This window comes from Equus caballus, chromosome 6 (assembly GCF_041296265.1).
Source record: "Equus caballus isolate H_3958 breed thoroughbred chromosome 6, TB-T2T, whole genome shotgun sequence".
In the NCBI taxonomy this organism is placed as follows: Eukaryota; Metazoa; Chordata; class Mammalia; order Perissodactyla; family Equidae; genus Equus; species Equus caballus.
Genome location: NC_091689.1, coordinates 36269010 through 36406051, shown reverse-complemented (window position 1 = coordinate 36406051; position 137042 = coordinate 36269010).

Genomic DNA, 137042 nt, shown 5'->3' with positions numbered 1-137042 from the left:
AACATGTGGAGGCACAATCATCTGGGCCTCGTCCCTGTTGCTGAAGGGGAAGATGTAGGCATTTCGTCTGAGTGGGGTTGGCAAGGTGGAAATCTGGCAGAAGCAGAAGTTCTAAATCGGCGAGTTAAGCGCTGAAAAGAAATGGCATATCAGCTGCCTTTGTATGAGATGTTGCCAGGACACAGAAAGAGCACTGTTAACAGGGAGTTCTTTCTCAGCTTCCTAAAGAGATGGAAGGAAGATGGTCTGTGGCTTGTCACCCCTTGAGGGGTGGAGCCAGTGCATTGTGCATTCCACGTCTAGAGCAATGGAGGGCAGAGCTGAGAGCAAAGGGGTTTTTCTGACATAGCTGCTTTCCAACACTCTCTCCACCAGTGCACAATGGTGGTTGGAAAAAGGCGTGCAGTCTATCACCTCCTAAGCACGTGGACGATCAATCATTTGGGACACGGCCCAGTTGCTTCAGGGGAAGATGTAGGCATTTCGTCTGAGCCGGGTTGGCAAGGTGGAATTGCTGCACAAGCACAATTCCTAAAGCGGCGAGTTAAGCACTGGGAAGAAATGGCGTTTGAGCTGCCTTTGTACGAGTGTTTCCTCGTATGCTTTAACAGCACTGTGGAAAGCGAGTTCTTTCTCAGCTTCCTAAAGAGCTGGAAGCAAGACAGTTTATGGCTTGTTTCCCATTGAAGGATTGAGGAAGTCCTTTGTGCCTTCCTGCTCTAGAGCAACGGAGGGCACTGCTGAGAATAAACGGGTCTTTCTGCCATTGGTGCTTTCTGACACTCTCTCAACCATTGCACTTGGTGGTTAGTTAAAAGCATATTGTCTCTCTCCTCCTCAGCATGTGGAACCACAATCATCTGGGCCTTATCCCCATTGCTCAAGGGGAAGATGTAGACCTTTCGTCTGAGCCGGGTTGGCAAGGTGGAATTGTGGCAGAAGCAGAAGTTCTAAATTGGCGAGGTAAGGTCTGGCAAGAAAGGCCGTTTGACCTTCATTTCTATGACAGTTTCCCCGTAGGTTTTTCCCGGGAGCCGAGCAGGTGTTTCTGGCATTCTAGGCAGCAGGTTCAGGCATGTATGGCAGGTGGTTCCAGTGTGTCCAGGATGTGGTTCCAGCGTGTCTGGCACGTGGTTCTGGTATGTCTCAGAGGTGGTTCCAGCATGCCCGGCGGGTGATGCCGGAGAGTCCACCAAGTGATTCTGGCGAAACCGGCAGGTGATTTTTGCGTGTCCGGCAGGTGGTTCTGGTGAGTCGAGCAGGTGGTTCCGGCTTGCTCGGCAGGTGCTTCAGGCAGTTCCGGCAGGTGTTTACAGTCTGTCCATGACGTTGTTCCGGCATGCCCGCAAGGTGATGCTGGAGTGTCCACCAAGTGGTTTTGGCGTAGCCGGCATATGATTTTGGCCTGTCAGGCAGGTGGTTCCGGCATGTCCAGCAGGTGGTTCCGGTGAGCTTGGCAGGTGCTTCCGGTCTCTCTGGCACGTGGTTGTGGCACGTCTGAGACATGGTTCCGGCATGCCCGGCAGGTGATTCCGGAGTCTCCGGCACGTGGTTCTGGCACCTCTGAGAGGTGATTCCGGCGTGCCCGGCAGGTGGTACCGGCGTGTCCAGGACATCGTTCTGGCAAGTCTGAGAGGTGGTTCCGGTATGCCCGACAGGTGATTCCGGAGTGTCCACCAAGTGGTTCTGGCGTACCCGGCAAGTGATTTTGGCGTGTCCGGCAGGTGTTTCTTGCGAGTCGAGCAGGTGGCTCAGGCATGCTCAGCAGGTGCTACCAGCATGTCCGGCACGTGGTTCTGGTTGTCTGAGAGCTGGTTCTGGCATGTCCGGCAGATGATTTCGGAGTGTCCACAAAGTGGTTCTGGCATACCCAGCATGTGATTTTGGCGTGTCAGGAATGTTGTTCCGGCGAGTCAAGCAGGTGGTTCAGGCGTGCTCGGCAGGTGGTTCAGGCGGGTCTGGCAGGTGGTTTTGGTCTGTTCGGTGTGTGGTTCCGGCATCTCAGGCACATGGTTCTGGCACGTCTGAGAGGTGGTTCCGGCCGGCCAGACAGGCGTCTGGAGTGTCCAGCAAGTGGTTCTGGGGTAGCTGGCAAGTGATGGTGGCATGAGAGGCTGGTGGTTCCAGCCAGCCCAGCAGGTCATTCCGAAGTGTTCACCAACTGGCTGTGGCATAGCCGGCAAGTGATTTTGGCATGTCCCGCAGGTGGTTCTGGCGAGTCAAGCAGGTGGTTCCGGTGTCATTGGCATGTGGTTCTGGCATGTCTGAGACGTGGTTCCGGCATGCCCGGCAGGTGATTCCGGAGTGTTCGCCAAGTGGTTCTGGCGTAGCCGGCAGGTGATTTTGCATTTCCGGCGGTGGTTCCGGCGGTTCGAGCCAGTGGTTCCGGGGTGTCCGGCAGGTGGTTGTGGTCTGTCCGGCAGGTGGTTCTGGGCTTCCCGGCATGAGGTTCCGGCACGTCTGAGAGGTTGTGCCGGCATGCCCTTCAAGTGATTCCGGCTTTTCCCCCACGTGGTTCTGGTGTAGTGGGCAGGTGATCTTGGTGTTTCGGGCAGGGTGGACCGGTGAGTCAAGCAGGTGGTTCTGGCGAGTGTTTCCTGTGGTTCCGGTCTGTCCGGGAGATGGTTCCGGCCTGTCCGGCACGTGCTTCTGGCACTTGGGAGAGGTTGTGCTGGCATGCCTGGCAGGTGATTCTGGAGTGTCCGCCAAGAGGTTCTGGCGTAGCCGGCAGGGGATTTTGCCATGTCCGGCATGTGCTTCCAGCGAGTTGAGCATTGGTTCCGGCGTGCTCGACAGTTGGTTCAGGCACGTCCGGCAGGTGGTTCTGGTCTGTCCGGGAGGTGGTTCCGGCGTGTCCGGCATGTGGTTCCAGCACGTCTGAGAGGTGGTTCTATCATGCCCGGCAGGTGATTCCAGAGAGTCCACCAAGTGGTTTTGGCATAGCCGGCTAGTGATTTTGGCGTGTCCGGCAGGTGGTTCAGGCGAGATGAGCAGGTGGTTCCGTCGTGCTCGGCAGGTGCTTCTGGTGTCTCCAGCACGTGTTTCTGGCACATCTGACAGGTGGTTCCAGCATGCCCGAAAGCTGATTCCGATCTGTCCGGTAGGTGGTTCGGGCGTGTATGGCACATGGTTCTGGTACGTTTCAGAGGTGGTTGCGCATGCCCAACTGGTGATTCCGGACTGTCCGCCACGTGGTTCTTGCATGTCTGAGAGGTGTTTCCAGCATGCCCAGCAGGTCATCCCGGAGAGTCCTCCAAGTGGTTCTGGCGTAGCCCGCAGGTGATTTGGGCGTTTCCGGCAGGTGGTTCTGTCGTGCTCGGCATGTGGTTCAGGCGTGGCCGCCAGGTGGTTCCAGTCTGTCCAGTACGTGTTTCCAGCTTGTGCGGCACGTGGTTCTGGTACGTCTGAGAGCTGGTTCCTGCATGCCCGGCAGGAGATTCCGGACTGTCCGCCATGTGGTTCTGGCATAGCCAGCTGTTGATTTTGGCCTCTCTGGCAGGTGGTTCCGGCGAGTCGAGCAGGTGGTTCCGGCGTGCTTGGCAGGTGCTTCAGGAGTGTTCGCCATGTGGTTCTGGCGTAGCCAGTACCTGATTTTTCATGTCCGGCAGTATTTCCGGCAAATCGAGCCGGTGGTTCCGGCGTGTCTGGCAGGTGGTTCTGGGGTGTCCGGCATGATTTTCTGGCACGTCTGAGAGGTTGTGTGGGCATGCCCTTCACGTGATTCCGGCTTGTCCGCCAAGTGGTTCTGGTGTAGCGGGCAGGTGATTTCGGCGTGTCCGGCAGGTGGGACCGGTGATCAAGCAGGTGGTTCCAGCGAGTGTTTCCTGTGGTTCCGGTCTGTCCGGGAGATGGTTCCGGCGTGTCCGGCACATGGTTCTGGCACCTCTGAGAGGTGGTTTCGGCATGACTGGGAGGTGATTCCGGATTGTCCACCAAGTGGTTCTGGTGTAGCCGGAAGGTGATTTTGGCGTGTCAGGCAGGTGGTTCCGGCGAGACGAGCTGGTGGTTTTGCCGAGCTCGGCAGGTGCTTCCAGCGTCTCGGGCGTGTGGTTCTGGGACGTCTGAGAGGTGGTTCTGGCATTCCCAGCCTGTGATTGCGGAATGTCCGGCAACTTCTTCTGGCCTAGCCGGTAGATGATGTTGGCGTTTCCAGCAGGTGGGTCCTGGGAGTCGAGCAGGTGGTTACGGTGTGCTCGGCAGGTGGTTCCAGTGTGTTATGGACGTGGATCTTGCATGTCTGGCACATGGTTCTGGTACGTCTGAGAGGTGGGTCCGGCATGCCCGCCAGGTGATTCAGGACTGTCCGCCACGTGGTTCTGGCATAGCCGGCAGGTGATTTTGGCGTGTCCGGCAGGTGTTTCCGGCGAGCTCGGCAGGTGCTTCCGGTCTCTCCGGCACGTGGTTGTGGCAGGTATGAGAGATGGTTCCGGCATGCCCGGCAGGTGATTCCGGAGTGTCTGACAAGTGGTTCTGGCGTAGCCAGCTGGTGATTTTGGCGTGTCCGGCAGGTGGTTCTGACGAGTTACACAGGTGGTCCCGGCGTGTCCGGCAGGTGGTTCCGGTGTGTCCTGGAGGTGGTTCCCACGTGTCCAGCATGTGCTTCTGACAACCTAAAAGGTTGTGCTGTGATGCCCGAAACGTTATTCTGGCTTGTACACAAAGTTGTTCTGACGTAGCTGGCAGGTGCTTCTAGCGAGTCTGGCAGGTGGTTCCGTCTGTCCGGTAGGTGGATCCAGCATGTACGGCACGTCGTTCTGACACCTCTGAGAGGTGGTTCCGGCATGACTGGCAGGTGATTCCATATTGTCCATCAAGTGGTTCTGGTGTAGCCTAAAGGTGATTTTGGCATTTCCGACAGGTGTTTCCGGCTAGTCGAGCAGGTGGCTCTGGCGTGCTCGGCCGGTTGGTTCCGGTGTGTCCAGCAGGTGGTTCCCTTCTCTCCAGTAGGTGGTTCCCGTGTGTCCGGCACGTGGTGCTGGCACGTCTGAGAGGTGATTCCGGCATGCCCAGCAGGTGATTCCCGAGTGTCCGCCAAGTGGTTCTAGCATGGCCGGCAGGTGATTTTGGCGTTTCCGGCAGGTGGTTCTGTGAAGTGGCACAGGTGGTTCTGGCGTGCTCGACACGTACTTCCGGCGTCTCCAGTATGTGGTTCTTCCACATTTGAGAGGTGGTTCCGGCTTGACCGGCATGTGATTCCAGAGTGTCTGCCAAGTGGTTCTGGCACAGCTGGCAGGTGATTTGGGCGTGTCTGGTAGGTGGTTCTGGCGAGTGGATCAGGTGGTTATGGTATGCCCGGTATTTGAACCTGGACTGTCAGCCACGTGCTTCTGGCATACCCAGCAGGTGATTTTGGCATGTCAGGGATCTGGTTACGGTGAGTTGAGCAGGTGGTTCCAGTGTGCTCGACAGATGGTTCCAGTGTGTCCGGCAGGTGGTTCCGGTCTTTCTGGTAGGTGGTTCTGGCGTGTACGGCACGTGGTTCTGATACGTCTCAAGGTGGTTGCGCATGCCCAACAGGTGATGCCAGATTGTCCGCCCCGTGGTTCTGGCACGTCTGAGAGGTGGTTCCGGCATGCCCGGCAGGTCATCCCGGAGAGTCCTCCAAGTGGTTCTGGCGTAGCCGGCAGGTGATTTTGGCGTGTCTGGCATGTGGTTCCGTCGTGCTCGGGAGGTGGTTCAGGCGTGGCCGGCAGGTGGTTCCAGTCTGTCCAGTACGTGATTCCAGCTCGTCCGGCACATCGTTGTGGTACGTCTGAGAGGTGGTTCCGGCATGGCTTGCAGGTGATTCCGGACTGTCCCCCAGGTGGTTCTGGCATAGGCAGCAGTTGATTTTGGCCTGTCCAGCAGGTGGTTCCGGCGTGTCTGGCAGGTGGTTCCGTTCTGTCCGGTAGGTCGTTCCAGCATGTCCGGCACGTGCTTCTGGGACGTCTGAGAGGTGGTACTGGCATGCCCGGCAGGTGATTCTGGAGTGTCCGGTAAGTGGTTGTGGTGTAGCCGGCAGTTCATTTTGCTGTGTCCAGCATGTGGGTCCTGCGAGTCAAGCAGGTGGTTCCGGCGTGCTCGACAGGTGGTCCAGGCATGTCCGGCAGGTGGTTCCACTCTGTCCAGTATGTGGTTTCAGCGTGTCCGGCACATGGTTCTGGTACGTCTGAGAGTTGGTTCCTGCATGTCCGGCAGGTGATTCCGGAGTGTCCGCCTGGTGGTTCTGGCGTAGCCAGCAGTTGATTTTGGTGTGTCTGGCAGGTGGTTCTGGCGAGTCGAGCAGGTGGCTCTGGCGTGCTTGGCAGGTGGTTCCGGCGTTTCTGGCAGGTGGTTCCGGTCTGTTCGGTATGTGTTTCCGGCGTGTCCAGCACATGTTTCCGGCACATCTGAGAGGTGGTTCCGGCATGCGTGGGAGGTGATTCCTGAGTGTCCGCCGAGTGGTTCTGGCATAGCCGGCAGGTGATTTTGCATGTCCAGCGGTGGTTCCGGCGAGTCAAACAGGTGGTTCCGGCATGTCTGCCAGGTGGTTCTGGTGTGTCTGGGAGGTGGTTCCCGCGTGTCCGGCACGTGGTTCTTGCACGTCTGATAGGTTGTGCTGGCATGCCCGGCACGTGATTCCGGCTTGTCCACCAAGTGGTTCTGGTGTAGCCAGCAGGTGATTTTGGCGTGTCTAACAGGTGGGTCTGGAGATTCAAGCAGGTGGTTACGTCGAGTTTGGCGGTAGGTTCCGGTGTGCCCTGGAGGTGGTGGTGGCATGTCCGGCACTTGCTTCTGGCACGTCTGAGACGTTGTTCTGGCATGCCCGGCAGGTGATTCCGGACTGTCCGCCAGGTGGTTCCCGCGTAGCCAGCTGTTGATTTTGGCCTGTCCGGCAGGTGGTTCAGGCGAGTCGAGAAGGTGGCTGCGGCGTGCTCGGCAGGTGGTTCCGGTCTGTCCGGTAGGTATTTCCGGCGTGTCTGGCACGTGCATCCAGCACGTCAGAGAGGTGGTTCCGGCATGCGCGGCAGGTGATTCCGGAGAGTCCGCCAGGTGGTTCTGGCGTACCCGGCAGCTGATTTTGGCATGTCCAGCAGGTGGGACGGGTGAGTCAAGCAGGTGGTTCCGGCGAGTGTTTCCTGTGGTTCCGGTCAGTCCGGGAGATGATTCAGGCCTGTCTGGCACGAGCTTCTGGCACTTCTGAGAGGTTGTGCTGGCATGCCCGGCAGGGGATTCCGGAGTGTCCGCCAAGTGCTTCTGGCGTAGCCGGCAGCTGATTGTACCATGTCCTGCATGTGGTTGCAGCGAGTCGAGCATGTGGTTCCGGCGTGCTCAACATTTGGTTCAGGCAGGTCCGGCAGGTGGTTCCGGTCTGTCCGGGAGGTGGTTGCGGTGTGTACGGCATGTGGTTCTGGCACGTCTGAGAGGTGGTTCTATCATGCCCGGCAGGTGATTCCAGAGAGTCCACAAAGTGGTTTTGGCGTAGCCGGCAGGTGATTTTTGCGTGTCCGGCAGGTGGTTCAGGCGAGTTGAGCAGGTGGTTCCGCCGTGCTCGGCAGGTGCTTCCGGCGTCTCCGGCACGTGTTTCTGGCACATCTGACAGGTGGTTCCGGCATGCCCGAAAGGTGATTCCGGTCTGTCCGGTAGGTGGTTCCGGCGTGCATGGCATGTGTTTCTGGTACATCTCAGAGGTGGTTGCGCATGCCCAACAGGTGATTCCGGACTGTCCGCCACGTGGTCCTGGCACGCTTGAGAGGTGGTTCCAGCATGCCCGGCAGGTCATCCCGGAGAGACCTCCAAGTGGTTCTGGCATAGCCCGCAGGTGATTTGGGCGTTTCCGGCAGGTGGTTCTGTCGTGCTCGGCAGGTGGTTCAGGCGTGGCCAGCAGGTGGTTCCAGTCTGTCCAGTACGTGTTTCCCGCTTGTGTGGCACGTGGTTCTGGTACGTCTGAGAGGTGGTTCCTGCATGCCCGGCAGGAGATTCCGGACTGTCCGCCAGGTGGTTCTCGCATAGCCAGCTGTTGATTTTGGCGTGTCTGGCTGGTGGTTCCGGCAAATCGAGCAGGTGGCTCCGGCCTTCTCGGCAGGTGGTTCCGGAATGTCTGGCAGGTGGTTCCGGTCTGTCCGGAATGTGTTTCTGGCGTGTCCGGCACGTGCTTCCGGAACATCTGAGAGGTGGTTCCGGCATGCGTGGCAGGTGATTCCGGAGTGTCCGCCAGGTGGTTCTGGCGTACCCGGCAGGTGATTTTGGCTTGTCCGGCAGCTCTTTTTGGCAAGTCGAGCAGGTGTTTCCGGCGTGCTCGGCAGGTGCTTCAGGCGGGTCTGGCGGGTGGTTTCCTTCTGTTCGGGGTGTGGTTCCGGCATCTCATGCATGGTTCTGGCACGTCTGAGATGTGGTTCCGGCCGGCCCGACAGGTGTTTCGCAGTGTCTGCCAAGTGGTTCTGGCGTAGTTGGCAGGTGATTTTGGCATGACCGGCAGGTGGTTCCGGCATCCCCGGCAGGTGATTCCGGAGTGTTCGGCAAGTGGTTCTGGCGTAGCCGGCAGGTGATTTTGCATGTCCGGCGGTGGTTCTGGCGGGTCGAGCAGGTGGTTCTGGCGTGTCCAGCAGGTGGTTGCTGTCTGTCCGGCAGGTGGTTCCGGCGTGTCCGGCACGTGGTTCCGGCACGTTGAGAGGTGGTTCTATCATGCCCGGCAGGTGATTCCAGAGAGTCCACCAACTGGTTGTGGCGTAGCTGGCAGGTGATATTTGCGTGTCCGGCAGGTGGTTCTGGCGAGTCGAGTAGGTGGTTCCGGCGTGCTCGGCAGGTGCTTCCGGGGCCATTGGCACATGGTTCTGGCATGTGTGAGAGGTAGTTCCGGCATGCGCGGCAGGTGGTTCCGGCGTGTCCGGCAGGTGCTTCTTGTCTGTCCGGGAGCTGGTTCTGGCATGGCCGGCACGTGGTTCTGCCACGTCTGTGATGTGCTTCAGGCGTGCCTGGCAGGTGATTCCTGGGGTCCGCCAAGTGGTTCTGGCGTCACCAGCAGGTTATTTTGGTGTGTCCGGCAGGTCTTTCCTTCCTTTTGGGCTCGTGGCTCTGGCTTGTAAGACAGATGCTTGTGGCATTTCTGGCCCCCGTTCTTTCATACTCCTCAGCTGGTTTCAGTGTTTCTGGCTCCTGTTTGTGGCATATCCAACAGGTGTTTACAATGTGTCTGGCATGTCGTTGTGCTATGTTTGGAATCTTGTTCCGTCATATCATTGTGTGCAGCTGACATGTTGAAGAGATGGTTCTGCAGTGTCAGAAATGCTGTTCCACTGTGTCCGGCAGGTGGTTACAGGTGGTTCTGGCATGCAACGTGGGTGCTTCTGGTATGCCTGTTGGGTCCTACTGGCATGAAGGTGTGGCCCTTTGAGAGTGTGCAGAGAGTGTTTTTGGCATGTCTCCCGGGGTTTTCTGGCACATAAGTGGCATGATTCCTTTTTATACGTCAGGTGAGTTTGTTCTCAGAATCCTAAAGAGATGGAAGGAAGATGGTCTGTGGCTTGTCACCCCTTGGGGGTGGAGCAAGTGCATTGAGCATTCCACGTCTACAGCAATGGAGGGCACGGCCGAGAGTAAAGGGCCTTTCTGACATTAGTGCTTTCTGACACTACCCCAACCACTGCTCATGGGCGGTTGGTTAAAAGCCTATTGTCTGTCTCCTCCTCAGCATGTGGAACCACAATCATCTGGGCCTCGTCCCCATTGCTCAAGGGGAAGATGTAGGCATTTCGTCTGAGCCGGGTTGACAACGTGGAAAAGTGCAGGATGCAGATGTTCCAGACCGGCGAGTGAAGTGCTGGAAAGAAACGGCATTCAGCCTCCTTTGTATGAGATGTTCCCAGGACGCTGTAAGAGCACTGTGGAAAGGGAGTTTTTTCTCAACTCCCTAAAGTGCTGGAAGCAGGACAAGATGTGGTTTGTCTCCCATTGAGGGGTGGATCCAGAGCCAGTGCCTTGTGCCTTTCACCTCTAGAGCAATGGAGGGCACGGCTGACAGCAAAGGGGCCTTTCTGACATAGCTGCTTTCTGACACTGTCTCCAGCAGTGCACAATGGTGGTTTGAAATAGGCGTGCAGTCCATTGCCTCCTAAAAACGTGGACGCTCAATCATTTGGGACTCAGCCCAGTTGCTTCAGGGGAAGATGTAGGCATTTCGTCTGAGCCGGGTTGGCAAGGTGCAATTGTGGCAGAAGCAGAAGTTCTAAAGTGGCGAGTTAAGGGCTGGCAAGAAAGGCCGTTTTACCTGCATTTCTATGACAGTTTCCCCAGAGGCGGTTCCCGGGAGTCGAGCAGGTGTTTCCAGAATGCTCAGCAGAAGGTTCCAGTCTTTCACGGAAGTGGTCTGGGGCGTCCAGCACCTGGTTCTGGCACATCTGAGGGGCGGTTCCGGGATGAATGGCAGGTTATTCCGGAGTGTCGGCAAGTGGTTCTGGCGTAGCCGGCAGGTGATTTTGGTGTATCCAGCAGATGGTTCCAGCGAGTCGTGCAGGTGGTTCCAGTGTGCTCATAAGGTGGTTCAGGCATGTCCAAAAGGTGGTTCCGGTTAGTCCGGGAGGTTGTTCCGGCGTGTCCGGAACGTTTTTCAGGCACATCTGAGCGGTGGTTCCTGCATGCACGGCAGGTGATTCCGGAGTGTCCGACAAGTGGTTGTGGCGTAGCCGGCTGGTGATTTTTTCGTTTCAGGCAGGTGGTTCTTGCGAATCAAGCAGGTGGTCCCGGCGTGTCCGTCAGGTGGTTCCGGTCTATCCTGGAGGTGGTTCCGGAGTGTCTGCCGAGTGGTTCTGGCGTCGCCGGCCGGTGACTTTGGCGTTTCCAGCAGGTGGTTCTGGGGAGTGGATGAGGTTGTTCCAGCATACTCGGCAGGTGGTTCTGGCGTGTCCAGCACATGGTTCTGGCACGTCTGAGAGGTGGTTCCGGCATGCACGGCGGGTGATCCCGGAGAGTCCTCCAAGTGGTTCTGGCGTACCCCACAGGTGTTTCTGGTGTGTCCGGCAGGTGGCTCTGGTGAGTCGAGCAGGTGGTTCCAGCGTGCTCGGCAGTTGGTTCAGGCAGGTCCGGCAGGTGTTTGCCGTCTGTCCATGACGTGGTCCCAGCATGCCCGCAAGGTGATTCTGGAGTGTCCACCCAGAGGTTTTGGCGTAGCCGGCATATGATTTTGGCCTGTCATTCAGGTGGTTCTCGCATGTCCAGCAGGTGTTTCCGGCGAGCTCGGCAGGTGCTTCCGGTCTCTCCGGCACGTGGTTGTGGCACGTCTGAGAGATGGTTCCGGCATGCCCGGCAGGTGATTCCGGAGTCTCCGGCATGTGGTTCTGGCACCTCTGAGAGGTGGTTCCGGCATGCCCGGCAGGTGATTCCGGAGTGTCTGCCGAGTGGTTCTGGCGTAGCCGGCAGGTGATTTTGGCGTGTCTAGCAGGTGGTTCTGGGGAGTGGATCAGCTGGTTCCGGCATACTCGGCAGGTGGGACCTGCATGTCCAGAACATGGTTCTGGCAAGTCTGAGAGGTGCTTCCGGCATGCCCGACAGGTAATTCCGGAGTGTCCGCCAAGTGGTTCTGGCGTACCCGGCGGGTGATTTTGGCGTGTCCGGCAGGTGTTTCTTGCGAGTCGAGCAGGTGGCTCAGGGATGCTCAGCAGGTGCTTCCGGCGTTTCCGGCACGTGGTTCTGGTGTGTCTGAGAGCTGGTTCTGGCATGTCCAGCAGATGATTCTGGAGTGTCCACCAAGTGGTTCTCGCATACCCGGCAGGTGATTTTGGCGTGTCAGGTAGGTGGTTCCGGCAAGTCGAGCAGGTGGTTCCGGCGTGCTCGGCAGGTGGTTCAGGCGGGTCTGGCAGGTGGTTTCGGTCTGTTCGGGGTGTGGTTCCGGCATCTCAGGCACATGGTTCTGGCACGTCTGAGAGATGGTTCCGGCCGGCCCTACAGGTGTTTCTGGAGTGTCCGCCAAGTGGTTCTGGCGTAGCTGGCAGGTGATGTTGGCGTGACCGGCAGGTGGTTCCAGCAAGCCCGGCAGGTGATTCCGAAGTGTTCACCAACTGGTTGTGGCGTTGCCGGCTGTTGATTTTTGTGTGTCCGGCAGGTGGTTCTGGCAAGTCGAGCAGGTGGTCCGGCGTGCTTGGCAGGTGCTTCCAGTGTCATTGGCATGTGGTTCCGGCATGTCTGAGAGGTGGTTCCGGCATGCCCGGCAGGTGATTCCGGAGTGTCCGCCAAGTGGTTCTGGCGTAGCCGGCAGGTGATTTTGCCGTGACCGGCAGGTGGTTCTGTGGAGTGGCACAGGTGGTTCTGGCATGCTCAGCACGTGCTTCCGGCGTCTCCGGTATGTGGTTCTTGCACATTTGAGAGGTGGTTCCGGCATGACTGGCATGTGATTCTGGAATATGTGCCAAGTGGTTTTCGCGCAGCCGGCAGTTGATTTTGGCATGTGCAGCAGGTGGTTCTGCGGAGTGGATCAGGTGGTTCCGGCGTGCTCTGCAGGTGGTTCAGGCAGGTCTGGCAGGTGTTTGCAGTCTGTTCATGACGTGGTTCCAGCATGCTCGGAAGGCGATTCTGGAGTGTCCACCAAGTGGTTTTGGCATAGCCGTCACGTGAGTTTGGCGTGTCAGGCAGGTGGTTCCGGCGTGTCCAGCAGGTGGTTCTGGCGAGCTCGGCAGGTGCTTCCGGTCTCTGCGGCACGTGGTCGTGGCACGTCTGAGAGGTGGTTCTGGCATGCCCGGCAGGTGATTCCGGAGTGTCCGACATGTGGTTCTGGCACGTTTGAGAGGTGGTTCTGGCATGCCCTGCAGGTGATTCCATAGTGTCCACCACGTGGTTCTGGCCTAGCCGGCAGGTGATTTTGGCATCTCCGGCAGGTGGTTTCGGCGAGTCGTGCAGGAGGTTCCGGAGTACTCAGCTGGTGCATCCAGTGTCTCTGGCACGTGGTTCTGGCACGTCTGAGAGGTGGTTCTGGCATGCCCGACAGGTGATTCTGGAGTGTCCGGCAAGTGGTTCTGGCGTAGCTGGCAGATGATTTTGGCATGTCCGGCAGGTGATTTTGACGTGTCCGGCAGCTGTTTCTGGCGAGCTGTTCAGGTGATTCCGGCGTTCTCGGCAGGTGATTCTGGCGTGTCCGGCAGGTGGTTCCAGTCTGTCCGGTAGTGGGTTCCGGCGTGTCCCGCACGTGGTTCTGCTACGTCTGAGAGGTGTTACTGGCATGCACGTCAGGTGATCCCGGAGAGTCCTCCAAGTGGTTCTGGCCTAGCCCGCAGGTGATTTTGGCATGTCCGGCAGGTGGTTCCGGCATGCTCAGCAGGTGATTCAGGCAGGTCCGGTAGGTGGTTCTGGTCTGTCCGGGAGGTGGTTCCGCCGTGCCCGGCACGTGGTTCCACCACGTCTGACAGGTTTTTCTGACATGTCCTGCAGTTGATTCCGGATTGTCCACCAAGTGTTTCTGGCGTAGCTGGCTGGTGATTTTGGCGTGTCCCACAGGTGGTTCCGACGATTCAAGCAGGTGCTTCCAGCTAGCTTGGCAGGTGCTTCTGGCGTCTCCGGCACTTGATTTTGGCACATTTGAGAGGTGGGTCCGGCATTCCTGGCAGGTGATTCTGGAAAGCCTGGCAAGTGGTTCTGGCATAGCTAGCAGGTGATTTTTGCGTGTCCGGCAGGTGGGTCCTGCGAGTCGAGCAGGTGGTTCCTGCATGCTCGGCAGGTGGTTCCGGCGTGTCCTGCACGTGGTTCTGGCACGTCTGAGAGGTGGTTCCAGCATGCAGGCAGGTGATTCCGGACTATCTGCCGAGTGGTTCTGGCGTAGCCGGCAGGTGACTTTGGCGTCTCCAGCAGGTGGTTCTGGGGAGTGGATCAGCTGGTTCCGGCACACTCGGCAGGTGGTACCGGCGTGTCCGGAACATGGTTCTTCAAGTCTGAGAGGTGCTTCCGGAATGCCCGACAGGTGATTCCGGAGAGTCCGCCAAGTGGTTCTGGCATACCCGGCAGGTGATTTTGGCGTGTCCGGCAGGTGTTTCTTGCGAGTCGAGCATGTGGCTCAGGCATGCTCAGCTGGTGCTTCCGGCGTGTCCGGCACGTGGTTCTGGTGTGTCTGAGAGCTGGTTCTGGCATGTCCAGCAGATGATACGTGAGTCTCCACCAAGTGGTTCTGGCATACCCGGCTGGCGATTTTGGCGTGTCAGGTAGGTGGTTTCAGCGAGTCGAGCAGGTGGTTCCGGCGTGCTCGGCAGGTGGTACAGGCAGGTCTGGCAGGTAGCTTCGGTCTGTTCGGGGTGTGGTTTCGGCATCTCAGGCACATGGTTCTGGCATGTCTGAGAGGTGGTTCCGGCATGCCCGGCAGGTGATTCCGGAGTGTCCACCAAGTGGTTCTGGCATACCCAGCAGGTGAGTTTGGCGTGTCCGGCAGGTGGGACTGGTGAGTTAAGCAGGTGGTTCCAGCGAATGTTTCCTGTGTTTCCGGTCTGTCCGGGAGATGGTTCCGACCTGTCCGGGATGTGCTTCTGGCACTTCTGAGAGGTTGTGCTGGCATGTCCGGCAGGTGATTCTGGAGTGTCCGCCAAGTGGTTCTGGCATAGCCGGCTGGTGATTTTGGCGTGTCCGGCAGGTGGTTCTGTGGAGTGCATCAGGAACTTCCGGCATTCTCGACAGGTGCTTCCGCCGTCTCCGGCATGTGTTTGTGGCACCTCGAGCATGCCCGGCGGGTGATTCCGAAGTGTTCACCAACTGATTGTGGCGTAGCCGGCAGGTGATTTTGGCGTGTCCGGCAGGTGGTTCTGGCAAGTCATGCAGGTGGTTCGGGTGTGCTCGGCATGTGCTTCCGGTGTCATTGGCATGTGGTTCTGGCATGTCTGAGAGATGGTTCCGGCATGCCCAGCAGGTGATTCTGGAGTATTCGCCAAGTGGTTCTGGAGTAGCCGGCAGGTGATTTTGGCGTCTCCAGCAGGTGGTTCTGGGGAGTGGATCAGGTGGTTCCGGCATACTCGGCAGGTGGTTCTGGCGTGTCCAACACATGGTTCTGGCACGTCTGATAGGTGGTTCCGGCATGCCCGGCAGGTGATCCGGGAGAGTCCTCCAAGTGGTTCTGGCGTACCCCGCAGGTGTTTCTGGTGTGTCCGGCAGGTGGCTCTGGTGAGTCCAGCAGGTGGATCCAGCGTGCTCGGCAGTTGGTTCAGGCAGGTCAGGCAGGTGTTTGCCGTCTGTCCATGACGCGGTCCCGGCATGCCCGCAAGGTTATTCTGGAGTGTCCACAAAGTGGTTTTGGTGCAGACTGCATATGATTTTGGCCTGTCAGGCAGGTGGTTCTCGCATGTCCAGCAGGTGTTTCCGGCGAGCTCGGCAGGTGCTTCCTGTCTCTCCGGCACGTGGTTGTGGCACGTCTGAGAGATGTTTCCGGCATGCCCGACAGGTGATTCCGGAGTCTCCGGCACGTGGTTCTGGCACTATGAGAGGTGGTTCCGGCATGCCCGGCAGGTGATTCCGGAGTGTCTGCCGAGTGGTTCTGGCGTAGCCGGCAGGTGATTTTGGCGTGTTAGCAGGTGTTTCTGGGGAGTGGATCAGGTGGTTCCGGCATACTCGGCAGGTGGCACCGGCGTGTCCAGAACATGGTTCTGGCAAGTCTGAGAGGTGCGTTCGGCATGCCCGACATGTGATTCCGGAGTGTCCGCCAAGTGGTTCTGGCGTACCCGGCGGGTGATTTTGGCATGTCCGGCAGGTATTTCTTGCGAGTCGAGCAGGTGGCTCAGGGATGCTCAGCTGGTGCTTCCGGCGTGTCCGGCACGTGTTTCTGGTGTGCCTGAGAGCTGGTTCTGGCATGTCCAGCAGATTATTCTGGAGTGTCCAGCAAGTGGTTCTTGCATACCCGGCAGGTGATTTTGGCGTGTCAGGTAGGTGGTTCCGGCGAGTCGAGCAGGTGGATCCGGCGTGCTCGGCAGGTGGTTCAGGCGGGTCTGGCAGGTGGTTTCGGTCTGTTCGGGTTGTGGTTCCGGCATCTCAGGCACATGGTTCTGGCACGTCTGAGAGATGGTTCCGGCCGGCCCTACAGGTGTTTCTGGAGTGTCCGCCAAGTGGTTCTGGCGTAGCTGGCAGGTGATGTTGGCGTGACCGGCAGGTGGTTCCAGCAAGCCCGGCAGGTGATTCCGAAGTGTTCACCAACTGGTTGTGGCATTGCCAACAGTTGATTTTGGCGTGTCCGGCAGTTGGTTCTGGCGAGTCGAGCAGGTGGTTCCGGCGTGCTCGGCAGGAGCTTCCAGTGTCATTGGCATGTGGTTCCGGCATGTCGGAGATGTGGGTCCGGCATGCCCGGCAGGTGATTCTGGAGTGTTTTCAAAGTGGTTCTGGCGAAGCCAGCAGGTGATTTTGGCTTCACCGGCAGGTGGTTCTGTGGAGTGGCACAGGTGGTTCTGGCATGCTCAGCACGTGCTTCTGGCATCTCCGGTATGTGGTTCTTGCACGTTTGAGAGGTGGTTCCGTGCATTCCAGGTCTAGAACAATGAAGGGCACGGCTGAGAGTAAAGGGGTCTTTCTGACATAGCTGCTTTCCGACACTCTCTCCAGCAGTGCACAATGGTGGTTGGAAAAAGGCGTGCAGTCTATCGCCTCCTAAGCACGTGGACGCTCAATCATTTTGGACTCAGCCCAGTTGCTTCAGGGGAAGATGTAGCCATTTCGTCTGAGCCGGGTTGGCAAGGTGGAATTGCGGCATAAGCAGAAGTCCTAAGGCTGCGAGTTAAGGGCTGGGAAGAAATGCCATTTGAGCTGCCTTTGTATGAGAAGTTCCCTGGTCTGCTGTAACAGGATTGTGGAAAGCGAGTTGTTTGTCATCTTCCTAAAGAGCTGGAGGCAAGACAGTTGATGGCTTGTCTCCAATTGAAGGATGGAGGCAGTGCTTTGTGCCTTCCACCTGCAGAGCAATGGAGGGCACGGCTGAGAGCAAAGGGCCCTTCTGACATAGGTGCATTCTGACACTCTCTGACCCAGTGCACAATGGCGGTTTGTAAAAAGCCTATTGTCTGCTCCGGCTAAGCATGCGGAAGCACAGTCATCCGGGCCTCGTCCCCGTTGCTGAAGGGGAAGATGTAGACATTTCGTCTGAGCCGGGTTGGCAAGGTGGAAATGTGGCAGGAGCAGAAGTTCCAAATCTGTGAGTGAAGCGCTGAAAAGAAATGGCATATCAGCTGCCTTTGTATGAGATGTTGGCAGGACACAGAAAGAGCACTGTTGAAAGCGAGTTCTTGCTCAGCTTCCTAAAGAGATGGAAGGAAATGGTCTGTGGCTGGTCGCCCCTTGAGGGGGGGAGCCAGTGCATTGTGCATTCCACGTCTAGAGCAATGGAGGGCACGGCTGAGAGCAAAGGGGTCTTTCTGACATAGCTGCTTTCCGACACTCTCTCCAGCAGTGCACAATGGTGGTTGGAAAAGGCGTGCAGTCTATCACCTCCTAAGCACGTGGATGCTCAATCATCTGGGACTCAGCCCAGTTGCTTCAGGGGAAGATGTAGGCATTTCGTCTGAGCCGGGTTGGCAAGGTGGAATTGAGGCAGAAGCAGGAGTCCTAAAGCTGCGAGTTAAGGACTGGGAAGAAATGCCATTTGAACTGCCTTTGTATGAGAAGTTCCCCGGTCTGCTGTAAGAGGACTGTAGTAAGCGAGTTGTTTGTCAGCTTCCTAAAGAGCTGGAGGCAAGAGAGTTTATGGCTTGTCTCCCATTGAAGGATGGAGGCAGTGCTTTGTGCCTTCCACCTCTACAGCAATGGAGGCTGCGGCTGAGAGCCAAGGGGTCTTTCTGCCATTGGTGCTTTCTGACACTCTCCCAACCATTGCACTTCGTGGTTACTTAAAAGCCTATTGTCTCTCTCCTACTAAGCAGGTGGAACCACAATCATTCGGGCCTCGTCCCCCTTGCTTAAGGGGAAGTTGTAGGCATTTCTTCTGAGCCAGGTTGACAAGGTGGAAATGTGGCACATGCAGATGTTCCAGATCGGCGAGTGAAGTGCTGGAAGAAACGGCGTTCAGCTGCCTTTGTATGAGATGTTCCCTGGACGCTCTAAGAGCACTATGGAATGCGAGCTCTTTCTCAGCGTCCTAAAGAGCTGGACGCAAGAAGGTGTGTGGTTCGTCTGCCATTGATGGGTGGAGCCAGAAGCAGTGCATTGTGCCTTGCTCCTCTAGAGCAATTCAGGGCATGGCTGAGATCAAAGGGACCTTTCTGACATAGGTGTTTTCTGACACTCTCTCCACCAGTGCAAATTGGGATTGTAAAAAGCCTGTCTCTCTCCTCTTAAGCATGTGGAAGCACAGTCACCTGGGCCACGTCCCCGTTGCTAAGGGGAAGATGTAGGCATTTCGTCGGAGCCCGGATGGCAAGGTGGAAATGTGGCAGAAACAGAAGTTCCAAATCTGCAAGTTAAGGGCTGAAAAGAAATGGCGTTTCAGCTGCCTTTGTATGAGATGTTCCCTGGACTCTGTAAGATCACTGTTGAAAGCGAGTTCCTTCTCAGCTTCCTAAAGAGATGGAAGCAAGGTGGTCTGTGGCTTGTCGCCCCTTGAGGGGTGGTGCCAGTGCCTTGTGCCTCCTGCCTCTACAGCAATGGAGGGCACGGCCGAGAGTAAAGGGCCTTTCTGACATTGGTGCTTTCTGACACTCCCCCAACCATTGCTCAAAGGCGGTTTGTTCAAAGCCTATTGTCTGTCTCCTCCTCAGCATGTGGAACCACAATCATTCGGGCCTCGTCCCCATTGCTTAAGGGGAAGTTGTAGGCATTTCGTCTGAGCCGGGTTGACAAGGTGGAAATGTGGCACATGCAGATGTTCCAGATCGGCGAGTGAAGTGCCTGAAGAAACGGCGTTTCCGCTGCCTTTGTATGAGATGTTCCCTGGGCTCTGTAAGATCACTGTTGAAAGCGAGTTCCTTCTCAGCTTCCTAAAGAGATGGAAGCAAGGTGGTCTGTGGCTTGTCGCCCCTTGAGGGGGGCAGCCAGTGCATTGTGCATTCCACGTCTAGAGCAATGGAGGGCACGGCTGAGAGCAATGTGGTCTTTCTGACATAGCTGCTTTCCGACACTCTCTCCGGCAGTGCACAATGATGTTTGGAAAAAGGCGTGCAGTCTATCGCCTCCTAAGCACGTGGACGCTCAATCATTTGGGACTCAGCCCAGTTGCTTCAGGGGAAGATGTAGGCATTTCGTCTGAGCCTGGTTGGCAAGGTGCAATTGTGGCAGAAGCAGAAGTTCTAAAGTGGCGAGTTAAGGGCTGGCAAGAAAGGCCGTTTTACCTGCATTTCTATGACAGTTTCCCCAGAGGCGGTTCCCGGGATACGAGCAGGTGTTTCCAGTATGCTCAGCAGGTGGTTCCAGTCTTTCATGGAAGTGGTCTGGGGCGTCCAGCACCTGGTTCTGGCACATCTGAGGGCCGATTCCGGGATGAATGGCAGGTTATTCTGGAGTGTCGGCAAGTGGTTCTGGCGTAGCTGGCAGGTGATTTTGGTGTATCCAGCAGATGGTTCCACCGAGTCGAGCAGGTGGTTCCAGCGTGCTCGTAAGGTGCTTCAGGCATGTCCGAAAGGTGGTTCCGGTTAGTCCGGGAGTTGGTTCTGGCGTGTCCGGCACGTTTTTCAGTCACGTCTGAGGGGTGGTTCCGTCATGCACGGCAGGTGATTCCGGAGTGTCCGCCAAGTGGTTCCCGCGTAGCCGGCAGGTGGTTCAGGTGGGTCCAGCAGGTGGTTTTGTCGAGTGGAGCAGGTGGTTCTGGCGTGCTCGGCAGGTGCTTCCGCTGTCATTGGCATGTGGTTCCGGCATGTCTGAGAGGTGGTTCCTGCCGGCCCGACAGGTGTTTCCGCAGTGTCCGCCATGTGGTTCTGGCGTAGCTGGCAGGTGATTTTGGCATGTCCAGCAGGTGTTTCTGGGGAGTGGATCAGGTGGTTCCGGCATACTGGGCATGTGCTACCGGCGTGTCCGCAACATGGTTCTGGCAAGTCTGAGAGGTGGTTCTGGCATGCCCGACAGTTTATTCCGGAGTGTTCACCAAGTGGTTCTGGCGTAGCCAGCAGGTGATTTTGCATACCCGGCGGTGGTTCCGGAGAGTCGAGCCAGTGGTTCCGGCGTGTCCGGCAGGTGGTTCCGGTCTGTCCTAGAGGTGGTTGCGGAGTGTCTGACGAGTGGTTCTGGCGTAGCCGGCAGGTGATTTTGGCGTGTCCAACATGTGGTTCTGGTGAGTGGATAAGGTGGTTGCAGCATACTCGGCAGGTGGTACCGGCATGTCCGGAACATGGTTCTGGCAAGTCTGAGAGGTGGTTCCGGCATGCCCGACAGGTGATCCTGGAGTGTCCGCCAAGTGGTTCTGGCATACCCGGCAGGTGATTTTGGTGTGTCCGGCAGGGGGTTCTGGCGAGTCCTGCAGGTGGTTCCGGTGTGCTCGGCAGGTGGTTCAGGCGAGACTGGCAGGTGGTTTCGGTCTGTTGGGGTTTGGTTCCTGCATCTCAGGCACATGGTTCTGCCACGTTTGAGAGGTGGTTCCGGCTGGCCCGACAGGTGTTTCCGGAGTGTCCGCCAAGTGGTTCTGGCGGAGCTGACTGCTGATGTGGGCATGTCCGGCAGGTGGTTCTGGAGAGTCGAGCAGGTGGCTCCGGCGTGCTCGGCAGGTGCTTCCGGTGCCATTGACATGTGGTTCAGGCATGTCTGAGAGGTGGTTCTGGCATGCCAGGCAGGTGATTCCGGAGTGATCGCCAAGTGGTTCTGGCGTAGCCGGCAGGTGATTTTTCATGTCCGGCGGTGGTTCCAGCGAGTCAAGCCGGTGGTTCCGGCGTGTCCGGCAGGTGGTTCCAGTCTGTTCGGCAGGTGGTTCTGGGGTGTCCGGCACGAGGTTCTGGCACGTCTGAGAGGTTGTGTCGGCATGCCCTTCACATGATTCCTGCTTGTCCGCCAAGTGGTTCTGGTGTAGCAGGCTGTTGATTTTGGCGTGTCCGGCCGGTGGGACTGGTGAGTCAAGCAGGTGGTTCTGGCGAGTGTTTCCTGTGTTTTCGGTCTGTAAGGGAGATGGTTCCGGACTGTCCGGCACGTGCTTCTGGCACTTCTGAGAGGTTGTGCTGGCATGCCCGGCAGGTTATTCTGGAGTGTCCGCCAAGTGGTCCTGGCATAGCCGGCACGTGATTTTGGCGTGTCCGGCAGGCGGTTCTGTGGAGTGGAGTAGGTGGTTCTGGCATACTCGGCAGGTGGTACCGGCGTGTCCGGAACATGTTTCTGGCAAGTCTGAGAGGTGGTTCCGGCATGCCCGACAGGTGATTCCGGAGTGTCTGGGATGTGGTTCTGGCACCTCTGAGATGTGGTTCCGGCATGCCCGACAGGTGATTCCGGAGTGTCCGCCGAGTGGTTCTGGCATACCTGGCAGGTGATTTTGGCGTGTCCGGCAGGTGTTTCTTGCGAGTCGACTGGTGGCTCAGGCATGCGCAGCAGGTGTTTCCGGCGTGTCCAGCAGGTGATTTTGGTGTGTCTGAGAGCTGGCTCTGGCATGTCCGGCAGATGATTCCGGAGTGACCACCAAGTGGTTCTGGCATACCCGGCAGGTGATTTTGGCGTGTCAGGTAGGTGGTTCTGGCGAGTCGAGCAGGTGGTTCCGGCGAGTGTTTCCTGTGTTTCCGGTCTGTCCCAGAGATGGTTCCGGCCTGTCCGGCACGTGCTTCTGGCACTTCTGAGAGGTTGTGCTTTCATGCCCTGCAGGTGATACTGGAGTCTCCGCCAAGTGGTTCTGGCATAGCCGGCACGTGATTTTGGCGTGTCCAGCAGGTGGGACCGGTGAGTCAAGCAGGTGGTTCCTGCGAGTGTTTCCAGTGGTTCCGGTCTGTCCGGCAGGTTGTTCCGGTCTGTCCTGGAGGTGGTTGCGGAGTCTCTGCCGAGCGGTTCTGGCGTAGCCGGCACGTGATTTTGCATGTCCGGCGGTGGTTCTGGAGAGTCGAGACAGTGGTTCCGACGTGTACGGCAGGTGGTTTCAGTCTGTCCTAGAGGTGTTTCCGGAGTGTCTGCCGAGTGGTTCTGGCATACCCGGCAGTTGATTGTGGCATGTCCAGCAGGTGGTTCTGGGGAGTGGATCAGGTGGTTCCGGCATACTCGGCAGGTGGTACCGGCGTGTCCGGAACATGGTTCTGGAACGTCTGAGAGGTTGTGTCGGCATGCCCTTCACGTGATTCCGGCTTGTCCGCCAAGTGGTTCTGGTGTAGCAGGCTGGTGATTTTGGCGTGTCAGGTAGGTGGTTCTGGCGAGTCGAGCACGTGGTTCCGGCGTGCTCGGCAGGTCCTTCCGGTGTCATTGGCATGTGGTTCTGGCATGTCTGAGAGGTGCTTCCGGCATGCCCGGCAGGTGATTCTGGAGTGATCGCCAAGTGGTTCCGGCGTGTCCGGCAGGTGGTTCCGGTGTGTCCGGCAGGTGGTTCTGGGGTGTCCGGCATGATGTTCTGGCATGTCTGAGAGGTTGTGTCGGCATGCCCTTCACGTGATTCCGGCTTGTCCGGCAAGAGGTTCTGGTGTAGCGGGCAGGTGATTTTGGCGTATCCTGCAGGTGGGACCGGTGAGTCAAGCAGGTTGCACCGGCGAGTGTTTCCTGTGGTTCCGGTCTGTCCGGGAGATGGTTCCGGCCTGTCCGGCACGTGCTTCTGGCACTTCTGAGAGGTTGTGCTGGCATGCCCGGCAGGTGATTCTGGAGTGTCCGCCAAGTGGTTCTGGCGTAGCCGGCAGGTGATTTTGGCGTGTCCGGCTGGTGGTTCTGTGGTGTGGATCAGGAACTTCCGGCATTCTCGGCAGATGCTTCCGCCATCTCCGGCATGTGGTTGTGGCACCTCTGAGAGGTGGTTCCAGCATGCCTGGCAGGTGATTCCGGAGTGTCCGACAAGTGGTTGTGGCGTAGCCAGCTGGTGATTTTGGTGTGTCCGGCAGGTGGTTCTGCAGAGTCAAGCAGGTGGTCCCGGCGTGTCAGGCAGGTGGTTCTGGTCTATCCCGGAGATGCTTCCGGAGTGTCTGCCGAGTGGTTCTGGCGTAGCCGGCTGGTGATTTTGGCATGTCCAGCAGCTGGTTCTGGCGAGTCAAGCAGGTGGTCCCGGCGTGTCCGGTAGGTGGTTCCGGTATGTCCTGAAAGTGGTTGCGGAGTGCTCGGCAGGTCCTTCCGGTGTCATTGGCATGTGTTTCTGGCATGTCTGAGAGGTGGTTCCCGCATGCCTGGCAGGTGATTCCGGAGTGTTCGCCAAGTGTTTCTGGCATAGCCGGCAGGTGATTTTGGCGTGTCAGGTAGGTGGTTCCGGCGAGTCGAGCAGGTGGTTCCGGCGTGCTTGGCAGGTGGTTCAGGCGGGACTGGCATGTTGTTTCGGTTTGTTGGGGTGTGGTTCCGGCATCTCAGGCACATGGTTCTGCCACGTCTGAGAGGTGGTTCTGGCCGGCCCGACAGGTGTTTCCGGAGTGTCCGCCAAGTGGTTCTGGCGGAGCTGACAGGTGATGTGGGCGTGACCGGCAGGTGGTTCCAGCCAGCCCGGCAGGTGATTCCGAAGTGTTCAACTGGTTGTGGCGTAGCCGGCAAGTGATTTTGGCATGTCCGGCAGGTGGTTCTGGGGAGTCGTGCAGGTGGTTCCGGCATGCCCGGCAGGTCATTCCGGAGTGTTCGCCAAATGGTTCTGGTGTAGCCGGCAGGTGATTTTGCATTTCCTGCGGTGGTTCCGGCGAGTCGAGCCCGTGGTTCCGGCGTGTCCGGCAGGAGGTTCCTTTGTGTCCGGCAGGTGGTTCTGTGGTGTCCGCCTGAGGTTCTGGCCCGTCTGAGAGGTTGTGTCGGCATGCCCTTCACGTGATTCCGGCTTGTCCGCCAAATGGTTCTGGTGTAGCGGGCAGGTTATTTTGGCGTGTCTGGCAGGTGGGACCGGTGAGTCAAGCAGGTGGTTCCGGCGAGTGTTTCCTGTGTTTCCGGTCTGTCCGGGAGATGGTTCCGGCCCGTCCGGCACGTGCTTCTGGCACTTGTGAGAGGTTGTGCTGGCATGCCCGGCAGGTGATACTGGAGTGTCCGCCAAGTGGTCTTGGCATAGCCGGCACGTGATTTTGGAGTGTACGGCAGGCGGTTCTGTGGAATGCAACATGTGGTTCTGGCATACTCGGCAGGTGGTACCGGCGTGTCCGGAACATGTTTCTGGCAAGTCTGAGAGGTGGTTCCAGCATGACCGACAGGTGATTCCGGAGTGTCCGGGATGTGGTTCTGGCACCTCTGAGAGGTGGTTCCGGCATGCCCGACAGGTCATTCTGGAATGTCCGCCGAGTGGTTCTGGCGTACCTGGCAGGTGATTTTGGCGTGTCCGGCAGGTGTTTCTTGCGAGTCGAGCAGGTGGCTCTGGCATGTGCAGCAGGAGCTTCCGGCGTGTCCAGCAGGTGATTCTGGTGTGTCTGAGAGCTGGTTCTGGCATGTCCGGCAGATGATTCCGGAGTGACCACCAAGTGGTTCTGGCATACCCGGCAGGTGATTTTGGCGTGTCAGGTAGGTGGTTCTGGCGAGTCGAGCAGGTGGTTCCGGCGTGCTCGGCAGGTCCTTCCGGTGTCATTGGCATGTGGTTCTGGCATGTCTGAGAGGTGCTTCCGGCATGCCCGGCAGGTGATTCCGGAGTGATCGCCAAGTGGTTCTGGCGTAGCCGGCAGGTGATTTTGCATGTCCGGCGGTGGTTCCGGCGAGTCGAGCCAGTGGTTCTGGCGTGTCCGGCAGGTGGTTCCGGTGTGTCCGGCAGGTGGTTCTGGGGTGTCCGGCATGATGTTCTGGCATGTCTGAGAGGTTGTGTCGGCATGCCCTTCACGTGATTCCGGCTTGTCCGGCAAGAGGTTCTGGTGTAGCGGGCAGGTGATTTTGGCGTATCCTGCAGGTGGGACCGGTGAGTCAAGCAGGTTGCACCGGCGAGTGTTTCCTGTGGTTCCGGTCTTTGCGGGATATGGTTCCGGCCTGTCCGGCACGTGCTTCTGGCACTTCTGAGAGGTTGTGCTGGCATGCCCGGCAGGTGATTCTGGAGTGTCCGCCAAGTGGTTCTGGCGTAGCGGGCAGGTGATTTTGGCGTGTCCGGCTGGTGGTTCTGTGGAGTGGATCAGGAACTTCCGGCACTCTCGGCAGGTGCTTCCGCCATCTCCGGCATGTGGTTGTGGCACCTCTGAGAGGTGGTTCCAGCATGCCTGGCAGGTGATTCCGGAGTGTCCGACGAGTGGTTGTGGCGTAGCCAGCTGGTGATTTTGGTGTTTCCGGCAGGTGGTTCTGCAGAGTCAAGCAGGTGGTCCCGGCGTGTCAGGCAGGTGGTTCCGGTCTATCCCGGAGGTGGTTCCGGAGTGTCTGCCGAGTGGTTCTGGCGTAGCCGGCTGGTGATTTTGGCATGTCCGGCAGCTGGTTCTGGCGAGTCAAGCAGGTGGTCCCGGCGTGTCCGGTAGGTGGTTCCGGTATGTCCTGGAGGTGGTTGCGGAGTGCTCGGCAGGTCCTTCCGGTGTCATTGGCCTGTGGTTCTGGCATGTCTGAGAGGTGGTTCCGGCATGCCCGGCAGGTAATTCCGGAGTGTTCGCCAAGTGTTTCTGGCATAGCCGGCAGGTGATTTTGGCGTGTCAGGTAGGTGGTTCCGGCGAGTCGAGCAGGTGGATCCGGCGTGCTCGGCAGGTGGTTCAGGCGGGACTGGCAGGTGGTTTCGGTCTGTTGGGGTGTGGTTCCGGCATCTCAGGCATATGGTTCTGCCACGTCTGAGAGGTGGTTCTGGCCGGCCCGACAGGTGTTTCCAGAGTGTCTGCCAAGTGGTTCTGGCGGAGCTGACAGGTGATGTTGGCGTGACCGGCAGGTGGTTCCAGCCAGCCCGGCAGGTGATTCCGAAGTGTTCAACTGGTTGTGGCGTAGTCGGCAAGTGATTTTGGCATGTCCGGCAGGTGGTTCTGGGGAGTCGTGCAGGTGGTTCCGGCATGCCCGGCAGGTCATTCCGGAGTGTTCGCCAAATGGTTCTGGTGTAGCCGGCAGGTGATTTTGCATTTCCTGCGGTGGTTCCGGCGAGTCGAGCCCGTGGTTCCGGCGTGTCCGGCAGGAGGTTCCTTTGTGTCCGGCAGGTGGTTCTGTGGTGTCCGCCTAAGGTTCTGGCCCGTCTGAGAGTTTGTGTCGGCATGCCCTTCACGTGATTCCGGCTTGTCCGCCAAGTGGTTCTGGTGTAGCGGGCAGGTTATTTTGGCGTGTCTGGCAGGTGGGACCGGTGAGTCAAGCAGGTGGTTCCGGCGAGTGTTTCCTGTGTTTCCGGTCTGTCCGGGAGATGGTTCCGGCCCGTCCGGCACATGCTTCTGGCACTTGTGAGAGGTTGTGCTGGCATGCCCGGCAGGTGATACTGGACTGTCCGCCGAGTGGTTCTGGCGTACCTGGCAGGTGATTTTGGCGTGTCCGGCAGGTGTTTCTTGCGAGTCGAGCAGGTGGCTCTGGCATGCGCAGCAGGAGCTTCCGGCGTGTGCAGCAGGTGATTCTGGTGTGTCTGAGAGCTGCTTCTGGCATGTCCGGCAGATGATTCCGGAGTGACCACCAAGTGGTTCTGGCATACCCGGCAGGTGATTTTGGCGTGTCAGGTAGGTGGTTCTGGCGAGTCGAGCAGGTGGTTCCGGCTTGCTCGGCAGGTCCTTCCGGTGTCATTGGCATGTGGTTCTGGCATGTCTGAGAGGTGCTTCCGGCATGCCCTGCAGGTGATTCCGGAGTGATCGCCAAGTGGTTCTGGCGTAGCCGGCAGGTGACTTTGCATATCCGGTGTGGTTCCGGCGAGTCGAGCCAGTGGTTCCGGCGTGTCCGGCAGGTGGTTCCGGTGTGTCCGGCAGGTGGTTCTGGGGTGTCCGGCATGATGTGCTGGCATGTCTGAGAGGTTGTGTCGGCATGCCCTTCACGTGATTCTGGCTTGTCCGGCAAGAGGTTCTGGTGTAGCGGGCAGGTGATTTTGGCGTGTCCGTCAGGTGGGACCGGTGAGTCAAGGAGGTGGTTCCTGCGAGTGTTTCCTGTGGTTCCGGTCTGTCCGGGAGATGGTTCCGGCCTGCCCTGCATGTGCTTCTTGCACTTTTGAGAGGTTGTGCTGGCGTGCCCGGCAGGTGATTCTGGAGTTTCCGCCAAGTGGTTCTGGCGAACCCGGCAGATGATTTTGGCATGTCCGGCAGGTGTTTCTTGCGAGTCAAGCAGGAGGTTCCGTCATGCTCGGCAGGTGGTTCAGGCCAATCTGGCAGGTGGTTTCGGTCTGTTCGGGGTGTGGTTTCGGCATCTCAGGCACATGGTTCTGGCACGTCTGAGAGGTGGTTCCGGCCGGCCCAACAGGTGTTTCCGGAGTGTCCGCCAAGTGGTTCTGGCGTAGCTGGCAGGTGATGTTGGCGTGACCGGCAGGTGGTTCCAGCCAGCCCGGCAGGTGATTCCGAAGTGTTCACCAACTGGTTGTGGCATAGCCGGCACGTGATTTTGGCGTGTCAGGCAGGTAGCTGTGGCGTGTCGAGCAGGTGGTTCCGGCATGCCCGGCAGGTGACTCCGGAGTGTTCGCCAAATGGTTCTGGCATAGCCCACACGTGATTTTGCATGTCCCGCGGTGGTTCCGGCGAGTCGAGCCGGTGGTTCCGGCGTGTCCGGCAGGTGGTTCCGGTCTGTCCGGCAGGTGGTTCTGGGGTGTACGGCACGAGGTTCTGGCACATCTGAGAGGTTGTGTCGGCATGCCCTTCACGTGATTCCAGCTTGTCCGCCAAGTGGTTCTGGTGTAGCGGGCAGGTGATTTTGGCATGTCCGGCAGGTGGGACCAGTGAGTCAAGCAGGTGGTTCCTGCGAGTGTTTCCAGTGGTTCTGGTCTGTCTGGCAGGTGGTTCCGGTCTGTCCGGGAGATGGTTCCGGCCTGTCCGGCACGTGCTTCTGGCACTTCTGAGAGGTTGTGCTGGCATGCCCGGCAAGTGATTCTGGAGTGTAAGCCAAGTGGTTCTTGCATAGCAGACAGGTGATTTTGGCGTGTCCGGCAGGTCATTCTGGCGAGTCGAGCAGATGGTTCCGGCATGCTCGGCAGGTGCTTCCGGGGTCATTGGCACATGGTTCTGGCATGTGTGAGAGGTGGTTCCGGCATGCGTGGCAGGTGGTTCCGGGGTGTCCGCCAAGTGGTTCTGGCATCACTGGCAGGTTATTTTGGTGTGTCCGGCAGGTCTTTCCTGCTTTTTGGGCTCATGGCTCTGGCTTGTAAGACAGATGATTGTGGCATTTCTGGCCCCCGTTCTTTCATACTCCTCAGCTGGTTTCAGTGTTTCTGGCTCCTGTTTGTGGCATATCCAACAGGTGGTTACAATGTGTCTGGCATGTCGTTGTGCTATGTTTGGAATCTGGTTCCGTCATGTCATTGTGTGCGTCTGGCATGTTGAAGAGGTGGTTCTGCAGTGTCAGAATGGCTGTTCCACTGTGTCCGGCAGGTGGTTACAGGTGGTTCTGGCATGCAACGTGGGTGCTTCTGGTATGCCTGTTGGGTCATATTGGCATGAATGTGTGGCCCTTTGAGAGTGTGCAGAGGGTGTTTTTGGCATGTCTCCTGGGGTTTTCTGGCACATAAGGGGCATGATTCCTTTTTATACGTCAGGTGAGTTTGTTCTCAGCTTCCTAAAGAGATGGAAGGAAGCTGGTCTGTGGATTGTGGCCCCTTGAGGGGTGGAGCCAATGCATTGTGCATTCCAATCTAGAGCAATGGAGGGCATGGCTGAGAGCAAAAGGGTGTTTCTGACATAGCTGCATTCTGACGCTCTCTCCACCAGTGCACAATGGTGTTTGGAAAAAGGCTTACAGTCTATCGCCTCCTGAGCAGGGGGATGCTAAATCATTTGGGACTCAGCCGAGGTGCTTCAGGGGAAGATGTAGGCATTTCGTCTGAGCAAGGTTGGCAAGGTGGAACTGCGGTAGAAGCAGAAGACCTAAAGCGGCAAGTTAAGCGCTGGGAAGAAATGGCATTTGAGCTGACTTTGTATGAGAGTTTCCTCGTATGCTGTACAGCACTGTGGAAAGCGAGTTGTTTGTCAGCTTCCTAAAGAGCTGGAGGCAAGACAGTTTATGGCTTGTCTCCCATTGAAGGAAAGAGGCAGTGCTTTGTGCCTTCCACCTGCAGAGCAATGGAGGGCATTGCTGAGAGCCAAGGGGGTTTCTGCCATTGGTGCTTTCTGATACCCTTCAGGGGTGGTGCCAGTGCCTTGTGCCTCCTACCTCTAGAGGAATGGAGGGCAAGACCAAGAGTAAAGGGACTTTCTGAAATTGGTGGTTTCTGACACTGCCCCAACCATTGCTCAAGGGCGGTTGGTTAAAAGCCTATTGTCTGTCTCCTCCTCAGCATGTGGAACCACAATCATCCAGGCCTCGTCCCCATTGCTCAAGGGGAAGATGTAGGCATTTCGTCTGAGCCAGGTGGGCAAGGTGGAAATGCAGGAGAAGCAGATGTTGCAGATTTGCGAGTTAAGGGCTGAAAAGACACGGCATTCAGGTGCCTTTGTATGAGATGTTCCAAGGATGCTGCAAGAGCACTGTGGAATGGGAGTGCTTTCCCAGCTTCCTAAAGATCTGGAAGCAGGACAGTTTATGGCTTGTCTCCAATTGAAGGATGGAGGCAGTGCTTTGTGCCTTCCACCTCTAGAGCAATGGAGGACACGGCTGAGAGCAAAGGTTCCTTTCTGACATAGGTGCATTCTGACACTCTCTGACCCAGTGCACAATGGTGGTTTGTAAAAAGCCTATTGTCTGCTCCTGCTAAGCATGTGGAAGCACAATCATCTGGGCCTCGTGCCAGTTGCTGGAGGGGAAGATGTAGGCATTTCGTCGGAGCCTGGTTGGCAAGGTGGAAATCTGGCAGAAGCAGAACTTTCAAATCGGTGAGTTAAGCGCCGAATAGAAACGGCATATCAGGTGCCTTTGTATGAGATGTTGCCAGGACACAGAAAGAGCACTGCTGAAAGGGAGTTCTTTCTCAGCTATCAGAAGAGATGGAAGGAAGATGGTCTGTGGCTTGTCGCCCCTTGAGGGTGGGAGCCAGTGCATTGTGCATTCCACGTCTAGAGCAATGGAGGGCACGGCTGCCTGCACAGGGGTCTTTCTGACACAGCTGCTTTCTGACACTCTGTCCACCAGTGCACAATGGTGGTTGGAAAAAGGCATACAGTCTATCGCCTCCTAAGCATGTAGACGCTCAATCATTTGGGACTCAGCCGAGTTGCTTCAGGGGAAGGTGTAGGCATTTCATCTGAGCCGGGTTGGCAAGGTGGAATTGCAGCAGAAGTCCTAAAGCTGCGAGTTAAGCCTGGGACAAAATGGCGTTTGAGCTGTCTTTGTATGAGAGGTTCCTGGTATGCTGTAACAGGACTGTGGAAAGCGAATTGTTCGTCAGCTTCCTAAAGAGCTGGAGAGAAGACAGTTTATGGCTTGTCTCCCATTGAAGGATGGAGGCAGTGCTTTGTGCCTTCCACCTGCAGAGCAATGGAGGGCACGGCTGAGAGTAAAGTAAAGGGGTCTTTCTGCCATTGGTGCTTTCTGACACTCTCCCAACCGTTGCACTTGGTGGTTAGTTAAAAGCATATTGTCTGTCTCCTCCTCAGCATGTGGAACCACAATCATCCTGGCCTCCTCCCAATTGCTCAAGGGGAAGATGTAGTCATTTCATCTGAGCCAGGTTGGCAAGGTGGAAATGTTCAGGATGCAGATGTTCCAGACCGGCGAGTGAAGTGCTGAAAAGAAACGGCGTTCAGCCTCCTTTGTATGAGATGTTCCCAGGACGCTGTAAGAGCACTGTGGAAAGGGAGTTTTTTCTCAGCTTCCTAAAGAGCTGGAAGCAGGACAAGATGTGGTTTGTCTCCCATTGAGGGGTGGATCCAGAGCCAGTGCCTTGTGCCTTCCACCTCCACAGCAATGGAGAGCACGGCTGAGTCAAATGGGCCTTTCTGAGATAGCTGCTTTCCGAAACTCTCTCCAGCAGTGCAAAATGGTGGTTGGAGAAGGGTGTGCATTCTATCGTCTCCTAATCACGTGGACGCTCAATCATATGAGACTCAGCCCAGTTGCTTCAGCGGAAGATGTAGGCATTTCGTCTGAGCCAGGTTGGCAAGGTGGTGCTGGGTTGCTGCAGAAGCAGAAGCCCTAATGCGGCGAGTTAAGGGCTGGGAATAAATGGCGTTTGATCTGCCTTTGTATGAGAGGTTCCTGGTATGCTGTCACAGGACTGTGGAAAGCGAGTTGTTTGTCAGCTTCCTAAAGAGCTGGAGGGAAGACAGTTTATGGCTTGTCTCTCATTGAAGGACGGAGGCAGTACTTTGAGCCTTCCACCTGCAGAGCAAGGGAGGACTCGGCAGAGAGCAAAGGGCACTTTCTGTCATAGGTGCTTTCTGATACCCTTCAGGGGTCTTGCCAGTGCCTTGTGCCTCCTGCCTCTAGAGGAATGGAGGGCACGGCCCAGAGTAAAGGGCCTTTCTGACATTGGTGCTTTCTGACACTCCCCCAATCATTGCTCAAGGGCGGTTGGTTAAAAGCTTATTGTCTGTCTCCTCCTCAGCATGTGGAACCACAATCATCCGGGCCTCGTCCCCATTGCTCAAGGGGAAGATGTAGGCATTTCGTCTGAGCCGGGTGGGCAAGGTGGAAATGCGGCAGAAGCGGATGTTGCAGATGGGCGAGTTAAGGGCTGAAAAGACACGGCATTCAGGTGCCTTTGTATGAGATGTTCCCAGGATGCTGTAAGAGCACTGTGGAATGCAAGTGCTTTCCCAGCTTCCTAAAGAGCTGGAAGCAATACAGTTGATGGCTTGTCTCCCTCCAATTGAAGGATGGAGGCAGTGCTTTGTGCCTTCCACCTCTGGAGCAATGGAGGGCATGGCTGGGAGCAAAGGGCCCTTTCTGACATAGGTGCATTCTGACACTCTCTGCAACAGTGCACAATTGCGGTTGGTAAAAAGCCTATTGTCTGCTCCTGCTAAGCATATGGAACCACAATCATCTGGGCCTCGTGCCCGTTGCTGAAGGGGAAGATGTAGACATTTCGTCTGAGCCGGGTTGCCAAGGTGGAAATGTGCAGGATGCAGATGTCCCAGACTGGCGAGTGCAGCGCTGAAGGAAACGACATTCAGCCTCCTTTGTATGAGATGTTCCCAGGACGCTGTAAGGGCACTGTGGAAAGGGAGTTTTTCTCAGCTTCCTAAAGTGCTGGAAGCAGGACAAGATGTGGTTTGTCTCCCATTGAGGGGTGGATCCAGAGCCAGTGCCTTGTGCCTTCCACCTCCAGAGCAATGAAGGGCACGGCTGTGAGCGAAGGGGCCTTTCTGACATCGCTTCTTTATGAAAATCTCTCCAGCAGTGCACATTGGTGGTTGGAAAAAGGCGTGCAGTCTATCGCCTCCTAAGCACGTGGACGCTCAATCATTTGGGACTCAGCCCAGTTGCATCAGGGGAAGATGTAGGCATTTCGTCTGAGCCGGGTTGGCAAGGTGGAATTGCGGCAGAAGCAGAAGTCCTAAAGCAGTGAGTTAAGCACTGGGAAGAAATGGCGTTTGAGCTGACTTTGTATGAGAGGTTCCTGGTATGCTGTAACAGGACTGTGGAAAGCGAGTTGTTTGTCAGCTTCCTAAAGAGCTGGAGGCAAGACAGTTTATGGCTTGTCTCCCATTGAAGGATGGAGGCAGTGCTTTGTGCCTTCCACCTGCAGAGCAATGGAGGGCACGGCTGAGAGCCAAGGGGGCTTTCTGCCATAGGTGCTTTCTGATACCCTTCAGGTGTGGTGCCAGTGCCTTGTGCCTCCTACCATGAGAGGAATGGAGGGCACTGCCCAGAGTAAAGGGCCTTTCTGACATTGGTGCTTTCTGACACTACCCCAACCACTGCTCATGGGCGGTTGGTTAAAAGCCTATTGTCTGTCTCCTCCTCAGCATGTGGAACCACAATCATCTGGGCCTCGTCCCCATTGCTCAAGGGGAAGATGTAGGCATTTCGTCTCGCCGGGTTGGCAAGGTGGAATTGCGGCAGAAGCAGAATTCCTAAAGCGGCGAGTTAAGCACTGGGAAGAAATTGCGTTTGAGCTGCCTTTGTACCAGTGTTTCCTCGTATGCTTTAACAGCACTTTGGAAAGCGAGTTCTTTCTCAGCTTCCTAAAGAGCTGGAAGCAAGACAGTTTATGGCTTGTTTCCCATTGAAGGATTCAGGCAGTCCTTTCTGCCTTCCTGCTCTAGAGCAATGGAGGGCACTGCTGAGAGTAAAGTGGTCTTTCTGCCATTGGTGCTTTCTGACACTCTCTCAACCATTGCACTTGGTGGTTAGTTAAAAGCCTATTGTCTCTCTCCTCCTCAGCATGTGGAACCACAATCATCCGGGCCTCGTCCCCATTGCTCAAGGGGAGGATGTAGGCCTTTCGTCTGAGCCGGGTTGGCAAGGTGGAATTGTGGCAGAAGCAGAAGTTCTAAAGTGGCGAAGTAAGGTCTGGCAAGAAAGGCCGTTTGACCTTCATTTCTATGACAGTTTCCCCGTAGGATTTTCCCGGGAGCCGAGCAGGTGTTTCTGGCTTTCTCGGCAGGAGGTTCGGGCATGTACGGCAGGTGGTTCCAGTGTGTCCAGGATGCGGTTCCAGCGTGTCTGGCACGTGGTTCTGGTATGTCTCAGAGGTGGTTCCGGCATGCCCGGCCGGTGATTCCGGAGAGTCCACCAAGTGATTCTGTCGTAACTGGCAGGTGATTTTTGCATATCCGGCGGTGGTTCCGGCGGGTTGAGCCGGTGGTTCCGGAGTGTCCGGCAGGTGGTTCTGGGCTGTCCGGAACGAGGTTCTGGCACGTCTGAGATATTGTGCCGGCATACCCTTCACGTGATTGCAGCTTGTCCCGCAAGTGGTTCTGGTGTAGCCGGCAGGTGATTTTTGCGTGTCCAGCAGTTGGGACCAGTGAGTCAAGCAGGTGGTTCCGGCGATTGTTTCCTGTGGTTCCGGACTGTCCGGGGGATGGTTCCGGCCTGTCCGGCACGTGCTTCTGGCACTTCTGAGAGGTTGTGCTGGCATGCCCGGCAGGTGAAGTCTGAGTGTCCGCCAAGTGGTTCTGGCGTAGCCGGCAGGTGATTTTGCCATGTCCGGCATGTGGTTCCAGTGAGTCGAGCGTGTGGTTCTGGTGTGCTCAACAGTTGGTGCAGGCAGCTCTGGCAGGTGGTTCTGGTCTGTCCGGCAGGTGGTTCCGAGGTGTCCGGCACGTGGTTCTGGCACATCTGAGAGGTGGTTCTATCATGCCCGGCAGGTGATTCCAGAGAGTCCACCAAGTGGTTTTGGCGTAGCTGGCAGTTGATTTTGGCACATCCGGCAGGTGGTTCGGGCGAGATGTGCAGGTGGTTCCGACGTGCTCGGCAGGTGCTTCCGGCGTCTCCGGCACGTGTTTCTGGCACATCTGACAGGTGGTTTCGGCATGGCCAAAAGGTGATTCCGGTCTGTCCGGTAGGTGGTTCCGGCATGTACGGCACGTGGTTCTGGTACGTCTCAGAGGTGGTTGCGCTTGCCCAACAGGTGATTCCGGACTGTCCGCCACGTGGTTCTGGCACGTCTGAAAGGTGGTTCCAGCATGCCCAGCAGGTCATCCTGGAGAGTCCTCCAAGTGGTTCTGGCGCAGCCCGCCGGTGATTTTGGCGTGTCCGGCAAGTGGTTCCGTCGTGCTCGGCAGGTGGTTCAGGCGTGGCCGGCACGTGGTTCCAGTCTGTCCAGTACGTGTTTCCAGCTTGTCCGACACGTCGTTCTGGTACGTCTGAGAGGTGGTTCCGCCATGGCTGGCAGGTGATTCTGGACTGTCCCCCAGGTGGTTCTGGCATAGCCAGCAGTTGATATTGGCCTGTCCAGCAGGTGATTCCGGCGAGTCGAGCAGGTGGTTCAGGCGTGTCTGGTAGGTGGTTCTGTTCTGTCCAATAGGTCGTTCCGGCATGTCCGGCATGTGCTTCTGGCACGTGTGAGAGGTGGTTCTGGCATGCCAGGCAGGTGATTCCGGAGTGTCGGGTAAGTGGTTCTGGTGTAGCCAGCAGATCACCTTGGCGTGTCCCTCACGAGTGTCCTGCGAGTCGAGCAGGTGGTTCCGGCATGCTCGGCAGGTGGTTCCAGTCTGTCCAGGACGTGGTTCCAGCGTGTCAGGCTCGTGGTTCTGTTACGTCTGAGAGGTGGTTCCTGCATGCCCGGCAGGTGATTCTGGACTGTCCGCCAGGTGGTTCTCGCATAGCCAGCTGTTGATTTTGGCCTGTCCGGCAGGTGGTTCTGGCGAGTCAAACAGGTGGCTCCAGCGTACTCGGCAGGTGGTTCCGGCATGTCAGGCAGTTGGTTCCAGTCTGTCCGGTAGGTGTTTCCGGCCTGTCCGGCACGTGCTTCCGGCACGTCTGAGAGGTGGTTCCGGCATGCGTGGCAGGTGATTCTGGAGTGTCCTCCAGGTGGTTCTGGCATACCCCACCGGTGTTTCTGGTGTGTCCGGCAGGTGGCTCTGGTGAGTCGAGCAGGTGGTTCCGGCGTGCACAGAAGGTGGTTCAGGCAGGTTCGGCAGGTGTTTGCAGTCTGTCCATGACCTGGTTCCGGCCTGCCCATAAGGTGATTCTGGAGTGTCCAACAAGTGGTTGTGGTGTAGCCGGCGTATGATTTTGGACTGTCAGGCAGGTGGTTCCGGCATGTTCAGAAGGTGGTTCCGGCGAGCTCGGCAGGTGCTTCCGGTCTCTCCGGCATGTGGTTGCGGCACGTCTGAGAGATGGTTCCGCCATGCCAGGCAGGTGATTCCGGAGTCTGCAGCATGTGGTTCTGGCACCTCTGCGAGGTGGCTCCGGCATGCCCGGCAGGTGATTCCGGAGTGTCTGCCGAGTGGTTCTGGCGTAGCCTGCAGGTGATTTTGGCGTGTCTGGCAGGTGTTTCTTGCGAGTTGAGCAGGTGGCTCAGGCATGCTCAGCAGGTGCTTCCGGCGTCTCCGGCACGTGGTCCTGGTGTGTCTGAGATCTGGTTCTGGCATGTCCGACAGATGATTCCGGAGTGTCCACCAAGTGGTTCTGGTATACCCGGCAGGTGATTTTTGAGTGTCAGGTAGGTGGTTCAGGATATTCGAGCAGGTGGTTCAGGCGTGCTCATGAGGTGGTTCAGGCGGGTCTGGCAGGTGGTTTCGGTGTGTTCAGGGTGTGGTTCCGGCATCTCAGTCACATTGTTCTGGCATGTCTGAGAGGTGGTTCCGCCGGCCCTACAGATGTTTCCTCAGTGTCCGCCAAGTGGTTCAGGCGTAGCCGGCAGGTGATTTTGGTGTGTCCAGCAGGTGGTTCTGGCGAGTCGAACAGGTGGTTCCAGTGTGCTCGGCAGGTGCTTCCGGGGTCATTGGCATGTGGTTCTGGCATGTCTGAGAGGTGGTTCCGGCATGCCCGGAAGGTGATTCCGGAGTGTCCGCCAAGTGGTTCTGGTGTAGCCGGCAGGTGATTTTGCATGTCTTACGTTGGTACCGGCGAGTCGAGCCAGTGGTTCTGGCGTGTGTGGCAGGTGGTTCCAGTCTGTCCAGCAGGTGGTTGTGGGTTGTCCGGCACGAGGTTCTGGCACGTCTGAGAGGTTTTGTCAGCATGCCCTTCAAGTGATTCCGGCTTGTACGCCAAGTGGTTCTCGTGTAGCGGGCAGGTGATTTTGGCGTGTCTGGCAGGTGGGACCAGTGAGTCAAGCAGGTCACTCTGGCGACTGTTTCCTGTGTTTCCGGTCTGTCCGGGAGATGGTTCCTGCCTGTCCGGCACGTGCTTCAGGCACTTCTGAGAGGTTGTGCTGGCATTCACGGCAGGAGATTCTGGAGTGTCCCCCAAGAGGTTCTGGCGTAGCCGGCAGATGATTTGGCGTGTCTGGCAGGTGGTTCTGTGGAGTGCATCAGGAATTTCCGGCATTCTCAGCAGGTGCTTCCAGCGTCTCTGGCATGTGGTTGTGGCACCTCTGAGAGGTGGTTCCAGCACACCCGGCAGGTGATTTCGGAGTGTCCGCCCAGTGGTTCTGGCGTACCCGGCATGTGATTTTGTTGTGTCCAGCAGGTGTTTCTTGTGAGTCGAGCAGGTGGCTCAGGCATGCCCAGCAGGTGCTTCCGCCGTCTCCGGCACGTGGTTCTGTTGTGTCTGAGAGCTGGTTCTGGCATGTCCGGCAGATGATTCCGGAGTGTCCTCCAAGTTGTTCTGGCATACCCGGCAGGTGATTTTGGCGTGTCCGGCAGGTGGTTCTGGGGAGTGGATCAGGAACTTCCGGCATTCTCGGCAGGTGCTTCCGCAGTCTCCGGTATGTGGTTGTGGCACCTCTGAGAGGTGGTTCCAGAATGCCCAGCAGGTGATTCCGGAGTGTCCGACAAGCGGTTGTGGCGTAGCCGGCTGGTGATTTTGGCGTGTCCGGCAGGTGGTTCTGGCAAGTCAAGCAGGTGGTCCCGGTGTGTCAGGCAGGTGATTCCGGTCTATCCTGGAGATGGTGCCGGAGTGTCTGCCGAGTGGTTCTGGCGTAGCTGGCAGGTGATTTTGGCATGTCCAGCAGGTGGTTCTGCAGAGTGTATCAGGTGGTTATGGCATACTCTGCAGGTGGTACCGGCGTGTCCAGAACATGGTTCTGGCAAGTCTGAGAGGTGGTTCCGGCATGCCCGACAGGTGATTCCGGAGTGTCCACCAAGTGGTTCTGGCATACCCGGCAGGTGATTTTGGCATGTCCAGCAGGTGGTTCTGGCGAGTCGAGCAGGTGGTTCCAGCGTGCTCGGCAGGTCCTTCCAGTGTCATTGGCATGTGGTTCTGGCATGTCCGAGAGGTGGTTCCGGCATGCCTGGCAGGTGATTCCGGAGTGTTCGCCAAGGGATTCTGGCATAGCCGGCTGGTGATTTTGGCGTGTCAGGTAGGTGGTTCCACCGAGTCGATCAGGTGGTTCCGGCGTGCTCGGCAGGTGGTTCAGGCGGGTCTGGCAGGTGGTTTCCGTCTGTTGGGGTGTGCTTCCCGCATCTCAGGCACATGATTCTGGCATGTCTGAGAGGTGGTACCGCCCGGCCAGACAGGTGTTACCGGAGTGTCCGCCAAGTGGTTCTGGGGTAGCTGACAGGTGATGTGGGCGTGACCGGCAGGTGGTTCCCGTCAGCCCGGCAGGTGATTCCGAATTGTTCACCAACTGGTTGTGGCGTAGCAGGCAGGTGATTTTGGCTTGTCCAGCAGGTGGTTCTGGCGAGTCGAGCAGGTGGTTCCGGCGTGCTCATCAGGTGCTTCCGGTGCCATTGACATGTGGTTCTGGCATGTCTGAGAGGTGGTTCCGGCATGCCCGGCAGGTGATTCCGGAGTGATCGCCAAGTGGTTCTGGCGTAGCCGGCAGGTGATTTTGCATGTCCGGCGGTGGTTCCGGCGAGTCGAGCCGGTGGTTCCAGCGTGTCCGACAGGTGGTTCCGGCCTGCCCTGGAGGTGTTTCCGGAGTGTCTGCCGAGTGGTTCTGGTGTAGCCGGCAGGTGATTTTGGCGTGTCCAGCAGGTGGTTCTGGGGAGTTGATCAGGTGGTTCCGGCATACTCGGCAGGTGGTACCGGCGTCTCCGGAACATGGTACTGGCACGTCTGAGAGGTTGTGTCGGCATGCCCTTCACGTGATTCCGGCTTATCCGCCAAGTGGTTCTGGTGAAGCAGGCAGGTGATTTTGGCTTGTACGGCAGGTGGGACCGGTGAGCCAAGCAGGTGGTTCTGGCGAGTGTTTTCTGTGTTTCCGGTCTGTCCGGGAGATGGTTTCACCCTGTCCGGCACATGCTTCTGGCACTTCTGAGTGGTTGTGCTGGCATGCCCGGCAGGTTATTCTGGAGTGTCCGCCAAGTGGTCCTGGCATAGCCGGCATGTGATTTTAGCGTGTCCGGCAGGCGGTTCTGTGGAGTCGAGCAGGTTGTTCTGTCATACTCGGCAGGTGGTACCGGCGTGTCAGGAACATGTTTCTGGCAAGTCTGAGAGGTGGATCCGGCATGCCCGACAGGTGATTCCGGAGTGTCCGCCAAGTGATTCTAGCGTAGGTGGCAGGTGATGTTGGCGTGACCGACAGGTGGTTTCGGCAAGCTCGGCAGGTGGTTCAGTCAGGTTCGGTAGGTGTTTGCAGTCTGTCCATGACGTGGTTCTGGCATGCCCGCAAGGTGATTCTGCAGTGTCCACAAAGTGGTTTGGCCATAGCCGACATATGATTTGGGCCTGTCACGCACGTGGTTCCGGCATGTCCAGCAGGTGGTTCCGGCGAGTTCGGCAGGTGCGTCCGGTCTCTCCGGCACGTGGTTGTGGCACGTTTGAGATGCTTCCGGCATGCCCAGCAGGTGATCCCGGTGTCTCCGGCATGTGGTTCTGGCACCTCTGAGAGGTGGTCCGGCATGCCGGGCAGGTTATTCCGGAGTGTCTGCCGAGTGGTTGTGGCGTAGCCGGCAGGTGATTTTGGCATGTCCGGCAGGTGTTTCTTGCGAGTCAAGCAGGAGGTTCCGTCATGCTCGGCAGGTGGTTCAGGCCGATGTGGCAGGTGGTTTCGGTCTGTTCGGGGTGTGGTTCCGGCATCTCAGGCACATGGTTCTGGCACGTCTGAGAGGTGGTTCTGGCCGGCCCGACAGATGTTTCCGGAGTGTCCGCCAAGTGGTTCTGCCGTAGCTGGCAGGTGATGTTGGCGTGATCGGCAGGTTGTTCCACCAAGCCCGGCACGTGATTCCGAAGTGTTCACCAACTGGTTGTGGTGTAGCCGACAGGTGATTTTGGCGTGTCCAGCAGGTGGCTGAGGCGAGTCGAGCAGGTGGTTCCGGCGTGCTCGGCAGCTGCTTCTGGTGTCATTGGCATGTGGTTCTGGCATGTCTGAGAGGTGGTTCCGGCATGCCCGGCAGGTGATTCCGGAGTGATCGCCAAAGGGTTCTGGCATAGCCGGCAGGTGATTTTGCATGTCCCGCAGTGGTTCCAGCGACTTGAGCCGGTGGTTCTGGCGTGTCCTGCAGGTTGTTCCAGTGTGTCAGGCAGTTGGTTCTGGGATGTCCGGCACGAGGTTCTGGCACGTCTGAGAGGATGTGTCGGCATGCCCTTCATGTGATTCCAGGTTGTCCGCCAAGTAGTTCTGGTATAGCGGGCCGGTGATTTTGGCGTTTCCGGCAGGTGGGACCAGTGAGTCAAGCAGATGGTTCTTGCGAGCGTTTCCAGTGGTTCCGGTCTGTCCGGAAGGTGGTTCCGGTCTGTCCTGGAGGTGGTTGCGGAGTGCCTGCCGAGTGGTTCTGTTGTATCCGGCTGGTGACTTTGGCGTGTCCAGCAGGTGTTCCTGGAGAGTGGATCAGGTGGTTCCGGCATACTGGGCATGTGGTACCAGCGTGTCCGCAACATGGTTCTGGCAAGTCTGAGAGGTGGTTCCGGCATGACCGGCATGTGATTCTGGAGTATGTGCCAAGTGGTTCTGGCGCAGCTGGCAGTTGATTTTGGCATGTGTGGCAGGTGGTTCTGGGGAGTGGATCAGGTGGTTCCGGCATGCTCTGCAGGTGGTTCAGGCAGGTCTGGCAGGTGTTTGCAGTCTGTCCATGACGTGGTTCCAGCATGCTCGGAAGGTGATTCTGGAGTGTCCACCAAGTGGTTTTGGCGTAGCCGTCACGTGATTTTGGCGTGTCAGGCAGGTGGTTCCGGCGTGTCCAGCAGGTGGTTCCGGCGAGCTCGGCAGGTGCTTCCGGTCTCTCCGGCACATGGTTGTGGCACGTCTGAGAGGTGGTTCCGGCATGCCCTGCAGGTGATTCCGGAGTGTCCGACACGTGGTTCTGGCCTAGCCGGCAGGTGATTTTGGCATCTCCGGCAGGTGGTTTCGGCGAGTCGAGCAGGAGGTTCCGGAGTACTCAGCTGGTGCATCCAGTGTCTCTGGCACGTGGTTCTGGCACGTCTGAGAGGTGGTTCTGGCATGCCCGACAGGTGATTCTGGAGTGTCCGGCAAGTGGTTCTGGCGTAGCTGGCAGGTGATTTTGGCATGTCCGGCGGGTGATTTTGACGTGTCCGGCAGGTGTTTCTGGCGAGCTGTTCAGGTGATTCCGGCGTTCTCAGCAGGTGATTCTGGCGTGTTCGGCACGTGGTTCCGGTCTGTCCGGTAGTGGGTTCCGGCGTGTCCCGCACGTGGTTCTGGTACGTCTGAGAGGTGTTACTGGCATGCACGTCAGGTGATCCCGGAGAGTCCTCCAAGTGGTTCTGGCCTAGCCTGCAGGTGATTTTGGCATGTCCGGCAGGTGGGTCCTGCGAGTCGAGCAGCTGGTTCCTGCATGCTCGGCAGGTGGTTCCGGCGTGTCCTGCACGTGGTTCTGGCACGTATGAGAGGTGGTTCTGGCATGCCGGCAGGTGATTCCGCACTTTCTGCCGAGTGGTTCTGACGTAGCAGGCAGGTGATTTTGGCGTGTCCAGCAGGTGGTTCTGGGGAGTGGATCAGGTGGTTCTGGCACACTCGGCAGGTGGTACCGGCGTGTCCGGAACATGGTTGTGGCAAATCTGAGAGGTGCTTCCGGCATGCCCGACGGGTGATTCCGGAGAGTCCGCCAAGTGGTTCTGGCATACCCGGCAGGTGATTTTGGCCTGTCCGACAGGTGTTTCTTGCGAGTCGTGCAGGTGGCTCAGCCATGCTCAGCTGGTGCTTCCGGCGTGTCCGGCACGTGGTTCTGGTGTGTCTGAGAGCTGGTTCTGGCATGTCCAGCAGATGATACTTGAGTGTCCACCAAGTGGTTCTGGCATAGCCGGCAGGTGATTTTGGCGTGTCAGGTAGGTGGTTCTGGCGAGTCGAGCAGGTGGTTCCGGCGTGCTCGGCAGGTGGTTCCGGCGGGTCTGGCAGGTAGCTTCGGTCTGTTCGGGGTGTGGTTCCGGCATCTCAGGCACATGGTTCTGGCATGTCTGAGAGGTGGTTCCGGCATGCCCGGCAGGTGATTCCAGAGTGTTCGCCAAGTGGCTCTGGCGTAACCGGCAGGTGATTTTCCATGTCCGGCGGTGGTTCCGGTGAGTTGAGCCGGTGGTTCCAGCAAGCCCGGCAGGTGATTCCGAAGTGTTCACCAACTGGTTGTGGCGTAGCCGGCAGTTGATTTTGGCGTGTCTGGCAGGTGGTTCCGGCGAGTCGAGCAGGTGGTTCCGGCGTGCTCGGCAGGTGCTTCCAGTGTCATTGGCATGTGGTTCTGGCATGTCTGAGAGGTGCTTCCGGCATGTCCGGCAGGTGATTCCGGATTGTTCGCCAAGTGGTTCTGGCGTAGCCGGCAGGTGATTTTGCATGTCCGGCGGTGGTTCCGGCGAGTCGAGCCGGTGGTTCCAGCATGTCCGGCAGGTGGTTCCGGTCTGTCTGGCAGGTGGGTCTGGCGTGTCCGGCACGAGGTTCTCGCACGTCTGAGAGGTGGTTCCGGCATGCCCAACAGGTGATTCTGGAGTGTCCGCCAAGTGGTTCTGGCGTACGTGGCAGGTGAGTTTGGCGTGTCCGGCAGGTGGTTCCGGTGTGTCCGGCAGGTTGTTCTGGGGTGTCCGGCACGAGGTTCTGGCACGTCTGAGAGGTTGTGTCGGCATGCCGTTCAGGTGATTCCGGCATGTCCGCCAAGTGGTTCTGGTGTAGCGGGCAGGTGATTTTGGCGTGTCCGGCAGGTTGCTCCGGCGAGTCGAGCTGGTGCTTCTGGCGTGTCCGGCAAGTGGTTCCGGTGTGTCCAGCAGGTGGTTCTGTGGTGTCCGCCACGAGGTCCTGGCACGTCTGAGAGGTTGTGTTGGCATGCCCTTCACGTGATTCCGGCTTGTCCCCAAATTGGTTCTGGTGTAGCTGGCAGGTGATTTTGTCGTGTCCGGCAGGTGGGACCGGTGAGTCAAGCAGGTTGTTCCGGCGAGTGTTTCCTGTGTTTCCAGTCTGTCCGGGAGATGGTTCCGGCTTTTCCAGCACGTGCTTCTGGCACTTCTGAGAGGTTGTGCTGGCATGCCCTGCAGGTGATACTGGAGTGTCCGCCAAGTGGTTCTGGCATAGCCGGCACGTGATTTTGGCATGTCCGGCAGGCGGTTCTGTGGAGTGGATCAGGTGGTTCTGGCATACATGGCAGTTGGTACCGGTGTGTCCGGAACATGTTTCTGGCAAGTCTGAGAGGTGGTTCTGGAATCACCGACAGGTGATTCCGGATTGTGCGCCACGTGGTTCTGGCCTACCCGGCAGGTGATTTTGGCGTGTCCGGCAGGTGTTTCTTGCGAGTCGAGCAGGTGGCTCAGGCATGCTCAGCAGGTGCTTCCGGCGTCTCCGGCACATGGTTCTGGTGTGTCTGAGAGCTGGTTCTGGCATGACCGGCAGATGATTCCGGAGTGTCCAACAAGTGGTTCTGGCATAACCGGCAGGTGATTTTGGTGTGTCCGGCAGGGGGTTCTGGCGTGTCGAGCAGGTGGTTCCGGCGTGCTCGGCAGGTGCTTCCGGTGTCATTGGCATGTGGTTCTGGCATGTCTGAGAGGTGCTTCCGGCATGCCCGGCAGGTGATTCCGGAGTGATCGCCAAGTGGTTCTGGCGTAGACGGCAGGTGATTTTTCATGTCTGGCGGTCGTTCCAGCGAGTCCAGTGGGTGGTTCCGGCGTGTCCGGCAGCTGGTTCCGGTATGTCCGGCAGGTGGTTCTGGGGTGTCCGGCACGAGGTTCTGGAACGTCTGAGAGGTTGTGTCGGCATGCCCTTCACGTGATTCCGTCCTGTCCACCAAGTGGTTCTGGTGTAGCGGGCAGGTGATTTTCGCGTATCTGACATTTGGGACCGGTGAGTCAAGCACGTTGCTCCAGCTAGTGTTTCCTGTGGTTCCGGTCTGTCCGGGAGATGGTTCCGGCCTGTCCGGCACGTGCTTCTGGCACTTCTGAGAGGTTGTGCTGGCATGCCCGGCAGGTGATTCTGGAGTGTCCGCCAACTGGTTCTGGCGTAGCGGGCAGGTGATTTTGGCGTGTCCGGCTGGTAGTTCTGTGGAGTGGATCAGGAACTTCTGGCATTCTTGGCAGGTGCTTCTGCCGTCTCTGGTATGTGGTTGTGGCACCTCTGAGAGGTGGTTCCAGCATGCCCGGCAGGTGATTCCTGAGTGTCCGACAAGTGGTTATGGCGTAGCCGGCTGGTGATTTTGGCGTGTCCGGCAGGTGGTTCTGGAGAGTCAAGCAGGTTGTCCCGGTGTGTCAGGCAGGTGGTTCCGGTCTATCCTAGAGATGGTTCTGGGGTGTCTGCCGAGTGGTTCTGGCGTAGCCGGCAGGTGATTTTGGCATGTCCAGCAGGTGTTTTTGCGGAGTGGATCAGGTGGTTCCGGCATACTGGGCATGTGGTACCGGCGTTTCCGCAACATGGTTCTGGCAAGTCTGAGAGGTGGTTCCGGCATGCCCGACAGGTGATTCCGGAGTGTTCGCCAAGTGGTTCTGGCGTAGCCGGCAGGTGATTTTGCATGTCCGGTGGTGGTCCAAGAGAGTTGAGCCAGTGGTTCCGGCGTGTCCGGCAGGTTGTTCTGGTCTGTCCTAGAGGTGGCTGCGGAGTGTCTGACGACTGGTTCTGGCGTAGCCGGCAGGTGATTTTGCATGTCCGGTGGTGGTCCAAGAGAGTTGAGCCAGTGGTTCCGGCGTGTCCGGCAGGTTGTTCTGGTCTGTCCTAGAGGTGGCTGCGGAGTGTCTGACGACTGGTTCTGGCGTAGCCGGCAGGTGATTTTGGCGTGTCCAGCAGGTGGTTCTGGGGAGTGGATACGGTGGTTCCGGCATGTCCGGAACATGGTTCTGGCAAGTCTGAGAGGTGGTTCCGGCATGCCCGACAGGTGATACCAGAGTGTCCAGAATGTGGTTCTGGCACCTCTGAGAGGTGGTTCCGGCATGCCCGACAGGTGATTCCGGAGTGTCCGCCGAGTGGTTTTGGTGTACCCGGCAGGTGATTTTGGCGTGTCCGGCATGTGTTTCTTGCGAGTCGAGCAGGTGGCTCAGGCGTGCGCAGCAGGTGCTTCCGGCGTGTCCGGCACGTGATTCTGGTGTGTCTGAGAGCTGGTTCTGGCATGTCCAGCTGATGATTCCCGAGTGTCCACCAAGTGGTTTTGGCATACCCGGCAGGTGATTTTGGCGTGTCAGGTAGGTGGTTCCGGCGAGTCGAGGAAGTGGTTCCGGCATGCTCGGCAGGTGGTTCAGGAGGGTCTGGCGGGTGGTTTCGGTCTGTTCGGGGTGTTGTTACGTCATCTCAGGCACATGGTTCCAGCTCATCTGAGAGGTGGTTACAGCCGGCCCGACAGGTGTTTCTGGAGTGTCCGCCAAGTGGTTCTGGCATACCTGGCTGGTGATGTTGGTGTGACCTGCAGGTGGTTCCAGCAAGCCCGGCAGGTGATTCCGAGGTGTTCACCAACTGGTTGTGGCGTAGCCGGCAGGTGATTTTGGCATGTTTGGCAGGTGGTTCTAGCGAGTCGAGCAGGTGGTTCTGGCGTGTTCAGCAGGTCCTTCGAGTGTCATTGGCATGTGGTTCCGGCATGTCTGAGAGGTGGTTCCGGCATGCCCGGCAGGTGATTCCGGAGTGTTCTCCAAGTGGTTCTGGCATAGCCAGCAGGTGATTTTGGCGTGTCAGGTAGGTGGTTCCGGCGAGTCGATCAGGTGGTTCCGGCGTGCTCGGCAGGTGGTTCAGGAGGGTCTGGCAGGTGGTTTCGCTCTCTTGGGGTGTGGTTCCGGCATCTCAGGCACATGGTTGTGGCACGTCTGAGAGGTGGTTCCGGCCGGCCCGACAGGTGATTCCGGAGTGTCCACCAAGAGGTTCTGGGGTAGCTGACAGGTGATGTGGGCGTGACCGGCAGGGGGTTCCAGCCAGCCCGGCAGGTGATCCGAAGTATTCACCAACTGGTTGTGGCGTAGTTGGCAGGTGATTTTGGCATGTCCGGCAGGTGGTTCTGGCGAGTCGAGCAGGTGGTTCCGGCGTGCTCGGCAGGTGCTTCCGGTGCCATTGACATGTGGTTCTTTCATGTCTGAGAGGTGCTTCCGGCATGCCCAGCAGGTGACTCCGGAGTGATCGCCAAGTGGTTCTGGCGTAGCCGGCACGTGATTTTGCATGTCCCGCGGTGGTTCCGGCGAGTCGAGCCGGTGCTTCCGGCGTGTCAGGCAGGTGGTTCCGGTGTGTCCGGCAGGCGGTTCTGGGCTGTCCGGCACAAGGTTCTGGCATGTCTGAGAGGTTGTGTCGGCATGCCCTTCACGTGATTCCAGCTTGTCCGCCAAGTGGTTCTGGTGTAGCGGGCAGGTGATTTTCGCGTGTCCGGCAGGTGGGACCGGTGAGTTAAGCAGGTGGTTCCTGCGAGTGTTTCCAGTGGTTCCGGTCTGTCCTGGAGGTGGTTGTGGAGTGTCTGCCGCGTGGTTCTGGCGTAGCCGGCAGGTGATTTTGGCGTGTCCAGCAGGTGTTTTTGGGGAGTGGATCAGGTGGTTCCGGCATACTCAGCAGGTGGTACCGTCGTGTCCGGAACATGTTTCTGGCAAGTCTGAGAGGTGGTTCCGGCATGCTCGACAGGTGATTCCGGAGTGTCCGCCGAGTGGTTCTGGCGTACCTGGCAGGTGATTTTCTCATGTCCGGCAGGTGTTTCTTACGAGTCGAGCAGGTGGCTCAGGTATGGGCAGCAGATGCTTCCGGCGTGTCCAGCAGGTGATTCTGGTGTGTCTGAAAGCTGGTTCTGGCATGTCCGGCAGATGATTCCGGAATGTCCACCAAGTCATTCTGGCATACCCGGCAGGTGATTTTGGCGTGTCAGGTAGGTGGTTCCTGCGAGTAGAGCAGGTGGTTCCGGCGTGATAGGCAGGTGGCTCAGGCGGGTCTGGCAGGTGGTTTCGGAGTGTCTGCCGAGTGGTTGTGGCGTAGCCAGCAGGTGATTTTGGCGTGTCCGGCAGGTGGTTCTGTGCAGTGTTTCAGGTGGTTCTGGCATACTCCGCAGGTGGTTCCGGTGTGTCCGGCACATGGTTCTGGCACGTCTGAGATGTGGTTCCGGCATGCCCGGCAGGTGATACCGGTGAATCCTCCAACTGGTTCTGGCGTACCCCGCAGGTGTTTCTCGTGTGTCCGGCAGGTGGCTCTGGTGAGTCGAGCAGGTGGTTCCGGCGTTCTCAGCAGGTGGTTCAGGCAGGTCTGGCAGGTTTTTGTAGTCTGTCCAGGACGTGGTTCCGGCATGCCCGCAAGGTGATTCTGGAGTGTGCACCAAGTGGTTTTGGCGTAGCTGGCATATGATTTTGGCCTGTCAGGCAGGTGGTTCCGGCATGTCCAGCAGGTGGTTCCCGCGAGCTCGGCATGTGCTTACGCTCTCTCCGGCACGTGGTTGTGGCACGTCTGAGAGATGGTTCCAGCATGCCCGGCGTGTGATTCCGGAGTCTCCGTCATGTGGTTCTGGCAACTCTGAGAGGTGGTTCCGGCATGCCTGGCAGGTGATTCCAGAGTGTCTGCCGAGGGGTTCCGGCATAGCCGGCAGGTGATTTTGGCGTATCCGGCTGGTGGTGCTGGCGAGTCAAGCAGGTGGTGCCGGTGTGTGCGGCAGGTTGTTCCGGTCTGTCCTTGAGGTGGTTCCGGAGTGTCTGCTGAGTGGTTCTGGCGTACCCGGCAGGTGTTTCTGGTGTGTCCGGCAGGTGGCTCTGGTGAGTCGAGCAGGTGGTTCTGGCGTGATCGGCAGGTGGTTCAGGCAGGTCTGGCAGGTGGTTTCCTTCTGTTGGGGTGTGCTTCCGGCATCTCAGGCACATGGTTCTGGCACGTCTGAGAGGTGGTTCCGCCCGGCCCGACGGGTGTTTCTGCATTGTCCGCCAAGTGGTTCTGGCATAGCAGACAGGTGATTTTGCATGTCCAGCGGTGGTTCCGGCGAGTCGAGCCGGTGGTTCCGGCGTGTCCGGCAGGTGGTTCCGGTGTGTCCGGGAGGTTGTTCTGGGGTGTCCAGCACGAGGTTCTGGCACGTCTGAGAGGTTGTGTCGTCATGCCCTTCACGTGATTCCGGCATGTCCGCCAAGTGGTTCTGGTGTAGCGGGCAGGTGATTTTGGCGTGTCCGGCAGGTTGCTCCGGCGAGTGTTTCCTGTGGTTCCGGTCTGTCCGGGAGATGGTTCCAGCCTGGCCCTCACGTGCTTCTGGCACTTCTGAGAGGTTGTGCTCGCATGCCCAGCAGGTGATCCTGGAGTGTCCGCCAAGTGGTTCTGGCATACCCGGCACGTGATTTTGGCGTGTCCGGCAGGGGGTTCTGGCGAGTCGAGCAGGTCGTTCCGGCATGCTCGGCAGGTCCTTCTGGTGTCATTGGCATGTGGTTCTGGCATGTCTGAGAGTTGGTTCCGGCATGCCCGGCAGGTGATTCCGGTGTGTTCGCCAAGTGGTTCTGGCATAGCCGGCAGGTGATTTTGGCGTGTCAGGTAGGTGGTTCCGGTGAGTCGAGCAGGTGGTCCCGGCATGCTCGGCAGGTGGTTCAGGCGGGTCTGGCAGATGGTTTCGGTCTGTTCAGGGTTTGGTTCCGGCATCTCAGGCACACGGTTCTGGCACGTCTGAGAGGTGGTTCCGGCCGGCCCGACAGGTGTTTCTGGAGTGTCCGCAAGTGGTTCTGCCATAGCTGGCAGGTGATGTTGGGGTGACCGGCAGGTTGTTCCAGCAAGCCCGGCAGGTGATTCCGAATTGTTCACCAACTGGTTGTGGCGTAGCCGGCAGGTGATTTTGGCGTGTCCGTCAGGTGGCTGTGGTGAGTCGAGCAGGTGGTTCCGGCGTGCTCGGCAGGTGCTTCCGGTGTCAATGGCATGTGGTCCTGGCATGTCTGAGAGGTTGTTCCGGCATGCCAGGAAGGTGATTCCGGTGTGTTCGCCAAATGGTTCTGGCGTAGCCGGCAGGTGATTTTGCATGTCCCGCGGTGGTTCCGGCGACTTGAGCCGGTGGATCCGGCGTGTCCGGCAGGTGGTTCCCGTCTGTCCAGCAGGTGTTTCTGGCGAGCTCGGCAGGTGCTTCCTGTCTCTCCTGTACGTGGTTGTGGCATGTCTGAGAGGTGGTTCCGGCATGCCCGGCAGGTGATTCCGAGGTGTCTGCCGAGTGGTCCTGGCGTAGCCGGCAGGTGGTTTTGGCGTGTCTAGCAGGTGGTTCTGGGGAGTGGATCAGCTGGTTCCGGCATACTCGGCAGATGGCACCGGCGTGTCCAGAACATGGTTCTGGCAAGTCTGAGAGGTGGTTCCGGCATGCCCGGCAGGTGATTCCGGAGTGTCCGCCAAGTGGTTCTGGCGTAGGTGGCAGGTCATTTTGCATGTCCGGCGGTGGTTCCGGCGAGTCGAGCCAGTGGTTCCGGCGTGTCCGGCAGGTGGTTCTGGTGTGTCCGGCAGGTTGTTCTGGGGTGTCCGGCACGAGGTTCTGGCACGTCTGAGACGTTGTGTCAGCATGCCCTTCATGTGATTCCAGCTTGTCCGCCAAGTGGTTCTGGTGTAGCGAGCAGGTGATTTTGGCGTGTCCGGCAGGTGGGACCAGTGAGTCAAGCAGGTTGTTCCTGCGAGTGTTTCCAGTGGTTCTGGTCTGTCCAGAAGGTGGTTCCGGTCTGTCCTGGAGTTGGTTGCGGAATGCCTGCCGAGTGGTTCTGGTGTAGCTGGCAGGTGATTTTGGTGTGTCCAGCAGGTGTTCCTGGGGAGTGGCTCAGGTGCTTCCGGCAAACTCAGCAGGTGGTACCGGCGTGTCCACAACATGGTTCTGGCAAGTCTGAGAGGTGGTTCCGGCATGCCCGACAGGTGATTTCAGAGTGTTCGCCAAGTGGTTCTGGCGTAGGCGGCAGGTCATTTTGCATGTCCGGCGGTGGTTCCGGAGAGTCGAGCCAGTGGTTCCGGCATGTCCTGCAGGTGGTTCTGGTCTGTCCTAGAGGTGGTTGCGGAGTGTCTGCCGAGTGGTTCTGGTGTACCTGGCATGTGATTTTGGCGTGTCAGGCAGGTGGTTCCGGCATGTCCAGCAGGTGGTTCCGGCGAGCTCGGCAGGTGCTTCCGGTATCTCCGGCACGTGGTTGTGGCACGTCTGAGAGGTGGTTCTGGCATGCCCGGCAGGTGATTCTGGAGTGTCCGACATGTGGTTCTGGCACGTTTGAGAGGTGGTTCCGGCATGCCCTGCAGGTGATTCCATAGTGTCCACCACGTGGTTCTGGCCTAGCCGGCAGGTGATTTTGGCATCTCCCGCAGGTGGTTTCGGCGAGTCGAGCAGGAGGTTGCGGAGTACTCAGCTGGTGCATCCAGTGTCTCTGGCACGTGGTTCTGGCACGTCTGAGAGGAGGTTCTGGCATGCCCGACAGGTGATTCTGGAGTGTCCGGCAAGTGGTTCTGGCGTAGCTGGCAGGTGATTTTGGCATGTCCGGCAGGTGATTTTGACGTGTCCGGCAGGTGTTTCTGGCGAGCTGTTCAGGTGATTCCAGCGTACTCGGCAGGTGATTCTGGCATGTCCGGCAGGTGGTTCCAGTCTGTCCGGTAGTGGGTTCCGGCGTGTCCCGCACGTGGTTCTGGTACGTCTGAGAGGTGTTACTGGCATGCACGTCAGGTGATCCCGGAGAGTCCTCCACGTGGTTCTGGCCTAGCCCGCAGGTGATTTTGGCATGTCCGGCAGGTGGTTCCGGCATGCTCAGCAGGTGATTCAGGCAGGTCCGGTAGGTGGTTCCGGTCTGTCCGGGAGGTGGTTCCGCCATGCAAGGCACGTGGTTCCACCACGTCTGACAGGGTTTTCTGACATGTCCTGCCGTAGATTCCGGATTGTCCACCAAGTGTTTCTGGCGTAGCTGGCTGGTGATTTTGGCGTGTACCACAGGTGGTTCCGACGATTCAAGCAGGTGCTTCCAGCTAGCTTGGCAGGTGCTTCTGGCGTCTACAGCACTTGATTTTGGCACATTTGAGAGGTGGGTCCGGCATTCCCGGCAGGGGATTCTGGAAAGCCTGGCAAGTGGTTCTGGCATAGCCAGCAGGTGATTTTTGCGTGTCCGGCAGGTGGGTCCTGCGAGTCGAGCAGGTGGTTCCTGCATGCTCGGCATGTGGTTCCGGCGTGTCCTGCACATGGTTCTGGCACGTCTGAGAGGTGGTTCCGGCATGCCGGCAGGTGATTCCAGACTTTCTGCCGAGTGGTTCTGGCGTAGCCGGCAGGTGATTTTGGCGAGTCCAGCAGGTGGTTCTGGGGAGTGGACCAGGTGGTTCCGGCACACTCGGCAGTTGGTACCGGCGTGTCCGGAACATGGTTCTGGCAAGTCTGACAGGTGCTTCCGGCATGCCCGACAGGTGATTCCGGAGAGTCCGCCAAGTGGTTCTGGCGTACCCGGCAGGTGATTTTGGCGTGTCCGGCAGGTGTTTCTTGCGAGTCGAGCATGTGGCTCAGGCATGCTCAGCTGGTGCTTCCAGGGTGTCCGGCACGTGGTTCTGGTGTGTCTGAGAGCTGGTTCTGGCATGTCCAGCAGATGATACTTGAGTGTCCACCAAGTGGTTCTCGCATACCCGGCAGGTGATTTTGGCGTGTCAGGGAGGTAGTTCCGGCGAGTCGAGCAGGTAGTTCCGGCGTGCTCGGCAGGTGTTTCAGGCGGGTTTGGCAGGTGGTTTCGGTCTGTTCGGGCTGTGGTTCCGGCGTCTCAGGCACATGGTTCTGGCACGTGTGAGAGGTCGTTCCGGCCGGCCAGACAGGTGTTACCGGAGTGTCCACCAAGTGGTTCTGGCGTATCTGGCAGGTGATTTTGACATGACCGACAGGTGGTTCCAGCAAGCCCGGCAGGTGATTCCGAAGTGTTCACCAACTGGTTGTGGCGTAGCCGGCAGTTGATTTTGGCGTGTCCGGCACGAGGTTCTCGCACGTCTGAGAGGTGGTTCCGGCATGCCCGACAGGTGATTCCGGAGTGTCCGCCAAGTGGTTCTGGCGTACCCGGCAGGTGAGTTTGGCGTGTCCGGCACGTGGGACCGGTGAGTCAAGCAGGTGGTTCCGGCGAATGTTTCCTGTGTTTCCGGTCTGTCCGGGAGATGGTTCCGGCCTGTCCGGCATGTGCTTCTGGCACTTCTGAGAGGTTGTGCTGGCATCTCCGGCAGGTGATTCTGGAGTGTCCGCCTAGTGGTTCTGGCATAGCCGGCCTGTGATTTTGGCGTGTCTGGCAGGTGGTTCTGTGGAGTGGATCAGGAACTTCTGGCATTCTCGACAGGTGCTTCTGCCGTCTCCGGCATGTGTTTGTGGCACCTCTGAGAGGTGGTTCCAGCATGCCCGGCGGGTGATTCCGAAGTCTTCACCAACTGGTTGTGGCGTAGCCGGCAGGTGATTTTGGCGTGTCCGCCAGGTGGTTCTGCCGAATCAAGCAGGTGGTCCCGGCATGTCCGTCAGGTTGTTCCGGTCTGTCCTGGAGGTGGTTCTGGAGTGTCTGCCGAGTGTTTCTGGCGTCGCCGGCAGGTTATTTTGGCGTGTCCAGCAGGTGGTTCTGGGGAGTGGATCAGGTGGTTCCGGCATACTCGGCAGGTGGTTCTGGCATGTCCAGCACATGGTTCTGGCACGTCTGAGAGGTGGTTCCGGCATGCCCGGCAGTTGATCCCGGAGAGTCCTCCAAGTGGTTCTGGCGTACCCCGCAGGTGTTTCTGATGTGTCCGGCAGGTGGCTCTGGCGAGTCGAGCAGGTGGTTCCGCCGTACTCAGCAGGTGCTTCCAGTGTCATTGGCATGTGGTTCTGGCATGTCTGAGAGGTGGTTCCGGCATGCCCGGCAGGTGATCCCGGAGAGTCCTCCGAGTGGTTCTGGCGTACCCCGCAGGTGTTTCTGGTGTGTCCGGCAGGTGGCTCTACCGAGTCGAGCAGGTGGTTCCGCTGTGCTCGGCAGGTGCTTCCAGTGTCATTGGCATGTGGTTCTGGCATGTCTGATAGGTGGTTCCGGCATGTCCGGCAGGTGATTCCGGATTGTTCGCCCAGTGGTTCTGGCGTAGCCGGCAGGTGATTTTGCATGTCCCGCGGTGGTTCCGGCGAGTCAAGCTGGTGGTTCCGGCGTGTCCGGCAGGTGATCCCGGAGTGTCCTCCAAGTGGTTGTGGCGTACCCCGCAGGTGTTTCTGGTGTGTCCGGCAGGTGGCTCTGGTGAGTGGAGCAGGTGGTTCCGGCATGCTCGACAGGTGGTTCCGGCTTGTCTGGCAGGTGTTTGCCGTCTGTCCATGACTTGGTTCCGGCATGCCCGCAAGGTGATTCTGGAGTGTCCACCAAGTGGTTTTGGCGTAGCCGGCATATGATTTTGGCCTGTGAGGCAGGTGGTTCCGGCATGTCCAGCAGGTGGTTCCGGCGAGCTCGGCAGGTGCTTCCGGTCTCGCCGGCACGTGGTTGTGGCACGTCTGAGAGATGGTTCCGGCATGCCCGTCAGGTGATTCCGGAGTGTCCGGCATGTGGTTCTGGCACCTCTGAGAGGTGGTTCCGGCATGCTCGGCAGGTGATTCCGGAGTCTCCGGCATGTGGTTCTGGCACGTCTGAGAGGTGGTTCCGGCATGCCCGACAGGTGATTCCGGAGTGTCCGCCACGTGGTTCTGGCGTACCCGGCAGGTGATTTTGGCGTGTCTGGCAGGTGTTTGTGGCAAGTCGAGCATGTGGCTCAGGCATGGTCAGCAGGTCCTTCTGGCGTGACCGGCACGTGATTCTGGTGTCTCTGAGAGCTGGTTCTGGCATGTCCGGCAGATGATTCCGGAGTGTCCACCAAGTGGTTCTGGTATACCTGGCAGGTGATTTTGGGGTGTCCGGCAGGTGGTTCCGGCATGCTCGGCAGGTGGTTCAGTCAGGTCCGGTAGGTTGTTCTGGTCTGTCCAGGAGTTGGTTCCGGCGTGTGCGGCACGTGGTTCCGGCACGTCTGACAGGTGGTTCTGGCATGTCCGGCAGGTGATTCCGGGTTGTCCACCAAGTGGTTCTGATGTAGCAGGGAGGTGATTTTGGTGTGTCCCACAGGTGGTTCCGATGATTCGAGAAGGTGCTGCCGGCTAGCTCGGCAGGTGCTTCTGGCGTCTCCGGCACTTGATTTTGGCAGATTTGAGAGGTGGTTCCGGCATGCCCGGCACGTGATTCCGGAGTGTCCGGCAAGTGTTTTTGGCATAGCCGGCTGGTGATTTTGGCGTTTCCAGCAGGTGGCTCGAATGAGTCGAGCAGGTTTTTCCGGAGTGCTAAGCAGGTGTTTCAGGCGGGTCCTCCAGGAGGTTCCGGTCTGTCCATTAGGTGGTTCCGGCGTGTCCCACACGTGCTTCCGGCACGTCTGAGACTTCGTTCCGGCATGCCCAGCATGTGATTTCATAGATTGCGCCACGTGGTTCTGGCCTAGCCGGCAGGTGATTTTGGCATCTCCGGCAGGTGGTTCCGGCGAGTCGAGCAGGAGGTTCTGGCGTGCTTGGCAGGTGCATCTGGTGTCTCTGGCATGTGGTTCTGGCATGGCTGAGAGGTGGTTCCGGCATGCCCTGAATGTGATTCTGGAGTGTCCGGCAAGTGGTTCTGGCATAGCCGGCAGGTGATTTTGGCGTGTCCGGCAGGTGGCTCTCTGGAGTGGCACAGGTGGTTCTGGCATGCTCGGCAAGTGATTCCGGCGTCTCCAGTGTGTGGTTCTTGCACATTTGAGATGTGGTTCCGGCATGACCGGCATGTGATTCTGGATTGTGTGCCAAGTGGTTATGGCGCAGCTGGCAGGGGATTTTGGCGTGTCCGTCAGGTGGTTCTGGGGAGTGGATCAGGTGGTTCCGGCATGCCCGGCATTTGAAGCCGGACTGTCAGCCACGTGCTTCTGGCATACCCAGCAGGTGATTTTTCTCATGTCAGGGATCTGGTTACGGTGAGTCGAGCAGTTGTTTCCGGCATGCTCGGCAGATGGTTCCGGTGTGTCCGGCAGGTGCTTCCGGTCTGTCCGGTAGGTGATTCCGGCGTTTACGGCACGTGGTTCTGGGACGTCTCAGAGGTGGATACGCATGCCCAACAGGTGATTCCGGACTGTCCACCACGTAGTTCTGGCACGTCTGAGAGGTGATTCCAGCATGCCCAGCAGGTCATCCCGGAGAGACCTCCAAGTGGTCCTGGCGTAGCCGGCAGGTGATTTTGGAGTGTTCGGCAGGTGGTTCCGGCGTGCTCGGCAGGTGGTTCAGGCATGGCCGCGAGGTGGTTCCAGTCTGTGCAGTACATGCTTCCAGCTTGTCCGGCACGTGGTTCCGGTACGTCTGAGAGGTGGTTCCGGCATGGCTGGCAGGTGATACCGGACTGTCCCCCAGGTGGTTGTGGCATAGCCGGCAGTTGATTTTGGCCTGTCCGGCAGGTGGTTCCGGTGAGTCGAGCAGGTGGCTCCGGCTTGTTCGGCAGGTGGTTCTGGCGTGTCTGGCAGGTGGTTCTGTTCTGTCCGGTAGGTTGTTCCGGCATGTCCGGCACGTGCTTCTGGCACATCTGAGAGGTGGTTCTGGCATGACCGGCAGGTGATTGCGTAGTGTCCGGTAAGTCGTTCTGGTGTAGCTGGCAGTTCATTTTGGTGTGTCCGGCAGGTGGGTCCTGCGAGTCAAGGAGGTAATTCCGGCGTGCTTGGCAGGTGGTCCAGGCGTCTCCGGCAGGTGGTTCCAGTCTGTCCAGGACGTGGTTCCAGCATGTCCGGCATGCAGTTCTGGTACGTCTGAGAGGTGGTCCCTGCATGCCCGGCAGGTGATTCCGGACTGTCCGCCAGGTGGTTCTCTCATAGCCAGCAGTTATTTTGGCGTGTCCAGCAGGTGGTTCCGGCAAGTCGAGAAGGTGGTTCCAACGTGCTCGGCAGGTGGTTCAGGCGTGTCTGGCAGGTGGTTTCGGTCTGCTCGTGGTGTGGTTCCGGCATCTCAGGCAAATGGTTCTGGCACGTCTGAGAGGTGTTTCTGGCCAGCCCGACTGGTGTTTCCGGAGTGTCCGCCAAGTGGTTCTGGCGTCGTTGGCAGGTGATTTTGGCGTGACCGGCAGGTGGTTCCAGCAAGCCCGGCAGGTGATTCTGAAGTGTTCACCAAGTGGTTCTGGCGTAGCCAGCAGGTGATTTTTGCGTGTCTGGCAGTTGGTTCTGGTACGTCTGAGAGGTGGTTCCGGCATGGCTGGCAGGTGATACCGGACTGTCCCCCAGGTGGTTGTGGCATAGCCGGCAGTTGATTTTGGCCTGTCTGGCAGGTGGTTCTGGTGAGTCGAGCAGGTGGCTCCGGTGTGCTCGGCAGGTGGTTCAGGCATGTCTGGCAGGTGGTTTCGGTCTGTGCGGTAGGTGTTTCCTGCGTGTCCGGCATGTGCTTCCGGCACGTCTGAGAGGTGCTTCCAGCATGTGCGGCAGGTGGTTCTGGTCTGTCCTGGAGGTGGTTCCCGCGTGTCCGGCACATGATTCTGGCACGTCTGAGAAGTTGTGCCATCATGCCCAAAACATTATTACGGCTTGTACGCAAAGTGGTTCTGACTTAGCGGGCAGGTGCTTCCGGCGTGTCCGGCAGGTGTTTCCCTTCTGTCCGGTAGGTGGTTCCCGCATGTCCGGCACGTGGTGCTGGCACGTCTGAGAGGTGATTCCTGCATGCCTGGCAGGTGATTCCGGAGTGTCCGCCAAGTGGTTCTGGCATAGCCGGCAGGTGATTTTGGCGTGTACATCAGGTGGTTCTGGCGAGTCGAGCAGGTGGTTCCGGTGTGGTCAGAAGGTGCTTCCGGTGTCACTGGCATGTGGTTCTGGCATGTCTGAGAGGTGGTTCCGGCATGCCTGGCAGCTGATTGCAGAGGGTTCTGGCATAGCCGGCAGGTGATTTTGGCGTGTCCGGCAGGTGGTTCTGTGGAGTGGCACAGGTGGTTCTGGCATGCTCGGCACGTGCTTCCGGCATCTCCAGTGTGTGGTTCTTGCACGTTTGAGAGGTGGTTCCGGCAAGACCGGCATGTGATTCCGGATTGTGTGCCAAGTGGTTCTGGCGCAGCAGGCAGGTGATTTTGGCGTGTCCGGCAGGTGGTTCTGGGGAATGGATCAGGTGGTTCCGGCATGCCCGACATTTGAACCCGGACTGTCAGCCACGTGCTTCTGGCATACCCAGCAGGTGATTTTGGCGTGTCAGTTAGGTGGTTCCGGTGAGTCGAGCAGGTGGTTCCGGGGTGCTCGCCTGGTGGTTCAGGTGGGTCTGGCAGGTGGTTTCGGTCTGTTCGGGGTGTGGTTCCGGCATCTCAGGCACATGGTTCTGGCACATCTGAGAGTTGGTTCCGGCCGCCCCGACAGGTGTTTCCGGAGCATCCGCCAAGTGCTTCGGGCGTAGTTGGCAGGTGATTTTGGCGTGACCAGCAGGTGGTTCCAGCAAGCCCGGCAGGTGATTCCGAAGTGTTCACCAACTGGTTGTGGCATACCCGGCAGGTGATTTTTGCGTGTCCATCAGGTGCTTCTGGTGATTCAAGCAGGTGGTTCCGGCGTGCTCGGCAGGTGCTTCCGGTGTCATTGGCATGTGGTTCTGGCATGTCTGAGAAGTGGTTCCAGCATGCCCGGCAGGTGATTGCAGAGTGTTCGCCAAGTGGTTCTGGCATAGCCGGCAGGTGATTTTGCATGTCCGGCGGTGGTTCCGGCGAGTCGAGCCGCTTGTTCTGGCGTGTCCGGCAGGTGGTTTCGGTCTGTCCGGTAGGTGGTTCTGGGGTGTCCAGCACGAGGTTCTGGCACGTCTGAGAGGTTGTGCCGTCATGCCCAAAACATTATTCCCACTTGTATTCAAAGTGGTTCTGGCTTAGCCGGAAGGTGATTTTGGCGTGTCTGGCAGGTGGTTCCGGCGTGCTCAGCACGTGGTTCCAGTCTGTGCAGTACATGTTTCCAGCTTGTCCGGCAAGTGGTTCTGGTACGTCTGAGAGGTGGTTCCAGCTTGTTGGGCAGGTGGTTACGGTCTGTCCCGGAGGTGTTTCTGGCATGTCTGGAATGTGGTTCTGGCACGTCTGCGATGTGCTTCAGGCATGACTGAAAGGTGATTCCTGGGTGTCCACCAAGTGGTTCTGGCATCACCAGCAGGTTATTTTGGCATGTCCAGCATGTTTTTCCTGCTTTTTGGGCTCGTGGCTCTGGCTTGTAAGACAGGTGTTGGTGGCATTTCTGGCCCCCAGTTCTGACATACTCCACAGGTGGTTTCACTGTTTCTGGCACCTGTTTGCGGCATATCCATTAGGTGTTTCCAATGTGTCTGGCATGTTGTTGTGCTGCGTTTGGAATCTGGTTCTGTCATGTCTGTTGTGTGCAGCTGGCATGTTGAAGAGATGGTTCTGCAGTGTCAGAATTGTTGTTGCACTGTGTTCAGCAGGTGGTTACAGGTGGTTCTGGCATGCAACGGGGGTGCTTCTGGTGTGCCTGTTGGCTCATTCTGGCATGAATGTGTGGTTCTTTGAGAGTGTGCGGAGGGTGTTTTTGGCATGTCTCCTGGGGTTTTCTGGCATCTAAGGGGCATGATTAGTTTTTATGCGTCAGGAGAGTTGGTTCTCAACTTCCTAAAGAGATGGAATAAATATGGTCTGTGGCTTGTCGCCCCTTGAGTGGTGGAGCCAATGCATTGTGCATTCTGCGTCTAGAGCAATGAAGGGCACGGCTGAGAGCAAAGGGGTCTTTCTGACATAGGTGTTTTCTGACACTCCCTCCACCAGTGGTAACCTGTGGTTGGTGAAAAGCGTATTGTCTCTCTCTGGCTAAACACATGGTTGCACAATCATTTGGGACACAGCCCAGTTGCTTCAGGGGAAGATGTAGGCATTTCGTCTGATCCGGGTTGGCAAGGTGGAAATGCGGCAGAAGCAGATGTTGCAGATTGGTGAGTTAAGGGCTGAAAAGACACGGTGTTCAGCTGCCTTTGTATGAGACGTTCCCAGGACGCTGTAAGAGCATTGTGGAATGCGAGCGCTTTCCCAGCTTCCTAAAGAGCTGGAAGCAGGACAGTTGCTGGCTTGTCTCCAATTGAAGGATGGAGGCAGTGCTTTGTGCCTTCCACCTCTAGAGCAATGGAGGGCACGGCTGAGAGCAAAGGGCCCTTTCTGACATAGGTGCATTCTGACACTCTCTGACCCAGTGCACAATGGCGGTTTGTAAAAAGCCTATTGTCTGCTCCTGCTAAGCATGCGGAAGCACAGTCATCTGGGCCTCGTCCCCGTTGCTGAAGGGGAAGATGTAGACATTTCGTCTGAGCCGGGTTGGCAAGGTGGAAATGTGGCAGGAGCAGAAGTTCCAAATCTGCGAGTTAAGCGCTGAAAAGAAATGGCATATCAGCTGCCTTTGTATGAGATGTTGCCAGGACACAGAAAGAGCACTGTTGAAAGCGAGTTCTTGCTCAGCTTCCTAAAGAGATGGAAGGAAGATGGTCTGTGGCTTGTCGCCCCTTGAGGGGGGGAGCCAGTGCATTGTGCATTCCACGTCTAGAGCAATGAAGGGCACGGCTGAGAGCAAAGGGGTCTTTCTGACATAGCTGCTTTCCGACACTCTCTCCGGCAGTGCACTATGGTGGTTGGAAAAAGGCGTGCAGTCTATCGCCTCCTAAGCACGTGGACGCTCAATCATTTGGGACTCAGCCCAGTTGCTTCAGGGGAAGATGTAGGCATTTCGTCTGAGCCGGGTTGGCAAGGTGGAATTGCGGCATAAGCAGAGGTCCTAAAGCTGCGAGTTAGGGGCTGGGAAGAAATGCCATTTGAGCTGCCTTTGTATGAGAAGTTCCCCGGTCTGCTGTAACAGGACTGTGGAAAGCGAGTTGGTTGTCAGCTTCCTAAAGAGCTGGAGGCAAGAGAGATTATGGCTTGTCTCCAATTGAAGGATGAAGTCAGCGCCTTGTGCTTTCCACCTCTAGAGCAATGGAGGGCACGGCTGAGAGCAAAGGGCCCTTTCTGACATAGGTGCATTCTGACACTCTCTGACCCATTGCACAATGGCGGTTTGCAAAAAGCCTATTGTCTGCTCCTGCTAAGCATGTGGCAGCACAATCATGTGGGCTGCGCCCCCGTTGCTTAAGGGGAAAATGTAGGCATTTCGTCTGAGCCGGGTTGGCAAGGTGGAACTGTGGTAGAAGCGGAAATCCTAGAGCGGCCAGTTAAGCACTGGGAAGAAATGGCATTTGAGCTGCCTCTGTATGAGTGTTTCCTCGTATGCTGTAACAGCACTGTGGAAAGCGAGTTCTTTCTCAGCTTCCAAAAGAGCTGGAGGCAAGACAGTTTATGGCTTGTCTCCCATTGAAGGATGGAGGCAGTGCTTTGTGCCTTCCACCTCTACAGCAATGGAGGGCGCGGCTGAGAGTAAAGGGGTCTTTCTGCCATTGGTGCTTTCTGACACTCTCCCAACCGTTGCACTTCGTGGTTAGTTAAAAGCCTATTGTCTCTCTCCTCCTCAGCATGTGGAACCACAATCCTATGGGCCTCATCCCGAGTGCTCAAGGGGAATATGTAGGCATTTCGTCTGAGCCGGGTTGGCAAGGTGGAAACGTGCAAGATGCAGATGTCCCTGACTGGCGAGTGAAGTGCTGAAAATAAACGGCGTTCAGCCTCCTTTGTATGAGATGTTCCCAGGACGCTGTAAGAGCACTGTGGAAAGGGAGTTTTTCTCCACTTCCTAAAGAGCTGGAAGCAGGCCAAGATGTGGTTTGTCTCCCATTGAGGGGTGGATCCAGAACCAGTGCCTTGTGCCTTCCACCTCGAGAGCAATGGAGGGCGTGGCTGAGATTAAAGGGGTCTTTCTGCCATTGGTGCTTTCTGACACTCTCCCAACCGTTGCACTTCGTGGTTAGTTAAAAGCCTATTGTCTCTCTCCTCCTCAGCATGTGGAACTACAATCCTATGGGCCTCATCCCCATTGCTCAAGGGGAAGATGTAGGCATTTCGTCTGAGCCGTGTTGGCAAGGGGGAAACCTGCAGGATGCCTATGTCCCAGACTGGCGAGTGAAGTGCTGAAAAGAAACGGCGTTCAGCCTCCTTTGTATGAGATGTTCCCAGGACGCTGTAAGAGCACTGTGGAAAGGGAGTTTTTCTCCACTTCCTAAAGAGCTGGAAGCAGGCCAAGATGTGGTTTGTCTCCCATTGAGGGGTGGATCCAGAACCAGTGCCTTGTGCCTTCCACCTCGAGAGCAATGGAGGGCGTGGCTGAGATTGAAGGGGTCTTTCTGCCATTGGTGCTTTCTGACACTCTCCCAACCGTTGCACTTCGTGGTTAGTTAAAAGCCTATTGTCTCTCTCCTCCTCAGCATGTGGAACTACAATCCTATGGGCCTCATCCCCATTGCTCAAGGGGAAGATGTAGGCATTTCGTCTGAGCCGTGTTGGCAAGGGGGAAACGTGCAGGATGCCTATGTCCCAAACTGGCGAGTGAAGTGCTGAAAAGAAACGGCGTTCAGCCTCCTTTGTATGAGATGTTCCCAGGACGCTGTAAGAGCACTGTGGAAAGGGAGTTTTTTCTCCACCTCCTAAAGAGCTGGAGGCAGGCCAAGATGTGGTTTGTCTCCCATGGAGGGGTGGATCCAGAACCAGTGCCTTGTGCCTTCCACCTCGAGAGCAATGGAGGGCATGGCTGAGAGCCAAGGGGCCTTTCTGACATAGCTGCTTTCCGACGCTCTCTAAGCAGTGTAAAATGGTGGTGGGAAAAAGGCATGCAGTTTATCGCCTCCTAAGCATGTGGATGCTCAATCATTTGGGAATCAGCACAGTCGCTTCAGGGGAAGATGTAGGCATTTCGTCTGAGCCGGGTTGGCAAGGTGGAAATGATGCAGAAGCAGATGTTGCAGATTGGTGTGTTAAGGGCTGAAAAGACACGGTGTTCAGCTGCCTTTGTATGAGACGTTCCCAGGACGCTGTAACAGCACTGTGGAATGCGAGTGCTTTCCCAGCTTCCTAAAGAGCTGGAAGCAGGCCAGTTGCTGGCTTGTCTCCAATTGAAGGATGGAGGCAGTGCTTTGTGCCTTCCACCTCTAGAGCAATGGAGGGCACGGCTGAGAGCAAAGGGCCCTTTCTGACATAGGTGCATTCTGACACTCTCTGACCCAGTGCACAATGGCGGTTTGTAAAAAGCCTATTGTCTGCTCCTGCTAAGCATGCGGAAGCACAGTCATCTGGGCCTCGTCCCCGTTGCTGAAGGGGAAGATGTAGACATTTCGTCTGAGCCGGGTTGGCAAGGTGGAAATGTGGCAGGAGCAGAAGTTCCAAATCTGCGAGTTAAGCACTGAAAAGAAATGGCATATCAGCTGCCTTTGTATGAGATGTTGCCAGGACACAGAAAGAGCACTGTTGAAAGCGAGTTCTTGCTCAGCTTCCTAAAGAGATGGAAGGAAGATGGTCTGTGGCTTGTCGCCCCTTGAGGGGGGGAACCAGTGCACTGTGCATTCCACGTCTAGAGCAATGAAGGGCACGGCTGGGAGTAAAGGGGTCTTTCTGACATAGCTGCTTTCCGACACTCTCTCCAGCAGTGCACAATGTTGGTTGGAAAAAGGCGTGCAGTCTATCGCCTCCTAAGCACGTGGACGCTCAATCATTTGGGACTCAGCCCAGTCGCTTCAGGGGAAGATGTAGGCATTTCGCCTGAGCCGGGTTGGCAAGGTGGAATTGCGGCAGAAGCAGGAGTACTAAAGCTGCGAGTTAAGGGCTGGGAAGAAATGCCTTTTGAGCTGCCTTTGTATGAGAAGTTCCCCAGTCTGCTGTAACAGGACTGTGGAAAGCGAGTTGTTTGTCAGCTTCCTATAGAGCTGGAGGCAAGACAGTTGATGGCTTGTCTCCAAATGAAGGATGGAGGCAGTGCTTTGTGCCTTCCACCTCTAGAGCAATGGAGGGCACGGCTGAGAGCAAAGGGCCCTTTCTGACATAGGTGCATTCTGACACTCTCTGACCCAGTGCACAATGTCGGTTTGCAAAAAGCCTATTGTCTGCTCCTGCTAAGCATGTGGCAGCACAATCATGTGGGCTTCGCCCCCGTTGCTCAAGGGGAAGATGCAGGCATTTCGTCTGAGCCGGGTTGACAAGGTGGAACTGTGGCAGAAGCGGAAGTCCCAAAGCGGCCAGTTAAGCACTGGGAAGAAATGGCGTTTGAGCTGCCTCTGTATGAGAGTTTCCTCGTTTGCTGTAACAGCTCTGTGGGAAGCGAGTTCTTTCTCAGCTACCTAAAGAGCTGGCTGCAACACAGTTTATGGCTTGACTCCCATTGAAGGATGGAGGCAGTGCTTTGTGCCTTCCACCTCTACAGCAATGGAGGGCATGGCTGAGAGTAAAGGGGAGTTTCTGCCATTGGTGCTTTCTGACACTCTCCCAACCGTTGCACTTCGTGGTTAGTTAAAAGCCTATTTTCTCTCTCCTCCTCAGCATGTGGAACCACAATCCTATGGGCCTCATCCCCATTGCTCAAGGGGAAGATGTAGGCATTTCGTCTGAGCCGGGTTGCCAAGGTGGAAACGTGCAGGTTGCAGATGTCCCAGACTGGCGAGTGAAGTGCTGAAAAGAAACGGCGTTCAGCCTCCTTTGTATGAGATGTTCCCAGGACGCTGTAAGAGCACGGTGGAAAGGGAGATTTTTCTCCACTTCCTAAAGAGCGGGAAGCAGGCCAAGATGTGGTTTGTCTCCCATTGAGGGGTGGATCCCGAACCAGTGCCTTGTGCCTTCCACCTCGAGAGCAATGGATGGCATGGCTGAGAGCCAAGGGGCCTTTCTGACATAGCTGCTTTCCGACGCTCTGTAAGCAGTGTGAAATGGTGGTTGGAAAAAGGCATGCCGTTTATCGCCTCCTAAGCATGTGGATGCTCAATCATTTGGGAATCAGCACAGTCGCTTCAGGGGAAGATGTAGGCATTTCGTCTGATCCGGGTTGGCAAGGTGGAAATGCGGCAGAAGCAGATGTTGCACATAGGTGAGTTAAGGGCTGAAAAGACACGGTGTTCCGCTGCCTTTGTATGAGACGTTCCCAGGACGCTGTAAGAGCACTGTGGAATGCGAGTGCTTTCCCAGCTTCCTAAAGAGCTGGAAGCAGGCCAGTTGCTGGCTTGTCTCCAATTGAAGGATGGAGGCAGTGCTTTGTGCCTTCCACCTCTAGAGCAATGGAGGGCACGGCTGAGAGCAAAGGGCCCTTTCTGACATAGCTGGTGCATTCTGACACTCTCTGAGCCAGTGCACAATGGCGGTTTGTAAAAAGCCTATTGTCTGCTCCTGCTAAGCATGCGGAAGCACAGTCATCTGGGCCTCGTCCCCGTTGCTGAAGGGGAAGATGTAGACATTTCGTCTGAGCCGGGTTGGCAAGGTGGAAATGTGGCAGGAGCAGAAGTTCCAAATCTGCGAGTTAAGCGCTGAAAAGAAATGGCATATCAGCTGCCTTTGTATGAGATGTTGCCAGGACACAGAAAGAGCACTGTTGAAAGCGAGTTCTTGCTCAGCTTCCTAAAGAGATGGAAGGAAGATGGTCTGTGGCTTGTCGCCCCTAGAGGGGGGGAGCCATTGCATTGTGCATTCCACGTCTAGAGCAATGAAGGGCACGGCTGAGAGCAAAGGGGTCTTTCTGACATAGCTGCTTTGTGACACTCTCTCCAGCAGTGCACAATGGTTGTTGGAAAAAGGCGTGCAGTCTATCGCCTCCTAAGCACGTGGACGCTATATCATTTGGGACTAAGCCCAGTTGCTTCAGTGGAAGATGTAGGCATTTCGTCTGAGCCAGGTTGGCAAGGTGGAATTGCGGCAGAAGCAGGAGTCCTGAAGCTGCGAGTTAAGGGCTGGGAAGAAATGCCATTTGAGCTGCCTTTGTATGAGAAGTTCCCCGGTCTGCTGTAACAGGACTGTGGAAAGCGAGTTGTTTGTCAGCTTCCTAAAGAGCTGGAGGCAAGACAGTTTATGGCTTGTCTCCAATTGAAGGATGGAGGCAGTGCTTTGTGCCTTCCACCTCTAGAGCAATGGAGGGCACGGCTGAGAGCAATGGGCCCTTTCTGATATAGGTGCATGCTGACACTCTCTGACCCAGTGCACAATGGCGGTTTGTAAAAAGCCTTTTGTCTGCTCCTGCTAAGCATGTGGCAGCACAATCATGTGGCCTTCGCCCCCGTTGATTAAGGGGAAGATGTAGGCATTTCGTCTGAGAGGGGTTGGCAAGGTGGAACTGTGGCAGTAGCGGAAGTCCTAAAGCGGCCAGTGAAGCACAGGGAAGAAATGGCGTTTGAGCTGCCTCTGTATGAGAGTCTCCTCGTATGCAGTAACAGCACTGTGGAAAGCGAGTTCTTTTCCAGCTTCCTAAAGAGCTGGAGGCAAGAGAGTTTATGGCTTGTCTCCCATTGAAGGATGGAGGCAGTGCTTTGTGCCTTCCACCTCTACACCAATGGAGGGCGCGGCTGAGTGTAAAGGGGTCTTTCTGCCATTGGTTCTTTCTGACACTCTCCCAACCTTTGCACTTCGTCGTTAGTTAAAAGCCTATTGTCTCTCTCCTCCTCAGCATGTGGAACCAAAATCCTATGGGCCTCATCCGCATTGCTCAAGGGGAAGATGTAGGCATTTCGTCTGACCCGGGTTGGCAAGCTGGAAACGTGCAGGATGCAGATGTCCCAGACTGGCAAGTGAAGTGCTGAAAAGACACGGTGTTCAGCCTCCTTTCTATGAGATGTTCCCAGGACGCTGTAAGAGCACTGTGGAAAGGGAGTTTTTTCTCCACTTCCTAAAGAGCTGGAAGCAGGCCAAGATGTGGTTTGTCTCCCATTGAGGGGCGGATGCAGAACCAGTGCCTTGTGCCTTCCACCTCGAGAGCAATGGAGGGCATGGCTGAGAGCAAAGGGGCCTTTCTGACATGGCTGCTTTCCGACGCTCTCTAAGCAGTGTAAAATGGTGGTTGGAAAAAGGCATGCAGTTTATCACCTCCTAAGCATGTGGATGCTCAATCATTTGGGAATCAGCACAGTCGCTTCAGGGGAAGATGTAGGCATTTCGTCTGAGCCGGGTTGGCAATTTGGAAATGCTGCAGAAGCAGATGTTGCAGATTGGTGAGTTACGGGCTGAAAAGACACGGTGTTCAGCTGCCTTTATATGAGACGTTCCCAGGACGCTGTAAGAGCACTGTGGAATGCGAGTGCTTCCCCAGCTTCCTAAAGAGCTGGAAGCAGGCCAGTTGCTGGCTTGTCTCCAATTGAAGGATGGATTCAGTGCTTTGTGCCTTCCACCTCTAGAGCAATGGAGGGCACGGCTGAGAGCAAAGGGCCCTTTCTGACATAGGTGCATTCTGACACTCTCTGACCCAGTGCACAATGGCGGTTTGTAAAAAGCCTATTGTCTGCTCCTGCTAAGCATGCGGAAGCACAGTCATCTGGGCCTCATCCCCGTTGCTGAAGGGGAAGATGTAGACATTTCGTCTGAGCCGGGTTGGCAAGGTGGAAATGTGGCAGAAGCAGAAGTTCCAAATCTGCGAGTTAAGCGCTGAAAAGAAATGGCATATCAGCTACCTTTGCATGAGATGTTGCCAGGACACAGAAAGAGCACTGTTGAAAGCGAGTTCTTGCTCAGCTTCCTAAAGAGATGGAAGGAAGATGGTCTGTGGCTTGTCGCCCCTAGAGGGGGGGAGCCATTGCATTGTGCATTCCACGTCTAGAGCAATGAAGGGCACGGCTGAGAGCAAAGGGGTCTTTCTGACATAGATGCTTTGCGACACTCTCTCCAGCACAATGGTGGTTGGAAAAAGGCGTGCAGTCTATCGCCTCCTAAGCACGTGGACGCTATATCATTTGGGACTCAGCCCAGTCGCTTCAGGGGAAGATGTAGGCATTTCGTCTTAGCCGGGTTGGCAAGGTGGAATTGCGGCAGAAGCAGGAGTCCTAAAGCTGCGAGTTAAGGGCTGGGAAGAAATGCCATTTGAGCTGCCTTTGTATGAGAATTTCCCCGGTGTGCTGTAACAGGACTGTGGAAAGCGAGTTGTTTGTCAGCTTCCTAAAGAGCTGGAGGCAAGACAGTTTATGGCTTGTCTCCAATTGAAGGATGGAGGCAGTGCTTTGTGCCTTCCACCTCTAGAGCAATGGAGGGCACGGCTGAGAGCAAAGGGCCCTTTCTGACATAGGTGCATTCTGACACTCTCTGACCCAGTGCACAATGGCGGTTTGTAAAAAGCCTATTGTCTGCTCCTGCTAAGCATGTGGCAGCACAATAATGTGGGCTTCGCACCCGTTGCTTAAGGGGAAGATGTAGGCATTTCGTCTGAGCCGGGTTGGCAAGGTGGAACTGTGGCAGAAGCGGAAGTCCTAAAGCGGCCAGTTAAGCACTGGGAAGAAATGGCGTTTGAGCTGCCTCTGTATGAGAGTTTCCTTGTATGCTGTACCAGCACTTTGGAAAGCGATTTCTTTCCCAGCTTCCTAAAGAGCTGGAGGCAAGACAGTTTATGGCTTGTCTCCCATTGAAGGATGGAGGCAGTGCTTTGTGCCTTCCACCTCTACAGCAATGTAGGGCCCGGCTGAGAGTAAAGGGGTGTTTCTGCCATTGGTGCTTTCTGACACTCTCCCAACCGTTGCACTTCGTGGTTAGTTAAAAGCCTATTGTCTCTCTCCTCCTCAGCATGTGGAACCACAATCCTATGGGCCTCATCCCCATTGCTCAAGGGGAAGATGTAGGCATTTCGTCTGAGCCGGGTTGGCAAGGTGGAAACGTGCAGGATGCAGATGTCCCAGACTGGCAAGTGAAGTGCTGAAAAGACACGGTGTTCAGCCTCCTTTCTATGAGATGTTCCCAGGACGCTGTAAGAGCACTGTGGAAAGGGAGTTTTTTCTCCACTTCCTAAAGAGCTGGAAGCAGGCCAAGATGTGGTTTGTCTCCCATTGAGGGGTGGATCCCGAACCAGTGCCTTGTGCCTTCCACCTCGAGAGCAATGGAGGGCATGGCTGAGAGCAAAGGGGCCTTTCTGACATGGCTGCTTTCCGACGCTCTCTAAGCAGTGTAAAATGGTGGTTGGAAAAAGGCATGCAGTTTATCGCCTCCTAAGCATGTGGATGCTCAATCATTTGGGAATCAGCACAGTCGCTTCAGGGGAAGATGTAGGCATTTCGTCTGAGCCGGGTTGGCAAGGTGGAAATGCGGCAGAAGCAGATGTTGCAGATTGGTGAGTTACGGGCTGAAAAGACACGGTGTTCAGCTGCCTTTATATGAGACGTTCCCAGGACGCTGTAAGAGCATTGTGGAATGCGAGTGCTTCCCCAGCTTCCTAAAGAGCTGGAAGCAGGCCAGTTGCTGGCTTGTCTCCATTTGAAGGATGGATTCAGTGCTTTGTGCCTTCCACCTCTAGAGCAATGGAGGGCACGGCTGAGAGCAAAGGGCCCTTTCTGACATAGTTGCATTCTGACACTCTCTGACCCAGTGCACAATGGCGGTTTGTAAAAAGCCTATTGTCTGCTCCTGCTAAGCATGCGGAAGCACAGTCATCTGGGCCTCGTCCCCCTTGCTGAAGGGGAAGATGTAGACATTTCGTCTGAGCCGGGTTGGCAAGGTGGAAATGTGGCAGGAGCAGAAGTTCCAAATCTGCGAGTTAAGTGCTGAAAAGAAATGGCATATCAGCTGCCTTTGTATGAGATGTTGCCAGGACACAGAAAGAGCACTGTTGAAAGCGAGTTCTTGCTCAGCTTCCTAAAGAGATGGAAGGAAGATGGTCTGTGGCTTGTCGCCCCTTGAGGGGGGGAGCCAGTGCACTGTGCATTCCACGTCTAGAGCAATGAAGGGCACGGCTCGGAGTAAAAGGGTCTTTCTGACATAGCTGCTTTCCGACACTCTCTCCAGCAGTGCACAATGGTGGTTGGAAAAAGGCGTGCAGTCTATCGCCTCCTAAGCACGTGGACGCTATATCATTTGGGACTAAGCCCAGTTGCTTCAGGGGAAGATGTAGGCATTTCGTCTGAGCCGGGTTGGCAAGGTGGAATTGCGGCAGAAGCAGGAGTCCTGAAGCTGCGAGTTAAGGGCTGGGAAGAAATGCCTTTTGAGCTGCCTTTGTATGAGAAGTTCCCCGGTCTGCTGTAACAGGACTGTGGAAAGCGAGTTGTTTGTCAGCTTCCTAAAGAGCTGGAGGCAAGACAGTTGATGGCTTGTCTCCAATTGAAGGATGGAGGCAGTGCTTTGTGCCTTCCACCTCTAGAGCAATGGAGGGCACGGCTGAGAGCAATGGGCCCTTTCTGATATAGGTGCATGCTGACACTCTCTGACCCAGTGCACAATGGCGGTTTGTAAAAAGCCTTTTGTCTGATCCTGCTATGCATGTGGCAGCACAATCATGTGGGCTTCGCCCCCGTTGCTTAAAGGGAAGTTGTAGGGATTTCGTCTGAGCCGGGTTGGCAAAGTGGAACTGTAGCAGAAGCGGAAGTCCTAAAGCGGCCAGTTAAGCACTGGGAAGAAATGGCGTTTGAGCTGCCTCTGTATGAGAGTTTCCTCATATGCTGTAACAGCACTGTGGAAAGCGAGTTCTTTCTCAGCTTCCTAAAGAGCTGGAGGCAAGACAGTTTATGGCTTGTCTCCCATTGAAGGATGGAGGCAGTGCTTTGTGCCTTCCACCTCTACAGCAATGGAGGGCGAGGCTGCGAGTAAAGGGGTCTTTCTGCCATTGGTCCTTTCTGACACTCTCCCAACCGTTGCACTTCGTGGTTAGTTAAAAGCCTATTGTCTCTCTCTTCCTCAGCATGTGGAACCACAATCCTATGGGCCTCATCCCTATTGCTCAAGGGGAAGTTGTAGGCATTTCGTCTGAGCCGGGTTGGCAAGGTGGAAACGTGCAGGATGCAGATGTCCCAGACTGTCGATTGAAGTGCTGAAAAGAAACGGCGTTCAGCCTCCTTTGTATGAGATGTTCCCAGGACGCTGTAAGAGCACTGTGGAAAGGGAGTTTTCTCTCCACTTCCTAAAGAGCTGGAAGCAGGCCAAGATGTGGTTTGTCTCCCATTGAGGGGTGGATCCAGAACCAGTGCCTTGTGCCTTCCACCTCGAGAGCAATGGAGGGCATGGCTGAGAGCAAAGGGGCCTTTCTGACATAGCTGCTTTCCGACGCTCTCTAAGCAGTGTAAAATGGTGGTTGGAAAAAGGTATGCAGCTTATCGCCTCCTAAGCATGTGGATGCTCAATCATTTGGGAATCAGCACAGTCGCTTCACGGGAAGATGTAGGCATTTCGTCTGAGCCGTGTTGGCAAGGTGGAAATGCGGCAGAAGCAGATGTTGCAGATTGGTGAGTTAAGGGCTGAAAAGACACGGTGTTCAGCTGCCTTTGTATGAGACGTTCCCAGGACGCTGTAAGAGCACTGTGGAATGCGAGTGCTTTCCCAGCTTCCTAAAGAGCTGGAAGCAGGCCAGTTGCTGGCTTGTCTCCAATTGAAGGATGGAGGCAGTGCTTTGTGCCTTCCACCTCTAGAGCAATGGAGGGCACGGCTGAGAGCAAAGGGCCCTTTCTGACATAGGTGCATTCTGACACTCTCTGACCCAGTGCACAATGGCGGTTTGTAAAAAGCCTATTGTCTGCTCCTGCTAAGCATGCGGAAGCACAGTCATCTGGGCCTCGTCCCCGTTGCTGAAGGGGAAGATGTAGACATTTCGTCTGAGCCGGGTTGGCAAGGTGGAAATGTGGCAGGAGCAGAAGTTCCAAATCTGCGAGTTAAGCGCTGAAAAGAAATGGCATATCAGCTGCCTTTGTACGAGATGTTGCCAGGACACAGAAAGAGCACTGTTGAAAGCGAGTTCTTGCTCAGCTTCCTAAAGAGATGGAAGGAAGATGGTCTGTGGCTTGTCACCCCTTGAGGGGGGGAGCCAGTGCATTGTGCATTCCACGTCTAGGGCAATGAAGGACACGGCAGAGAGCAAGGGGGTCTTTCTGACATAGCTGCTTTCCGACACTCTCTCCAGCAGTGCACTATGGTGGTTGGAAAAAGGCGTGCAGTCTATCGCCTCCTAAGCACGTGGACGCTCAATCATTTGGGACTCAGCCCAGTTGCTTCAGGGGAAGATGTAGGCATTTCGTCTGAGCCGGGTTGGCAAGGTGGAATTGCGGCAGAAGCAGGAGTCCTAAAGCTGCGAGTTAAGGGCTCGGAAGAAATGCCATTTTAGCTGCCTTTGTATGAGAAGTTCCCCGGTGTGCTGTAACAGGACTGTGGAAAGCGAGTTGTTTGTCAGCTTCCTAAAGAGCTGGAGGCAAGACACTTTATGGCTTGTCTCCAATTGAAGGATGGAGGCAGTGCTTTGTGCCTTCCACCTCTAGAGCAATGGAGGGCACGGCTGAGAGCAAAGGGCCCTTTCTGACATAGGTGCATTCGGACACTCTCTGACCCAGTGCACAATGGCGGTTTGTAAAAAGCCTATTGTCTGCTCCTGCTAAGCATGCGGAAGCACAGTCATCTGGGCCTCATCCCCGTTGCTGAAGGGGAAGATGTAGGCATTTCGTCTGAGCCGGGTTGGCAAGGTGGAAATGCGGCAGAAGCAGATGTTGCAGATTGGTGAGTTAAGGGCTGAAAAGACACGGTGTTCAGCTGCCTTTGTATGAGGCGTTCCCAGGACGCTGTAAGAGCACTGTGGAATGCGAGTGCTTTCCCAGCTTCCTAAAGAGGTGGAAGCAGGCCAGTTGCTGGCTTGTCTCCAATTGAAGGATGGAGGCAGTGCTTTGTGCCTTCCACCTCTAGAGCAATGGAGGGCACGGCTGAGAGCAAAGAGCCCTTTCTGACATAGGTGCATTCTGACACTCTCTGACCCAGTGCACAATGGCGGTTTGTAAAAAGCCTATTGTCTGCTCCTGCTAAGCATGTGCAAGCACAATCATGTGGGCTCCGCCCCCGTTGCTTTAGGGGAAGATGTAGGCATTTCGTCTGAGCCGGGTTGGCAAGGTGGAACTGTGGCAGAAGCGGAAGTCCTAAAGCGGCCAGTTAAGCACTGGGAAGAAATGGCGTTTGAGCTGCCTCTGTATGAGAGTTTCCTCGTATGCTGTAACAGCACTGTGGAAAGCGAGTTCTTTATCAGCTTCCTAAAGAGCTGGAGGGAAGACAGTTTATGGCTTGTCTCCCATTGAAGGATGGAGGCAGTGCTTTGTGCCTTCCACCTCTACACCAATGGAGGGCCCGGCTGAGAGTAAAGGGGTCTTTCTGCCATTGGTGCTTTCTGACACTCTCCCAACCGTTGCACTTCGTGGTTAGTTAAAAGCCTATTGTCTCTCTCCTCCTCAGCATGTGGAACCACAATCCTATGGGCCTCATCCCCATTGCTCAAGGGGAAGATGTAGGCATTTCGTCTGAGCCGGGTTGGCAAGGTGGAAACGTGCAGGATGCAGATGTCCCAGACTGGCGAGTGAAGTGCTGAAAAGAAACGGCATTCAGCCTCCTTTGTATGAGATGTTCCCAGGACGCTGTAATAGCACTGTGGAAAGGGAGATTTTTCTCCACTTCCTAAAGAGCTGGAAGCAGGCCAAGATGTGGTTTGTCTCCCATTGAGGGGTGGATCCAGAACCAGTGCCTTGTGCCTTCCACCTCGAGAGCAATGGAGGGCATGGCTGAGAGCCAAGGGGCCTTTCTGACATAGCTGCTTTCCGACGCTCTCTAAGCAGTGTAAAAGGGTGGTTGGAAAAAGGCATGCAGTTAATCGCCTCCTAAGCATGTGGATGCTCAATCATTTGGGAATCAGCACAGTCGCTTCAGGGGAAGATGTAGGCATTTCGTCTGAGCCGGGTTGGCAAGGTGGAAATGCTGCAGAAGCAGATGTTGCAGATTGGTGAGTTAAGGGCTGAAAAGACACGGTGTTCCGCTGCCTTTGTATGAGACGTTCCCAGGACGCTGTAAGAGCACTGTGGAATGCGAGTGCTTTCCCAGCTTCCTAAAGAGCTGGAAGCAGGCCAGTTGCTGGCTTGTCTCCAATTGAAGGATGGAGGCAGTGCTTTGTGCCTTCCACCTCTAGAGCAATGGAGGGCACGGCTGAGAGCAAAGGGCCCTTTCTGACATAGGTGCATTCTGACATTCTCTGACCCGGTGCACAATGGCGGTTTGTAAATAGCCTATTGTCTGCTCCTGCTAAGCATGCGGAAGCACAGTCATCTGGGTCTCGTCCCCGTTGCTGAAGGGGAAGATGTAGACATTTCGTCTGAGCCGGGTTGGCAAGGTGGAAAAGCGGCAGTAGCAGAAGTTCCAAATCTGCGAGTTAAGCGCTGAAAAGAAATGGCATATCAGCTGCCTTTGTATGAGATGTTGCCAGGACACAGAAAGAGCACTGTTGAAAGCGAGATCTTGCTCAGCTTCCTAAAGAGATGGAAGGAAGATGGTCTGTGGCTTGTCGCCCCTTGAGGGGGGAGCCAGTGCATTGTGCATTCCACGTCTAGAGCAATGAAGGGCACGGCTGAGAGCAAAGGGGTCTTTCTGACATAGCTGCTTTCTGACACTCTCTCCAGCAGAGCACAATGGTGGTTGGAAAAGGCGTGCAGTCTATCGCCTCCTAAGCACGTGGACGCTCAATCATTTGGGACTCAGCCCAGTTGCTTCAGGGGAAGATGTAGGCATTTCGTCTGAGCCGGGTTGGCAAGATGGAATTGCGGCAGAAGCAGGAGTCCTAAAGCTGCGAGTTAAGGGCTGGGAAGAAATGCCATTTGAGCTGCCTTTGTATGAGAAGTTCCCCGGTCTGCTGTAACAGGACTGTGGAAAGCGAGTTGTTTGTCAGCTTCCTAAAGAGCTGGAGGCAAGACGGTTTATGGCTTGTCTCCAAAGGAAGGATGGAGGCAGTGACTTGTGCCTTCCACCTCTAGAGCAATGGAGGGCACGGCTGAGAGCAAAGGGCCCTTTCTGACATAGGTGCCTTCTGACACTCTCTGACCCAGTGCACAATGGCGGTTTGTAAAATGCCGATTGTCTGCTCCTGCTAAGCATTTACAAGCCCAATCATGTGGGCTTCGCCCCCGTTGCTTAAGGGGAAGATGTAGGCATTTCGTCTGAGCCGGGTTGGCAAGGTGGAACTGTGGCAGAAGCGGAAGTCCTAAGCGGCCAGTTAAGCACTGGAAAGAAATGGCGTTTGAGCTGCCTCTGTATGAGAGTTTCCTCGTATGCTGTAACAGCACTGTGGAAAGCGAGTTCTTTCCCAGCTTCCTAAAGAGCTGGAGGCAAGACAGTTTATGGCTTGTCTCCCATTGAAGGATGGAGGCAGTGCTTTGTGCCTTCCACCTCTACACCAATGGAGGGCGCGGCTGAGATTAAAGGGGTCTTTCTGCCATTCGTGCTTTCTGACACTCTCCCAACCATTGAACTTCGTGGTTAGTTAAAAGCCTATTGTCTCTCTCCTCCTCAGCATGTGGAACCACAATCCTATGGGCCTCATCCCCATTGCTCAAGGGGAAGATGTAGGCATTTCGTCTGAGCCGGGTTGGCAAGGTGGAAACGTGCAGGATGCAGATGTCCCAGACTGGCGAGTGAAGTGCTGAAAAGAAACGGCGTTCAGCCTCCTTTGTATGAGATGTTCCCAGGACGCTGTAAGAGCACTGTGGAAAGGGAGATTTTTCTCCACTTCCTAAAGAGCTGGAAGCAGGCCAAGATGTGGTTTGTCTCCCATTGAGGGGTGGATCCAGAACCAGTGCCTTGTGCCTTCCACCTCGAGAGCAATGGAGGGCATGGCTGTGAGCAAAGGGGCCTTTGTGACATAGCTGCTTTCCGACGCTCTCTAAGCAGTGTAAAAGGGTGGTTGGAAAAAGGCATGCCGTTTATCGCCTCCTAAGCATGTGGATGCTCAATCATTTGGGAATCAGCACAGTCGCTTCAGGGGAAGATGTAGGCATTTCGTCTGAGCCGGGTTGGCAAGGTGGAAATGCAGCAGAAGCAGATGTTGCAGATTGGTGAGTTAAGGGCTGAAAAGACACGGTGTTCAGCTGCCTTTGTATGAGACGTTCCCAGGACGCTGTAAGAGCACTGTGGAATGCGAGTGCTTTCCCAGCTTCCTAAAGAGCTGGAAGCAGGCCAGTTGCTGGCTTGTCTCCAAATGAAGGATGGAGGCAGTGCTTTGTGCCTTCCACCTCTAGAGCAATGGAGGGCACGGCTGAGAGCAAAGGGCCCTTTCTGACATAGGTGCATTCTGACACTCTCTGACGCAGTGCACAATGGCGGTTTGTAAAAAGCCTATTGTCTTCTCCTGCTAAGCATGCGGAAGCACAGTCATCTGGGCCTCGTCCCCCTTGCTGAAGGGGAAGATGTAGACATTTCGTCTGAGCCGGGTTGGCAAGGTGGAAATGTGGCAGGAGCAGAAGTTACAAATCTGCGAGTAAAGCGCTGAAAAGAAATGGCATATCAGCTGCCTTTGTATGAGATGTTGCCAGGACACAGAAAGAGCACTGTTGAAAGCGAGTTCTTGCTCAGCTTCCTAAAGAGATGGAAGGAAGATGGTCTGTGGCTTGTCGCCCCTAGAGGGGGGGAGCCATTGCATTGTGCATTCCACGTCTAGAGCAATGAAGGGCACGGCTGAGAGCAAAGGGGTCTTTCTGACATAGCTGCTTTCCGACACTCTCTCCAGCAGTGCACAATGGTGTTTGGAAAAAGGCGTGCCTTCTATCGCCTCCTAAGCACGTGAACGCTCAATCATTTTGGACTCAGCCCAGTTGCTTCAGGGGAAGATGTAGGCATTTCGTCTTAGCCGGGTTGGCAAGGTGGAATTGCGGCAGAAGCAGGAGTCCTAAAGCTGCGAGTTAAGGGCTGGGAAGAAATGCCATTTGAGCTGCCTTTGTATGAGAAGTTCCCCGGTCTGCTGTAACAGGACTGTGGAAAGCGAGTTGTTTGTCAGCTTCCTAAAGAGCTGGAGGCAAGACAGTTTATGGCTTGTCTCCAATTGAAGGATGGAGGCAGTGCTTTGTGCCTTCCACCTCTAGAGCAATGGAGGGCACGGCTGAGAGCAAAGGGCCCTTTCTGACATAGGTGCATTCTGACACTCTCTGACCCAGTGCACAATGGCGGTTTCTAAAAAGCCTATTGTCTGCTCCTGCTAAGCATGCGGAAGCACAGTCATCTGGGCCTCATCCCCGTTGCTGAAGGGGAAGATGTAGACATTTCGTCTGAGCCGGGTTGGCAAGGTGGAAATGTGGCAGTAGCAGAAGTACCAAATCTGCTAGTTAAGCGCTGAAAAGAAATGGCATATCAGCTGCCTTTGTATGAGATGTTGCCAAGACACAGAAAGAGCACTGTTGAAAGCGAGTTCTTGCTCAGCTTCCTAAAGAGATGGAAGGAAGATGGTCTGTGGCTTGTCGCCCCTTGAGGGGGGGCGCCAATGCATTGTGCATTCCACGTCTAGAGCAATGAAGGGCACGGCTGAGAGCAAAGGGTTCTTTCTGACGTAGCTGCTTTCCGTCACTCTCTCCAGCAGTGCACAATGGTGGTTGGAAAAAGGCGTGCAGTCTATAGCCTCCTAAGCACGTGGACGCTCAATCATTTGGGACTCAGCCCAGTTGCTTCAGGGGAAGATGTAGCCATTTCGTCTGAGCCGGGTTTGCAAGGTGGAATTGCGGCAGAAGCAGGAGTCCTAAAGCTGTGAGTTAAGGGCTGGGAAGAAATGCCATTTGAGCTGCCTTTGTATGAGAAGTTCCCCGGTCTGCTGTAACAGGACTGTGGAAAGCGAGCTGTTTGTCAGCTTCCTAAAGAGCTGGAGGCAAGACAGTTTATGGCTTGTCTACAATTGAAGGATGGAGGCAGTGCTTTGTGCCTTCCACCTCGAGAGCAATGGAGGGCATGGCTGAGAGCAAAGGGGCCTTTCTGACACAGCTGCTTTCCGACGCTCTCTAAGCAGTGTAAAATGGTGGTTGGAAAAAGGCATGCAGTTTAGCGCCTCCTAAGCATGTGGATGCTCAATCATTTGGGAATCAGCACAGTCGCTTCAGCGGAAGATGTAGGCATTTTGTCTGAGCCGGGTTGGCAAGGTGGAAATGCGGCAGAAGGAGATATTGCAGATTGGTGAGTTAAGGGCTGAAAAGACACGGTGTTCAGCTGCCTTTGTATGAGACGTTCCCCAGGACGCTGTAAGAGCACTGTGGAATGCGAGTGCTTTCCCAGCTTCCTAAAGAGATGGAAGGAAGATGGTCTGTGGCTTGTCGCCCCTTGAGGGGGGGAGCCAGTGCATTGTGCATTCCACGTCTAGAGCAATGAAGGGCACGGCTGAGAGCAAAGGGGTCTTTCTGACATAGCTGCTTTCCGTCACTCTCTCCAGCAGTGCACAATGGTGGTTGGAAAAAGGCGTGCAGTCTATCGCCTCCTAAGCACGTGGACGCTCAATCATTTGGGACTCAGCCCAGTTGCTTCAGGGGAAGATGTAGGCATTTCGTCTGAGCCAGGTTGGCAAGGTGGAATTGCGGCAGAAGCAGGAGTCCTAAAGCTGCGAGTTAAGCGCTGGGAAGAACTGCCATTTGAGCTGCCTTTGTATGAGAAGTTCCCCGGTGTGCTGTAACAGGACTGTGGAAAGCGAGTTGTTTGTCAGCTTCCTAAAGAGCTGGAGGCAAGACAGTTTATGGCTTGTCTCCAATTGAAGGATGGAGGCAGTGCTTTGTGCCTTCCACCTCTAGAGCAATGGAGGGCACGGCTGAGAGCAAAGGGCCCTTTCTGACATAGGTGCATTCTGCCACTCTCTGACCCAGTTCACAATGGCGGTTTGTAAAAAGCCTATTGTCTGCTCCTGCTAAGCATGCGGAAGCACAGTCATCTGGGCCTCGTCCCCGTTGCTGAAGGGGAAGATGTAGACATTTCGTCGCAGCCCGGATGGCAAGGTAGAAATGTGGCAGAAACAGAAGTTCCAAATCGGCAAGTTAAGTGCTGAAAAGAAACGGCGTTTCAGCTGCCTTTGTATGAGATGTTCCCTGGACTCTGTAAGATCACTGTTGTAAGCGAGTTCCTTCTCAGCTTCCTAAAGAGATGGAAGCAAGGTGGTCTGTGGCTTGTCCCCCCTTGAGGGGGGGAGCCAGTGCATTGTGCATTCCACGTCTAGAGCAATGGAGGGCAAAGATGAGAGCAAAGGGGTCTTTCTGACATAGCTGCTTTCCGACACTCTCTCCAGCAGTGCACAATGGTGGTTGGAAAAAGGCGTGCAGTCTATCGCCTCCTAAGCACGTGGACGCTCAATCATTTGGGACTCAGCCCAGTTGCTTCAGGGGAAGATGTAGGCATTTCGTCTGAGCCGGGTTGGCAAGGTGGAATTGTGGCAGAAGCAGGAGTCCTAAAGTGGCGAGTTAAGGGCTGGCAAGAAAGGCCGTTTTACCTGCATATCTATGACAGTTTCCCCAGAGGCGGTTCCGGGAGTCGAGCAGGTGTTTCCAGAATGCTCAGCAGGTGGTTCCAGTCTTTCACGGAAGTGGTCTGGGGCGTCCAGCACGTGGTTCTGGCACATCTGAGGGGCGGTTCCGGGATGAATGGCAGGTTATTCCGGAGTGTCAGCAAGTGGTTCTGGCATAGCCGGCAGGTGATTTTGGTGTATCCAGCAGATGGTTCCAGCGAGTCGAGCAGGTGGTTCCAGCGTGTTCGTAAGGTGGTTCAGGCATGTCCGAAAGGTGGTTCCGGTTAGTCCGGGAGGTGGTTCCGGCGTGTCCGGCACGTTTTTGAGGCACGTCTGAGGGGTGGTTCCAGCATGCACGGCAGGTGATTCCGGAGTATCCGCCAACTGGTTCCCACGTAGCTGGCAGGTGGTTCAGGCGGGTCCAGCAGGTGGTTCTGGGGAGTGGATCAGGTGGTTCTGGCATGCTCGGCAGGTGCTTCTGGCGTCTCCTGCACGTGGTTCTGGTACATATGAGAGGTGGTTCCGGCACGCCAGGCAGGTGATTTTGGAGTGTCCGGCAAGTGGTTCTGACATAGCCGGCAGCTGATTTTGGCATGTCCGGCAGGTGGCTCCAGAGAGTCGAGCAGGTTGTTCCGGCATGCTCAGCAGGTGGTTCCGGCGGGTCCGGCAGGTGGTTCTGGTCTGTCCAGTAGGTGGTTCTGGCGTGTCCGGCACGTGCTTCCGGCACGTCTGAGAGGGGGTTCTGGCATGACCGGCGGGTGATTCAATAGAGTCGGCCACGTGGTTCTGGCCTAGCCGGCAGGTGATTTTGTCATCTTTGGCAGGTGGTTCGTGCGAGTCGAGCAGGAGGTTCCGGCGTGCTCGGCAGGTGCATCCAGTGTCTCTGGCACGTGTTTCTGGCACGTCTGAGAGGTGGTTCTGGCATGCCCGACAGGTGATCCCGGAGTGTCCGGCAAGTGGTTCTGGCATAGCCAGCAGGTGATTTTGGCCTGTCCGGCAGATGATTTTGATGTGTCCAGCAGGTGTTTCAGGTGAGCTGATCATGTGGTTCCGGTGTTCTCGGCAGGTGATTCCGGCGTGTCCGGCCGGTGGTTCCGGTCTGTCCGGTAGTGGGTCCCGGCGTGTGCCGCACATGGTTCTGCTTTGTCTGAGAGGTGGGGCCCGCATGCCCAGCAGGTGATTCCGGACTCTCTGCCACGTGGTTCTGGCACATCTGAGTGGTGGTACTGGCATGCCTGGCAGGTGATCCCGGAGACTCCTCCATGTGGTTCTGGCCTAGACCGCAGGTGATTTTGGCGTGTCCAGCACGTGGATCCGGCATGCTCGTCAGGTGGTTCAGGCAGGTACGGTAGGTGGTTCCGGTATGTCCGAGAGATGGTTCCGGCGTGTCTGGCACATGGTTCCGGCACGTCTGACAGGTGGTTCAGGCATGTCCGGCAGGTGATTCCGGATTGTCCACCAAGTGGTTCTTGGGTAGCCGGCAGGTGATTCTGGCGTGTCCCACAGGTGGTTCCGACGATTCAAGCAGGTGCTTCCGGCTAGCTCGGCAGGTGCTTCTGGCACCTCCGACACTTGACTTCAGCACAGTTGAGAGGTGGGTCCGGCATTTCCGGCAGCTGATTCCAGAAAGTCCAGCAAGTGGTTCTGGCACAGCCAGCAGGTGATTTTTGCGTGTCCGGCAGGTGGTTCCGTTGTGTCCGGTAGGTGGTACCGGCGTCTCCGGAACATGGTTCTGGCAAGTCTGAGAGGTTGTGTCAGCATGCCCTTCACGTGATTCCGGCTGGTCCGCCAAGTGGTTCTGGTGTAGCAGGCTGGTGATTTTGGCATGTCCGGCAGGTGGGACCGGTGAGTCAAGCAGGTGGTTCCGGCGAGTGTTTCCTGTGTTTCCGGTCTGTCCGGGAGATGGTTCCGGCCTGGCCGGCACGTGCTTCTGGCACTTCTGAGAGGTTGTGCTGGCATGCCCGGCAGGTTATTCTGGAGTGTCCGCCAAGTGGCCCTGGCATAGCCGGCACGTGATTTTGGCGTGTCTGGCAGGCGGTTCTGTGGAGTGGAGCAGGTGGTTCTGTCATACGCTGCAGGTGGTACCGGCGTGTCCGGAACTTGTTTTGGCAAGTCTGAGAGGTGGATCCGGCATGCACGACAGGTGATTCCGGAGTGTCCGGGATGTGGTTCTGGCACCTCTGAGAGGTGGTTCCGGCATGCCCGACAGGTGATTCCGGAGTGTCCGTCGAGTGGTTCTGGCGTACCTGGCTGGTGATTTTGGCGTGTCCGGCAGGTGTTTCTTGCGAGTCGAGCAGGTGGCTCAGGCATGCGCAGCAGGTGCTTCGGTGTGTCCGGCACATGATTCTGGTGTGTCTGAGAGCTGGTTCTGGCATGTCCTGCAGATGATTCCAGAGTGTTCGCCAAGTGGTTCTGGCATAGGCGGCAGGTGATTTTGGCGTGTCAGGTAGTTGGTTCCGGCGAGTCGAGCAGGTGGTTCCGGCGTGCTCGGCAGGTGGTTCAGGCGGGACTGGCAGGTGGTTTTGGTCTGTTGGGGTGTGGTTCCGGCATCTGAGGCACATGGTTCTGCCACATCTGAGAGGTGGTTCTGGACGGCCCGACAGGTGTTTCCGGAGTGTCCGCCAAGTGGTTCTGGTGGAGCTGACAGGTGATGTTGGCGTGACCGGCAGGTGGTTCCAGCAAGCCCGGCAGGTGATTCCGAAGTCTTCACCAACTGGTTGTGGCATAGCCGGCACGTGATTTTGGTGTGTCAGGCAGGTGGCTGTGGCGAGTCGAGCAGGTGGTTCCGGCATGCGCTGCAGGTGACTCCGGAGTGTTCGCCAAATGCTTCTGGCGTTGCCGGCAGGTGATTTTGCATGTCCCGCGGTGGTTCCGGCGAGTCGAGCCGGTGGTTCCGGCGTGTCCGGAATGTGGTTCCGGTCTGTCCGGCAGGTGGTTCTGGGGTGTACGGCACGACATTCTGGCACGTCTGAGAGGTTGTGTCGGCATGCCCTTCATGTGATTCCAGCTTGTCTGCCAAGTGGTTCTGGTGTAGCGGGCAGGTGATTTTGGCATGTCCGGCAGGTGGGACCGGTGAGTCAAGCAGGTGGTTCCTGAGAGTGTTTCCTTGGTTCTGGTCTGTCTGGCAGGTGGTTCCGGTCTGTCCGGGAGATGGTTCCGGCCTGTTCGGCACGTGCTTCTGGCACTTCTGAGAGGTTGTGCTGGCATGCCCGACAAGTGATTCTGGAGTGTCCGCCAAGTGGTTCTGGCGTAGCCAGCAGGTGATTTTGGCGTGTCCGGCTGGTGGTTCTGTGGAGTGGATCAGGAACTTCCAGCATTCTCGGCAGGTGCTTCCGCCATCTCCGGCATGTGGTTGTGGCACCTCTGAGAGGTGGTTCCGGCATGCCCGGCAGGGGATTCCGGACTGTCCGACAAGTGGTTCTGGCATAGCCAACAGGTGATTTTGCATGTCCGGCGTTGGTTCCGGCTGGTCGAGCCGGTGGTTCCAGCGTGCTCGACAGTTGGTTCAGGCAGGTCCGGCAGGTGGTACCGGTCTGTCTGGCAGGTGGTTCTGTGGTGTCCGGCACAAGGTTCTGGCACGTCTGAGAGGCTGTGCCGGCATGCCCCTCACGTGATTCTGGCTTGTCCCCCAAGTGGTTCTGGTGTAGCGGGCAGGTGATTTTGGCGTGTCCGGCAGGTGGGACCGGTGAGTCAAGCAGGTGGTTCCGGCGAGTGTTTCCTGTGGTTATGGTCTGTCCGGAAGATGGTTCTGGCATGTCCGGCACATGCTTCTGTCACTTCGGAGAGGTTGTGCTGTCATGCCCGGCAGGTGATTCTGGAGTGTCCACCAAGTGGTTCTGGCGTAGCTGGCAGGTGATTTTGGCGTGTCCGGCAGCTGGTTCTGGGGAGTGGATCAGGAACTTACGGCATTCTCGGCAGGTGCTTCCGCTGTCTCCGGCATTTGGTTGTGGCACCACTGAGAGGTGGTTCCAACATGCCCAACAGGTGATTCTGGAGTGTCCGACAAGTGGCTGTGGCATAGCCGGCAGGTGAGTTTGGCGTGTCTGGCAGGTGGTTCTGGCGAGTCAAGCAGGTGGTCCCGGCGTGTCCGGCAGGTGATTCCGGTTTGTCCTGGAGGTGGTTCCGGAGTATCTGCCAAGTGGTTCTGGCGTAGCCGGCAGGTGATTTTGGCGTGTCCGGCTGGTGGTTCTGGCGAGTCGAGCAGATGGTTCCGGCATGCTCGGCAGGTGCTTCCGGGGTCATTGGCACATGGTTCTGGCATGTGTGAGAGGTGGTTCCAGCATGCGTGGCAGGTGGTTCTGGGGTGTCCTGAAGGTGCTTCTGGTCTGTCCGGGAGCTGGTTCCGGCACGGCCGGCATGTGGTTCTGGCACGTCTGTGAGGTGCTTCAGGCGTGCCCGGCAGGTGATACCTGCGTGTCCGCCAAGTGGTTCTGGCGTCACTGGCAGGTTATTTTGGTGTGTCCAGCAGGTCTGTCCTGCTTTTTGGGCTCGTGGCTCTGGCTTGTAAGACAGATGCTTGTGGCATTTCTGGCCCCCGTTCTTTCATACTCCTCAGCTGGTTTCAGTGTTTCTGGCTCCTGTTTGTGGCATATCCAACAGGTGTTTACAATGTGTCTGGCATGTCGTTGTGCTACGTTTGGAATCTGGTTCCGTCATGTCATTGTGTGCGGCTGGCATGTTGAAGAGATGGTTCTGCAGTGTCAGAATGGCTGTTCCACTGTGTCCGGCAGGTGGTTACAGGTGGTTCCGGCATGCAACGTGGGTGCTTCTGGTATCCCTGTTGGGTCATACTGGCATGAATGTGTGGCCCTTTGAGAGTGTGCAGAGGGTGTTTTTGGCATGTCTCCTGGGGTTTTCTGGCACATAAGGGGCATCATTCCTTTTTATACGTCAGGTGAGTTTGTTCTCAGCTTCCTAAAGAGATGGAAGGAAGATGGTCTGTGGCTTGTGGCCCCTTGAGGGGTGGAGCCAATGCATTGTGCATTCCAATCTAGAGCAATGGAGGGCATGGCTGAGGGCAAAACGGTCTTTCTGACATAGCTGCATTCTGACGCTCTCTCCACCAGTGCACAACGGTGTTTGGAAAAAGGCTTACAGTCTATCGCCTCCTGAGCAGGTGGATGCTAAATGATTTGGGACTCAGCCGAGTTGCTTCAGGGGAAGATGTAGGCATATCGTCTGAGCAAGGTTGGCAAGGTAGAACTGCGGCAGAAGCCGAAGTCCTAAAGCGGCGAGTTAAGGGCTGGGAAGAAATGCCATTTGAGCTGACTTTGTATGAGAGTTTCCTCGTATGCTGTACAGCACTGTGGAAAGGGAGTTCTTTCTCATCTTCCTAAAGAGCTGGAGGCAAGAGAGTTTATGGCTTGTCTCCCATTGAAGGAAAGAGGCAGTGCTTTGTGCTTTCCACCTGCAGAGCAATGGAGGGCATTGCTGAGAGCCCAGGGGGCTTTCTGCCATTGGTGCTTTCTGATACCCTTCAGGGGTGGTGCCAGTGCCTTGTGCCTCCTACCTCTAGAGGAATGGAGGGCAAGACCAAGAGTAAAGGGACTTTCTGAAATTGGTGGTTTCTGACACTGCCCCAACCATTGCTCAAGGACGGTTGGTTAAAAGCCTATTGTCTGTCTCCTCCTCAGCATGTGGAACCACAATCATCCATGCCTCGTCCCCATTGCTCAAGGGGCAGATGTAGGCATTTCGTCTGATCTGGGTGGGCAAGGTGGAAATGCAGCAGAAGCAGATGTTGCAGATTGGTGAGTTAAGGGCTGAAAAGACACGGTGTTCAGGTGCCTTTGTATGAGATGTTCCCAGGATGCTGCAAGAGCACTGTGGAATGCGAGTGCCTTCCCAGCTTCCTAAAGAGCTGGAAGCAGGACAGTTTATGGCTTGTCTCCAATTGAAGGATGGAGGCAGTGCTTTGTGCCTTCCACCTCTAGAGCAATGGAGGGCACGGCTGAGAGCAAAGGGCCCTTTCTGACATAGGTGCATTCTGACACTCTCTGACCCAGTGCACAATGGCAGTTTGTAAAAAGCCTATTGTCTGCTCCTGCTAAGCATGTGGAAGCACAATCATCTGGGCCTCGTGCACGCTGCTGGAGGGGAAGATGTAGGCATTTTGTCTGAGCCTGGTTGGCAAGGTGGAAATCTGGCAGAAGCAGAACTTCCAAATCGGTGAGTTAAGCGCTGAAAAGAAACGGCATATCAGGTGCCTTTGTATGAGATGTTGCCAGGACACAGAAAGAGCACTGTTGAAAGGGAGTTCTTTCTCAGCTATCAGAAGAGATGGAAGGATGATGGTCTGTGGCTTGTCGCCCCTTGAGGGGTGGAGCCAGTGCATTGTGCATTCCACGTCTAGAGCAATGGAGGGCACGGCTGCCTGCAAAGGGGTCTTTCTGACACAGCTGCTTTCTGACACTCTGTCCACCAGTGCACAATTGTTGTTGGAAAAAGGCATACAGTCTATCACCTCCTAAGCATGTGGACGCACAATCATTTGGGACTCAGCCGAGTTGCTTCAGGGGAAGATGTAGTCATTTCTTCTGAGCCGGGTTGGCAAGGTGGTATTGCAGCAGAAGTCCTAAAGCGGCAAGTTAAGCGCTGGGAAGAAATGGCATTTGAACTGCCTCTGTATGAGTGTTTCCTCGTATGCTGTAACAGCACTGTGGAAAGCGAGTTCTTTCTCAGCTTCCTAGAGAGCTGGAAGCAAGACATTTTATGGCTTGTCTCCCATTGAAGGATGGAGGCAGTGCTTTGTGCCTTCCACCTCTAGAGCAATGGAGGGCACGGCTGAGAGCAAAGGGCACTTTCTGACATAGGTGCATTCTGACACTCTCTGCACAAGTGCACAATGGCGGTTTGTAAAAAGCCTATTGTCTGCTCCTGCTAAGCATGTGGAAGCACAATCATTTGGGGCTCGTTCCTGTTGCCGAAGGGGAAGATATAGGCATTTCGTCTGAGCCGGGTTGGCAAGGTGCAAATTTGGCAGAAGCAGAAATTCCAAATCAGCGAGTTAAGCGCAGAAAACAAACAGCATATCAGCTGCCTTTGTATGAGATGTTGCCAGGACACAGAATGAGCACTGTAGAGAGCGAGTTCTTTCTCAGCTTCCTAAAGAGATGGAAGGAAGATGGTCTGTGTCTTGTCACCCCTTGCGGGTGGAGCACGTGCATTGAGCATTCCACGTCTACAGCAATGGAGGGCACGGCTGAGAGCAAAGGGGTCTTTCTGACATAGCTGCTTTCCGACACTCTCTCCACCAGTGCACAATGGTGGTTGGAAAAAGGCGTGCAGTCCATTGCCTGCTAAAAACGTGAACGCTCAATCATTTGGGACTCAGCCCAGTTGCTTCAGGGGAAGGTGTAGGCATTTCGTCTGAGCCGGGTTGGAAAGGTGGAATTGTGGCAGAAGCAGAAGTCTGAAAGCTGCGAGTTAAGGGCTGGGACAAAATGGCGTTTGTGCTGTCTTTGTATGTGAGGTTCCTGGTATGCTGTAACAGGACTGTGGAAAGCGAGTTGTTCGTCCGCTTCCTAAAGAGCTGGAGAGAAGACAGTTTATGGCTTGTCTCCCACTGAAGGATGGATGCAGTGCTTTGTGCCTTCCACCTGCAGAGCAATGGAGGGCACGGCTGAGAGTAAAGTAAATGGGTCTTTCTGCCATTGGTGCTTTCTGACACTCTCCCAACCGTTGCACTTGGTGGTTAGTTAAAAGCCTATTGTCTGTCTCCTCCTCAGCATGTGGAACCACAATCATCCGTGCCTCGTCCCAATTGCTCAAGTGGAAGATGTAGGCATTTCATCTGAGCCGGGTTGGCAAGGTGGAAATGTTCAGGATGCAGATGTTTCAGACCGGTGAGTGAAGTGCTGGAAAGAAACGTCTTTCAGCCTCCTTTGTATGAGACGTTCCCAGGACGCTGTAAGAGCACTGTGGAAGGGGAGTTTTTTCTCAGCTTCCTAAAGAGCTGGAAGCAGGCCAAGATGTGGTTTGTCTCCCATTGAGGGGTGGATCCAGAGCCAGTGCCTTGTGCCTTCCACCTCCACAGCAATGGAGAGCACGGCTGAGTGCAAATGGGCCTTTCTGAGATAGCTGCTTTCCGAAACTCTCTCCAGCAGTGCAAAATGGTGGTTGGAGAAAGGTGTGCATTCTATCGCCTCCTAAGCACGTGGACGCTCAATCATATGGGAGTCAGCCCAGTTGCTTCAGCGGAAGATGCAGGCATTTCGTCTGAGCCAGGTTGGCAAGGTGGTGCTGGGATGCTACAGAAGCAGAAGCCCTAAAGCGGCGAGTTAAGGGCTGGGAATAAATGGCGTTTGATCTGCCTTTGTATGAGAGGTTCCTGGTATGCTGTCACAGGACTGTGGAAAGCGAATTGTTTGTCAGCTTCCTAAAGAGCTGGAGGGAAGACAGTTTATGGCTTGTCTCCCATTGAAGGACGGAGGCAGTGCTTTGAGCCTTCCACCTGCAGATCAAGGGAGGATACGGCAGAGAGCAAAGGGGACTTTCTGTCATAGGTGCTTTCTGATACCCTTCAGGGGTGGTGCCAGTCCCTTGTGCCTCCTGCCTCTAGAGGAATGGAGGGCACGGCCCAGAGTAAAGGGCCTTTCTGACATTCGTGCTTTCTGACACTACGCCAACCACTGCTCATGGGCGGTTGGTTAAAAGCCTATTGTCTGTCTCCTCCTCAGCATGTGGAACCACAATCATCCGGGCCTCGTCCCCATTGCTCAAGGGGAAGATGTAGGCATTTCGTCTCGCCGGGTTGGCAAGGTGGAATTGAGGCAGAAGCAGAAATCCTAAAGCGGCGAGTTAAGCACTGGGAAGAAATTGCGTTTGAGCTGCCTTTGTACCAGTGTTTCCTCATATGCTTTAACAGCACTTTGGAAAGCGAGTTCTTTCTCAGCTTCCTAAAGAGCTGGAAGCAAGACAGTTTATGGCTTGTTTCCCATTGAAGGATTCAGGCAGTCCTTTCTGCCTTCCTGCTCTAGAGCAATGGAGGGCACTGCTGAGAGTAAAGGGGTCTTTCTGCCATTGGTGCTTTCTGACACTCTCCCAACCATTGCACTTCGTGGTTAGTTAAAAGCCTATTGTCTCTCTCCTCCTCAGCATGTGGAACCACAGTCATCCGGGCCTCATCCCCATTGCTCAAGGGGAAGATGTAGGCCTTTCGTCTGAGCCGGGTTGGCCAGGTGGAATTGTGGCAGAAGCAGAAGTTCTAAAGTGGCGAAGTAAGGTCTGGCAAGAAAGGCCGTTTGACCTTCATTTCTATGACAGTTTCCCCGTAGGATTTTCCCGGGAGCCGAGCATGTGTTTCTGGCATTCTCGTCAGGAGGTTCGGGCATGTACGGCAGGTGGTTCCAGTGTGTCCAGGATGCGGTTCCAGCGTGTCTGGCACGTGGTTCTGGTATGTCTCAGAGGTGGTTCTGGCATGCCCGGCCGGTGATCCCGAAGAGTCCACCAAGTGATTCTGGCGTAATCGGCAGGTGATTTTTGCATGTCCGTCAGATGGTTCTGGCAAGTCGGGCAGGTGGTTCCGGCCTGCTCCGCAGGTGCGTCCGGTGTCATTGGCACGTGGTTCTTGCACGTCTGAGAGGTGGTTCCGGCATGCCCGGCAGGTTATTCCGGAGTGTTCGCCAAGTGTTTCTGGCATAGCCGGCAGGTGATTTTGCATATCCGGCGGTGGTTCTGGCGGGTTGAGCCGGTGGTTCCGGCGTGTCCGGCAGGTGGTTCTGGGGTGTCCGGAACGAGGTTCTGGCACGTCTGAGATATTGTGCCGGCATACCCTTCACGTGATTGCAGCTTGTCCCGCAAGTGGTTCTGGTGTAGCCTGCAGGTGATTTTTGCGTGTCCAGCAGTTGGGACCAGTGAGTCAAGCAGGTGGTTCCGGCGATTGTTTCCTGTGGTTCCGGACTGTCCGGGAGATGGTTCCGGCCTGTCCGGCACGTGCTTCTGGCACTTCTGAGAGGTTGTGCTGGCATGCCGGGCAGGTGATATCTGAGTGTCCGCCAAGTGATTCTGGTGTAGCCGGCAGGTGATTTTGCCATGTCCGGCATGTGGTTCCAGTGAGTCGAGCGTGTGGTTCTGGTGTGCTCGACAGTTGGTGCAGGCAGCTCTGGCAGGTGGTTCCGGTCTGTCCGGCAGGTGGTTCCGGAGTGTCCGGCACGTCGTTCTGTCACGTCTGAGAGGTGGTTCTATCATGCCCGGCAGGTGATTCCAGAGAGTCCACCAAGTGGTTTTGGCGTAGCTGGCAGTTGATTTTGGCACATCCGGCAGGTGGTTCGGGCGAGATGTGCAGGTGGTTCCGACGTGCTCGGCAGGTGCTTCCGGCGTCTCCGGCACGTGTTTCTGGCACATCTGACAGGTGGTTTCGGCATGGCCAAAAGGTGATTCCGGTCTGTCCGGTAGGTGGTTCCGGCATGTACGGCACATGGTTCTGGTACGTCTCAGAGGTGGTTGCGCTTGCCCAACAGGTGATTCCGGACTGTCCGCCACGTGGTTCTGGCACGTCTGAAAGGTGGTTCCAGCATGCCCAGCAGGTCATCCTGGAGAGTCCTCCAAGTGGTTCTGGCGCAGCCCGCCGGTGATTTTGGCGTGTCCGGCAAGTGGTTCCGTCGTGCTCGGCAGGTGGTTCAGGCGTGGCCGGCACGTGGTTCCAGTCTGTCCAGTACGTGTTTCCAGCTTGTCCGACACGTCGTTCTGGTACGTCTGAGAGGTGGTTCCGCCATGGCTGGCAGGTGATTCTGGACTGTCCCCCAGGTGGTTCTGGCATAGCCAGCAGTTGATATTGGCCTGTCCGGCAGGTGATTCCGGCGAGTCGAGCAGGTGGTTCAGGCGTGTCTGGCAGGTGGTTCTGTTCTGTCCAATAGGTCGTTCCGGCATGTCCGGCATGTGCTTCTGGCACGTGTGAGAGGTGGTTCTGGCATGCCAGGCAGGTGATTCCGGAGTGTCGGGTAAGTGGTTCTGGTGAAGCCAGCAGATCACTTTGGCGTGTCCCTCACGAGTGTCCTGCGAGTCGAGCAGGTGGTTCCGGCATGCTCGGCAGGTGGTTCCAGTCTGTCCAGGACGTGATTCCAGCGTGTCAGGCTCGTGGTTCTGTTACGTCTGAGAGGTGGTTCCTGCATGCCCGGCAGGTGATTCCGGACTGCCCGCCAGGTGGTTCTCGCATAGCCAGCTGTTGATTTTGGCCTGTCTGGCAAGTGGTTCTGGCGAGTCGAACAGGTGACTCCGGCGTACTCGGCAGGTGGTTCCGGCATGTCAGGCAGGTGGTTCCAGTCTGTCCGGTAGGTGTTTCCGGCCTGTCCGGCACGTGCTTCCGGCACGTCTGAGAGGTGGTTCCAGCATGTGCGGCAGGTGATTCCGGAGTGTCCTCCAGGTGGTTCTGGCATACCCCGCCGGTGTTTCTGGTGTGTCCGGCAGGTGGCTCTGGTGAGTCGAGCAGGTGGTTCCGGCGTGCACAGAAGGTGGTTCAGGCAGGTCCGGCAGGTGTTTGCAGTCTGTCCATGACCTGGTTCCGGCATGCCCGGCAGGTGATTCCGGAGTGTCCAACAAGTGGTTGTGGTGTAGCCGGCATATGATTTTGGACTGTCAGGCAGGTGGTTCCGGCATGTCCAGAAGGTGGTTCCGGCGAGCTTCGCAGGTGCTTCCGGTCTCTCCGGCACGTGGTTGCGGCACGTCTGAGAGATGGTTCCGCCATGCCAGGCAGGTGATTCCGGAGTCTGCAGCATGTGGTTCTGGCACCTCTGAGAGGTGGCTCCGGCATGCCTGGCAGGTGATTCCGGAGTGTCCGCCGAGTGGTTCTGGCGTAGCAGGTGATTTTGGCGTGTCCGGCAGGTGTTTCTTGCGTGTTGAGCAGGTGGCTCAGGCATGCTCAGCAGGTGCTTCTGGCGTCTCCGGCACTTGGTCCTGGTGTGTCTGAGATCTGGTTCTGGCATGTCCGGCAGATGATTCCGGAGTGTCCACCAAGTGGTTCTGGTATACCTGGCAGGTGATTTTCGCGTGTCAGGTAGGTGGTTAAGGATATTCGAGCAGGTGGTTCAGGCGTGCTCATGAGGTGGTTCAGGCGGGTCTGGCAGGTGGTTTCGGTGTGTTCAGGGTGTGGTTCCGGCATCTCAGTCACATTGTTCTGGCATGTCTGAGAGGTGGTTCCGCCGGCCCTACAGATGTTTCCTCAGTGTCCGCCAAGTGGTTCAGGCGTAGCCGGCAGGTGATTTTGGTGTGTCCAGCAGGTGGTTCTGGCGAGTCGAGCAGGTGGTTCCAGTGTGCTCGGCAGGTGCTTCCGGTGTCATTGGCATGTGGTTCTGGCATGTCTGAGAGGTGGTTCCGGCATGCCCGGCAGGTGATTCCGGAGTGTCCGCCAAGTGGTTCTGGTGTAGCCGGCAGGTGATTTTGCATGTCCGGCGTTGGTACCGGCGAGTCGAGACAGTGGTTCCGGCGTGTCTGGCAGGTGGTTCTGGTCTGTCCAGCAGGTGGTTGTGGGTTGTCCGGCACGAGGTTCCGGCACGTCTGAGAGGTTTTGTCAGCATGCCCTTCAAGTGATTCCGGCTTGTACGCCAAGTGGTTCTCGTGTAGCGGGCAGGTGATTTTGGCGTGTCCAGCAGGTGTTTTTAGGGAGTGGATCAGGTGGATCCGGCATACTGGGCATGTGGTACCGGCATTTCCGCAACATGGTTCTGACAAGTCTGAGAGGTGGTTCCGGCATGCCCGACAGGTGATTCCGGAGTGTCCGCAGAGTGGTTCTGGCATACCTGGCAGATGATTTTGGCGTGTCCGGCAGGTGTTTCTTGCGAGTCGAGCAGGTGGCTCAGGCATTCGCAGCAGGTGCTTCCGGCGTGTCCGGCACGGGATTCTGGTGTGTCTGAGAGCTGGTTCTGGCATGTCCTGCAGATGATTCCTGAGTGTCCACCAAGTGGTTCTGGCATACCCGGCAGGTGATTTTGGCGTGTCACGTAGGTGGTTCTGGCGAGTCGAGGAAGTGGTTCCGGCATGCTCGGCAGGTGGTTCAGGAGGGTCTGGCAGGTGGTTTCGGTCTGTTCGGGGTGTTGTTACGGCATCTCAGGCACATGGTTCTGGCTCGTCTGAGACGTGGTTACAGCCGGCCCGACAGGTGTTTCTGGAGTGTCCGCCAAGTGGTTCTGGCATAGCTGGCAGGTGATGAAGGTGTGACCGGCAGGTGGTTCCAGCCAGCCCGGCATGTGATTCCGAGGTGTTCACCAACTGGTTGTGGCCTAGCCGGCAGGTGATTTTGGCATGTTTGGCAGGTGGTTCTGGCGAGTCGAGCAGGTCGTTCCAGCGTGTTCAGCAGGTCCTTCGAGTGTCATTGGCATGTGGTTCTGGCATGTTGAGAGGTGGTTCCGGCATGCCCGGCAGGTGATTCCGGAGTGTTCACCAAGTGGTTCTGGCATAGCCAGCAGGTGATTTTGGCGTGTCAGGTAGGTGGTTCCAGCGAGTCGAGCAGGTGGTTCCGGCGTGCTCGGGAGGTGTTTCAGGAGGGTCTGGCAGCTGGTTTCCTCTGTTGGGGTGTGGTTCCGGCATCTCAGGCACATGGTTCTGGCACGTCTGAGAGGTGGTTCCGGCCGGCCCGACAGGTGATTCCGGAGTGTCTGCCAAGTGGTTCTGACGTAGCTGACAGGTAATGTGGGCGTGACTGGCAGGTGGTTCCAGCCAGCCCGGCAGTTGATTCCGAAGTGTTCACCAACTGGTTGTGGCATAGCCGGCAGGTGATTTTGGCATGTCCGGCAGGTGGTTCTGGCAAGTCGAGCAGGTGGTTCCGGCGTGCTCGGCAGGTGCTTCCGGTGCCATTGACATGTACTTCTGGCATGTCTGAGAGGTGGTTCCGGCATGCCCGGCATGTGATTCCGGAGTGATCGCCAAGTGGTTCTGGCGTAGCTGGCAGGTGATTTTGCATGTCCGGCGGTGGTTCCGGCGAGTCGAGCCAGTGGTTCCGGCGTGTCCGGCAGGTGGTTCCGGTCTGTCCTGGAGGTGTTTCCGGAGTTTCTGCCGAGTGGTTCTGGCGTAGCCGGCAGGTGATTTTGGCGTGTCCAGCAGGTGGCTCTGGGGAGTGCATCAGGTGGTTCCGGCATACTCGGCAGGTGGTACCGGCGTGTCCGGAACATGGTTCTGGCACGTCTGAGAGGTTGTGTCAGCATGCCCTTCACCTGATTCCGGCTGGTCCGCCAAGTGGTCCTGGCATAGCCGGCACGTGATTTTGGCGTGTCCGGAAGGCTGTTCTGTGGATTGGAGCAGGTGGTTCTGTCATACTCAGCAGGTGGTACCGGCGTGTCCGGAACATGTTTCTGGCAAGTCTGAGACGTGGTTCCCCCATGCCCGACAGGTGATTCCGGAGTGTCCGGGATGTGGTTCTGGCACCTCTGAGAGGTGGTTCCGGCATGCCCGACAGGTGATTCCGGAGTGTCCGCCACGTGGTTCTGGCGTACCTCGCAGATGATTTTGGCGTGTCCGGCAGGTGTTTCTTGCGAGTCGAGTAGGTGGCTCAGGCATGCGCAGCAGGTGCTTCCGGCGTGTCCGGCACGTGATTCTGGTGTGTCTGAGAGCTGGGTCTGGCATGTCCGGCAGATGATTCCGGAGTGTCCACCAAGTGGTTCTGGCATACGCGGCAGGTGATTTTGGCCTGTCAAGTAGGTGGTTCCGGCGAGTCGAGGAGGTGGTTCCGGCGTGCTCGGCAGGTGGTTCAGGCGGGTTTGACAGGTGGTTTCGGTCTGTGTGGGAGTGGTTCTGGCCTGCCCGGCATGTGCTTCTTGCACTTTTGAGAGGTTGTGCTGGCATGCCCGGCAGGTAATTCTGGAGTGTCCGCCAAGTGGTTTTGGCGTACCCGGCAGATGATTTTGGCATGTCCGGCAGGTGTTTCTTGCGAGTCAAGCAGGAGGTTCCGTCATGCTCGGCAGGTGGTTCAGGCCGATCTGGCAGGTGGTTTCGGTCTGTTCGGGGTGTGGTTCCGGCATCTCAGGCACATGGTTCTGGCATGTCTGAGAGGTGGTTCCGGCCGGCCTGACACGTGTTTCCGGAGTGTCCGCCAAGTGGTTCTGGCGTAGCTGGCAGGTGATGTTGGCGTGACCGGCAGGTTGTTCCAGCCAACCCGGCAGGTGATTCCGAATTGTTCACCAACTGATTGTGGCGTAGCCGGCAGGTGATTTTGGCGTGTCCGGCAGGTGGCTGTGGCGAGTCGAGCAGGTGGTTCCGGCGTGCTCGGCAGGTGCTTCTGGTGTCATTGGCATGTGGTTCTGGCATGTCTGAGAGGTGGTTCCGGCATGCCCGGCAGGTGATTCCGGAGTGTTCGCCAAGTGTTTCTGGCATAGCCGGCAGGTGATTTTGGAGTGTCAGGTAGGTGGTTCCGGCGAGTGGAGCAGGTGGTTCCGGCGTGCTTGGCAGGTGGTTCAGGCGGTCTGGCAGGTGGTTTCGGTCTGTTCGGGGTGTGGTTCCGGCATCTCAGGCACATGGTTCTGGCACGTCTGAGAGATGGTTCCGGCCGGCCCGGCAGGTGTTTCTGGAGTGTCCGCCAAGTGTTTCTGGCGTAGCTGGCAGGTGATGTTGGCGTGACCGGCAGGTGGTTCCAGCAATCCCGGCAGGTGATTCCGACGTGTTCACCAACTGGTTGTGGTGTAGCTGGCAGGTGATTTTGGCATGTCCGGCATGTGGTTCTGGGGAGTCGTGCAGGTGGTTCCGGTATGCCCGGCAGGTGATTACGGAGTGTCCGCCAAGTGATTCTGGCGTAGCCGGCAGGTTACTTTGGCGTGTCCAGCAGGTGGTTCTTTGGAGTGGATCATGAACTTCAGGCATTTTTGGCAGGTGCTTACGCCATGTCCGGCATGTGTTTGTGGCACCTCTGAGAGGTGGTTCCAGCATGCGCGGCAGGTGATTACGGAGTGTCCGCCAAGTTGTTCTGGCGTAGCTGGCAGGTGATGTTGGCGTGACCGGCAGGTGGTTCCGGAAATCTCAGCAGGCGGTTCAGTCAAGTTTGGTAGGTGTTTGCAGTCTGTCCATGACGTGGTTCTGGCATGCCTGCAAGGTGATTCTGGAGTGTCCACCAAGGGGTTTGGGCTTAGCCGGCATATGATTTTGGCTTGTCACGCAGGTGGTTCCGTCATGTCCAGCAGGTGGTTCCAGCGAGTTCGGCAGGTGCTTCCGGTCTCTCCGGCACGTGGCTGCGGCACATTTGAGAGATGGTTCCGGCATGCCCAGCAGGTGATCCCGGCGTCTCCGGCAGGTGGTTCTGGCACCTCTGAGAGGTGGTTCTGGCATGCCCGGCAGGTGATTCCGGAGTGTCTGCCGAGTGGTTGTGGCGTAGCCGGCAGGTGATTTTGGCGTGTCCGGCAGGTGGTGCTGGCGAGTCAAGCAGGTGGTGCCGGTGTGTCCAGCAGGTGGTTCCGGTCTGTCCTGGAGGTGGTTACGGAGTGTCTGCTGAGTGGTTCTGGCGTAGCTGGCAGGTGTTTCTGGTGTGTCCGGCAGGTGGCTCTGGTGAGTCGAGCAGGTGGTTCCGGCGTGCTTGGCAGGTGGTTCAGGCAGGTCTGGCAGGTGGTTTCCATTTGTTGGGGTGTGCTTCCGGCATCTCAGGCACATGGTTCTGGCACGTCTGAGAGGTGCTTCCGCCCGGCCCGACAGGTGTTTCCGCAGTGTCCGCCAAGTGGTTCTGGCGTAGCTGACAGGTGATTTTGCATGTCCAGCGGTGGTTCCGGCGAGTCGAGCCGGTGGTTCCGGCGTGTCCGGCAGGTGGTTCCGGTGTGTCCGGCAGGTGGTTCTGGGGTGTCCGGCACGAGGTTCTGGCACGTCTGAGAGGTTGTGTCGGCATGCCCTTCACGTGATTCCGGCATGTCCGCCAAGTGGTTCTGGTGTAGCGGGCAGGTGATTTTGGCGTGTCCGGCAGGTTGCTCCGGCGAGTGTTTCCTGTGGTTCCGGTGTGTACGGGAGATGGTTCCAGCCTGGCCTTCACGTGCTTCTGGCACTTCTGAGAGGTTTTGCTCGCATGCCCAGCAGGTGATCCTGGAGTGTCCGCCAAGTGGTTCTGGCATACCCGGCAGGTGATTTTGGCGTGTCTGGCAGGGGGTTCTGGCGAGTCGAGCAGGTCGTTCCGGCATGCTCGGCAGGTCCTTCCAGTGTCATTGGCATGTGGTTCTGGCATGTCTGAGAGGTGGTTCCGGCATGCCCGGCAGGTGATTCCGGAGTGTTCGCCAAGTGGTTCTGGCATAGCCGGCAGGTGATTTTGGTGTGTCAGGTAGGTGCTTCCGGCGAGTCGAGCAGGTGGTCCCGGCGTGCTCGGCAGGTGGTTCAGGCGGGTGTGGCAGATGGTTTCGGTCTGTTCAGGGTTTGGTTCCGGCATCTCAGGCACATGGTTCTGGCACGTCTGAGAGGTGGTTCCGGCCGGCCCGACAGGTGTTTCTGGATTGTCTGCCAAGTGGTCTGCCGTAGCTGGCAGGTGATGTTGGGGTGACCGGCAGGTTGTTCCAGCAAGCCCGGCAGGTGATTCCGAATTGTTCACCAACTGGTTGTGGCATAGCCGGCAGGAGATTTTGGCGTGTCCATCAGGCGGTTCTGTGGAGTGGAGCAGGAACTTCAGGCATTCTCGGCAGGTGCTTCCACCGTCTCTGGCATGTGTTTGTGGCACCTCTGAGAGGTGGTTCCAGCATGCCCAGCAGGTGATTCCGGAGTGTCCGACAAGTGGTTGTGGCGTAGCCGGCTGGTGATTTTGGCGTGTCCGGCACGTGGTTCTGCCGAGTCAAGCAGGTGGTCCCGGCGTGTCCAGTAGGTGGTTCCTGTATGTCCTGGAGTTGGTTGCGGAGTGCTCCGCAGGTCCTTCCGGTGTCATTGGCATGTGGTCCTGGCATGTCTGAGAGGTGGTTCCAGCGTGTCTGGCATGTGCTTCTGGTAAGTCTCAGAGGTGGTTCCGGCATGCCCGGCCGGTGATCCCGGAGATTCCTCCAAGTGATTCTGTCATAACCAGCAGGTGATTTTGGCATGTTCGGCTGGTGGTTCCAGCCTGGTCGGCAGGTGGTTCAGGCATGTCCGGCATTTGGTTCCGGCACGTCTGAAACATGGTTCCAGCATGCCCACCAGGTGATCCCGGAGAGTCCGACAAGTGGTTCTGGCGTAGCAGGCAGGTGATTTTGGCGTGTCCGTTAGGTGCTTCTGGCGAGTGAAGCTGGTGATTCTGGCATGCTCGGCTGGTGGTTCAGTCGGGTCCGGCAGGTCATTTCTGTCTCTCCGTGAGGTGGTTCTGGCGTGTCTGGTACGTGGTTGCGGCACATCTGAGAGTTGGCTCCGCCATGCCCAGCAGGTGATTGCAGAGAGTCTGCCAAGTGGTACTGGCATGGCCGGCATGTGATTTGGGCGTGTCTGGCAGGTGGTTCTGGGGAGTGGATCAGGTGCTTCCGGTGTACTAGGCATGTGGTTCTGGCCTTTCTGGCACATGATTCTGGCACGTTTGAGACGTTGTGCCGGCATGCCCTTCACGTGATTACGGCTTGTCCCCCAAGTGGTTCTGGTGTAGCGGGCAGGTGATTTTGGCATGTCTGGCAGTTGTTTCTGTCGAGTCGAGCAGGTGGCTCCAGCATGCTCGGCAGGTGCTTGCGGCGTCTCTGGCACGTGGTTCTGGTGTGTCTGAGAGCTGGTTCCCGCATGTCCGGCAGATGATTCCCGAGTGTAGGCCAAGTGGTTCTGGCATACCCGGCAGGTGATTTTGGCGTGTCAGGTCGGTGTTTCTGGCGAGTCGATCAGGTCATTCCGGCGTGCTCGGCAGGTGGTTCAGGTGGGTCTGGCAGGTGGTTTCCGTCTCTTCGGGGTGTGGTTCCGGCATCTCATGCACATGATTCTGGCTCGTCTGAGATGTTATTCCGGCCGGCCCGACAGGTGTTTCCGCAGTGTCCGCCAAGCGGTTCTGGCGTAGTTGGCAGATGATTTTGGCGTGTCCGTCAGGCGGGACCGGTGAATCAAGCAGGTGGTTCCGGCGAGTGTTTCCTGTGGTTCCGGTCTGTCCGGGAGATGGTTCCAGCCTGTCCAGCACGTGCTTCTGGCACTTCTGAGAGGTTGTGCTGGCATGCCCGGCAGGTGATACTGGAGTGTCCGCCAAGTGGTTCTGGCATAGCCGGCACGTGATTTTGGCATGTCCTGCAGGCTGTTCTGTGGAGTGGATCAGGTGGTTCTGGCATACTCGGCAGGTGGTACCGGCGTGTCCGGAACATGTCTCTGGCAAGTCTGAGAGGTGGTTCCGGCGTGACCAACAGGTGATTCCGGAGTGTGCACCACGTGGTTCTGGCCTACCCAGCAGGTGATTTTGGCATGTCCAGCAGGTGTTTCTTGCGAGTCGAGCAGGTGGCTCAGGCATGCTCAGCAGGTGCTTCCGGCGTCTACGGCACGTGGTTCTGGTGTGTCTGAGAGCTGGTTCTGGCATGACCGGTAGATGATGCTGAGTGTCCAACAAGTGGTTCTGGCATAGCCGGCAAGTGATATTGGCGTGTCAGGCAGGTGGTTCCGGCGAGTCGAGCAGGTGGTTCCGGCGTGCTCGGCAGGTGTTTCAGGCGGGTCTGGCAGGTGGTTTCGGTCTGTTCGGGGTGTGGTTCCGGCATCTCAGGCACATGGTTCTGGCACGTCTGAGAGGTGATTCCGGCTGGCACAATAGGTGTTTCTGGAGTGTCCGTCAAGTGGTTCTGGTGTAGCTGGCAGGTGATTTTGGCGTGTCCAGCAGGTGTTTCTGGGGAGTGGAGCAGGTGGTTTCGGCATACTGGGCATGTGGTACCGGCGTGTCCGCAACATGGTTCTGGCAAGTCTGAGAGGTGGTTCCGGAATGCCCGACAGGTGATTCCGGAGTGTTCGCCAAGTGGTTCTGGCGTAGCCGGCAGGTGATTTTGCATGTCTGCCGGTGGTTCCGGAGAGTCGAGCCAGTGGTTCCGGCATGTCCGGCAGGTGGTTCCGGTCTGTCCCAGAGGTGGTTGCGGAGTGTCTGACGAGTGGTTCTGGCGTAGCCGGCAGGTGACTTTGGCGTGTCCAGCAAGTGGTTCTTGGAGGTGGATAAGGTGGTTCCAGCATACTCGGCAGGTGGTACCGGCATGTCCGGAACATGGTTCTGGCAAGTCTGAGAGGTGGTTCCAGGATGCCCGACAGGTGATTCCGGAGTGTCCAGTATGTGGTTCTGGCACCTCTGAGAGGTGGTTCCGGCATGCCCGACAGGTGATTCCGGAGTGTCCGCCGAGTGGTTCTGGTGTACCTGGCAGGTGATTTTGGCGTGTCCGGCAGGTGGCTGTGGCGAGTCGAGCAGGTGGTTCCGGCGTGCTCGGCAGGTGCTTCCGGTGTCATTGGCATGTGGTTCTGGCATGTCTGAGAGGTGTTTCCGGCATGCCCGGCAGGTGATTCTAGAGTGTTCGCCAAATGGTTCTGTCGTAGCCGGCAGGTGATTTTGCATGTCCCACGGTGGTTCCGGCGACTTGAGCCGGTGGTTCCGGCGTGTCCGGCTGGTTGTTCTGGGTGTCCGGCACGAGGTTCTGGCACGTCTGAGAGGTTGTGTCGGCATGCGCTTCACGTGATTACAGCTTGTCCGCCAAGTGGTTCTGGGTAGCTGGCACGTGATTTTGGTTTGTCCCTCTGGTGGTTCTGTGGAGTGGATCATGAACTTCAGGCATTCTCGGCAGGTGCTTACGCCGTCTCCGGCATGTGTTTGTGGCACTTCTGAGAGGTGGTTCCTGGATGCCCGGCAGGTGATTCCGGAGTGTCCGCCAAGTGATTCTGGCGTAGCTGGCAGGTGATGTTGGCGTGACCGGCAGGTGGTTCCGGCAAGCTCGGCAGATGGTTCAGTCAGGTTCGGTAGGTGTTTGCAGTCTGTCGCTGATGTGGTTCTGGGATGACCGCAAGGTGATTCTGGAGTGTCCACCAAGTGGTTTGGGCGTAGCCGACATACGATTTTGCACTGTCACGTAGGTGGTTCCGGCATGTCCAGCAGGTGGTTCCGGCAAGTTCGGCAGGTGCTTCCGGTCTCTCCGGCACGTGGTTGTGGCATGTTTGAGAGATGGTTCCGGCATGCCCAGCAGGTGATTCCGGAGTCTCCGGCATGTGATTTGGCACCTCTGAGAGGTGGTTCCAGCATGCCCGGCTGGTGATTTTGGCGTGTCAGGTAGGTGGTTCCAGCTAGTCGAGCAGGTGGTTCCGGCGTGCTCGGCAGGTGGTTCAGGCGGGACTGGCAGGTGGTTTCAGTCTGTTGGGGTGTGGTTCCGGCAGCTCAGGCACATGGTTCTGGAACATCTGAGAGGTCGTTCCGGCCGGCCCGACATGTGTTTCCAGAGTGTCCGCCAAGTGGTTCTTGTGGAGCTGACAGGTGATGTGGGCGTGACCGGCAGGTGGTTCCAGCCAGCCCTGCAGGTGATTCCGAAGTTTCCACCAAGTGGTTGTGGCGTAGCCGGCAAGTGATTTTGGTGTATCCAGCAGATGGTTCCAGCGAGTCGAGCAGGTGGTTCCAGCATGCTCGTAAGGTGGTTCAGGCATGTCTGAAATGTGGTTCCGGTTAGTCCGGGAGGTGGTTCCGGCGTGTCCGGCACGTTTTTCAGGCACGTCTGAGGGGTGGTTCCGGCATGCACGAAAGGTGATTGCGGAGTGTCCGCCAAGTGGTTCCCGCGTAGGTGGCAGGTGGTTCAGGCGGGTCCAGCAGGTGGTTCTGGGGAGTGGATCAGGTGGTTCTGGCATGCTTGGCAGGTGCTTCTGGCGTCTCCTGCACGTGGTTCTGGTACGTATGAGAGGTGGTTCCGGCACGCCAGGCAGGTGATTTTGGAGTGTCCGGCAAGTGGTTCTGGCATAGCCGGCAGCTGATTTTGGCATGTCCGGCAGGTGGCTCCAGCGATTCGAGCAGGTTGTTCCGGCATGCTCAGCAGGTGGATCCGGCGTGCTCGGCAGGTGGTTCAGACGGGTCTGGCAGGTGGTTTCAGTCTTTTCGGGGTGTGGTTCCGGCATCTCAGGCACATGGTTCTGGCACGTCTGAGAGGTGGTTCCGGCCGGCCCGACAGGTGTTTCCGGAGTGTCCGCCAAGTGGTTCTGGCATAGCTGGCAGGTGATGTTGGCATGACCGGCAGGAGGTTCCAGCCAGAACGGCAGGTGATTCCGAAGTGTTCACCAACTGGTTGTGGCGTAGCTGGTAGGTGATTTTGGCGTGTCCGCCAAGTGGTTCTGGCGTAGCTGGCAGGTGATGTTGGCGTGACCGGCAGGTGGTTCCAGCCAGCCCGGCAGGTGATTCCAAAGTGTTCACCAACAGGATGCGGCGTAGCCGACAGGTGATTTTGGTGTGTCTGGCAGGTGGTTCTGGCGAGTCGAGCAGGTGATTCCGGCGTGCTCGGCAGGTGCTTCCGGTGTCATTGGCATGTGGTTGTGGCATGTCTGAGAGGTCGTTGCGGCATGCCCGGCGGGTGATTCCAGAGTGTTCGCCAAGTGGTTCTGGCGTAGCCGACAGGTGATTTTGCATGTCCGGTGGTGGTTCCGGCGACTCAAGCCGGTGGTTCCGGCGTGTCCGGCAGGTGGTTCCGGTCTGTACGGCTGGTGGTTCTGGGGTGTCCGGCACGAGGTTCTGGCACGTCTGAGAGGTTGTTTCAGCATGCCCTTCACGTGATTCCGGCTTGTCCGCCAAGTGGTTCTGGTGTAGCGGGCAGGTGATTTTGGCGTGTCCATGAGGTGAGACAGGTGAGTCAAGCAGGAGGTCCCGGCGTGTCCGGCAGGTGGTTCCGGTCTGTCCTGCAGGTGGTTCCAGAGTGTCTGCCGAGTGGTTCTGGTGTTGCCTGCAGGTGATTTTGGCGTGTACTGCAGGTGGTTCTGTGGAGTGGATCCGGAACTTCCGGCATTCTCGGCAGGTGCTTCGGCTGTCTCCGGCATGTGTTTTTGGCACCTCTGAGAGGTGGTTCCAGCATGCCCGGAAGGTGATTCCGGAGTGTCTGACAAGTGGTTGTGGCGTAGCCGGCTGGTGATTTCGGCGTGTCCGTCAGGTGGTTCTGGTGAGTCAAGCAGGTGGTTCCGGCTTGTCCGTCAGGTGGTTCCGGTCTATCCTGGAGGTGGTTCCAGAGTGTCGGCCGAGTGATTCTGGCATAGACGGCAGGTGATTTTGGCGTGTCCATCAGGTGGTACTGGTGGGTCAAGCAGGTGGTTCCGGCGAGTGTTTCCTGTGTTTCTGGTCTGTCCGGGAGATGGTTCCGGCCTGTCCGGCACGTGCTTCTGGAACTTCTGAGTGGCTGTGCTGGCATGCCCGGCAGGTGATTCTGCAGTGTCTGCCAAGTGGTTTTGGCGTAGCCGGCAGGTGATTTTGGCCTTTCAGGCAGGTGGTTCCGGCATGTACAGCAGGTGGTTCCGGCGAGCTCGGCAGGTGGTTCCGGGATGTCCGGCACATGCTTCTGGCACGTCTGAGAAGTGGTTCCAGCATGCCCGGCAGGTGATTCCGGAGTGTCCGACAAGTGGTTTTAGCGTAGCCGGGTGGTGATTCTGGCGTGTCCGGCAGGTGGTTCTGGCGAGTCAAGCAGGTGGTTCCGGCATGTCCAGCAGGTGGTTCCGGTCTGTCCTGGAGGTGCTTCCAGAGTGTCTGCCGAGCGGTTCTGGCATAGCCGGCAGGTGATTTTGGCGTGTCCAGCAGGTGGTTATGGGGAGTGGAGCAGGTGGTTCCGGCATACTCGGCAGGTGGTTCCGGCGTGTCCGGCAAATGGTTCTGGCACGTCTGAGAGGTGGTTCCGGCATGCCCGGCAGGTGATTCCAGAGTGTATGGCATGTGGTTCTGGCACCTCTGAGACGTGGATCCGGAATGCCTAGCATGTGGTTCCGGAGTGTCTGCCGAGTGGTTCTGGCGTAGCCGGCAGGTGATTTTGGTGTGTCCCGCAGGTGGTTCAGGCGACATCAGCAGGTGGTTCCGACGTGCTTGGCAGGTGCTTCCGGCGTCTCTGGCACGTGCTTCTGGCACTTCTGAGTGGTGGTTCCGGTCTTACGGGGAGGGGGATCCGGTGTGTCCGGCACGTTGTTCCGGCACGTTTGACAGGTGGTTCTATGATGCCCGGCAGGTGATTCCAGAGAGTCCACCAAGTGGTTTTGGTGTAGCCGGAAGGTGATTTTGGCATGTCCGGCAGGTGGTTCAGACGAGTCGAGCAGGTGGTTCCGGCGTGCTCGGCAGGTGCTTCCGGAGTGTCCGTGAAGAGGTTCCGGCGTAGCTGAAAGGTGATGTTGGCCTGACCGGCAGGTGGTTCCAGCCTGCCCGGCAGGTGATTCCGGAGTGTCTGCTGAAGGGTTCTGGCGTAGCTGGCAGGTTATTTTGGCGTGTCCAGCAGGTCGTTCCGGCGAGCTCGGCAGGTGGTACCGGCGTGTCCGGAACATGATTCTGGCACGTCTGAGAGATGGTTCCGGCATGCCCGGCAGGTGATTCCGGAGTGTCCGGCATGTGGTTCTGGCACCTCTGAGAGGTGGTTCCGGCATGCCCGGCAGGTGGTTCCGGAGTGTCTGCCGAGTGGTTCTGGCGTTGCCGGCAGGTGATTCTGGGGTGTCCAGCAGGTGGTTCTGGGGAGTGGATCAGGTGGTTCCGGCATACTCGGCAGGTGGTACCGGCGTGTCCGGAACATGGTTCTGGTAAGTCTGAGAGGTGGTTCCGGCATGCCAGAAAGGTGATTCCGGAGTGTCCGCCAAGTGGTTCTGGCGTAGCTGAAAGGCGATGTTGGAGAGACCGGCAAGGGGTTCCAGCCAGCCCGGCAGGTGATTCCGGAGTGTTCGCCAAGTGGTTCTGGCGTAGCCGGCAGGTCATTTTGCATGTCCGGCGGTGGTTCCGGCGAGTCGAGCCGGTGGTTCCGGCGTAGCCGGCAGTGGGTTTTGGCGTGTCCACTAGGTGGTTCTGGGGAGTGGATCAGCTGGTTCCGGCACGCCCGACAGGTGATTCCGGAGCGTCCGCCAAGTGTTTCTGGCGTACCCGGCATGTGATTATGGCATGTCCGACAGGTGTTTCTTGCGAGTCGAGCAGGTGGCTCAGGCATGCTCAGCTGGTGCTTCCGGCGTCTCTGGCATGTGGTTCTGGTGTGTCTGAGAGCTGGTTCTGGCATGTCCGGCAGACGATTCCGGAGTGTCCACCAATTGGTTCTGGTATACCTGGCAGGTGATTTTGGCGTGTCAGGAAGGTGGTTCCGGCTAGTTGAGCAGGTGGATCAGGCGTGCTCGCCAGGGGGTTCAGGCGGGTCTGGCAGGTGGTTTCGGTGTGTTCGGGGAGAGGTTCCGGCATCTCAGGTACATGGTTCTGGCACGTTTGAGAGGTGGTTCCGGCCGGCCCGACAGGTGTTTCCGGAGTGTCCGCCAAGTGGTTCTGGTGTAGCTGAAAGCTGATGTTGGCGTGACCGGTAGGTGGTTCCAGCAAGCCCGGCAGGTGATTCCGGAGTGTCTGCCGAGTGGTTCTGGCGTAGCCGGCAGGTGATTCTGGCGTGTCCAGCAGGTGGTTTTGGCGAGTCGAGCAGGTGGTTCTGGCGTGCTCGGCAGGTGCTTCCGGTGTCATTGGCATGTGGTTCCGGCATGTCTGAGAGGTGGTTCCGCCATGCCCGGCAGGTGATTCCGGAGTGTTCGCCAAGTGGTTCTGGCGTAGCCGGCAGGTGATTTTGCATGTCCGGCTATGGTTCCGGCGAGTCGAGCCGGTTGTTCCGGCATTTCCAGCAGGTGGTTCCGGGATGCCCGGCAGGTGATTCCGGAGTGTCCGGCATGTGGTTCTGGCACCTCTGAGAGGTGGTTCCGGAAGGCCCGGCAGGTGGTTCCGGAGTGTCTGCCTACTGGTTCTGGCGTAGCCGGCAGGTGATTCTGGCGTGTCCAGCAGGTGGTTCTGGGAAGTGGATCAGGTGGTTCCGGCATACTCGGCAGGTGGTACCGGCGAGTCCGGAACATGGTTCTGGCAAGTCTGAGAGGTGGTTCCGGCATGCCTGACAGGTGATTCCGGAGTGGCCGCCAAGTGTTTCTGGCATACCCGGCAGGTGATTTTGGCGTGTCAGCTAGGTGGTTCCGGCGAGTAGAGTAGGTGGTTCCGGCGTGCTCGGCAGGTGGTTCAGGCGGGTCTGGCAGGTGGTTTCGGTCTGTTCGCGGTGTGGTTCCGGCATCTCAGGCACATGGTTCTGGCACGTCTGAGAGGTGGTTGCGGCCGGCCCGACAGGTGTTTCCGGAGTGTCCGCCAAGTGGTTCTGTCGTGGCTGAAAGGTGATGTTGGCGTGACCGGCAGGTGGTTCCAGAAAGCCCGGCAGGTGATTCCGGAGTGTCTGCCTAGTGGTTCTGGCGTAGCCGGCAGGTGATTTTGGCGTGTCCAGCAGGTGGTTCCGGCGAGCTCGGCAGGTGGTAGCGGCGTGTCCGGAACATGGTTCTGGCACGTCTGAGAGATGGTTCCGGCATGCCCGGAAGGTGATTCCAGAGTGTCCGGCATGTGGTTCTGGCACCTCTGAGACGTGGTTCCGGCATGCCCGGCAGGTGGTTCCGGAGTGTCTGCCGAGTGGTTCTGGCGTAGCCGGCAGGTGATTCTCGCGTGTCCAGCAGGTGGTTCTGGGGAGTGGATCAGGTGGTTCCGGCATACTCGGCAGGTGGTACCGGCGTGTCCGGAACATGGTTCTGGCAAGTCTGAGATGTCGTTCTGGCATGCCCGACAGGTGGTTCCGGAGTGTTCGCCAAGTGGTTCTGGCGTAGCCGGCAGGTCATTTTTCATGTCTGGCGGTGGTTCCGGCGTGTCCAGCAGGTGTTTCCGGTCTGTCCGGCAGGTGGTTCTGGCGTGACCGGCACGAGGTTCTGGCACGTCTGACAGTTGGTTCCGGCATGCCCGACAGGTGATTCCGCAATGTCCGCCACGTGGTTCTGGCGTACCTGGCAGGTGATTTTGGCTTGTCTGGCAGGTGTTTCTTGCAAGTCGAGCATTTGGCTCAGGCATGCTGAGCAGGTGATTCCGGCGTGTCTGGCACGTGGTTCTGGTGTGTCTGAGAGCTGGTTCTGGCATGTCCGGCAGATGATTCCTGAGTGTCCACCAAGTGGTTGTGGCATACCCGGCACGTGATTTTAGCGTGTCAGGTAGGTGGTTCCAGTGAGTCGAGTAGGTGGTTCCAGCGTGCTCGGCAGGTGGTTCAGGCGGGTCTGGCAGGTGGTTTCGGTCTGTTCAGGGTGTGGTTCCGCATCTCAGGCACATGGTTCTGGCACGTCTGATAGGTGGTTCCGGCCGGCCTGACAGGTGTTTCCATGGTGTCCGCCAAGTGGTTCTGGCATAGCTGGCAGGTGATGTTGTCGTGACCGGCAGGTGGTTCCAGCCAGCCCGGCAGGTGATTCCGAAGTGTTCACCAAATGGTTGTGGCGTAGCCGGCAGGTGATTTTGGCATGTCCAGCAGGTGGTTTCGGTGAGTCGAGCAGGTGGTTCTGGTGTGCTCGGCAGGTGCTTCCGGTGTCATTGGCATGTGGTTCTGGCATGTCTGAGAGGTGGTTCCGCCATGCCCGGCAGGTGATTCCGGAGTGTTCGCCAAGTGGTTCTGGCGTAGCCGGCAGGTGATTTTGCATGTCCGGCAATGGTTCCGGCGAGTCGAGCCGGTGGTTCCGGCATGTCCAGCAGGTGGTTCCGGCATGCCCGGCAGGTGATTCCGGAGTATCCGGCATGTGCTTCTGGCACCTCTGAGAGGTGGTTCCGGCATGCCCGGCAGGTGATACCAGAGTGTCCGGCATTTGGTTCTGGCATCTCTGAGAGGTGGTTCCGGAATGCCTGGCATGTGATTCCGGAGTGTCTGCCGAGTGGTTCTGGCGTAGCCGGCAGGTGATTTTGGCGTGTCCAGCAGGTGGTTCCGACGAGCTCGGCAGGTGGTTCCGGCATGTCCAGAACATTGTTCTGGCACGTCTGAGAGATGGTTCTGGCATGCCCGGCAGGTGATTCCGGCGTGTCCGGCATGTGGTTCTGGCACCTCTGAGAGGTGGTCCCGGCATGCCCGGCACTTGGTTACGGAGTGTCTGCCTACTGGTTCTGGAGTAGCCGGCAGGTGACTCTGGCGTATCCAGCAGGTGGTTCTGAGGAGAGCATCAGGTGGTTCCGGCATACTCGGCAGGTGGTACCGGCGTGTCCGGAACATGGTTCTGGCAAGTCTGAGAAGTGGTTCCGGCATGCCTGACAGGTGATTCCGGTGTGTTCGCCCAGTGGTTCTGGCGTAGCCGGCAGGTCATTTTGCATGTCAGGCGGTGGTTCCGGCGAGTCGAGCCGGTGGTTCCGGCGTGTCCAGCAGGTGTTTCCGGTCTGTCCGGCAGGTGGTTCTGGCGTGACCGGCACGAGGTTCTGGCACGTCTGAGAGTTGGTTCCGGCATGCCCGACAGGTGATTCCGGAGTGTCCGCCACGTGGTTCTGGCGTACCCTGCAGGTGATTTTGGTGTGTATGGCAGGTGTTTCTTGCAAGTCGAGCATTTGGCTCAGGCATGATCAGCAGGTGCTTCCGGCGTGTCCGGCACGTGGTTCTGGTTGTCTGAGAGCTGGTTCTGGCATGTCCGGCAGATGATTCCGGAGTGTCCAACAAGTGGTTGTGGCATACCCGGCTGGTGATTTTAGCGTGTCAGGTAGGTGGTTCCAGCGAGTCGAGTAGGTGGTTCCGGCGTGCTCGGCAGGTTGTTCAGGCGGGTCTGGCAGGTGGTTTCGGTCTGTTCGGGGTGTGGTTCCGGCATCTCAGGCACATGGTTCTGGCACGTCTGAGAGGTGGTTCCGGCCGGCCCGACAGGTGTTTCCATGGTGTCCGCCAAGTGGTTCTGGCATAGCTGGCAGGTGATGTTGGCGTGACCGGCAGGTGGTTCCAGCCAGCCCGGCAGGTGATTCCGAAGAGTTCACCAAATGGTTGTGGCGTAGCCGGCAGGTGATTTTGGCGTGTCCAGCAGGTGGTTTTGGCGAGTCGACCAGGTGGTTCTGGCGTGCTCGGCAGGTGCTTCCGGTGTCATTGGCATGTGGTTCCGGCATGTCTGAGAGGTGGTTGCGCCATGCCCGTCACGTGATTAGGGAGTGTTCGCCAAGTGGTTCTGGCGTAGCTGAAAGGTGATGCTGGCGTGACCAGCAGGTGGTTCCAGCCAGCCCGGCAGGTGATTCCGGAGTGTCTGCCGAGTGGTTCTGGCGTACCTGGCAGGTGATTTTGCATGTCCGGCAATGGTTCCGGCGAGTCGAGCCGGTGGTTCCAGCATGTCCGGCAGGTGATTCCGGCATGTCCAGCAGGTGGTTTCGGCATGCCCGGCAGGTGATTCTGGAGTGTCCGGCAGGTGGTTCTGGGGAGTGGCTCAGGTGGTTCCAGCATACTCGGCAGGTGGTACCGGTGTGGCCGGAACATGGTTCTGGCAAGTCTGATAGGTGTTTCCGACATGCCCGGCAGGTGGTTCCGGAGTGTTTGCCGAGTGGTTCTGGCGTAGCCGGCAGGTGATTCTGGCGTGTCCAGCAGGTGGTTCTGGGGAGTGGCTCAGGTGGTTCCAGCATACTCGGCAGGTGGTACCGGTGTGGCCGGAACATGGTTCTGGCAAGTCTGAGAGGTGTTTCCGACATGCCCGACAGGTGATTCCGGAGTGTTCGCCAAGTGGTTCTGGCGTAGCCGGCAGGTCATTTTGCATGTCCGGCGGTGGTTCCGGCGAATCAAGCCGGTGGTTCCGGCGTAGCCTGCAGTTGATTTTGGCGTGTCCACTCGGTGGTTCTGGGGAGTGGATCAGCTGGTTCCGGCATACTCAGCAGGTGGTACCGGCGTGTCCAGAACATGGTTCTGGCAAGTCTGAGAGATGGTTTCGGCACGCCCGACAGGTGATTCCGGAGCGACCGCCAAGTGTTTCTGGCATACCCGGCAGGAGATTTTGGCATGTCCGACAGGTGTTTCTTGCGAGTCGAGCAGGTGGCTCAGGCATGCTCAGCTGGTGCTACCAGCGTCTCTGGCACGTGGTTCTGGTGTGTCTGAGAGCTGGTTCTGGCATGTCCGGCAGATGATTCCGGAGTGTCAACCAAGTGGTTCTGGTATACCTGGCAGGTGATTTTGGCGTGTCAGGAAGGTGGTTCCGGCTAGTTGAGCAGGTGGATCAGGCGTGCTCGCCAGGGGGTTCAGGCGGGTCTGGCAGGTGGTTTCGTTCTGTTCGGGGAGTGGTTCCGGCATCTCAGGCACATGGTTCTGGCACGTCTGAGAGGTGGTTCCGGCCGGCCCGACAGGTGTTTCTGGAGTGTCCGCCAAGTGGTTCTGGCGTAGCTGAAAGGTGATGTTGGCATGACCGGCAGGTGGTTCCAGCCAGCCCGGCAGGTGATTCCGGAGTGTCTGCCGAGTGGTTCTGGCGTAGCCGGCAGGTGATTTTGGCATGTCCAGCGGGTGGTTTTGGCGAGTCGAGCAGGTGGTTCTGGCGTGCTCGGCAGGTGCTTCCGGTGTCATTGGCATGTGGTTCCGGCATGTCTGAGAGGTGGTTCCGCCATTCCCGGCAGGTGATTCCGGAGTGTTCGCCAAGTGGTACTGGCGTAGCCGGCAGTTGATTTTGCATTTCCGGCAATGGTTCCGGCGAGTCGAGCCGGTGGTTCCGGCATGACCGGCAGGTGGTTGCGGCATGCCCGGCAGGTGATTCCAGAGTGTCGGGCACGTGGTTCTGGCACCTCTGAGAGGTGGTTCCGGCATGCCCGGCAGGTGATACCGGAGTGTTCGCCAAGTGGTTCTGGCATAGCCGGCAGGTGATTTTGCATGTCCGGCAATGGTTCTGGTGAGTCGAGCCGGTAATTCCCCCATGTCCGGCAGGTGATTCCGGCATGTCCAGCAAGTGGTTCTGGGGAGTGGATCAGGTGGTTCCGGCAGGCCCGGCAGGTGATTCCGGAGTGTCCGGCATGTGGTTCTGGCACCTCTGAGAGGTTGTTCTGGCATGCCCGGCAGGTGATACCGGAGTGTCCGGCATTTGGTTCTGGCACATCTGAGAGGTGGTTCCAGGATGCCTGGCATGTGATTCTGGAGTGTCTGCCGAGTGGTTCTGGCGTGTCCAGCAGGTGTTTCCGGTCTTTCCGGCAGGTGGTTCTGGCGTGTCCGTCACGAGGTTCTGGCACGTCTGAGAGTTGGTTCAGGCATGCCCGACACGTGATTCCGGAGTGTCCGCCACGTGGTTCTGGCGTACCTGGCAGGTGATTTTGGCTTGTCTGGCAGGTGTTTCTTGCAAGTCGAGCATTTGGCTCAGGCATGCTGAGCAGGTGATTCCGGCGTGTCCGGCACGTGGTTCTGGTGTGTCTGAGAGCTGGTTCTGGCATGTCCGGCAGATGATTCCTGAGTGTCCACCAAGTGGTTGTGGCATACCCGGCACGTGATTTTAGCGTGTCAGGTAGGTGGTTCCAGTGAGTCGAGTAGGTGGTTCCAGCGTGCTCGGCAGGTGGTTCAGGCGGGTCTGGCAGGTGGTTTCGGTCTGTTCAGGGTGTGGTTCCGCATCTCAGGCACATGGTTCTGGCACGTCTGATAGGTGGTTCCGGCCGGCCCGACAGGTGTTTCCATGGTGTCCGCCAAGTGGTTCTGGCATAGCTGGCAGGTGATGTTGTCGTGACCGGCAGGTGGTTCCAGCCAGCCCGGCAGGTGATTCCGAAGTGTTCACCAAATGGTTGTGGCGTAGCCGGCAGGTGATTTTGGCATGTCCAGCAGGTGGTTTCGGTGAGTCGAGCAGGTGGTTCTGGTGTGCTCGGCAGGTGCTTCCGGTGTCATTGGCATGTGGTTCTGGCATGTCTGAGAGGTGGTTCCGCCATGCCCGGCAGGTGATTCCGGAGTGTTCGCCAAGTGGTTCTGGCGTAGCCGGCAGGTGATTTTGCATGTCCGGCAATGGTTCCGGCGAGTCGAGCCGGTGGTTCCGGCATGTCCAGCAGGTGGTTCCGGCATGCCCGGCAGGTGATTCCGGAGTATCCGGCATGTGCTTCTGGCACCTCTGAGAGGTGGTTCCGGCATGCCCGGCAGGTGATACCAGAGTGTCCGGCATTTGGTTCTGGCATCTCTGAGAGGTGGTTCCGGAATGCCTGGCATGTGATTCCGGAGTGTCTGCCGAGTGGTTCTGGCGTAGCCGGCAGGTGATTTTGGCGTGTCCAGCAGGTGGTTCCGACGAGCTCGGCAGGTGGTTCCGGCATGTCCAGAACATTGTTCTGGCACGTCTGAGAGATGGTTCTGGCATGCCCGGCAGGTGATTCCGGCGTGTCCGGCATGTGGTTCTGGCACCTCTGAGAGGTGGTCCCGGCATGCCCGGCACTTGGTTACGGAGTGTCTGCCTACTGGTTCTGGAGTAGCCGGCAGGTGACTCTGGCGTATCCAGCAGGTGGTTCTGAGGAGAGCATCAGGTGGTTCCGGCATACTCGGCAGGTGGTACCGGCGTGTCCGGAACATGGTTCTGGCAAGTCTGAGAAGTGGTTCCGGCATGCCTGACAGGTGATTCCGGTGTGTTCGCCCAGTGGTTCTGGCGTAGCCGGCAGGTCATTTTGCATGTCAGGCGGTGGTTCCGGCGAGTCGAGCCGGTGGTTCCGGCGTGTCCAGCAGGTGTTTCCGGTCTGTCCGGCAGGTGGTTCTGGCGTGACCGGCACGAGGTCCTGGCACGTCTGAGAGTTGGTTCCGGCATGCCCGACAGGTGATTCCGGAGTGTCCGCCACGTGGTTCTGGCGTACCCTGCAGGTGATTTTGGTGTGTATGGCAGGTGTTTCTTGCAAGTCGAGCATTTGGCTCAGGCATGATCAGCAGGTGCTTCCGGCGTGTCCGGCACGTGGTTCTGGTTGTCTGAGAGCTGGTTCTGGCATGTCCGGCAGATGATTCCGGAGTGTCCAACAAGTGGTTGTGGCATACCCGGCTGGTGATTTTAGCGTGTCAGGTAGGTGGTTCCAGCGAGTCGAGTAGGTGGTTCCGGCGTGCTCGGCAGGTTGTTCAGGCGGGTCTGGCAGGTGGTTTCGGTCTGTTCGGGGTGTGGTTCCGGCATCTCAGGCACATGGTTCTGGCACGTCTGAGAGGTGGTTCCGGCCGGCCCGACAGGTGTTTCCATGGTGTCCGCCAAGTGGTTCTGGCATAGCTGGCAGGTGATGTTGGCGTGACCGGCAGGTGGTTCCAGCCAGCCCGGCAGGTGATTCCGAAGAGTTCACCAAATGGTTGTGGCGTAGCCGGCAGGTGATTTTGGCGTGTCCAGCAGGTGGTTTTGGCGAGTCGACCAGGTGGTTCTGGCGTGCTCGGCAGGTGCTTCCGGTGTCATTGGCATGTGGTTCCGGCATGTCTGAGAGGTGGTTGCGCCATGCCCGTCACGTGATTAGGGAGTGTTCGCCAAGTGGTTCTGGCGTAGCTGAAAGGTGATGCTGGCGTGACCAGCAGGTGGTTCCAGCCAGCCCGGCAGGTGATTCCGGAGTGTCTGCCGAGTGGTTCTGGCGTACCTGGCAGGTGATTTTGCATGTCCGGCAATGGTTCCGGCGAGTCGAGCCGGTGGTTCCAGCATGTCCGGCAGGTGATTCCGGCATGTCCAGCAGGTGGTTTCGGCATGCCCGGCAGGTGATTCTGGAGTGTCCGGCAGGTGGTTCTGGGGAGTGGCTCAGGTGGTTCCAGCATACTCGGCAGGTGGTACCGGTGTGGCCGGAACATGGTTCTGGCAAGTCTGATAGGTGTTTCCGACATGCCCGGCAGGTGGTTCCGGAGTGTTTGCCGAGTGGTTCTGGCGTAGCCGGCAGGTGATTCTGGCGTGTCCAGCAGGTGGTTCTGGGGAGTGGCTCAGGTGGTTCCAGCATACTCGGCAGGTGGTACCGGTGTGGCCGGAACATGGTTCTGGCAAGTCTGAGAGGTGTTTCCGACATGCCCGACAGGTGATTCCGGAGTGTTCGCCAAGTGGTTCTGGCGTAGCCGGCAGGTCATTTTGCATGTCCGGCGGTGGTTCCGGCGAATCAAGCCGGTGGTTCCGGCGTAGCCTGCAGTTGATTTTGGCGTGTCCACTCGGTGGTTCTGGGGAGTGGATCAGCTGGTTCCGGCATACTCAGCAGGTGGTACCGGCGTGTCCAGAACATGGTTCTGGCAAGTCTGAGAGATGGTTTCGGCACGCCCGACAGGTGATTCCGGAGCGACCGCCAAGTGTTTCTGGCATACCCGGCAGGAGATTTTGGCATGTCCGACAGGTGTTTCTTGCGAGTCGAGCAGGTGGCTCAGGCATGCTCAGCTGGTGCTACCAGCGTCTCTGGCACGTGGTTCTGGTGTGTCTGAGAGCTGGTTCTGGCATGTCCGGCAGATGATTCCGGAGTGTCAACCAAGTGGTTCTGGTATACCTGGCAGGTGATTTTGGCGTGTCAGGAAGGTGGTTCCGGCTAGTTGAGCAGGTGGATCAGGCGTGCTCGCCAGGGGGTTCAGGCGGGTCTGGCAGGTGGTTTCGTTCTGTTCGGGGAGTGGTTCCGGCATCTCAGGCACATGGTTCTGGCACGTCTGAGAGGTGGTTCCGGCCGGCCCGACAGGTGTTTCTGGAGTGTCCGCCAAGTGGTTCCGGCGTAGCTGAAAGGTGATGTTGGCGTGACCGGCAGGTGGTTCCAGCCAGCCCGGCAGGTGATTCCGGAGTGTCTGCCGAGTGGTTCTGGCGTAGCCGGCAGGTGATTTTGGCATGTCCAGCGGGTGGTTTTGGCGAGTCGAGCAGGTGGTTCTGGCGTGCTCGGCAGGTGCTTCCGGTGTCATTGGCATGTGGTTCCGGCATGTCTGAGAGGTGGTTCCGCCATTCCCGGCAGGTGATTCCGGAGTGTTCGCCAAGTGGTACTGGCGTAGCCGGCAGTTGATTTTGCATTTCCGGCAATGGTTCCAGCGAGTCGAGCCGGTGGTTCCGGCATGACCGGCAGGTGGTTGCGGCATGCCCGGCAGGTGATTCCAGAGTGTCGGGCACGTGGTTCTGGCACCTCTGAGAGGTGGTTCCGGCATGCCCGGCAGGTGATACCGGAGTGTTCGCCAAGTGGTTCTGGCATAGCCGGCAGGTGATTTTGCATGTCCGGCAATGGTTCTGGTGAGTCGAGCCGGTAATTCCCCCATGTCCGGCAGGTGATTCCGGCATGTCCAGCAAGTGGTTCTGGGGAGTGGATCAGGTGGTTCCGGCAGGCCCGGCAGGTGATTCCGGAGTGTCCGGCATGTGGTTCTGGCACCTCTGAGAGGTTGTTCTGGCATGCCCGGCAGGTGATACCGGAGTGTCCGGCATTTGGTTCTGGCACATCTGAGAGGTGGTTCCAGGATGCCTGGCATGTGATTCTGGAGTGTCTGCCGAGTGGTTCTGGCGTGTCCAGCAGGTGTTTCCGGTCTTTCCGGCAGGTGGTTCTGGCGTGTCCGTCACGAGGTTCTGGCACGTCTGAGAGTTGGTTCAGGCATGCCCGACACGTGATTCCGGAGTGTCCGCCACGTGGTTCTGGCGTACCTGGCAGGTGATTTTGGCTTGTCTGGCAGGTGTTTCTTGCAAGTCGAGCATTTGGCTCAGGCATGCTGAGCAGGTGATTCCGGCGTGTCTGGCACGTGGTTCTGGTGTGTCTGAGAGCTGGTTCTGGCATGTCCGGCAGATGATTCCTGAGTGTCCACCAAGTGGTTGTGGCATACCCGGCACGTGATTTTAGCGTGTCAGGTAGGTGGTTCCAGTGAGTCGAGTAGGTGGTTCCAGCGTGCTCGGCAGGTGGTTCAGGCGGGTCTGGCAGGTGGTTTCGGTCTGTTCGGGGTGTGGTTCCGGCATCTCAGGCACATGGTTCTGTCACGTCTGATAGGTGGTTCCGGCCGGCCCGACAGGTGTTTCCATGGTGTGCGCCAAGTGGTTCTGGCATAGCTGGCAGGTGATGTTGGCATCACCGGCAGGTGGTTCCAGCCAGCCCGGCAGGTGATTCCGAAGTGTTCACCAAATGGTTGTGGCGTAGCCGGAAGGTGATTTTGGCATGTCCAGCAGGTGGTTTTGGCGAGTCGAGCAGGTGGTTCTGGCGTGCTCGGCAGGTGCTTCCGGTGTCATTGGCATGTGGTTCCGGCATGTCCGAGAGGTGGTTCCGCCATGCCCGGCAGGTGGTTCGGGAGTCTCTGCCGAGTGGTTCTGGCGTAGCCGGCAGGTGATTCTGGCGTGTCCAGCAGGTGGTTCTGTGGAGTGGATCAGGATGCCCGTCAGGTGATTCCGGAGTGTCCACCAAGTGGTTCTGGTAGACCTGGCAGGTGATTTTGGCGTGTCTGGAATGTGGTTCCGGCTAGTTGAGCAGGTGGATCAGGCGTGCTCGCCAGGGGGTTCAGGCGGGTCTGGCAGGTGGTTTCGGTCTGTTCGGGGTGTGGTTCCGGACTCTCAGGCACATGGTTCTGGCACGTCTGAGATGTGGTTCCGGCCGGCCCTACAGGTGTTTCCGGAGTGTCCGCCAGCTGGTTCCGGCGTAGCTGAAAGGTGATGTTGGCGTGACCGGCAGGTGGTTCCAGCAAGCCCGGCAGGTGATTCCGGAGTGTCTGCCGAGTGGTTCTGGCGTAGCCGGCAGGTGATTTTGGCGTGTCCAGCAGGTGGTTCCGGCGAGCTCGGCTGGTTGTACCGGCGTGTCCGGAACATGGTTCTGGCACGTCTGAGAGATGGTTCCGGCATGCCCGGCAGGTGGTTCCGGAGTGTCTGGCGAGTGGTTCTGGCATAGCCGGCAGGTGATTCTGGCGTGTCCAGCAGGTGGTTCTGGGGAGTGGATCAGGTGGTTCCGGCATACTCGACAGGTGGTACCGGAGTGTCCTGAACAGGGTTCTGGCAAGTCTGAGAGGTGTTTCCGGCATGCCCGACAGGTGATTCCGGAGTGTTCGCCAAGTGGTTCTGGCGTAGCCGGCAGGTCATTTTGCATGTCCGGCGGTGGTTCCGGCGAGTCGAGCCGGTGGTTCCGGCGTGTCCGGCAGGTGGTTCCGGCATGTCCAGCAGGTGGTTCCGGCGCGCTCGGCAGTTGCTTCCGGTCTCTCCGGCACGTGGTGGTGGCACGTCTCAGAGATGGTTCCGGCATGCCCGGCAGGTGATTCCGGAGTGTCCGGCATGTGGTTCTGGCACCTCTGAGATGTGGTTCCAGCATGCCCTGCAGGTGGTTCCGGAGTGTCTGCCGAGTGCTTCTGACGTAGCTGGCAGGTGATTCTGGCATGTCCAGCGTGTGGTTCTGGGGAGTGGATCAGGTGGTTCCGGCATACTCGGCAGGTGGTAACGGCATGTCCGGAAGATGGTTCTGGCACGTCTGAGAGGTGGTTCCGGCATGCCCGGCAGGTGATTCCGGAGTGTTCTCCAAGTGGTTCTGGCGTAGCCGGCAGGTCATTTTGCATGTCCGGCAATGGTTCCGGCGAGTCGAGCCGGTGGTTCCGGCGTGTCCGGCAGGTGGTTCCAGTCTGTCCAGCAGGTGGTTCTGGTGTGTCCGGCACGTCTGAGAGGTTGTGTCGCCATGCAATTCACGTGATTCCGGCTTGTCCGCCAAGCGGCTGTGGTGTAGCAGGCAGGTGATTTTGGCGTGTCCGGCAGGTGGGACCGGTGAGTCAAGCAGGGTGTTCCGGCGAGTGTTTCCTGTGTTTCCGGTCTGTCCGTGAGATGGTTCCGGCCTGTCCGGCACGTGCTTCTGGCACTTCTGAGAGGTTGTGCTGGCATGCCCGGCAGGAGATTCTGGAGTGTCCGCCGACTGGTTCTGGCATAGCCGGCAGGTGATTTTGGCGTGTCCGGCAGGTGGTTCTTGGGAGTGGATCAGGAACTTCCGGCATTCTCGGCAGGTGCTTCCGCCGTCTCCGGCATGTGGTTGTGGCACCTCTGAGAGGTGGTTCCAGCATGCCCGGCAGCTGATTCCGGAGTGTCCGACAAGTGGTTGTGGCGTAGCCGGCTGGTGATTCTGGCGAGTCCGGCAGGTGGTTCTGGCGAGTCAAGCAGGTGGTCCCGGCGTGTCCGGCAGCTGGTTCCGGTCTGTCCTGGAGGTGGTTCCGGAGTGTCTGCCGAGTGGTTCTGGCGTAGCCGGCAGGTGATTTTGGCGTGTCCAGCAGGTGGTTCTGGGGAGTGGAGCAGGTGGTTCCGGCATACTCGGCAGGTGGTTCCGGCGTGTCCGGCACATGGTTCTGGCCCGTCTGAGAGGTGGTTCCGGCATGCCAGGCAGGTGATCCCGGAGAGTCCTCCAAGTGGTTCTGGCGTGCCCCGCAGGTGTTTCTGGTGTGTCCGGCAGGTGGCTCTGGTGAGTCGAGCAGGTGGTTCCGGCGTGCTCGGCAGGTGGTTCCGGCAGGTCCGACAGGTGTTTGCCGTCTGTCCATGACGTGGTTCCGGCATGCCCGCAAGGTGATTCTGGAGTGTCCACCCAGTGGTTTTGGTGTAGCCGTCATATGATTTTGGCCTGTGAGGCAGGTGGTTCCGGCATGTCCAGCAGGTGGTTCCGGAGAGCCCGGCAGGTGCTTCCGGTCTCTCCGGCACGTGGTTGTGGCACGTCTGAGAGAAGGTTCCGGCATGCCCGGCAGTTGATTCCAGAGTCTCCGGCATGTGGTTCTGGCACCTTTGATAGGTGGTTCCGGCAGGCCAGGCAGGTGATTCCGGAGTCTCCGGCATGTGGTTCTGGCACCTCTGAGAGGTGGTTCCGGAATGCCTGGCATGTGATTCCGGAGTGTCTGCCGTGTGGTTCTGGCGTAGCCGGCAGTTGATTTTGGCGTGTCCAGTAGGTGGTTCTGGGGAGTGGATGAGCTGGTTCCGGAATACTCGGCAGGTGGTACCGGCGTGTCCAGAACATGGTTCTGGCAAGTCTGAGAGGTGGTTCCGGCATGCCCGACAGGTGATTCCGGAGTGTCCGCCAAGTGTTTCTGGCGTACCCGGCAGGTGATTTTGGCCTGTCCGACAGGTGTTTCTTGCGAGTCGTGCAGGTGGCTCAGGCATGCTCAGCTGGTGCTTCCGGCATCTCTGGCACGTGGTTCTGGTGTGTCTCAGAGCTGGTTCTGGCATGTCTGGCAGATGATTCCAGAGTGTCCACCAAGTGGTTCTGGTATACCTGGCAGGTGATTTTGGCGTGTCAGGAAGGTGGTTCCGGCTAGTTGAACAGGTGGATCAGGCGTGCTCGCCAGGGCGTTCAGGCGGGTCTGGCAGGTGGTTTCGGTCTGTTCGGGGTGTGGTTCCCGCATCTCAGGCACATGGTTCTGGCACGTCTGAGAGGTGGTTGCGGCTGGCCCGACAGGTGTTTCCATTGTGTCCGCCAAGTGGTTCTGTCGTAGCTGGCAGGTGATGTTGGCGTGACCGGCAGGTGGTTCCAGCAAGCCCGGCAGGTGATTCTGGATTTCCGACAAGTGGTTGTGGCGTAGCCGGCAGGTGATTTTGGCGTGTCCAGCAGGTGGTTCCGGCGAGCTCGGCAGGTGGTAGCGGCGTGTCCGGAACATGGTTCTGGCACGTCTGAGAGATGGTTCCGGCATGCCCGGCAGGTGATTCCGGAGTGTCCGCCATGTGGTTCTGGCACGTCTGAGAGGTGCTTCCGGCATGCCCGGCAGGTGGTTCCTGAGTGTCTGCCGAGTGGTTCTGGCGTAGACGGCAGGTGATTCTGGCGTGTCCAGCAGGTGGTTCCGGGGAGTGGATCAGGTGGTTCCGGCATACTCGGCAGGTGGTACCGGCGTGTCCGGAACATGGATCTGGCAAGCCTGATAGGTGGTTCCCGCATGCCCGGCAGCTGATTCGGGAGTGTTCGCCAAGTGGTTCTGGCGTAGCCGGCAGGTGATTTTGCATGTCCGGCGGTGGTTCCGGCGAGTCGAGCTGGTGGTTCCGGCGTGTCCGGCAGGTGGTTCCGGTCTGTCCGGCAGGTGGTTCTGGCGTGTACAGCACGAGGTTCTGGCACGTCTGAGAGGTGGTTCCGGCATGCCCGGCAGCTGATTCGGGAGTGTTCGCCAAGTGGTTCTGGCGTAGCTGGCAGGTGATGTTGGCGTGACCGGCAGGTGGTTCCAGCAAGCCCGGCAGGTGATTCTGGATTTCCGACAAGTGGTTGTGGCGTACCCGGCAGGTGATTCTGGCGTGTCCAGCAGGTGGTTCCGGCGCGCTCGGCAGGTGCTTCCGGTCTCTCCAGCAGGTGGTTGTGGCACGTCTGAGAGATGGTTCCGGCATGCCCGGCAGGTGATTCCGGAGTGTCCGGCATGTGGTTCTGGCACCTCTGAGATGTGGTTCCAGCATGCCCTGCAGGTGGTTCCGGAGTGTCTGCCGAGTGGTTCTGGCGTAGACGGCAGATGATTCTGGCGTGTCCAGCAGGTGGTTCCGGGGAGTGGATCAGGTGGTTCCGGCATACTCGGCAGGTGGTACCGGCGTGTCCGGAACATGGTTCTGGCAAGCCTGATAGGTGGTTCCGGCATGACCGGCAGCTGATTCGGGAGTGTTCGCCAAGTGGTTCTGGCGTAGCCGGCAGGTGATTTTGCATGTCCGGCGGTGGTTCCGGCGAGTCGAGCTGGTGGTTCTGGCGTGTCCGGCAGGTGGTTCCGGTCTGTCCGGCAGGTGGTTCTGGCGTGTCCAGCACGAGGTTCTGGCACGTCTGAGAGGTGGTTCCAGCATGCCCGACAGGTGATTCCGGAGTGTCCGCCACGTGGTTCTGGCGTACCCGGCAGGTGATTTTGGCGTGTCTGGCAGGTGTTTCTTGCAAGTCGAGCATGTGGCTCAGGCATGCTCAGCACGTGCTTCCGGCGTGTCCGGCACGTGGTTCTGGTGTGTCTGAGAGCTGGTTCTGGCATGTCCGGCGGATGATTCCAGAGTGTCCACCAAGTGGTTCTGGCATACCCGGCAGGTGATTTTGGCGTGTCAGGTAGGTGGTTCCGGCGAGTCGAGTAGGTGGTTCCGGCGTGCTCGGCAGGTGGTTCAGGCGGGTCTGGCAGGTGGTTTCGGTCTGTTCGCGGTGTGGTTCCGGCATCTCAGGCACATGGTTCTGGCACGTCTGAGAGGTGGTTCCGGCCGGCCCGACAGGTGTTTCCATGGTGTCCGCCAAGTGGTTCTGGCATAGCTGGCAGGTGATGTTGGCGTGACCGGCAGGTGGTTCCAGCCAGCCCGGCAGGTGATTCCGAAGAGTTCACCAAATGGTTGTGGCGTAGCCGGCAGGTGATTTTGGCGTGTCCAGCAGGTGGTTTTGGTGAGTCGAGCAGGTGGTTCTGGCGTGCTCGGCAGGTGCTTCCGGTGTCATTGGCATGTGGTTCCGGCATGTCTGAGAGGTGGCTCCGGCATGCCCGGCAGGTGGTTCCGGAGTGTCTGCCGAGTGGTTCTGGAGCTAGCCCGTCAGGTGATTCCGAAGAGTTCACCAAATGGTTGTGGCGTAGCCGGCAGGTGATTTTGGCGTGTCCAGCAGTTGGTTTTGGCGAGTCGAGCAGGTGGTTCTGGCGTGCTCGGCAGGTGCTTCCGGTGTCATTGGCATGTGGTTCCGGCATGTCTGAGAGGTGGTTCCGCCATGCCCGGCAGGTGATTCCGGAGTGTTCGCCAAGTGGTTCTGGCATAGCCGGCAGGTGATTTTGCATGTCCGGCAATGGTTCCGGCGAGTCGAGCCGCTGGTTCCGGCATGTCCAGCAGGTGGTCCCGGCATGCCCGGCAGGTGATACCGGAGTGTCCGGCATTTGGTTCTGGCACCTCTGAGAGGTGGTTCCGGAATGCCTGGCATGTGATTCCGGAGTGTCTGCCGAGTGGTTCTGGCGTAGCCGGCAGGTGATTTTGGCGTGTCCAGCAGGTGGTTCCGGCGAGCTCGGCAGGTGGTTCCGGCATGTCCGGAACATGGTTCTGGCACGTCTGAGAGATGGTTCCGGCATGCCCGGCAGGTGGTTCCGGAGTGTCTGGCGAGTGGTTCTGGCATAGCCGGCAGGTGATTCTGGCGTGTCCAGCAGGTGGTTCTGGGGAGTGGATCAGGTGGTTCCGGCATACTCGACAGGTGGTACCGGAGTGTCCTGAACAGGGTTCTGGCAAGTCTGAGAGGTGTTTCCGGCATGCCCGACAGGTGATTCCGGAGTGTTCGCCAAGTGGTTCTGGCGTAGCCGGCAGGTCATTTTGCATGTCCGGCAGTGGTTCCTGCAAGTCGAGCCGGTGGTTCCGGCGTGTCCAGCAGGTGGTTCCGGGCTGTCCGGCAGGTGGTTCTGGTGTGTCCGGCACGTCTGAGAGGTTGTGTCGCCATGCACTTCACGTGATTCCGGCTTGTCCGCCAAGCGGCTCTGGTGTAGCGGGCAGGTGATTTTGGCGTGTCCGGCAGGTGGGACCGGTGAGTCAAGCAGGGGGTTCCGGCGAGTGTTTCCTGTGTTTCCGGTCTGTCCGTGAGATGGTTCCGGCCTGTCCGGCACGGGCTTCTGGCACTTCTGAGAGGTTGTGCTGGCATGCCCGGCAGGTGATTCTGGAGTGTCCGCCAAGTAGTTTTGGCGTAGCCGGCATATGATTTTGGCCTGTGAGGCAGGTGGTTCCGGCATGTCCAGCAGGTGGTTCCGGCGAGCTCGGAAGCTGCTTCCGGTCTCTCCGGCACGTGGTTGTGGCATGTCTGAGAGATCGTTCCGGCATGCCCGGCAGGTGATTCCGGAGTGTCCGGCATGTGGTTCTGGCACCTCTGAGAGGTGGTTCCGGAATGCCTGGCATGTGATTCCGGAGTGTCTGCCGAGTGGTTCTGTAGCTAGCCCGTCAGGTGATTCCGAAGAGTTCACCAAATGGTTGTGGCGTAGCCGGCAGGTGATTTTGGCGTGTACAGCAGGTGGTTCCGGCGAGCTCGGCTGGTTGTACCGGCGTGTCCGGAACATGGTTCTGGCACGTCTGAGAGATGGTTCCGGCATGCCCGGCAGGTGGTTCCGGAGTGTCTGGCGAATGGTTCTGGCATAGCCGGCAGGTGATTGTGGCGTGTCCAGCAGGTGGTTCTGGGGAGTGGATCAGGTGGTTCCGGCATACTCGGCAGGTGGTACCGGCGTGTCCAGAACATGGTTCTGGCAAGTCTGAGAGGTGGTTCCGGCATGCCCGACAGGCGATTCCGGAGTGTCCGCCAAGTGTTTCTGGCGTACCCGGCAGGTGATTTTGGCATGTCCGACAGGTGTTTCTTGCGAGTCGAGCAGGTGGCTCAGGCATGCTCAGCTGGTGCTTCCGGCGTCTCTGGCACGTGGTTCTGATGTGTCTGAGAGCTGGTTCTGGCATGTCCGGAAGATGATTCCGGAGTGTCCACCAAGTGGTTCTGGTATACCCGGCAGGTGATTTTGGCATGTCAGGAAGGTGGTTCCGGCTAGTTGAGCAGGTGGATCAGGCGTGCTCGCCATGGGGTTCAGGCGGGTCTGGAAGGTGGTTTTGGTCTGTTCGGGGAGTGGTTCCGGCATCTCAGGTACATGGTTCTGGCACGTCTGAGAGGTGGTTCCGGCCGGCCCGACAGGTGTTTCCGGAGTGTCCGCCAAGTGGTTCTGGCGTAGGTGAAAGGTGATGTTGGCGTGACCGGCAGGTGGTTCCAGCAAGCCCGGCAGTTGATCCGGAGTGTCTGCCGAGTGGTTCTGGCATAGCCGGCAGGTGATTTTGGCGTGTCCAGCAGGTGGTACCGGCGTTTCCGGAACATGGTTCTGGCACGTCTGAGAGATGGTTCCGGCATGCCCGGCAGGTGGTTCCGGAGTGTCTGCCGAGTTGTTCTGGGGTAGCAGGCAGGTGAACCTGGCGTGTCCAGCAGGTGGTTCTGGGGAGTGGATCAGGTGGTCCCGGCATACTCGACAGGTTATACCGGCGTGTCCGGAACATGGTTCTGGCAAGTCTGAGAGCTGTTTCCGGCATGCCCGACAGGTGGTTCTGGAGTGTTCGCCAAGTGGTTCTGGCGTAGCCGGCAGGTCATTTTGCATGTCCGGCGGTGGTTCCGGCAAGTCGAGCCGGTGGTTCCGGCGTGTCCGGCAGGTGGTTCCGGGCTGTCCGGCAGGTGGTTCTGGCGTGTCCGGCACGAGGTTCTGGCACGTCTGAGAGGTGGCTCCGGCATGCCCGACAGGTGATTCCGGAGTGTCCGCCACGTGGTTCTGGCGTACCCGGCAGGTGATTTTGGCGTGTCCGAAACGTGTTTCCTGCGAGTCGAGCAGGTGGCTCAGGCATGCTCAGCTGGTGCTTCCGGCGTCTCTGGCACGTGGTTCTGGTGTGACTGAGAGCTGGTTCTGGCATGTCTGGCAGATGATTCCGGATTGTCCACCAAGTGGTTCTGGTATACCTGGCAGGTGATTTTGGCGTGTCAGGAAGGTGGTTCCGGCTAGTTGAGCAGGTGGATCAGGGGTGCTCGGCAGGTGGTTCAGGCGGGTTTGGCAGGTGGTTTCGGACTGTTCGGGGAGTGGTTCCGGCATCTCAGGTAGATGGTTCTGGCACGTCTGAGCGGTGGTTCCTGCCGGCCCGACAGGTGTTTCCGGAGTGTCCGCCAAGTGGTTCTGGCATAGCTGAAAGCTGATGTTGGCGTGACCGGCAGGTGGTTCCAGCAAGCCCGGCAGGTGATTCCGGAGTGTCTGCCGAGTGGTTGTGGCGTAGCCGGCAGGTGACTTTGGCGTGTCCAGCAGGTGGTTCCGGCGAGCTCGGCAGGTGGTACCGGCGTGTCCAGAACATGGTTCTAGCACGTCTGAGAGATGGTTCCGGCATGCCCGGCAGGTGATTCCGGAGTGTCCGGCATGTGGTTCTGGCACCTCTGAGAAGTGGTTCCAGCATGCCCGGCAGGTGGTTCCGGAGTGTCTGCCGAGTGCTTCTGGCGTAGCCGGCAGGTGATTCTGGCGTGTCCAGCAGGTAGTTCTGTGGAGTGGATCAGGTGGTTCTCGGAAGTGGATCAGGTGGTTCCGGCATACTCGACAGGTGGTACCGGCGTGTCCGGAACATGGTTCTGGCAAGTCTGAGAGGTGTTTCCGGCATGCCCGACAGGTGATTCCGGAGAGTTCGCCAAGTGGTTCTGGCGTAGCCGGCAGGTCATTTTGCATGTCCGGCGGTGGTTCCGGCACGTCGAGCCGGTGGTTCCGGCATGTCTAGCAGGTGGTTCCGGGCTGTCCGGCAGGTGGTTCTGGCGTGTCCGGCACGAGGTTCTGGCACGTCTGAGAGGTGGTTCCGGCATGCCCGACAGGTGATTCCGGAGTGTCCGCCACGTGGTTCTGGCGTACCCGGCAGGTGATTTTGGCGTGTCTGGCAGGTTTTTCTTGCAAGTCAAGCATGTGGCTCAGGCATGATCAGCAGGTGTCCGGCACGTGGTTCTGGTGTGTCTGAGAGCTGGTTCTCGCATGTCCGGCGGATGATTCCGGAGTGTCCACCAAGTGGTTGTGGCATACCCGGCAGGTGATTTTAGCGTGTAAGGCAGGTGGTTCCGGCGAGTCGAGTAGGTGGTTCCGGCGTGCTCGGGAGGTGGTTCAGGCGGGTCTGGCAGGTGCTTTCGGTCTGTTCGGGGTGTGGTTCCGGCATCTCAGGCACATGGTTCTGGCACGTTTGATAGGTGGTTCCGGCCGGCCCGACAGGTGTTTCCATGGTGTCCGCCAAGTGGTTCTGGCATAGCTGGCAGGTGATGTTGGCGTGACCGGCAGGTGGTTCCAGCCAGCCCGGCAGGTGATTCCGAAGTGTTCACCAAATGGTTGTGGCGTAGCCGGCAGGTGATTTTGGTGTGTCCAGCAGGTGGTTTTGGCGAGTCGAGCAGGTGGTTCTGGCGTGCTCGGCAGGTGCTTCCGGTGTCATTGGCATGTGGTTCCGGCATGTCTGAGTGGTGGTTCCGCCATGCCCGGCAGGTGATTCCGGAGTGTTCGCCAAGTGGTTCTGGCGTAGCCGGCAGGTGATTTTGCATGTCCGGCAGTGGTTCCGGCGAGTCGAGCCGGTGGTTCCGGCGTGTCCGGCAGGTGGTTCCGGCATGTCCAGCAGGTGGTTCCGGCGCGCTCGGCAGGTGCTTCCGGACTCTCCGGCACGTGGTTGTGGCACGTCTGAGAGATGGTTCAGGCATGCCTGGCAGGGGATTCCGGAGTGTCCGGCATGTGGTTCTGGCACCTCTGAGAGGTGGTTCCAGCCTGCCCTGGAGGTGGTTCCGGAGTGTCTGCCGAGTGCTTCTGACGTAGCTGACAGGTGGTTCTGGCGTGTCCAGCAGGTGGTTCTGGGGAGTGGATCAGGTGGTTCCGGCATACTCGGCAGGTGGTAACGGCGTGTCCGGAAGATGGTTCTGGCACGTCTGAGAGGTGTTTCCGGAATGCCTGGCATGTGATTCTGGAGTGTCTGCTGAGTGGTTCTGGCGTAGCCGGCAGTTGATTTTGGCGTGTCCACTAGGTGGTTCTGGGGAGTGGATCAGCTGGTTCCGGCATACTCGGCAGGTGGTACCGGCGTGTCCAGAACTTGGTTCTGGCAAGTCTGAGAGGTGGTTCCGGCATGCCCGACAGGCGATTCCGGAGTGTCCGCCAAGTGTTTCTGGCGTACCCGGCAGGTGATTTTGGCATGTCCGACAGGTGTTTCTTGCGAGTCGAGCAGGTGGCTCAGGCATGCTCAGCTGGTGCTTCCGGCGTCTCTGGCATGTGGTTCTGGTGTGTCTGAGAGCTGGTTCTGGCATCTCCGGCAGATGATTCTGGAGTGTCCACCAAGTGGTTCTGGTATACATGGCAGGTGATTTTGGCATGTCAGGAAGGTGGTTCCGGCTAGTTGAGCAGGTGGATCAGGCGTGCTCGGCAGGGGGTTCAGGCGGGTCTGGCAGGTGGTTTCGGTCTGTTCGGGGAGTGGTTCCGGCATCTCAGGTACATGGTTCTGGCACGTCTGAGAGGTGGTTCCTGCCGGCCCGACAGGTGTTTCCGGAGTGTCCGCCAAGTGGTTCTGGCGTAGCTGAAAGGTGATGTTGGCGTGACCGGCAGGTGGTTCCAGCAGGACCGGCAGGTGATTCCAGAGGGTCTGCCGAGTGGTGCTGGCGTAGCCGGAAGGTGATTTTGGCGTGTCCAGCAGGTGGTTCCGGCGAGCTCGGCAGGTGGTACCAGCGTGTCCGGAACATGGTTCTGGCACATCTGAGAGATGGTTCCGGCATGCCGGGCATGTGATTCCGTAGTGTCCGGCATGTGGTTCTGGCACCTCTGAGAGGTGGTTCCGGCCTGCCCGGCAGGTGGTTCCGGAGTGTCTGCCGAGTGGTTCTGGCATAGCCGGCAGGTGATTCTGGCGTGTCCAGCAGGGGCTTCTGGGGAGTGGATCAGGTGGTTCCGGCATACTCGGCAGATGGTACCGGCGTGTCCGGAACATGGTTCTGGCAAGCCTGATAGGTGGTTCCGGCATGCCCGGCAGCTGATTCGGGAGTGTTCGCCAAGTGGTTCTGGCGTAGCCGGCAGGTGATTTTGCATGTCCGGCGGTGGTTCCGGCGAGTCGAGCTGGTGGTTCTGGCGTGTCCGGCAGGTGGTTCCGGTCTGTCCGGCAGGTGGTTCTGGCGTGTCCAGCACGAGGTTCTGGCACGTCTGAGAGGTGGTTCCGGCATGCCCGACAGGTGATTCCGGAGTGTCCGCCACGTGGTTCTGGCGTACCCGGCAGGTGATTTTGGCGTGTCTGGCAGGTGTTTCTTGCAAGTCGAGCATGTGGCTCAGGCATGCTCAGCACGTGCTTCCGGCGTGTCCGGCACGTGGTTCTGGTGTGTCTGAGAGCTGGTTCTGGCATGTCCGGCGGATGATTCCAGAGTGTCCACCAAGTGGTTCTGGCATACCCGGCAGGTGATTTTGGCGTGTCAGGTAGGTGGTTCCGGCGAGTCGAGTAGGTGGTTCCGGCGTGCTCGGCAGGTGGTTCAGGCGGGTCTGGCAGGTGGTTTCGGTCTGTTCGCGGTGTGGTTCCGGCATCTCAGGCACATGGTTCTGGCACGTCTGAGAGGTGGTTCCGGCCGGCCCGACAGGTGTTTCCATGGTGTCCGCCAACTGGTTCTGGCATAGCTGGCAGGTGATGTTGGCGTGACCGGCAGGTGGTTCCAGCCAGCCCGGCAGGTGATTCCGAAGAGTTCACCAAATGGTTGTGGCGTAGCCGGCAGGTGATTTTGGCGTGTCCAGCAGGTGGTTTTGGTGAGTCGAGCAGGTGGTTCTGGCGTGCTCGGCAGGTGCTTCCGGTGTCATTGGCATGTGGTTCCGGCATGTCTGAGAGGTGGCTCCGGCATGCCCGGCAGGTGGTTCCGGAGTGTCTGCCGAGTGGTTCTGGAGCTAGCCCGTCAGGTGATTCCGAAGAGTTCACCAAATGGTTGTGGCGTAGCCGGCAGGTGATTTTGGCGTGTCCAGCAGGTGGTTTTGACGAGTCGAGCAGGTGGTTCTGGCGTGCTCGGCAGGTGCTTCCGGTGTCATTGGCATGTGGTTCCGGAATGTCTGAGAGGTGGTTCCGCCATGCCCGGCAGGTGATTCCGGAGTGTTCGCCAAGTGGTTCTGGCGTAGCCGGCAGGTGATTTTGCATGTCCGGCAATGGTTCCGGCGAGTCGAGCCGGTGGTTCCGGCATGTCCAGCAGGTGGTCCCGGCATGCCCGGCAGGTGATACCGGAGTGTCCGGCATTTGGTTCTGGCACCTCTGAGAGGTGGTTCCGGAATGCCTGGCATGTGATTCCGGAGTGTCTGCCGAGTGGTTCTGGCGTAGCCGGCAGGTGATTTTGGCGTGTCCAGCAGGTGGTTCCGGCGAGCTCGGCAGGTGGTTCCGGCATGTCCGGAACATGGTTCTGGCACGTCTGAGAGATGGTTCCGGCATGCCCGGCAGGTGATTCCGGAGTGTCCGGCATGTGGTTCTGGCACCTCTGAGAGGTGGTTCAGGCATGCCCGGCAGTTGGTTACGGAGTGTCTGCCGAGTGGTTCTGGAGTAGCCGGCAGGTGATTCTGGCGTATCCAGCACTTGCTTCTGTGGAGTGGATCAGGTGTTTCCGGCATACTCGGCAGGTGGTAGCGGCGTGTCCGGAACTTGGTTCTGGCAAATCTGAGAGGTGGTTCCGGCATGCCCGACAGGTGATTCCGGAGTGTTCGCCAAGTGGTTCTGGCGTAGCCGGCAGGTCATTTTGCATGTCCGGCAGTGGTTCCTGCAAGTCGAGCCGGTGGTTCCGGCGTGTCCAGCAGGTGGTTCCGGGCTGTCCGGCAGGTGGTTCTGGTGTGTCCGGCACGTCTGAGAGGTTGTGTCGCCATGCACTTCACGTGATTCCGGCTTGTCCGCCAAGCGGCTCTGGTGTAGCGGGCAGGTGATTTTGGCGTGTCCGGCAGGTGGGACCGGTGAGTCAAGCAGGGGGTTCCGGCGAGTGTTTCCTGTGTTTCCGGTCTGTCCGTGAGATGGTTCCGGCCTGTCCGGCACGGGCTTCTGGCACTTCTGAGAGGTTGTGCTGGCATGCCCGGCAGGTGATTCTGGAGTGTCCGCCAAGTAGTTTTGGCGTAGCCGGCATATGATTTTGGCCTGTGAGGCAGGTGGTTCCGGCATGTCCAGCAGGTGGTTCCGGCGAGCTCGGAAGCTGCTTCCGGTCTCTCCGGCACGTGGTTGTGGCATGTCTGAGAGATCGTTCCGGCATGCCCGGCAGGTGATTCCGGAGTGTCCGGCATGTGGTTCTGGCACCTCTGAGAGGTGGTTCCGGAATGCCTGGCATGTGATTCCGGAGTGTCTGCCGAGTGGTTCTGGCGTAGCCGGCAGTTGATTTTGGCGTGTCCACTAGGTGGTTCTGGGGAGTGGATCAGGTGGTTCCGGCATACTCGGCAGGTGGTACCGGCGTGTCCAGAACATGGTTCTGGCAAGTCTGAGAGGTGGTTCCGGCATGCCCGACAGGTGATTCCGGAGTGCCGCCAAGTGTTTCTGGCGTACCCGGCAGGTGATTTTGGCATGTCCGACAGGTGTTTCTTGCGAGTCGAGCAGGTGGCTCAGGCATGCTCAGCTGGTGCTTCCGGCGTCTCTGGCACGTGGTTCTGGTGTGTCTGAGAGCTGGTTCTGGCATGTCCGGAAGATGATTCCGGAGTGTCCACCAAGTGGTTCTGGTATACCCGGCAGGTGATTTTGGCATGTCAGGAAGGTGGTTCCGGCATGTCCAGCAGGTGGTTCCGGCGAGCTCGGAAGCTGCTTCCGGTCTCTCCGGCACGTGGTTGTGGCATGTCTGAGAGATGGTTCCGGCATGCCCGGCAGGTGATTCCGGAGTGTCCGGCATGTGGTTCTGGCACCTCTGAGATGTGGTTCCAGCATGCCCTGCAGGTGGTTCCGGAGTGTCTGCCGAGTGCTTCTGAGGTAGCTGGCAGGTGATTCTGGCGTGTCCACTAGGTGGTTCTGGGGAGTGGATCAGGTGGTTCCGGCATACTCGGCAGGTGGTAACGGCGTGTCCGGAAGATGGTTCTGTCACGTCTGAGAGGTGGTTCCGGCATGCCCGGCAGGTGATTCCGGAGTGTTCGCCAAGTGGTTCTGGCGTAGCCGGCAGGTCATTTTGCATGTCCGGCAATGGTTCCGGCGAGTCGAGCCGGTGGTTCCGGTGTGTCCGGCTGGTGGTCCCGGTCTGTCCAGCAGGTGGTTCTGGTGTGTCCGGCACGTCTGAGAGGTTGTGTCGCCATGCACTTCATGTGATTCCGGCTTGTCCGCCAAGCGGTTCTGCTGTAGCCGGCAGGTGATTTTGGTGTGTGCGGCAGGTGGGACTGGTGAGTCAAGCAGGGGGTTCCGGCGAGTGTTTCCTGTGTTTCCGGTCTGTCCGGGAGATGGTTCCGGCCTGTCCGGCACGTGCTTCTGGCACTTCTGAGAGGTTGTGCTGGCATGCCCAGCAGGTGATTCTGGAGTGTCCGCCAAGTGGTTTTGGCATAGCCGGCATATCATTTTGGCCTGTGAGGCAGGTGGTTCTGGCATGTCCAGCAGGTCGTTCCGGCGTGCTCGGCAGGTGCTTCCGGTCTCTCCGGCATGTGGTTGTGGCATGTCTGAGAGACGGTTCCGGCATGCCCGGCAGGTGATTCCAGAGTATCCGGAATGTGGTTCTGGCACCTCTGAGAGGTGGTTCCGGCATGCCCGGCAGGTGATACCGGAGTCTCCGGCATTTGGTTCTGGCACCTCTGACAGGTGGTTCCGGAATGCCTGGCATGTGATTCCAGAGTGTCTGCCGAGTGGTTCTGGCATAGCCGGAAGTTGATTTTGGCGTGTCCACTAGGTGGTTCTGGGGTGTGGATCAGCTGGTTCCGGAGTACTCGGCAGGTGGTACCGGCGTGTCCAGAACATGGTTCTGGCAAGTCTGAGAGGTGGTTCCGGCATGCCCGACAGGTGATTCCGGAGTGTCCGCTAAGTGTTTCTGGCGTACCCGGCAGGTGATTTTGGCATGTCCGACAGGTGTTTCTTGCGAGTCGAGCAGGTGGCTCAGGCATGCTCAGCTGGTGCTTCCGGCGTCTCTGGCACGTGGTTCTGGTGTGACTGAGAGCTGGTTCTGGCATGTCTGGCGGATGATTCCGGAGTGTCCACCAAGTGGTTCTGGTATACCTGGCAGGTGATTTTGGCGTGTCAGGAAGGTGGTTCCGGCTAGTTGAGCAGGTGGATCAGGCGTGCTCGCCAGGGGGTTCAGGCGGGTCTGGCAGGTGGTTTCGGTCTGTTCGGGGATTGGTTCCGGCATCTCAGGTACATGGTTCTGGCACGTTTGAGAGGTGGTTCCGGCCGGCCCGACAGGTGTTTCCGGAGTGTCCGCCAAGTGGTTCTGGTGTAGCTGAAAGCTGATGTTGGCGTGACCGGTAGGTGGTTCCAGCAAGCCCGGCAGGTGATTCCGGAGTGTCTGCCGAGTGGTTCTGGCGTAGCCGGCAGGTGATTTTGGCGTGTCCAGCAGGTGGTTCCGGCGAGCTCGGCAGGTGGTACCGGCGTGTCTGGAACATGGTTCTGGCACGTCTGAGATATGGTTCCGGCATGCCCAGCAGGTGATTCCGGAGTGTCCAGCATGTGGTTCTGGCAAACTTAGAGGTGGTTCCGGCCTGCCAGGCAGGTGGTTCCGGAGTGTCAGCCGAGTGGTTCAGGCGTAGCCGGAAGGTGATTCTGGCGTGTCCAGCAGCAGCTTCTGGGGCGTGGATCAGGTGGTTCCGGCATACTCGACAGGTGGTACCGGCGTGTCCGGAACATGGTTCTGGCACGTCTGAGAGGTGTTTCCGGCATGCCCGACAGGTGATTCCGGAGTGTTCGCCAAGTGGTTCTGGCGTAGCCGGCAGGTCATTTTGCATGTCCGGCGGTGGTTCCGGCAAGTCGAGCCGGTGATTCCAGCGTGTCCAGGAGGTGGTTCCGGGCTGTCCGGCAGGTGGTTCTGGCGTGTCCGGCACGAGGTTCTGGCACGTCTGAGAGGTGGTTCCGGCATGCCCGGCAGGTGATTCCGGAGTGTTCGCCAAGTGGTTCTGGCGTAGCCGGCAGGTCATTTTGCATGTCCGGCAATGGTTCCGGCGAGTCGAGCCGGTGGTTCCGGTGTGTCCGGCAGGTGATTCCGGTCTGTCCAGCAGGTGGTTCTGGTGTGTCCGGCACATCTGAGAGGTTGTGTCGCCAGGCAGTTCACGTGATTCTGGCTTGTCCGCCAAGCGGCTCTGGTGTAGCGGGCAGGTGATTTTGACGTGTCCGGCAGGTGGGACCGGTGAGTCAAGCAGGGGGTTCCGGCGAGTGTTTCCTGTGTTTCCGGTCTGTCCGGGAGATGGTTCCGGCCTGTCCGGCACGTGCTTCTGGCACTTCTGACAGGTTGTGCTGGCATGCCCGGCAGGTGATTCTGGAGTGTCCGCCAAGTGGTTTTGGCGGAGCCGGCATATGATTTTGGCGTGTCCACTAGGTAGTTCTGGGGAGTGGATCAGCTGGTTCCGGCATACTCGGCAGGTGGTACCGGCGTATCCAGAACATGGTTCTGGCAAGTCTGAGAGGTGCTTCCGGCATGCCCGACAGGTGATTATGGAGTGTCCGACAAGTGTTTCTGGCGTACCCGGCAGGTGATTTTGGCATGTCCGACAGGTGTTTCTTGCGAGTCGAGCAGGTGGCTCAGGCATGCTCAGCTGGTGCTTCCGGCGCCTCTGGCACGTGGTTCTGGTGTGTCTGAGAGCTGGTTCTGGAATGTCCGGAAGATGATTCCGGAGTGTCCACCAAGTGGTTCTGGTATAACCGGCAGGTGATTTTGGCATGTCAGGAAGGTGGTTCCGGCTAGTTGAGCAGGTGGATCAGGCGTGCTCGCCAGGGGATTCTGGCGGGTCTGGCAGGTGGTTTCGGTCTGTTCGGGGTGTGGTTCCGGCATCTCAGGCACATGGTTCTGGCACGTCTGAGAGGTGGTTCCGGCCGGCCCGACAGGTGTTTCCATGGTGTCCGCCAACTGGTTCTGGCATAGCTGGCAGGTGATGTTGGCGTGACCGGCAGGTGGGTCCAGCCAGCCCGGCAGGTGATTCCGAAGTGTTCACCCAATGGTTGTGGCGTAGCCGGCAGGTGATTTTGGCGTGTCCAGCAGGTGGTTTTGGCGAGTCGAGCAGGTGGTTCTGGCGTGCTCGGCAGGTGATTCCGGTGTCATTGGCATGTGGTTCCGGCATGTCTGAGAGGTGGTTCCGCCATGCCCGGCAGGTGATTCCGGAGTGTTCGCCAAGTGGTTCTGGCGTAGCCGGCAGGTGATTTGGCATGTCCGGCAATGGTTCCGGCGAGTCGAGCCGGTGGTTCCGGCCTGTCCGTCAGGTGCTTCGGGCACTTCTGAGAGATTGTGCTGGCATGCCCGGCAGGTGGTTCCAGAGTGTCTGCCGAGTAGTTCTGGCGTAGCCAGCAGGTGATATTGGCGTGTTCAGCAGCTGTTTCTATGGAGTGGAACAGGTGGTTCCGGCATACTCGGCAGTTGGTCCCGGCGTGTCCGTCACATGGTTCTGATACGTCTGACAGGTGGTTCCAGCATGCCCGGCAGGTGATCCCGGAGAGTCCTCCAAGTGGTTCTGGCGTACCCCGCATGTGTTTCTGGTGTGTCCGGCAGGTGGCTCTGGTGAGTCGAGCAGCTGGTTCCGGCGTGCTCGTCAGGTGGTTCCGGCAGGTCCGGCAGGTGTTTGCCGTCTGTCCATGACGTGGTTCCGCCTTGCCCGCAAGTTGATTCTGGAGTGTCCACCAAGTGGTTTTGGCGTAGCCAGCATATGATTTTGGCCTGTGAGGCAGGTGGTTCCGGCATGTCCAGCAGGTGGTTCCGGCGCGCTCGGCAGGTGCTTCCGGTCTCTCCGGCACGTGGTTGTGCCACGTCTGAGAGATGGTTCCGGCATGCCCGGCAGGTGATTCCGGAGTGTCCGGCATGTGGTTCTGGCACCTCTGAGATGTGGTTCCAGCATGCCCTGCAGGTGATTCCGGAGTGTCTGCCGAGTGCTTCTGACGTAGCTGACAGGTGATTCTGGCGTGTCCAGCAGGTGGTTCTGGGGAGTGGATCAGGTGGTTCCGGCATACTCGGCAGGTGGTAACGGCGTGTCCGGAAGATGGTTCTGGCACGTCTGAGAGGTGGTTCCGGCATGCCCGGCAGGTGATTCCGGAGTGTCCGGCATGTGGTTCTGGCACCTCTGAGATGTGGTTCCAGCATGCCCTGCAGGTGGTTCCGGAGTGTCTGCCGAGTGCTTCTGAGGTAGCTGGCAGGTGATTCTGGCGTGTCCAGCAGGTGGTTCTGGGGAGTGGATCAGGTGGTTCCAGCATACTCGGCAGGTGGTAACGGCGTGTCCGGAAGATGGTTCTGGCACGTCTGAGAGGTGGTTCCGGCATGCCCGGCAGGTGATTCCGGAGTGTTCTCCAAGTGGTTCTGGCGTAGCCGGCAGGTCATTTTGCATGTCCGGCAATGGTTCCGGCGAGTCGAGCCGGTGGTTCCGGCGTGTCCGGCAGGTGGTTCCAGTCTGTCCAGCAGGTGGTTCTGGTGTGTCCGGCACGTCTGAGAGGTTGTGTCGCCATGCAATTCACGTGATTCCGGCTTGTCCGCCAAGCGGCTGTGGTGTAGCAGGCAGGTGATTTTGGCGTGTCCGGCAGGTGGGACCGGTGAGTCAAGCAGGGTGTTCCGGCGAGTGTTTCCTGTGTTTCCGGTCTGTCCGTGAGATGGTTCCGGCCTGTCCGGCACGTGCTTCTGGCACTTCTGAGAGGTTGTGCTGGCATGCCCGGCAGGAGATTCTGGAGTGTCCGCCGACTGGTTCTGGCATAGCCGGCAGGTGATTTTGGCGTGTCCGGCAGGTGGTTCTTGGGAGTGGATCAGGAACTTCCGGCATTCTCGGCAGGTGCTTCCGCCGTCTCCGGCATGTGGTTGTGGCACCTCTGAGAGGTGGTTCCAGCATGCCCGGCAGCTGATTCCGGAGTGTCCGACAAGTGGTTGTGGCGTAGCCGGCTGGTGATTCTGGCGAGTCCGGCAGGTGGTTCTGGCGAGTCAAGCAGGTGGTCCCGGCGTGTCCGGCAGCTGGTTCCGGTCTGTCCTGGAGGTGGTTCCGGAGTGTCTGCCGAGTGGTTCTGGCGTAGCCGGCAGGTGATTTTGGCGTGTCCAGCAGGTGGTTCTGGGGAGTGGAGCAGGTGGTTCCGGCATACTCGGCAGGTGGTTCCGGCGTGTCCGGCACATGGTTCTGGCCCGTCTGAGAGGTGGTTCCGGCATGCCAGGCAGGTGATCCCGGAGAGTCCTCCAAGTGGTTCTGGCGTGCCCCGCAGGTGTTTCTGGTGTGTCCGGCAGGTGGCTCTGGTGAGTCGAGCAGGTGGTTCCGGCGTGCTCGGCAGGTGGTTCCGGCAGGTCCGACAGGTGTTTGCCGTCTGTCCATGACGTGGTTCCGGCATGCCCGCAAGGTGATTCTGGAGTGTCCACCCAGTGGTTTTGGTGTAGCCGTCATATGATTTTGGCCTGTGAGGCAGGTGGTTCCGGCATGTCCAGCAGGTGGTTCCGGAGAGCCCGGCAGGTGCTTCCGGTCTCTCCGGCACGTGGTTGTGGCACGTCTGAGAGAAGGTTCCGGCATGCCCGGCAGTTGATTCCAGAGTCTCCGGCATGTGGTTCTGGCACCTTTGATAGGTGGTTCCGGCAGGCCAGGCAGGTGATTCCGGAGTCTCCGGCATGTGGTTCTGGCACCTCTGAGAGGTGGTTCCGGAATGCCTGGCATGTGATTCCGGAGTGTCTGCCGTGTGGTTCTGGCGTAGCCGGCAGTTGATTTTGGCGTGTCCAGTAGGTGGTTCTGGGGAGTGGATGAGCTGGTTCCGGAATACTCGGCAGGTGGTACCGGCGTGTCCAGAACATGGTTCTGGCAAGTCTGAGAGGTGGTTCCGGCATGCCCGACAGGTGATTCCGGAGTGTCCGCCAAGTGTTTCTGGCGTACCCGGCAGGTGATTTTGGCCTGTCCGACAGGTGTTTCTTGCGAGTCGTGCAGGTGGCTCAGGCATGCTCAGCTGGTGCTTCCGGCATCTCTGGCACGTGGTTCTGGTGTGTCTCAGAGCTGGTTCTGGCATGTCTGGCAGATGATTCCAGAGTGTCCACCAAGTGGTTCTGGTATACCTGGCAGGTGATTTTGGCGTGTCAGGAAGGTGGTTCCGGCTAGTTGAACAGGTGGATCAGGCGTGCTCGCCAGGGCGTTCAGGCGGGTCTGGCAGGTGGTTTCGGTCTGTTCGGGGTGTGGTTCCCGCATCTCAGGCACATGGTTCTGGCACGTCTGAGAGGTGGTTGCGGCTGGCCCGACAGGTGTTTCCATTGTGTCCGCCAAGTGGTTCTGTCGTAGCTGGCAGGTGATGTTGGCGTGACCGGCAGGTGGTTCCAGCAAGCCCGGCAGGTGATTCTGGATTTCCGACAAGTGGTTGTGGCGTAGCCGGCAGGTGATTTTGGCGTGTCCAGCAGGTGGTTCCGGCGAGCTCGGCAGGTGGTAGCGGCGTGTCCGGAACATGGTTCTGGCACGTCTGAGAGATGGTTCCGGCATGCCCGGCAGGTGATTCCGGAGTGTCCGCCATGTGGTTCTGGCACGTCTGAGAGGTGCTTCCGGCATGCCCGGCAGGTGGTTCCTGAGTGTCTGCCGAGTGGTTCTGGCGTAGACGGCAGGTGATTCTGGCGTGTCCAGCAGGTGGTTCCGGGGAGTGGATCAGGTGGTTCCGGCATACTCGGCAGGTGGTACCGGCGTGTCCGGAACATGGATCTGGCAAGCCTGATAGGTGGTTCCCGCATGCCCGGCAGCTGATTCGGGAGTGTTCGCCAAGTGGTTCTGGCGTAGCCGGCAGGTGATTTTGCATGTCCGGCGGTGGTTCCGGCGAGTCGAGCTGGTGGTTCCGGCGTGTCCGGCAGGTGGTTCCGGTCTGTCCGGCAGGTGGTTCTGGCGTGTACAGCACGAGGTTCTGGCACGTCTGAGAGGTGGTTCCGGCATGCCCGGCAGCTGATTCGGGAGTGTTCGCCAAGTGGTTCTGGCGTAGCTGGCAGGTGATGTTGGCGTGACCGGCAGGTGGTTCCAGCAAGCCCGGCAGGTGATTCTGGATTTCCGACAAGTGGTTGTGGCGTACCCGGCAGGTGATTCTGGCGTGTCCAGCAGGTGGTTCCGGCGCGCTCGGCAGGTGCTTCCGGTCTCTCCAGCAGGTGGTTGTGGCACGTCTGAGAGATGGTTCCGGCATGCCCGGCAGGTGATTCCGGAGTGTCCGGCATGTGGTTCTGGCACCTCTGAGATGTGGTTCCAGCATGCCCTGCAGGTGGTTCCGGAGTGTCTGCCGAGTGGTTCTGGCGTAGACGGCAGATGATTCTGGCGTGTCCAGCAGGTGGTTCCGGGGAGTGGATCAGGTGGTTCCGGCATACTCGGCAGGTGGTACCGGCGTGTCCGGAACATGGTTCTGGCAAGCCTGATAGGTGGTTCCGGCATGACCGGCAGCTGATTCGGGAGTGTTCGCCAAGTGGTTCTGGCGTAGCCGGCAGGTGATTTTGCATGTCCGGCGGTGGTTCCGGCGAGTCGAGCTGGTGGTTCTGGCGTGTCCGGCAGGTGGTTCCGGTCTGTCCGGCAGGTGGTTCTGGCGTGTCCAGCACGAGGTTCTGGCACGTCTGAGAGGTGGTTCCAGCATGCCCGACAGGTGATTCCGGAGTGTCCGCCACGTGGTTCTGGCGTACCCGGCAGGTGATTTTGGCGTGTCTGGCAGGTGTTTCTTGCAAGTCGAGCATGTGGCTCAGGCATGCTCAGCACGTGCTTCCGGCGTGTCCGGCACGTGGTTCTGGTGTGTCTGAGAGCTGGTTCTGGCATGTCCGGCGGATGATTCCAGAGTGTCCACCAAGTGGTTCTGGCATACCCGGCAGGTGATTTTGGCGTGTCAGGTAGGTGGTTCCGGCGAGTCGAGTAGGTGGTTCCGGCGTGCTCGGCAGGTGGTTCAGGCGGGTCTGGCAGGTGGTTTCGGTCTGTTCGCGGTGTGGTTCCGGCATCTCAGGCACATGGTTCTGGCACGTCTGAGAGGTGGTTCCGGCCGGCCCGACAGGTGTTTCCATGGTGTCCGCCAAGTGGTTCTGGCATAGCTGGCAGGTGATGTTGGCGTGACCGGCAGGTGGTTCCAGCCAGCCCGGCAGGTGATTCCGAAGAGTTCACCAAATGGTTGTGGCGTAGCCGGCAGGTGATTTTGGCGTGTCCAGCAGGTGGTTTTGGTGAGTCGAGCAGGTGGTTCTGGCGTGCTCGGCAGGTGCTTCCGGTGTCATTGGCATGTGGTTCCGGCATGTCTGAGAGGTGGCTCCGGCATGCCCGGCAGGTGGTTCCGGAGTGTCTGCCGAGTGGTTCTGGAGCTAGCCCGTCAGGTGATTCCGAAGAGTTCACCAAATGGTTGTGGCGTAGCCGGCAGGTGATTTTGGCGTGTCCAGCAGTTGGTTTTGGCGAGTCGAGCAGGTGGTTCTGGCGTGCTCGGCAGGTGCTTCCGGTGTCATTGGCATGTGGTTCCGGCATGTCTGAGAGGTGGTTCCGCCATGCCCGGCAGGTGATTCCGGAGTGTTCGCCAAGTGGTTCTGGCATAGCCGGCAGGTGATTTTGCATGTCCGGCAATGGTTCCGGCGAGTCGAGCCGCTGGTTCCGGCATGTCCAGCAGGTGGTCCCGGCATGCCCGGCAGGTGATACCGGAGTGTCCGGCATTTGGTTCTGGCACCTCTGAGAGGTGGTTCCGGAATGCCTGGCATGTGATTCCGGAGTGTCTGCCGAGTGGTTCTGGCGTAGCCGGCAGGTGATTTTGGCGTGTCCAGCAGGTGGTTCCGGCGAGCTCGGCAGGTGGTTCCGGCATGTCCGGAACATGGTTCTGGCACGTCTGAGAGATGGTTCCGGCATGCCCGGCAGGTGGTTCCGGAGTGTCTGGCGAGTGGTTCTGGCATAGCCGGCAGGTGATTCTGGCGTGTCCAGCAGGTGGTTCTGGGGAGTGGATCAGGTGGTTCCGGCATACTCGACAGGTGGTACCGGAGTGTCCTGAACAG